This window comes from Odocoileus virginianus, chromosome 8 (genome assembly GCF_023699985.2).
Source record: "Odocoileus virginianus isolate 20LAN1187 ecotype Illinois chromosome 8, Ovbor_1.2, whole genome shotgun sequence".
NCBI classification, from domain to species: Eukaryota; Metazoa; Chordata; class Mammalia; order Artiodactyla; family Cervidae; genus Odocoileus; species Odocoileus virginianus.
In genome coordinates this window covers 18,111,905-18,256,083 of record NC_069681.1, presented here as the reverse complement: position 1 = coordinate 18,256,083, position 144,179 = coordinate 18,111,905, and the positions used below count along the sequence as shown (strand labels likewise).

Here is a 144,179-nt window from a genome sequence, read left to right as displayed (position 1 = left end):
AGTGGTTAAGAATCGGCCTTGCAGTGCAAGGGACACAGGTTCAATCCCTGGTTGTGGAACTAAGATCCCATGTGCCTTGGGAGCAGCTAAGCCCATGTACCGTAACTACAGAGTCTGTGGGCTGCAAAGAAAGACCTAGCATGAAGCAAGGAAGATCCGGAGCGATGCAACCAATACAATCAAATAAATAAATATTAAAAAAAAAAAAAAGTATAGGAGTGAAGAGAGGAGCAGCTGGGAGGCTATAATTCTGTTTCTCTCTGTTACACTCACCAGTCCCAACGTGGTTCTGTGGACAAAGCCCTGGCTTTTTGCGTTTGTAAAGCAAGGAACACAGGCTCCTTTTTAACTCTGCCAGACTCTCATGTCACAAACTGGCATCATCAACTGCTGCAGCCTCCAAACAACTTTAGTATCTCTTCTGCCCACAGCAGAGTTCACAAGCCTAATGCTATCTGTGTGCAAGATGAGCTGCATCTCAGTGAACCCCTGGAAAACAGACTCCTGGGCCAAGACAGCCTGCTTGCCCCCCATCCTTTGCTGTGAATTTATTCTGTAGGTTAGTGGACTCAGGGAGGCCAACCTGCCTTGGAGGCCCTCCCCAGGCTCTTGTTCAAACATGCCACCATCAATATCTAAGTAAAAGTGACTGGGTGTCATGGAGAGCAAAGACACTTAGAAGATGTTTGAAGGTCATAACAGAAGAGCAGAAAGTCTCCAGAACAATCCTGGTGCCTTGGAATCTTGACGCGTTGGCACCCTTTCCTTCTCCCCGCATGTGACTGAGCACCCATCCCCAGTCTGGTGCCCAGTGTCCTCACCTGCCCAGCCAAAGCTGCAGGAGCGGGAGGAACACAGTGTCCACGAGGCAGGACAGAGGCTGGCTCTGCCCCTCGAGAGCTCTGGCCATTCGGGTGGGTCGCCTGGTCTCCAGGCCCATTGTCCTTGTCTATAAAATGAGGATAGTGATGTCCAGGGCAGCTTCCCTGGTGACTCAGTTGGTAAAGAATCTACCTGCAATGCAAAAGACCCGGGTTCGATCCCTGGGTCGGGAAGATCCCCTGGGGAAGGAAATGGCAACCCACTCTAGTATTCTTGCCTGGGAAACCCCATGGGCAGAGGAGCTATAGTCCCTGGGGTCACAAGAGCTGGAACACAACTGAGCGACTACACCACCACCACCGCAATGTCCTGCCCACAGCATTCCTACTGGCCACATGAAGTGATGGGTGTGGAACACCAGCGTGCGCTATGGGGTGAATTGTTTTTTTGTATAACTGTATTTATTTGGGGGTTGTACTAGGTCTTTGTTGCTGCACAGGCTTTTCTCTAGTTGTGGAGATTGGGGGCTACTCTCTTACGATCTGCGAGCTTCTCGTTGAGGTGATTTCTCCTCTTCCATAGTGCGGGCTCTAAGGTTTCAGTAGTTGTGGAGCGCGGGTCTAGAGCACAGGCTCAATCGTTGTGGTGCACGAGCTTAGTTGCTCTGCGGCATGTGGGATGCTAGGCACTGGCAGGCAGACTCTTTACCACTGAGCCACCAAGGAAGGCCCAGTTATTTATTTATTTTTTTAATACTTATTTTTATTTGGCTTTGTCAATTCTTTGTTTCGGCATGCAGGATCTTTAGTTGCGGTATGTGGGCTCTGGTTCCCTGACCAAGGATCAAATCTGGGCCCCCTGCCTTGGAGCACAGTCTTAGCCACTGGACCACCAAGGAAGTCCCTGAATAATCTTTTTTGTAAAGAGTGTTTCTTTCCCCCAGGACATGTATATTTTGCCAGAGCACAAAATCCAGTCAAAGGAATGACCTTGTATAGTGCTCTGCAGGTCGTAACCAGGAAGGAAAATGTGTTTGGAGGGATTGGTCATGTTTCCACTGTCATCATATCCCAGCAAGGGGGCAGCTACGATGCAGAGACCTGTCCTGACACTAGAATCCTACAACAATAATGAGAGTATTTAGATTAGTACCCCCTTACATTTAGAAAATGATTTAAAATTATCAGTGAGTTCCTATTTGGTTTGGCTCGTTTGATTCTGAGCGAGCCCCTTTAGACAGAACAGATACCAAAATGTTGATTGAAGGGAGGCATAGGCTGGAGCTCACAGAGGTGAGGCTACTCGCTGAAAAGTGACTGGAACCCAGGGACCTAACTCCTCTGGATTCCAAACGCAGCGCTCTCTCTACCAGGCCACCAACTGCAAGTGTGAAATACTGACACTTAGCCAGACCGTTGGCGCTTCCCCACTGGCTCAGTGGTAGAGAATCTGCCTGCAAGGCAGGAGCCCCCAGTTCGATCCCTGGGTCAGGAGGATCCCCTGGAGGAGGGCATGGCAGCCCACCCCAGCGTTCTTGCCTGGGGAGCCCCCATGGACAGAGGAGCATGGCGGGCTGCAGTCCACGGGGTCGCAGGGAGCTGGACACGAGTGAAGCAGCTCAGCAGGCGCAGTGTTAGCAGCCAGACTGTTGGAGAGCCACGGGTGACACGTCGCGTGACTCCTGTCCCGGGGGCCCAAAGCGGCAGTCCTGCGAGAAGCCATCTTCAGCTTCCTGCTGAGGACTACTGTGGTTTCTACCCATAGCTTCACTTCCCACCAGAACTTCTCCGGCACACATTTGCCCTGTACCACGGACAGAACTGAACTTTTGGTCTTACCCGGCAAATTGGCTTCTCCTCCACAAGACTCCATCTATATGCTTTCCTTTCTCCCAGAAACCTGCCCCCTCACCCACACATCCGATACTCTGTCCTGGTCCTTCCTCTACAAAATACAGCTCCACCCTCTCTCTCTCTCCACTGCCCCAAGCAAATCACCATGTTCTTCAGCCTGACTTCAACTTACGTCTAATCCCTGAGAGGTTTTTGTTAAAACTCAGGTTGCAGGGCTCCTAACCCTAGAGTTTCTGATTCAGGGGCCCAAAAATGTGCATCTTCACAAGTTTTGGGTGAAGCTGAAGCTCCTGGAGTCCACTCTGACAAACTGCAGCTCCCTCCGTCCTCTCTCTATATAGCAGTTCGAGAGGTCTTTGTGTGAAAATCACTCAGTCGTGTCCGACTCTTTGAGACCTCATGGACTGTACCGTCCATGGAATTCTCCAGGCCAGAATACTGGAGTGTGTAGCCTTTCCGTTCTCCAGAGAATCTTTCCACAACCCATGGATCGAACCCAGGTCTCCCACAATGCGGGCATATTCTTTACCAGCTGAGCCACAAGGGAAACCCAAGAATACTGGAATGGGTAGCCTATCCCTTCTCCAGTAGATCTTCCCAACCCAGGAATCAAACTGGGGTCTCCTGCATTGCAGGTGGATTCTTTAAAAACTGAGCTATGCAAAATCTCATTTGGATCATGTCACTTTCTTGGCTCTGTTAGTCTGATCAGGCCACAGTAACAAAATACCATAGGCTGGGTCACTTATAAACAAAAAATTTATTCCTGACAGTTCTCAAGACTGAGAAATTCAAGATCAAGGTGCCAGCAGATTCTGTGTCTAGTAAAGTCCTACTCCCTTTTCTCTTACCCTCTTTTCTCTTACCCTCTGTCTTTTCTCTTACTCTCATATGTGGAAAGGCCGAGGGAGCTCTTTTATAAGGGCTCCAATCCCACTCAGGATGTTTCAAGTGACTCAGTGGTAAAGAACCTGCCTGCCGATGCAGGAAACTTGGGTTCGATACCTGGGTCAGGAAGATCCCCTGGAGAATGGAATGGCAACCCATTCCAGTATTCTTGCCTGGGAAATCTCATGGACAGAGGAGTCTGGCGGGCTACAGTCCATGGGATCACAAAAAGTCAGACACGACTTGGCAACTAAACAACAACAACAATCCCATTCATGAGGGTGAAGCCTCCTCACCTCCTGAGGGCCCAAGCCCCCAATACTGCCACATTAAGTGTTAGGATTTCCACATATGAATCTAGGTGGAGACACAAACATTTGATCTATAGCACTTGAAACTCTAGTACTTTGGCCACCTGATGTGAAGAGCTGACTCATTGGAAAAGACCTTGATGCTGGGAAAGATTGAGGGCAGGAGAAGGGGGCAACAGAGGGTGAGAGAGTTGGATGGCATCACTGACTCGATGGACATGAGTTTGAGCAAACTCTGGGAGACAGTGAAGGACAGAGAGCCTGGTACACTGCAGTCTATGGGGTCACAAAGAATCAAACACGACTTAGCCACCAAACAACAACAAACTGGTCTAAAACCCTTCATGGTTTTCATCACACTTAGGAGAGGGAACTATGTCTGTCTGGTGTCCCTGGCCGGGTGCTAGCACAGAGATCCTTCAGAGTCCATGCCACTAGACGAACCTCCTGGCACCCTCCAGTTGCCTTCACCTTCAGCCTCCTTGTTCCTTAAGAACTTGAGTACTGAACTCGCCATCTTCATTTTCACCAGCCCCTTCCGTCACTATTAAGGGAGCGATCCATCTAACGCTTTGGTCTCTGTGTTCCTGAACTCCTCACCTCGAGTGATCTATAACTTTCCACCTGGTGGACCTTGTCGTCACCTCTAAGTCTCGATTTGAAGCCCCCGCTTCTTGAGCATCTCTTCCTCTCCTTCTAGCTTATTGGTTCTAATACTCCCATCCCAGCGATTCTCTGACATCATCAAGGCTTGTGATTCACTGGCCTTAGCATTTTTTCATCCCCCATCATAGCTTAGTTTTTCACTTCCTTCCTGACTCAGCTTAGGATAAATGGCATATTTGTAAAGAGCACTTCCTCGTAAATACCACTAACGCTCAGCTATCCCTTGCTCCGTTCCTGCACCCAAGCAGCCAGAAGAGAACACTAGCTGGGGTGAGTGTTCTCACCTTAATTCCTGGCCACAGACCCTAAAGGTCCCTTCACACTGCCCACAAGTCCAATCTATTTCCCTTCCTGGACCAACGGCACAGACATCACTTTTGCACATGCAGAAGCTCAGGCCCCACCCAGACCTCCTGAATCAGGATGATCTGCACTTTAACAACGTCCGCAGGTGATTCATTTCCACATCAGATGTTCAGAAGCACTGCCCTGGTGGTTTACTTTCTGAAATTAATTCATCATCTTTCTCTTTCTCCTCAAACCTCCTGAGCCCCTGTGGCCCGTCACTCAGCTCACAGTCCACTGAGAATGCCGGACACAGTCGTATGAATTCAGCTGTCCATCACATCCTCAACCTACTTCCATCTGTAGGGTTCCAGTTCTGTAGGAGGCTGTGGCCTCCAGATTTCATCCCTTTCACTCCTGCATCCCTGAATCATGAGCTGCATGTGCTATGTCACTTCAGTCGTGTTCGACTCTTTACAACCCCATGGACTGTAGCTCGCCAGGTTCCTCTGTCCATGGGATTCTCCAGGCAAGAATACTGGAGTGGGTTGCCATTTCCTCTTCCAGGGGATCTTTCCGGTCCAGGGATTGAACCTGCATCTCTTACATCTCCTGCTTTGGCAGGAAGGCTCTTTACCACTAGTGCCACCCAGGAAGCCCACTCCTTGGCTACTGGACACGTTCTCGTCCTGTCTTGAAAGACTCTCCCGTGAGCCCACATCCTGCTACTGCCGCCCACCTCTTAGCTTCCCAGCAAATCTCCCAGGTCTCCTTTCCTGCTGTGTTCTCATGGCTCACTCGCTCTCTTCACTTAGGTCTTTGCTCAGCCACCCTTCGTAAAATCTGTCTCACACACACATTTTAATTATTTTTATAACGTTTATCTCCACCAGGTATGTCCTCTCTTTCTTTAGTGTCTGTCTCCCCACACTGGATTCTCATCTCCAGGGCATGGGGTCTTTTTCTGTTTTGTCTGTGGCTGCATCCCAGGGCCTGACAGTCACTCATATTGCATAGATGAGTAGGAGCTAGGCTGGAGTGTCACACAGCAGAAAGAGACAGAGGCTACCAAGAAGGGCCCTGGAAGCCCAAGACTTTAGGGACCGCTTCATTTGACAAGAGGTGATGGGACAAATAATATGTCATTTTCCGCTCTTCATTGCTTTCTTAGGACTGATTTGTTGCAAGGATATAGAAATGTACTTGTCATCTCCAGTGAAAAGGAGGGAGACAGTTGTTATAAGATAAGCAGAGTCTCACTGAATCCCCGGGGAGAGTTCAGAGGGGCCTCAGCTGATGGAAGGTCAGCAGGTGGTCCCAGTAATTCTCCCCTCCCTGTATTCCCGTCCTGGTGCGCGGTCCTCCTACACCAACCAGGCCTGATGTGTAAGGAATGAACAGGATCGTGGAAACAGCGGTCTATGTGTGGCTTCTGAAGTTAGTTCATAAAAGACACTGTTTTCGGTCACTCGCCCCAGGGTAAGCCAGCTACCATCTCCTGAGGACACTCAGGAGTTCCCGGGGAGTGGAGGGTGGAGGATCAATCAACAGAGGGAGGAACCCAGGCCTCCCATCCACAGCTGGCGCTATTCAACAACGTCCAGAGCAGCCCCTGGAAGCGAACCGTCCAGTCCTCCCCGAGCCTCTCTCTGCCACTCCCTTCTCTGATGTCTCGCCTTCTGTGGGCAAACGCCCCAGTGTCTATACCAGTCTCCCTGTCGTCTCTGCAGGTGAGCCTTTTCTTGCTGCTTACCTTTTAACACACAAATGGCAAAAAAAAAAAAAAAAAAGTTGCCAGTTGTTGGTCTATACCACGAATAGGCCAACTTTTACTCTAAAGGGCCCGGTGGTAAATAATCAGACTTTACAGATCCTGTTGCTTCTATTACAACTACTCAACTCGACTCCACGTCTGTAGCACACAAGCAGCCGTGGACAATACCTAAGTGAGTGGGTGTGGCCGTGTGCTGATAAATTTTATTTATAAAGTCAGGGGCAGTGAGCTGGATTTGACTGGAGAGTCGTGGGCTACCAGCTTCCAGTCTTCAGGACATCATGGTTCCAGGGCTCAATACCATCTGATGGGCTAAGCCTGAGGCTGGTATCCCCTGTGGGTGAATCAATTTTGGCCGAATAGCAACAGTGAGACCAGAGGAGTTAAGGGAGGAACAGATCTTCTAAGAAAGAAATGGTACTGATCAGCAAATAATGTGCATCTTTTAGCACAATCACATTCAGTCAGTCCGTTAACTGACCATCTACATCGTGCTGAGCAACTTTGATAGGATATGGGAATATGAGTGATACATGCGCCACAGTAGGAGCTATTGTGTATCTCATGCTTAAAAGTGCCAGATTAGCCATTAAGCACTTTATACATGTTGTTTCATATAACCCTCAAAGCAAAAATGTGAGGAAATTAAAGCTCAGAGATATTAAGTAACTTATTTAAGGCCATATAGTAACAGGGGAGCCAAGCTGCCCTTGACTGTAGAAGCCAGAGCTCTTAAACATTATGACTCGGGCTATTCAGTACGGCCTCTCAAGTTCCTTGAATTCTTGCCCTCTGAGAAGAGCTTGTTGTCACCTTGGACTTTTTTTTTCTTTTTTGGTAAATTCTCTATTTTTTTGCAAATTAGTTTTGAATCCTTTTGGCTGTTAATAAAACCAATTATGTAATCATGCCCTCAATTGTTAATAGAGTGACTCTACATTAAAAGTGACGTTGAAGGGGACCCTGTTAGCTGGGCAGAGCCTGCACCTGGCCAACTTTCTGGCACGTGGGATTTGTGAGTCACTTACAGACTAGCAGTCCTTGTGGCCCACAGCTGCCGTGGCGTCTCACAAAGGCATGTTTAGGAGCTTTGTTGAGGAAGCTGGGGATCCCACCCCAGTTCATTTCTCATTGTCTCCCTAAACTCTCAAAAATTGCAACATGAATAGACATTCTAATAGTCCACTTGCATGATTTTTCAGCAAATTAGAAAGCAAATTGCAGTGAACTAAATATGTAATTTCCCAGAAGAGGCTCCCTTATTCTTTCAATCATGGAACATTTAAATTTTCTTTTTAGCTGCTTTTTCAAGGAGCCAGTTAGACATATTAGAATTTAAATCTTAGAGATTTACATCGTTTTTCTATTTAAGTTCCAAATCCTCATTAATAATATCTACTAAGGAAAAAAACTATATCCTAGAACACTATTATATTTGTAATAATAACATTTTTATTTCATAATTCTGAAGTTACAAATCAATGTGTGTGTGTCAGTCGTGTCCGACTCTTTGTGACCCCATGAACTGTAGCCCACCAGGCTCCTCTGTCCATGGGATTCTCCAGGCAAGAATACTGGAGTGGGTTGCATTTCCTCCTCCAGGGGATCTTCCCAACCCAGGGATCGAACCTGCATCTCCCGAATTGCAGGTGGACTGTTTACTGTTTGAGCCATCAGGGAAAGCCCTGCAAATCAATAATAAAGAATTATACTATATGGTTTAACTTTTTTTTTTTTTTTAAGATTTGGCCGTGTAATTGTGGTTCTGTTTCAAAACTAGAGGTTTTGTCTTGTAGACACTGTAGTAGGTTGAAAAACCTGGTGGGACTTCCCCCATGGTCCTGTGCACTTCCACTGCAGGGGGCGCAAGTTTGACCCCTGGTTGGGTAAATAAGATCCCACATGCTGCATGGTGAGGCCAAAAATCGAAAAGCTCCAAAACACCAAGTCTTCTCTGGAGTAAGATGACATTCCCCCAGAGCCTTAAAAGTTATCTCTCCTTGTATAAACGAGGTCCTGAACTCAATAAAATAATAATAATTGGGGGGAAAAGTGCTACGCTAAGTCGCTTCAGTCATGTCCAACTCTGTGTGACCCCATGGACTGTAGGCCACCAGGCTCCTCTGTCCATGGGACTCTCGAGGCAAGAATACTTGAATGAGTTGCCATGCCCTCCTCTCAGGGATCTTCCCCAACCCAGGGATTGAACCTATGTCTCTTAAGTCTCTGGCATTAGCAGGCAGGTTCTTTACCAGTAGCGGCACCTGGAAATCCCCACTTACACCCTCTTAAAATGCTGCCATTGCCACAGAAGGAAGCCAAACTTTTGAAAGGTAAGCAGTTACACGGAGAGAGAGTCCCAGCTGACAGCCAGCGCCAAGTCCCCTGACAGTGAGGCATCTCAGGTTAGACCTGCCCACCACAGTCAAGCTACTTGATGACCTTAGCGGCATGAATCACTTGGAGGAAACATTAGCAGAATCATGCAGCTGAGCTCAGCCTAAATTGCGAAAGTAAAAGCAAATAAATTGTTGTAAGCGACTATGTTTGGGGGAGCTTGTTATAAACGGATACAAGCAAACATGTGTGTGTGTGTGTTAAGTTGCTTCAGCCGTATCTGACTCTTTGTGACCCTATGGACTGTAGCCCTTGGAATTCCTCCCTCCATGGGATTCTCCAGGCAAGAATACTGGAGTGGGTTACCATGCCCTTCTCCAGGGGATCTTCCTGACTCAGGGATCGAACTCATATCTCTTAGGTTTCCTGCTCTGGCAGGCGAGTTCTTTACCACTAGCACCATAGCAGACACGCTGAAACATTTATGGATAAAATGACATATCATCTTGGATTGACTTAAAAATAATCTGATGGTAGAAAGAAGTTGGTGAAAGTATAGTTGAAGACTGGCTGCGAGTTAATAATTGTTGAAACTAGATAATAGATGTTTAGGGGAATTCACTGCTTTATTCTCTCTCTCTTTAAAATTTAAAAAATATTTGGATATGTTTGAAATGATAAAAATTTTTTAAAAATAAGTCATTTTGTAATACTGCAAACCAAATAGAAAATTACCTACCTAGTATATTATAACTTAAACTTATTTATTTTAATTCTCAGGCTCACCTGCATGGGGAACATGGAGTCTTAACCACTGGACTGCCAGGGAAGTTCCCTAAACTTAAACTTTAATGTTGAATATTAGAAGACTTCATTGTCAGATTTCATAAAAAAAAAAAATTAGGATCAGAACCAAGAAAATCAGGCTAAGAGGAATATAAAGTGTAAAGAAGGGGCAGAAAACTTAGGCTGTTGGTTCTTAAGTCATCAGAGGCTGAATGGGTGCTGTAAATGTACATGGCGTCCATATTTTTTAAGCCTTTATTGAATTTGTTGGGGCTTCCCAGGTAGCTCAAATGGTAAAGAATCTGCCTGCAGTGTAGGAGACCTGGGTTCAATCCCTGGGTTGGGAAGATCCTCTGGAGAAGGACATGGCAACCCACTCCAGTATTCTTGCCTGGAGAGTCCCATGGACGGAGGAGCCTGGTGGGCTACAGTCCATGACGTCTCAAAGAGTTGGACAGGGCTGAGTGACTAACACTTCACTTGAATTTGTTACAATATTGCTTCTGTTTCATGTTTTGATTTTTTGGCCCATGTATGGTCTCAGCTCCCAGACCAGGGATCAAACCTGCACCCCCTGCCTTGGAAGGCGAAGTCCCAACCACTGGACCACCAGGGAAGTCATGGCTTCCAAGTTTTACAATTAAATGTTAAGAAAGAAGCATTGATAATCCAAACTATTTTGCAGTCACCTGTGTGTCAGACTCTACGCCGAGAACTGGAGTTGTATCAGAGGGCTCCTCCCAACCTTCCTATCTGTCCTTAGACACACTGTAATTTCTTTTTGTGAGAAACTCAATGCCCACGGTCTGGTCAGGTGCACACACAAGTGAGGTGGCTATGAGGTGAGGGCTGTCAAAGGTGGACTTTCTTCTGTCTTCTTTACCTTCACTATTTGTCTTCTATATGCCTTCTATGTCCCTCATTTTCTGCATTACTGTTTTCTTCTGTATTTAGTTTTTTCTTAAATGGAAACATTTAAACTCCTTTCTCATTTCTTTTGTGTGTATTTTTCAGCTATTTGCTTTGTAGTTGCCATGGAGATTACATTTGACGTACTGAAGTTATAACACTTTAATTTGAACTTATGCCAGCTTAACTCCGATAACATTAAAAAAAACTCTGCTCCTTTCTGTCTTCATCCCACTGCCTTTTGGTTGTTGATGTCACAGAATTACACCTTTATACTTTGTGGTGGTGGTTTTCATTCGCTTAGTCTCATGTCCGACTCTCTGCCCCCCCATGAAACTGCAAGACACCAGGCTTCCCTATCCTTCACTGAACCCCAGAGTTTGTTCAAACTCATGACCATTGAGTCAGTGATGGCATCCAACCATCTCGTCCTCTGTCGCCCCCTTCTCCCCTCCTGCTCTCAATCTTTCCCAGCATCAGGGTGTTTTCCAATGAGTCGGTTTTTCGCATCAGGTGGTCAAAGTATTGGAGCTTCATCTTCAGCATCAGTCCTCCCAATGAATATTCAGGGTTGATTTCCTTTAGGATTGGTGGTTTGATCTCCTTGCTGTCCAGGGGACTCTTTGTTCTGTAGTAATTATTAATCATGGTGTAATTATTTAATATATATTTCTGATTATTTAATATAGTATTCATGTCATAGTCAGAGCTTAATTTTAACAATTCTCCTCCTCTAAGGACTACTGACTTGTAATCTTGAAACCGTGCACATTTACTGCATTTGTTAAGATGTTTGTGGTAAAGAATGTGCTTCACTTAAAATTATCACCACCATGGTTTTTCTAGAAGGTTGAATTTGTTCACCAATTTCGTCATGAATACCTGCTGAGTAGTCCTTACTAATCTAGTTCCAGTGTAAGTTCAACAGAAAGCTTTCTTAATTAGGTAGGCAAAGTAGGTGAGAGTATCCTTCTTGTCTGCAAAGGGAATTTTGCAGCAGCAAAAGTAAAATAAGTCAGTGGTTCTAATAGATTATTGTTAAAGCACAAATCAAACTCTGATCCGTCTACATCAGTGTAGATAATTTATGTGAGATTGCTCAAGAAGGGTGAAGAATGAGAGGAAAAGAAAGCCTTGAGCAGAGTGTGAGGAACAGAACCTGTGAAAAATCCATTAGAGAACTCTGTGCCTGCCTCAAATCCTTATGGCCCATCCTTTCTTATAAACTTTAGTCATTTCTGCAGCAAACAGTTAGGCATGTAGGTCCCAACAGCCCCTCCCCTCAGCTGCCAAATGAATCTTTGGATTTCTATGGGGATGGAGGTGAGGACTGCCACCACCCATGGCATGCCTGTGGGGACCCCCTGAGCCAACCAGGTGTGTGTGAAAACTTGGAGGTGCAAGGAGTTACCCATCTGTAGGCAACCTTGGAGCCTCTGGAGGCAGCCTGACAATTTTGAGGTCCATTCTCCCTAGCAAGTCGGCGTCCCCAGTGGGGTCAAGTCCCAGTTGTCCACAGCAGTGACTGGCTTGACAGCCACTCCCTCCCAAACCCCACTCTCATTCCTTGGGGCCACTTTATTTTTTTAAGTGTTTATTTATATATATATTTATTTATTTTCATATTTGGCTGTGCCGGGTCTTTGTTGCTGTGCCCTGGCTTTCTCTAGTTGCAGCAGGTGGGAGCTACGCTCTAGGTGAGGTGCTTGGGCTTCTCAGTGCCATGGCCTCTTTTGCCATGGAGCACAGGATCGAGGGCACGCCGGCTTCAGTACTTGTGGGGCGTGGGCTTAGTTGCCCCCATGGCATGTGGGATTTTCCTGGACCAGAGATTGAACCAGTGTCCCCTGCATCGCAAGACAGATTCCTAACCACTGGACCACCAGGGAAGGGAAGTCCCCTCCTTGGGGCCACTTTACAAAAAAATGACATGTGTATCTGTCTCAGGGTCCGAATAGGTTAAGTAGAAAGCACTGTGTATTCTATTCTAATGCATTTATTTATTTATTTGGATGGCACTACAGGGCGTGTGGGATCTTCATTCCCCAACCACGGATAGAATCCGTGCCCCCCGCAGTGGAAGTCTTAGCCACGGGGCTGCCAGAGAAGTCCCAGCACTGTGCTTTTTTAAACAGAAAGAACTTATTCAGAGAGATGGTTGGATGCATGATGGAAGAAACCAAGACGCCCACAGGGGTCGGGGAGAGGGCGACAGAGAGACTGTAGTCTGAAGCCACTGACACCTCTGGGCAGGAGGGACAAAGGACTGAGGAGACGGGAGCAGGGTCTAGAAGACAGAGCGTCACAGCGGGCCTGTCCGGCAGGAGCTGGAGCCCCAGAGACGCACCTTGGCTGCAGGAGGGGCTGCCCTCTGCCTGCTGCAGGCAGAAGCCGGCCGAGCTGGGAGCCTAGGAAATGCAGCCTTCAGGGGTCAGCTCACTGCAGCAGACAAGAGCAGGGGTAGGCAGGGAGAGGAGGCAGGGCAGACCCATCTGGACTGGCACAGAGGAGCCGGCGGGGAGAGACAGCAAGAGGGCCTGAGACTGAATGGCTGGGGAAGCCTGAACTGCTCCTTTTTTTTTTTTTTAAATGTGCTTTGTAAGATTAAAAGAATCTTCCCATATGTTTCTTGCTGTCAGCTGAGGGGGCCTGGGAGCCACAACACTCCAGTGATGGTGAGCATATCGAGTGCCTAGGTGTTGGTCTATAGTGTGTATGTACCATTCTTCAATAAGAAGAACTAGGGGTCCTCAGAGAAATGGCTGATTCTCGGACTCAGGCAAGAGCTATACAAGGTGAGCCTGGAGCATCTGGTAGGGCTAGAAAGTAAAGTGTTAAAACAAACATGGGACTTCACTGGTGGTCCAGTGGTTAGGACTTGGGGCTTGCAAGGCAGGGGGCACATGTTCAGTCCCTGGCCAGAGAACTGAGATCCCACATGCCATGTGGCATTGCCAAAAGATTAAAAAGAAAACAAAACAACATGCACACACAGCAAAATAAAACAAACTGAATGATGGTGTAGGTATGTGAAAGGGACAAAAGAGTCAAATGGAAGAGCCTCTAGGGACTTCCAAGGTGGTCCAGTGGTTAAAAATCTGTCTTATAATTGCAGGGACACAGGTTCAATCCCTTATCAGGAAACTAAGATCACACATGCTGTGGGCAACTCAGCACATGGACCACCACAACTACTAAGTCCATGTGCCACAACTAAGACCCAATGTGGCCAAATAGATAAATGTATCCTTTTTAAAAAAATAGGCTTCCCTGGTGGCTCAGACGGTGAAAGCATCTGCCTACAATGCAGGAGACCTGGCTTTGATCCCTGGGTTGGGAAGACCCTCTGGAGAAGGAAATGGCAACCCATGCCAGTATTCTTGCCTGGAAAATCCCATGGATGAAGGAGCCTGGCAGACTACAGTCCATGAGGTAGCAAAGAGTCGGACACAACTGAGTGACTCCACTCACTAATGGCCAAAATTGGAGCATTTGTGCAACAAAATAAAGTGGCAGTGGATTATAACCCAAAGTATAAAGTAAATATCCAGGAGTCTATACTGATGTAAATAAGTGATTGAGTAAATAAACACGGGAGTGGACAGACACATCTCCCATGCAGAAGAATTCCAAAAAAATTAAGTGGATACACAGCCCTCCAGGAGGTGGAGCTTAACTCCCACTCCTTCAAAGTGCGCTACAACTCTGACTTTCTTCCGAAGGGTACAGTGTGAGAAGGGTGCAGTGTGAGAAGGGTACAGTGTGAGAAGGGTGCAGTGTGAGAAGGGTACAGTGTGAGAAGGGTGCAGTGTGAGAAGGGTGCAGTGTGAGAAGGGTGCAGTGTGAGAAGGGTGCAGTGTGAGAAGGGTACAGTGTGAGAAGGGTACAGTGTGAGAAGGGTGGGGGTTGGGGGGATGAGCACCTTTAGAATGGAGAAACCTAACAAACACTGTCTTCACCAGGTGATCAAGGTCAACATCAATGGGGAAAAAATCCCATTGAGAGTCTGTATGCTTGGTATGGTGTGATGAGAAGGGCACTTTATCTCTCAATCTTCCCCCAAACCCTTAACTCCTGTCTAATCAGGAAAAAAAAAGAAAAAAAAAAAAATCAAATGAATCACACCTGAGGGACATCCTACAAAAGAGCTGACCAGCACTCCTTAACATTCAAGGTCATTCAGTTCAAACAAAGTATGGAAAACTGTCACAGCCAAGAGAAGCCCAAAGAAATGTGGCAACTACATGTAATGTCAGAGCTTGGAATAGAAGCAAGGACATAAGGTAAAAACAAAGAAAAATTGGAATGCCGTATGGACTTTAGTTAATGAATCAGTATTGGTTCATTAGTTGCGACAAAATACCATATTAATGTTGGACATGAATAGTCAGGAACACTGAGCACAGGTCATGTGGGAACGCTTTGTACTACCTTTAAATGTTTCTGTAAATCAGAAACAGTTCCAAAATTTAAAAATTAAAAATAAAGCCTGACTAAGTGTAAAACTGTGTATCGGTTGGTTGTCCAGGCGTTAACTGAATGCCTTGTCTCGGCAGACCTGGGCTATAGGATCTGATAACATAACAGATTCTTTCCCTCAATAAACACACAATCTGGTATGATGCAGGTGGTTGTTGTTCAGCAGTTAAGTCCTGTCTTTGCGACCCCATGGACTGCAGCACACCAGGCTTCCCTGTCCTTCACCATCTCCCAGGGTTTGCTCAAGCTCATGTCCATTGAGTCAGTGATGCCATCCAACCATCTCATCTTCTGTTGCCCCCTTCTCCTCCTACCCTCAGTCTTTCTGAGCATTTTTCAATCTTCCCCTATGCATTTCAAAAATCCTATTTGGGTAATAACTTTTTCTTCTTCTGATTCAATCTCTCCTTCCTCTAAATTGTTTTATATTTCTATTATCACATATTTCTATTTTTTTATGCCTTCTATATATTTCTGTATTGTTTTATGCCTTCTATGCATTTCTATTATTATTCGATATATACCAAATTTCAGTTCAGTTCAGTCACTCAGTTGTGTCTGACTCTTTGCGACCTCATGAATCGCAGCACGCCAGACCTCCCTGTCCATCACCAACTCCCGGAGTTCACCCAAACCCATGTCCATTGAGTCAATGATGCCATTCAACCATCTCATCGTCTGTCATCCACTTCTCCTCCTGCCCTCAGTATTTCCCAGCATCAGGGTCTTTTCAAATGAGTCAGCTCTTCCAATCAGGTGACCAAAGTATTGGAGCTTCAGCATCAGTCCTTCCAATGAATATTCAGGACTGATTTCCCTTAGGATGGTCTGGTTGGATCTCCTTGTAGTCCAAGGGACTCTCAAGAGTCTTCTCCAACACCACAGTTCAAAAGCATCAATTCTTTGGCACTCAGCTTTCTTTATAGTCCAACTCTCACATCCATACATGACTACTGGAAAAACAATAGCCTTGAGTAGACGGACCTTTGTTGACAAAGTAATGTCTTTGCTTTTCAGTATGCTATCTAGGTTGGTCATAACTTTCCTTCCAAGGAGTAAGCGTCTTTTAATTTCATGGTTGCAATCACCATCTGCAGTGATTTTGGAGACAAGTAAAATAAAGTCAGCCACTGTTTCCACTGTTTCCCCATCTATATGCCAGGAAGTGATGGGACCGGATGCTATGATCTTAGTTTTCTGAATATTGAGCTTTAAGCCAACTTTTTCACTCTCCTCTTTCACCTTCATCAAGAGGCTCTTTAGTTCTTCTTAACTCTCTGCATAAGGGTGGTGTCATCTGCATATCTGAGGTTATTGATATTTCTCCCGGCAATCTTGATTCCAGCCTGTGCTTCCTCCAGCCCAGCGTTTCTCGTGATGTACTCTGCATATAAGTTAAATAAGCAGGGTGACAATATACAGCCTTGATGTACTCCTTTTCCTATTTGGAACCAGTCTGTTGTTCCATGTTCAGTTCTAACTGTTGGTTCTTGACCTGTGTATGGATATTTCAGGAGACAGGTCAGGTGGTCTGGTATGCCCATCTCTTTCAGAATTTTCCACAGTTTGTTATGATCTACACAGTCAAAGACTTTGACATAGTCAATAAAGCAGAAGCAGATGTTTTTCTGGAACTCTTTGTCTTTTTCAATGATCTAGCGGATGTTGTCAATTTGACCTCTGGTTCTTCTGCCTTTTCTAAAACCAACTTGAACATCTGGAAGTTCATGATTCACGTACTTTTAAAGCCTGACTTGGGGAATTTTGAGCATTACTTTACTAGCGTGTGAGATGAGTGCAATTGTGCAGTAGTTTGAACATTCTTTGGCATTGCCTTTCTTAGGGATTGGAATGAAAACTGACCTTTTCCAGTCCTGTGGCCACTGCTGAGTTTTCCACATTTGCTGGCATATTGAGTGCAGCACTTTCATAGCATCATCTTTCAGGATTTGAAATAGCTCAAGTGGAATTCCATCACTTCCACTAGCCTTGTTCATAGTGATGCTTCCTAAGGCCCATTTGACTTCACATTCCAGGATGTCTGGTTCCAGGTGAGTGATCCACCATCATGATTATCTGGGTCATGAAGGTCTTTTTTGTACAGTTCTGTATATTCTTGCCACCTCTTCTTAATATCTTCTGCTTCTGTTAGGTCCCTACCATTTCTGTCCTTTATTAAGCCCATCTTTGCATGAAATGTTCCCTTGGTATCTCTAATTTTCTTGAAGAGATCTCTAGTCTTTCCCATTCTATTGTTTTCCTCTATTTCTTTGCATTGCTATCTGAGGAAGACTTGCTATTCTTTGGAACTCTGCATTCAAATGGGAATATCTTCCCTTTTCTCCTTTGCTTTTCACTTCCCTTCTTTTCACAGCTATTTGTAAGGCCTCCTCAGACAGTCATTTTGCTTTTTTGCATTTCTTTTTCTTGGGGATGGTCTTGATTCGTGTCTCCTATAAAATGTCACGAACCTCCATCCATAGTTCATCAGACACTCTGTCTATCAGATCTAGTCCCTTAAATCTATTTCTCACTTCCAGCTGCTGTATAGTCACAAGGGATTTGATTTAGGTCATACCTGAATGGTCTAGTGGTTTTCTCCACTTTCTTCAATTTCAGTCTGAATTTGGCAATAAGGAGTTCATGATCTGAGCCACAGTCAGCTCCCAGATTTAATATATACAAAATTTGACATATATATATATATATATATACATATATATATATATATATATATATATTATTTGGTATATCCCAAACAATATATCTATTATTTGGTGCACATGTTCATGCTCAGTTGATTCAGTTGTGTTTGACTTTTTGTGACCCCATTGGTACTGTAGCCTGTCAGCCTCCTCTGTCCGTGGGATTCTCCAGGCAGGAATACTGGACTGGGTTGCCATGTCCTCTTCCAGGGGCTCTTTCCCACCCAGGAAGCGAATCCTAGTCTCCTGCATTGCAGGCAGATTCTTTACCGCTGAGGCATCAGGAAGTCCCTATTATTTGGTTTGTATGTATTATTGGTATACACCAATGTTTACCTATTATTATTTGGTATATACCACATTTGATATATACACTCTAGATATGGACTTTCCAAGCATGAGGAAACTCCCCACAGCATAGAAAGGGAGCAGGAAGGGACGCAAAGAAGCAGTGGCAAACCAAAAACAGAAACAATAACTCAGTTATGCCAGCTGCTGCCAAGGAGAAAAAAATCAGTGATTAGTGGATATAATTTCGACAGATTGCAAAATAGCACAAGACTGGGAGGCAGAGGCTTTAAAGATTTGGGTGAGGACTTAGTCTCCTGAACACTAAATTCAAATAATGATGATGGTGAAGTTGATGATGTGAGACTTAGCTTATTGGGTTATAACTATTTGAATCGCCATCTTTATTTTTCTCCTCATTAGTTTTCAGTTTAAATTATTGGAAACTCACTTTCCATTGAAAAGTGTCCCTTTTGCCGGGGGTGGGGGGTAGCGGGGTGGAGGGGGGAGATACCCAAAAAGGGACAGAATATGAAGCCCCATGAGGCTTGGCATTATCTTTGTATTTGCAGTACCTGGCACAATACTCAGCTCTCTTGGTTCAACCCTAATTGTTTTGACCCTTTTTCCTCAATCATATTTGTTTTGACCCTTTTTCCTCAATCATATTTTGCTGCTTGCTCTTCCATCCACTCAGTTAGGAGTCAGAATTGATATAGAAGAGATACACAGAACCTTAAGAAAATCTGTACAACACTCTGGGGATATATTTGAAAATATAGAGGAAATCCATGACTTCCTAGTAAAATATAACTTGCCAAAATTGATCCAAAAAAAAAAAAAAATCTAAACTAGTCAGTACTCACAGAAGAGAGTAAAAGAGTTATTTCAATCTAACTTTTGAACAAGCAGTGGGCTCAGGAGATCTGGATCCTATCTACCCTTTAATACAGTGTTATTGCAAAGTAGCCAGTGATGGCCTGCAGTTACTGGAACCAGTTACCGGAAGAGTCCTTTGAGGAAACCCAGGGATGACTGTATTTCAGGCCACAGAGAAAAAAACTAAAAGTCTCAAACATTTTATGAACTTATTATAATCTTAAAATACAATCAAGATAACCACCCCTTCCTCCTCCAAAAAAAAAAAAAAAAAAAGAAGAAGAAGAAGAGGAAAAGGAAGGAAGAGGAGAATTCTAGGTGCAAGAGACATGGCAGGAAATAAGGCAGAGACTGTATAGTAGATTGTGTTCTAGAAGAGGGGGACAGACTGTAGCACAGAAACAAAACACTGACAAACACTAAGAAGGTTAACTAGAACAATGTGGTGGAGAGTTCCAGGGGTGAGGGCGAATCTGCTTCAACTGCTATTAATACTTTTTTTTTTTAATTCTTTGCAAATCTGCACCCTTTTTTCTTCAATCAACCCACAGCTTAGCACTTACCTCTCAGATTGTCTCTGAAGCCCTTTTGTTACTAGAAAGTTGGGTTAACCTCTTGATGGTTGCTGAGCCGATAGACACCACCAAGCCAAAGAGTGGGAAAAGGAAGGACTCATTGTTACCTGCAGCAAATAAGGCTTCCCAGGTGGCGCTAGTGGTAAAGAGCCCGCCTGCCAATGCAGGAGACAGAAGAGATTCAGGTTTGATCCCTGGCTCTGGAAGATCCCCTGGAATTAGAAATGGCAACCTGCTTTAGTATCCTTGCCTGGAGAATCCCATGGACAGAGCCTGGCAGGCTACACCCCATAAGGTTGCAAAGAGTCAGACACAACTGAAGTGACTTAGCAAATAAGAACCCTTTCCCAAAGCGATGTCTCCCCAACAGCAAAACTGAGGAGGTTTTAAACTAAGGGTATATGCATATTCACAAGTGGGCTTGAGCAAAGAACTTCACCTGGTGGCTTAGATGGTAAGGAATCCGTCTGCCAATGCAGGAGGCCTGGGATTGACCCCTGGGTTAGGAAGATCCCCTGGAGAAGAGAATGGCAACCCACTCCAGTATTCTTGCCTGGAGAATCCCATGGACAGAGGAGCCTTTGTGTCCATGGAATTGCAAAGAGTAGGACATGACTGAGTGACTAAGCAGGCAGGCAGACACATGCATATTCATCACGGGGCTTGAGCAAAGGAGAATTCAGCACAGAATTGGAGCAAAAAGGTTGACAGGGTCTACGCGTGAGTTGATCGAAGTCCAAAGGGTCAGCAGCATCATTCTGTCTTCCATCTGGGTGGGGGGATCTTAAATCCTGCAGAATTTAAAGATGTATTGTTATGCATATTCCTTGAGGAAGAGGACACTGCCCCAAGGCTGCCCTATTGTTTCTTGACTGCTTCTCCCTTATTTGTACAGACCCTCTCAAGATTATTAATTACTGAGACCTGTTCAAGGGCAAGCATTGTGGCCAGGCTTAGATCACAAAATGGCTTTATGTCAAGAAAGCCATTCCTGGTTCTCTTTCTTCAAGGATCCTCTATTCTATCTCTTACATTAGAGCACAAGGACTGCTTTAGCCCTCTTCCTATCACATGATAATTGCACAAAAATTGCTGACTAAGTTCCACAAGGCTCTCATCTGATCCTAACTATAGCACTGAAGCAGCCGTTAGTGTTTCCCGTTACCAAGGAGGACACCAGTTCAATTTGCTGAGGGTCATTGAACTAAATACTGGTGGAGATGAGATGCTAACCTGGGTCTTTCCTACTCAGTAACTCCAGGTCACTAGAAATGCTGTTGATAGGAGGGGTAAAGTGAAGAACAAGCCATGAGCCACCAGTGATTTGGCTTCAACTGGGGTCGCACAGAGTCAGACACGACTGACATGACTTAGCAGCAGCAGTATCTTTCCCGCCTTTTCCCTTGATCTTTCACCGTTCAAAGCTAATGGCCAGTTTGGTTTTAACATAATTAAAGCAGTTCTAGAAAGAACTACCAGAAAGTAGCAACTGAGAGAGGTTGCTTTCCAGAGTAAGATTTTATTAGGATTAAATCCCAAATTCAGGTTGACCTGACACTGTGATTTATTCATTTCCCAGAGAAGAGACCAAGCTCCTCTCTATTTCCTGCTCCTCACCAAAAAGGCAAGACTTGGAAATGTATGTATTATTGGGGACCCACAGCCTCTAGCTCCTCGCTTTGCTGGGCTCTGAGCCTCTGTGCTGTCCCCCCAGCCCCCTCCAGGGGAAGACAAGCAGCCTTTGTTGAAGATTTGCATGGTGATGACACAGCCCTTCAAGACTGCAGAGGAGACTCCTTGGACAGTCTCCAGAACGGGAGGTAAGTGCCCTGGGCATTCTAAGCCAGCACATTCTCACTTCCATAATGGTGTCACAGCTAGGATGTAATTCCCAAGTGTCAGGGAACTTAAGTACTTCACAAGTTCTTTCAAGCGTGATTGTCTCTTGGTGTCTATTGACACTTTTTCCAGTCTGCTTCTCCCAAGCCCGCCCCTGGCTTTAAAACCTTCCCTGACCATTGCATCCCTCTGAAAGCCTTCCTACCCTCAAGTCTCATCTCTAAGTCCTCCTGGGAAGGCCAAGATCAGTCACTCAATTGAATAGCATTGATTTTCTAAGTGCTTTCTTTAGTTTTTTTTTTAATTAATTTTTGAATAGATGATTCATGTACATTCCAAAACTGCAAAACAACAAGGTATGTAGGGAAATACATGTTTCTTTTCTCTCTCTGTACCAATCTGTTACAGATTCAGAAACGTTCTGTGCTCTGCTTTTTCTTCCTTTTTTTTTCTGTTGTTGCTCATTTGTTCAGACGTGTCCTTTACCACCCCATGGACTCAGCACGCCAGGCTTCCCTGTCCTTTACCACCTCCTGGAGCTTGCTCAAATTCCTGTCCATTGAGTCAGTGATGCCATCCAACCACCTAGTCCTCTGTTGTCCCCGTCTCCTCTTGCCCTCAATCCTTCCAGCATCAGGGTCTTTTCCAATGAGTAGACTCTTCCCATCAGGTGGCCAAAGTATTGGAGCTTCAGCTTCAGCATCAGTCCTTCCAATGAATATTTAGGGTTGATTTCCTTTAGGATTGAAGTGGTAACATAATGAATACTCTGTTTTTCACCTAAAATGCCCAGGGGACAGGTCCAAATCCATTCAGGTAGATTTGTCTAAAGGAATTTGTGGCTGGAAAGCATTGTATTTTATGGATATACTTGTTACCAAACAAAGTTCATGTGCCCAGGATACAGTGAGGTCAAACAGACTGAAATATGGGAGTTTGGAGAAAGGTTCATTGCAGGGCTAAGCAAGGAGAACAAGTGGCTCATGCTCAAAAACCTTGAACTCCCTGATGGTTTGCGGGGAAAGGTTTTTATCAGCAGATTTTGGGGTGAGGGCTGCAGGGTGTGTGGCTTTGTTCTGATTGGCTAGTGGTGACATAAGAGGGTGGTGCACTTTTTTTGATGGTAAGAGGCTCAAGGAGATAGCTCTGGTGAAGGGATAGGTTCTCCTTTATTTGACATGAAACTTCATTAGGCTTGAAAGCAAAGACATTACTTTGCCAACAAAGGTCTGTCTAGTCAAAGCTATGGTTTTTCCAGTAGTCATGTATGGATGTGAGAGTTGGACCATAAAGAAAACCGAGGAATGAAGAATTGATGCTTTTGAACTGTGGTATTGAAAAAGACTCTTGAGAGTCCCTTGGACTGCAAGGAGATCAAACCAGTACATCCTAAAGGAAATCAGTCCTGAATATTCATTGGAAGGATTGATGCTGAAGCTGAAATTCCAATACTTTGGCCACCTGATGTGAAGAACTGACTCATTGGTAAAGACCCTGATGCTGGGAAAGATTGAAGGTGGGAGGAGAAGGGGATGACAGAGAATGAGATGGTTGGATGGTGTCACCGACTCAATGGACATGAGTTTAAGTAAACTCAAGGAGTTGGTGATGGACAGGGAGGCCTATTGCAGTCCATGGGATCACAAAGAGTCAGACACACCTGAGTGGCTGAACTGAACTGAACTGAATGGTCCCCTTTCCCCTTGCCCACTTCTTTAGTTCTGGAGCCTATAGGCACTTAGGCCCAAGAGAACAGGCCAGGTAGGGATTTGGAGGTGTTCCACTAAAGGAGAGATTTGTCTCAATCTTTCCCTTATAGCTCAGTTAGTAAAGAATCTGCCTGCAATTCAGGAGATCCTGGTTTGATTCCTGGGCTGGGAAGATCCCCTGGAGAAGGGATAGGCTACCCACTCCAGTATTCTGGTCTAAAGAATTCCATGGACTGTATAGTCCATGGGGTCGCAAAGAGTCGGACACGACTGAGCAACTTTCATCCTCACCCTCACCTGTATCAAAATGATCATTGTCTTCAATTATCATGAATTCGCTTTAATTGACGTTTTTGTGCCCTGAGGAGAAGCTGAGGCAGTCAAAGTTGGGGGAAAGTGAGATCAAATGAAGATGCACATGGGAGGTCTCCTAGGTAGGAAGGCTGCCAGTTCTGATGTGAAGGGCAATGAGAAAGTGGGAAGAAGTGGATATGAGGTAGATTCCACCTGGGATGACTGGGGCCCCACCACACCCCACCCCCGCAGTTACTGCCACACCCCAACTTTAAGGCAGCCCATTCCACTGCACCTGTCAGCTCTGAAGCCACACTTCCTCCCCTTAACACCCAAGTGAGGGGGCTGCCCCGCAGTGATATTTCCTAGGAATGAAAGACACTTCCCTAACCCTGCCTAAGGGAATGCTTTGGTTTCCACACTGAGATGGCCTGAGTGTTGCCCTGAAGATCAGAGACACAAAGCTGCATTCCCCCCATTCTGGCCCAAGGAACACTGGGGCCATATTGTTTGCTCCCCATCCTCTAGGGATGGCTAGTTACTCTCTTTAATCCACTGGTCATCCTCCCTGGAACTTTCTCAGTGGCTCAGTGGTAAAGAATCCACCCGCAATGCAGGAGACACGGATTCGATCCCTGGGTCGGGAAGATCCCCTGGAGTAGGAAATGGCAACCACTCCAGTATTCTTGCCTGGAGAATCCCATGGAGAGAGGAGCCTGGTGGGGTCCAGTCCATGGAGTAGCAGAGTCAGCCATGACTGAAGTGACTGAGTACGCACGCGCATCTTGCTGGACCTGTCCTACTTCCTTTTAAGGCAGTTGCTCACTCTGTCCTCCTTGAAACACTTTCTTTTCTGTTTTTAAATTTATTGAAGGAAACCCATGTTATGTTTGGAGCTCTTGTCTTCATAGTTTTATTTATCTAACTGTTTTTGGCTGTGTTGGGTCTTTGTTGCTGCTCTGGGCTTCTCTCTAGTTGCAGCAAGGCGGGGAGCTGCTCTCTAGTTGTGGTGCTCTCAGGCTTCTCTTGTGGCAGAGCACAGGCTCTAGGGTGCATGGGCTTCAGTAGTTGTGGCTCCCGGCTCTAGAACACTGGCTTCATAGATGTGGTGCACGAGCTTGGTTGCTCCACAGCTTGTGGGGTCTTCCCAGAGCAAGGATCGAACTCCTGTCTTCCTGCATTGGCAGCTGGATTCTTTACCACTGAGCCACTAGAGAAGCCCTGGAACACTTTCAGGACAACACACTCTCCACAGTTTCTGGCTGTCTGCCAGGGCACTCCTGGACCTTAAAGCATCGGAGGATCAGTCCTCAACCTTCATCCCCATTCTGCCTCCTCTCTTTGTGTTGTCTCATGGCTTTAAGTACCGTCTCTGTACCGATCACCCCCACATTTATCTGCCCAAGCAGGACCTCTCCTCTGAACTTGAAACCCTTCTGTCTAATTGCCCACTTGGCAGCTTACTTGGCAGTATCTTACTGGCTGTCAACACCAACAGGATTTGTCCCTCAACGCTTGCTTCTCTGATTTTCTCCCCCATTTTAGTAAATGGCAACGCAGATCTAAAAGTTTTGGTTTGTACCAAAAAAAAAACACAACAACACCCAAACAAACAAAAACAAAAATGATACAACCCTGGAGAGTCATCCTTGACTCCTGTCTTTCATATAACCTGTCTTACTCAGCTTATAAACCATAGTCCTTCCAGTGGCCCATGAGTCTGACAAGTGTGTGACTAAATTATCCCTGTTTCCAGACTTGATGGTGAAATAATAGGGTAGGGTAAGCTTACATTCCCCACAAAAATCTAATTTTTGGAGTTTACAGATGTTTGCTAGAGGCTTCCAATAATTGGAAGACTAGATGGGCTTAGGTCAGTCACAATAGGCTTATTTCCTCTCAGTTCGTTTCTTCAACAACTATTTACTAAGCAGCTACTCTGTGGAAAACCCTGCTCTTGATGCCACGGATGCATCTCTGAACAAAATAGAACTCTGTAATCCAAAATAGACAAAACTCTCTAATCCATTTTGAGTTTATTTTTGTGTTTGGTGTTAAGGAGTGCTCTAGTTTCATTCTTTTTCATGCAATTATCCAGTTTTCCCAGTACCTCTTTTTGAAGAAACTGTATATTCTTGTGTAGTGTATATTCTTGCCTCCTGTGTCATAGATTAGGGTGACCATAGGTGTGTGGGTTTATCTCTGGGCCTTCTTTTCTGTTCCATTGGTCCATATTTCTGTTTTTGTGCTAATACCATACTTCCAAAAGATACGTGTACCCCAATATTCATTGCAGCACTATTGACCATAGCCAGGACGTGGAAGTAACCTAAATGGGAATGGGTATGGATAAAGAAAAATGTGGATAAAGAAATGGATAAAGAAGATATGGTACATATATACAATGGAATATTACTCAGCCATAAAAAGGAATGAAACTGTGCCATTTGCAGAGACATGGATGGACCTAGATGCTGTCATAGAGTGAAGTAAGTCAGAAAGAAAAATGTCTTATTTTAACCCATATATGTGGAATCTAGAAAAATGGTGCAGATGAACCTATCTGCAAAGCAGAAATAGAGACACAGATGTAGAGAATAGGTGAACAGACACTGAGGTGGAGAAGGTGAGTGGGATGAACTGGACGATTGGGACTGACGTATATACACTACTATGTATAAAATAGGTAACTAATGCGAACCTACAAAAAATAGACAAAGGTCTCTGCCCTCTTGAAACATGCATTCTAGTGAGTAAACAGCAGATAAAATATCAACTAAATTACATAGAATTAGCCAGCACGTCCTGGGAGAAAACTCAGGCAGGGAGAGGCGTGGAGAATATTGGGGAGGGCAGGGGTTCCGTGTCCCGTGTTGGATGAGGTGTTCAGAGATGGCCTCACTGAGCAGGTGACATTTGAATAAAGGCCTGAAGGACATGAGGAGTGGGCAGCGGTGTTTGGAAGAGTGAGTGACAGCATGGGAAACACCGAAGGCAAAGAAGGGGTCCTCCGCAGGAGGTTCTCTGTCCTTTTCAGCGGCACCTTGAGTACGGAGGCGGGCGTGCCAGGAGCGAAGTGAAAGAGGGCAGTAGGAGGAGATGAGAGCGGAAGCGGGGCCCATCTGGCTCTAGCCATGAAAAGACCCACTCACACGGCAATCCCAGGAGCAGGGAGCGCCCCATCACCCAGCATGTGGCCACTCAACTGTGGTCGTCATTAAAGGGAACCAGGGCTTCTGTGGGTCATCACTGATTCCAGAGCTGGGGCAGGCAATGAGCATTTGTCCTTCTAGAAAGCAAGGAGGCTGTCGGAGATGAGTTTGCTGTTCTTCAGCCTGTCAGTCATGCCCAACTCTGGACCCCATGGCGCGGTGGGCTACTCCATCTATGTGATTCTCTGGGCAAGAATACTGGAGTGGGTTGCCATTTCCTTTTCCAGGGGGTCTTCCTGACCCAGGGATCGAACCCTGAGTCTCCTGCATTGCAGACAGATGCTTTACTGCTGAGCCACTGAGGAAGCCCTTAGAGAGGACTGGGGTTGTATCCAAAAGACTCAGGTCAGGAGCCAGTGAGGTTAAAGAGACTCTCAGCATTCAAAGATGTAATAATTTGAGCATCTCCAATGGATTGAGGTTCATCAAATATATTAAAATTTGCGAGTTTATAATTATACCAGGAAGAAAAAAAAAACTCCTCATAGGTCACCTTTACAGGTTGCTAAGGAACCAACTCATCACTCTGTATACTGGTTTAAAAAGGGAAAGAGCTGAGCATTTGTCCTGTCTTTTCTATATGAACCATATCTCAGGATAGCTGAATTGTTGTTGAGGAAAAGTTATTGTTTCAGAAGCTTTCCAGCTAGTAGATGAAGGAGGAATGCTGGGATTAGAATACCGTACGTTTCTAATCGCTAATGAAATAACAGATCTAAGCAATGATCATCAGTGCCTGTTTAAAACTCTCAGGGGAAAAGCTTATGGGGCACTTTTAAATGGATGGATCAAGCTGGCAGTGCCTGGATTCACTCGTCAATCCTAGCATCACAAAAGAGGAGACAGGCAGACACCACGTGACGCTGATGCGATGCAGTCAGAGGTTCACGGCACCAGCTATGAAGTATCCTTGTCAAAAAATGGACGCTGAGATAGTTACAGACTTTGGGAAGGTTATGTACACACTGCCGTATTTAAAATGTGTAACCAGCAAGGACTTACCATATAGCACAGGGACCTCTGCTCAGTGTTATGTGACAGTGGGAATGGGAGGGGGGGTTGGGGAGAAAGCATACATGTGTCTATATGGCTGAGTCTCTTCACTGCTCACCTGAAACCACGACAGGGTTATCAATCTGCTCTACCCCAGTACAAAATAAACAGTTTAAAGTTTGGGGGAAATAATGGACCCTGAACTAATCACAATGTAACCGATACTCTTCGGGAAATGCAGGGCTTAGGGAAACACGTTGAATGTTGCCACAGGGATGCAGTCAGCAAAATGCAGAATGTAGGTAACTGCAAAGTATCCCAATTTTTTCAACAAATAAAAGGAAAGAAGAAAAGGAGGCAGGACAGTTTATTTAAGTGAACAGAGACATACAAGATATTTAAACTGACTGCAATGTATGGACCATAAAATACTAATTTTAAAAAGTTGTTAAAAAATAATGAGAAATTTGGAGTATCTGAACACTGATTGAATGTTTGATAACATTAAGGCTTTTTAAGGTATGATGATGATATTATGGTTATGATTTTTTTTAACATTTATGTATTTATTTGGCTGCGCCAGGTCTTAGTTCTGTCTTCATTGTGGTATGCGGGATCTTTAACTGCAGCATGTGGAATCTAGTTCCCTGACCAGGGATCAAACCCTGGCCTCTTTCACTGGGAGTGTGGAGTCTTAGCCATTGGACCACCAAGGAAATCCTAATGGTTATGATTTTTTTTTGAGTCCTTATCTTTTAGAGACACACTACTAAAATATGTGTGGATAATATGATGTGAAATCTGGGACTAATTTAAAAATAATCCAGTTAGATAGAGCAAAGCAGGATTTCCACATGTAAATAATTGTTGAGGCTTGGCAGTGGTCCATTACATTATTTTCTCTGTGTTGTATTGTTTGAAAATGTTCCATAATACAAAGTAGAAAGGAAGAGGGGGATCATGTACAGAGGAGTCATAAAGAAAGACTTTCCATGACACATGGGGATAATAATCCCTATTTTCTAAATGCAGTGCCAGCACATAAGTCATCCTTAAGTATTTGCTATTGTTTAGTCACTCAGTCATGTCCGACTCTTTGCAACCCCATGGACTTTTGCCCGATAGGCTCCTCTCTCCATGGGATTCTCCAGGCAAGAACACTGGAGTGGGTTGCCATTTCCTTCTCCAGGGGATCTTCCCAACCCAGGGATTGAACCCATGTCTCTTATGTCTCCTGCATTGGCAGGCAGGTTCTTTACCACTCGCACCACCTGGGAAGCCCAATTCAGCTTTAGTAAATGTTAAATAATATTAAAAGCAAACAAACAAACAAAAAACCCCAAACAGTGTTACTTTCATCCTGGAATTTAAAAAAAAATAAAGTTTTGACCAAACCTCCAGAAATGTTGCTTAAGCAAAATATTTTAGTTTTCCCACCCTGTATGTGTGCTTGCATGCTAAATTGCTTCAATCATATCCGACTCTGTACAACCCTGTGGACTGTTGCCCACCAGGCTCCTCTGTCCATGGGATTTCCCAGGCAAGAATGGAGTGAGTTTCCATTTCCTCCTCCAGGGGATCTTCCCAACCCAGGGATCGAACCCTCATCTCTTATATCTCCTGCATTGGCAGGCAGGTTCTTTGCCACTAGAGCCACCTAGGAAGCCCCCCTGAATATGTCAATAATAACATTTATAATCAGCTGCAGTATATATCTTTAATGCTTTTATCTTACACCCCTGCTTCCAGCCATTTGTCTTGAATAAATTCTGCAGCAAATGAAGTGCTTCAAAATCACAGATGATTTTTCATTCCTTTGCAATTCTCTACACTGTTGAAATGCTACTGGCTCAGGCAGGACCACTGGTTCAGGCTGGTGTCGTCAGGTTCTGTTTTATTTGACTCCACTCATGTTAAACCACTAGCTGTGCTGTGCTCGGCTTAGTTGCTCAGTCATGTCCAACTCTTTGCTAGCCCTGCTATTAAAAATAGCCCAGATTTATCTTTCAGGATTATCACCTAACTTTGACATGTCTACTGTGCTTCACAGAAGGAGCTTCACATAAAGAAAAGTGAGGCAACTTTGGGACAAGAATTGTGTTATTTTTCAGCTGTCGTTTAGCATAGATAAAGTATGGTGGTTTAATGAAGATACTCTCTCCAGTAGGGCTTCTCAGGTGGCGCAGTGGTAAGGAATCTGCCTGCCAATGTAGGAGATGCTAGAGACGAGGGTTCAATCACTGGGTCGAGACGATCCCCTGGAGGAGGAAATGGCAACCCTCTCCAGTTTTCTTGCCTGGGGAATTCCATGGACATAGGAGCCTGGTGGCCTACAGTCCATGGAGTCCCAAAGAGTCACGACTTACTGGCACGCAGCCTTGCCTTCTCTTCAGTTCTAGCTTAAATTTTGTCCGAAAGAGCCCAGTAGGTTCTGTCTGCAGGAAAAGGGCTCTTTCTGCTTCTGCTTCTGCAGCAGCCCCTACTCATGCTCTAGTCCAGAGTGGCTGAGACTTCTGTTCCTTGCCCTGGGAAAGAAAGGATGTTCTGTTTTGTAAAGTACTGAGGGACCTAGATGGGATGCTCTATTAATATAAAATGAGATTATTCACCAGCTGTTGTTTCACTGCTTTCATCAGAGCCATTGAAACGTTTGCAAAATAGCAGAGGGTTTCTGATGGGAGGGATCATTGTTCAAAAGCCAGACCACCCAGTGGGCACATCAGGTAATGGGAGTTGCATCCAACCTTTGCAGAAATTCAGTAATGTATTAAAGAGTTTTTTATGATGGGTCTGTGCCATGGGGAAACCACAGCTCCCTCCTTTTTCTTCCCATTGACTTCTTTTTCCCTGTTATTTCCCCCTTTCTTCTTGTATGACCATGTGTGTGCATCATGATAAGTCACTTTCAGTTCAGTTCAGTTCAGTTCAGTCGCTCAGTCATGTCCGACTCTTTGCGACCCCATGAATTGCAGCATGCCAGGGCTCCCTGTCCATCACCAACTCCTGGAGTTTACTAACTCATGCCCATTGAGTCGGTGATGCCATCCAGCCATTTCGTCGTCTGTCGTCCCCTTCTCCTCCTGCCCCCAATCCCTCCCAGCATCAGGGTCTTTTCCAACAAGTCAACTTCTCGCATGAGGTGGCCAAAGTATTGGAGTTTCAGCTTCAGCATCAGTCCTTCCAATGAACACCCAGGACTTATCTCCTTCAGGATGGACTGGTTGGATCTCCTTGCAGTCCAAGGGACTCTCAAGAGTCTTCTCAAACACCCTCTCAAACATCAATTTTTCGGCACTCAGCTTTCTTCATAGTCCAACTCTCACATCCATACATGATCACTGGAAAAACCATAGCCTTGACCAGACAGACCTTTGTTGGCAAAGTAATGTCTCTGCTTTTTAATATGCTATTTAGGTTGGTCATCACTTTCCTTCCAAGGGGTAAGCGTCTTTTAATTTCATGGCTGCAGTCACCATCTGCAGTGATTTTGGAGCCCCAAAAAATAAAGTCTGACACTGTTTCCACTGTCTCCCCATCTATTTCCCATGAGGTGATGGGACCAGATGCCATGATCTTAAGTCACTTTAGTAGTGTCCAACTCTGTGAGACCCTATGGACTGTAGCCTGCCAAGTTTCTCTGTCCATGGCACTCTCCAGGCAAGAATACTGGAGTGAGTTGCCATGCTCTCCTCCAGAGGATCTTCCCGATGCAGGGATCGAACCCATGTCTCTTGCAACTTCTGTATTGGCAGGCATGTTCATTACCACTAGTGCCACCTAGGAAGCCCTGTATCGCCATAGGTCTCCCTAAAAATCTATGGAAAAGGAGTTACTAGATAAAGTTATAGTAAAAACAAGTCCAGTTTAAGAGATAGTAAATATTTGGATAGAAACTTTGTCTTTTTGAGTCCATCACATGACCTACTGTGTTCTTGATTTTCTTAAGACTCACAGGATGCTATCCAGGACGGGAGGGAGGAGGCCAGAGAAAGAGATCCACGTGGAGAAGCGTGCTCCTCAGGCTCCGTGTGCACTCGAAACATGTGGGCATCCTGGCTTCCCCGGTGGCTCAGTCGGTAAAGAGTCCACCTGTAATGTAGGAGACTGGGATTTGATCCTTGGGTTGGGAAGACCCCCTAGAGAAGGAAATGGCAACCCACTCCCGTATTCCTGCCTGGAAAATCCCATAGACAGAGGAGCCTGGCAGGCTACAGTCCATGGGGTCACAAAGAGTTGGACACAACTTAGCAACTAAACCACCAACCACCTACCAGGTCTGGAGAGGGGCTTGAGAACCTGCATTTCTGAAAAGCAGTCAAGGGGACGGACAGCTCTTTGACTGGAAGGGTCTCAGTTCAGTAGTGTCCCATTCACATTTTTCAGTGTGTCTGTAAATTTGCCCGAGATTTAGAAAATATAGCCCAAACAGATAATCAGAGTGGCAAAACTATTCTCCCTAAAACTGAATTCCTTAATAAATACTTTGTTATAAAAACACATGTGAGAATAGAGCATCATTTGGTATCCATTAAAAAAAATGGTTCTCCTCTCCTTTCTACTGATGGATCATTCAACCTCAATGGCCGTTTTTGTTGCTTTTCTGCTGAAGTATAAATACAGGACGCCTATTCTCTACTTGGATCCAGTGTACTAACCTATAACTACCTTTCCCATGAAATAATATTTTCCAAGAATGAGTTTCCTAGATGCATCTTGATCACGTGACAGGGAATGTCAGAATCTGGGTCTGTTAATTAGGAACTGAATGACCTTGGACAAATTGCTTAACCTGTCTGATCCTTAGTTCCTGCACCTAAAAGAAGAAAGGAGAGTGGAAGAATTAAAAATTTAAAAAGAACATTTTTTTTAAAGTGGAAAAATAGGACTACCTATCTCACAGGATTATTGTAAGCTTGAAACAAGATTATGTATGCAAATTACTTGCTATATTATTTGAAGTAAGTACATAAGCCACATGAAGTGTTCCATAAGCTGAGCTTCAAGACAAATGAAACCCTGAAATTTACATTTAGAATTGCTAAAATGTTTTCCTGTAAACCATTTTGGAAGGAAATCTTTCCAAAACATTTCTCATCCCCCTACCTTGTGTTATGGGCTTCCCCTGGGGCTCAGTGGTAAAGACTTCTTCGACTGCAGTTCAGGAGCCGCAGATTTGGGTCTGATCCCTGGGTTGGGAAGATCCCCTGGAGGAGGTCATGGCAATGCACTCCAGTGTTCTTGCATGGAGAATCCCCATGGACAGAGGAGCCTGGTGGGCTACAGTCGATAGGGTCGCAAAGAGTCAGAGATGACTGAAGTGACATAGCGTGCATGCACGCACCTTGTGATACGGGGTATTCCGAATCCAATTTAGCTCTTCCCTCATGACTCAGGGTCCTTGTTTTGAAAGTGAGTGACTGCCCTGTCCCAGAACACAGGCACGACCTCAGTCAGGGCGATGACGATCTTGGCCTTTCTCACATCCACCCTTCTGCCCCTCTCCCTTACTGGCACTCCTGTGCCCTTCTGTTCATGCTTCCACAATAGCTCTGACCACATGGAGACCAAAATATCTGTCTATTCAGGTTTTTGGCCTCAGACCGCCTTGCTCAGGTCAAGGGCCAGGCCTTCAGTAAGTGTTTGCTGTTGAACGAAGAGCTCCCTAGGCCCCACTTAAAGGGTTGGATGTCAGGAACTCAGAAGCGTGGCTTGTGTTCATTTATTCAGACACTTTAAAACGCCTCCATATTCTCAGCCAAGAGCTGAAAGTGCTGCTCTATTTTATCTTTTAAAGATAGCCAGGCAGGGACAGAAATTGTATTCCTCCTTAGAACCTTGTGATAGTTTTTAATTATTGCAGGGCCAAGAAGTTATTTATACTTCTGGTAAATTTTAAACCCATTCTGGTTTTTTTTTTTTTGTTCTTTGAAGATGCTTCCCCAGTCACTCAGCAGTGAAGAATTTGCCTGCCAAGCAAGAGACGCGGGTTTGATCCCTGGGTCAGGAATTTTCCCTGGAGAAGGAAACGGACGAGCCACTCCAGTATTCTTGCCTGAGAAATTCCATACTCAGAGAACCTGGTGGACTGTGGTCCATGGGGTTTCAAACAGTCGGGCACGATTGGGTGACTGAGCACGCTGCATGCTGCTGCTGCTTTCACTGGCAGCAAGGCCATTGAAGCCAGGCAGCCTGGGATTCAGATGCTGATCTGCAGTTTGACTCCTGTTTGAAGCCTGTTTGACTCCAGGCTTCGATGCTCAGTTTCCAAATGTGTTCAAGGTTATGAAAGTTTGCTGAATGGCTACGTGTATGGAGATGGCAGTAAAGATATTTCCAGAAGTCCTGTTAGGGAGGAATTTTAACATTTTCTGCCTTGATAATCCCACTAGGGTTAGGGGCAGGAGTGGGACTCTAAAGAGCCTCCCTGAGTAATATGAGACAGCTGTGAACTAGAGTTGCAGGGAGCTTCACCTTTTAAGCATTCGGTCGTTTTACTTTGCAGAGCACAGAAACGAGCAGGATACCAAGCTGCTCCGTATGGACAAGACTGGCGGATTATTTCTCAACAACAGCTCTCCGTACCCTTTGTCCTTGCTGCCAGAACCCTCTCCAACTCTCGAAGCTAAAAACACCAGTAGTAGTTACTACAAGCCTGTGACTCAACCCTGGTGGATGAGTTTAAAGATGAATCTTCTGAGATATTTCTGGGAAATGTTTTCTCTTCTGATTTAGGGTGCGAGGCAGGGGATGTGGTGAGAAATGCCACCTTTTCTACGTGTAAGTGTAGTTAAATGCAGGTATAATTCCTCAAGCTGTGGCAGCCATGTGATCATGGGGAACAACTCTGAGGATGAAAACTTATATTCTGTGAATGGCAAAGGAAAAAGGCAGAAAGCACCTGGGTTGGGTGCTTGATGACATTGTTGTGCTTCTGATTTAACCAAACCTAGAAATGATGTCTCCAGTGATAATAAACTTTATTGTTTAAGCTGTGTTGTGTATATATATATATATGCATATATACATATTCTGTTACCTGTTACTTTATTCAATATAAAACTGAGGCGGCTAAGCCTTGGAGATGGGAGAAGAAAAAGGAGATTTGATGGTAGCACAGCAGAAGAGGACCTCAGAGAAAAGCCACTTCTGTTGAGAATTTGACATCTATTGGATGTGCAGTGTAGAACTCTGTTTCATGTCTTTGGGGAGGCATCAGTAAATGTATATTGCTTGCGAATACTTTTGGTGCTAATGGATTGTTATGGGGAACTTGAAGAAGGGTTGAAATCTACATCAGGAATGGTGCTTGATGGTAAATTCCCTAGTGGTCCAGTGCTTAGAACTAGCTGCTTTGAGGGAACTAGGTCTGGGAACTAGGATCCCACAAGCCCAGTGATGTGGCAAAAAAAAAAAAAAAAGAGTGGTGCTTAATGAAAACAAAAACCTGGGAGTAGCCTTCATACCTTACATAACTTCTAGGTTATGTAGGGATTAGAGATCCATCTGTCAAGCATCTAGAATGATGCCTAGAACTTGGACATATATGATAAATTATAGATGCTATTATTACCTTGTATTTTTAGTTTTAATTTTATTTTTTGGCTGAGTCACGCAGTTTATGGGATCTTAGTTCCCCCACTAAGGACTGAACCTGGGGCCCTTGGCAGTGGCTAGGGAGGTCTAACCACTGGTTTGTCATTGTCGTTTAGTTGCTAAGTCATGTCTGACTCTTTTGAGACCCCATGGACTGTAGCCTGCTGGGCTCCTCTGTTCATGGGATTGCCTAGACAAGAATACTGACATGAGTTGCCATTTCCTTCTCCAGGGGACCTTCCCTACCCAAGGATCAAACCCACGTCTCCTGCTTGGCAGGCAGATTCTTTACCATTGAGTCACCTGGGAAGCCCCTTGTGTGTAACCACTGGACTGCCAGGGAATTCCCACTAGTGTTATTATCTCAGCTCCTATATATGTATCCAGAAAGGAGGCAGAAATTAGATACTCTTGGGTGGGGCTGTACTGGAGGGCAGACCATGTGGTAGACTTTGAGAAGAAGGTCTGTGAAAACAGCAAGGAGCCAAGCATCACTGGCCGGAGCCCTGGCAGGTGGGCAGGGAAGTCCCACAGCGGAGCTTCTGTGACCCTACAGATGGGGCAAAAGGCTGAATGCAGAGGCTAGAGGGAGAGGCAAATGGGGCGTTATTACTCAGGGGGTATAAAGTTTCAGTTATGAGAGATGAAGACGTTTGGGAGATCTGTACGCAGCAAGTGCATCTAACACTATTGTGCTGCACACTTGAAAATGGCTAAGATGGTAAATTTCGTGTTATGTATTTCTTACTACAGTTTAAAAAAAAAGGAGGGGAGGATCGCAGTTACTAGAACTAAAGCCTACAATCAGAACAGGCTCAACAGAAGCCTGACAACTGTTTGGAGAGAGGCTTCCTGAATTTCCCCTGATTAGAAAAGGACGGGTTCCAGAGCTTACCTTCAAGCTGCCATGTAGAAGTAAAGTTTCCTCAAGAGTGGGATAATACTTTAAGACTCTCTGCTTCCACTCCAGGGTATGTGGGTTCCATCCCTGGTCCAGGAACTAAGGTCCCACATGCTGCCTGGCGTGGCAAAAAAAAATACAAATTAAAAATAAAGGGTGGTATAATACTATATGGGCTTCCCAGGTGGTGCTGGTGGTAAAGGACGTGCCTGGCAGTGCAGGAGACACAAGCGACACGAGTTCAATCCCTGGGTTGGGAAGACCCCCTGGAGGAGGGCATGGCAACCCACTCCAGTATTCTTGCCTGGAGAATCCCAAGGACAGAGGAGCCTGGTGGACTACAGTACCCAGGGTTGCAAAGAGTTGGATATGACTGAAGTGATTTAGCAAGCAAGCAAGGATAATACTATGCATGTTTGTGTGTGTATATCTATACATGTAATATCTCCTTCTCTCTGTGCTTTTGTGTGTGTGCATGTATGTGTCTCCTTACCTTATTTAACCTCTCAAGAGGGCCTTGGGTGTCAACCTAATTTATCTGGACAGCTGTGGGGAGCCTTCAAAGCTAGGGACTTGCTTTGTTCAATGTGTTGTGTAAGGACATAGTATAAACACCACTCGAACTGAGGCTTTAAAGGTTATTGTGGACGTTTGCACCTATCTTCTTGCTCTCCTTTTCTGGCACAGGACTGGCATGTCTCACACGGGAGCTACTCCTGCAACCTTGGTCCCAGATTGTGAAAAGACACGGTGCAGAGGCAGAGCCTTTACCGATGTGGCGGCAGACATGATAGCAGAGTGAGGATCACTGGTTGTTACAAGCCGCTGGGAGTCAGGGAGTCCTTTGTTACTATGGTAGAGCTGACTGATACATCTGGACAATCACCCTTCGCCAACACACAGAATTGAGAATAATAATGAATCATTGCTTTAAGCTGCTACATTTCAGGGTCGTTGTAAGGCGAAAATAGATAATTGGAGCATCCTAAATGGCAACCCACTCCAGTGTTCTTGCCTGGAGAATCCCAGGGACGGGGGAGCCCGGTAGGCTGCCGTCTATGGGGTCACACAGGGTTGGACACGACTGAAGCGACTTAGCAGCAGCAGCAGCAGCATAAGGAAGGCAGGCTAGCTTGACCCTAGGCAAGGTAGAAAGAGAGAAGATAAATTTGAGGAATATTAAAAGAGTGTGTTTCAACTCTTGATCACTAGTGATATAACTTGAGCAAAAAGTAGAATCTTATTGGCTAAAGTTACTGAAAAGGAGTGAGGACTCAAATGCGGTCACGGGGTCGTTTCTTGCCATCTCTTGACTACCTTCCCTGGGTTGGATGGGTACCCTGGACTCTGAACAGTGGATTCTAGCAACCCTGAGTAGGCTTCCGCAGCCTCATGTCTTCCAAGGTTCAAGTTCAGTTTTCTACCAACCTTCTTTTCTGGTCCTGCCCACAAAGTTCCTGAGATTCACTCTGAATAGACTGGCTGAGGTCAGAGCCCAACCCTGAGACAATCCCTATGACAGTGGCTGCAGAAAAGGATGTATTTTTTATGGGTCTTTCTGTTGAAACTCAAGCAGGTTCTTTTGAAAGGAGAATTTATTCAGTGATATAAGTAAAAAAAAAAAAAGAGAGAAGATTTCACAAACGATTCCAGTTTCAGGTGCAGTTTGATTTAGAGCCAAAAGAATGTGTCCAGGATTTATTTCTTGACTTTTAAAAATTATGGCCAGCTGAGATACTGTTCCTACTGAGGATTTTGAAAACCAAGGAGAAGCGGGTTTGATGACAAGAGGCTACCATCAGGGTTGTTTTTTTTTAATTTTTTTGGTCGCACTGAGGGGCGTTCAGGATCTTAGTTCACCAGGGATCAAACCCACACCCCCTGCAGTGGAAGCATGCAGTCCTAACCACTGGACCACCAGGGAAGGAAGTCCCTTGGAGTTCTTTCTAATTGATTTCTGCAAACAACCATAGCTGTATTAGTCTTGCTGTATGATCACAGGTTTGCGTATAGGAAGGAATTGTTCTTTAAGTTCATTAGTGTTCCAACTGCCCCCAGAGGCAAGATTGTAAAATGAATCCAGAGTGCCTGAGTTTAGATCCTGGCTCTCACACTGATTCGCTGTGTGACCCAGGGAGAGTCGCTACTCTGTGCCTCAGTTGATCTGTCTGTAAAATGGGATCAACCAAAATCAACCCTGATTGGTTGGAAGGACTGATGCTGAAGCTGAAGCTCCAATAGTTTGGCTACCTGATGCAAAGAACTGACTCACTGAAAAAGACCTTGATGCTAGGAAAGATTGAGGGCAGGAGGAGAAGTGGACAGCAGAGAATGAGATGGTTGGATGGGATCACCGACTCAATGGACTTGAGTTTGAGCAAGCTCTAGGAGATGGTGAAGGGCAGGGAAGCCTGGCATGCTGCAGTCCAAGGGGTCACAAAGAGTCAGACATGACTGAGCGACTGAATAATAAAAATGGGAAATGGTATTATCTACTTACCTTGTAGGCTTGTTAGTAATATAAGTAAATCACTTAGGACAGTGCTTAGAACGTGTTGAATGTAAATGTTAGTTGCTCAGTCGTGCCTGACTCTTCCAGACCCTATGGACTGTAGCCCATGAGTCTCCTCTGTCCATGGGATGCTTCAGGCAAGAATACTGGAATGGGTAGCCATTTCCTTCTCCAGGGAATCTTCCCGACCAAGGGATTGAACCCAGGTATCCTGCACTGCAGGCAGATACTTTACTTGTTCTCATTTCCACAGTAAACAAATAACTACTAATGAAGAAAGGTTTTCAGATTTATGGCTATTTAAAATGGCAGGGCTTGGCTTGGTTCAGATTTTCCTTTGGTAGTGACTAGAATTATATCTGCTTGTACTGTGGGTCAGAAGACATTCTTATGGTATTTCTCTATGTATTATTAATGTATTCATCTGTCCCAGCCCTTTCCCCATTAGTTGGGTTGTCTAATGTTACAAGAGAGAAACAACTCATTAGACTTCCCAGGTAGTCCACCTGGCAATCCAGGGGGCACAGGTTCGACCCCTGCTCCAGGAAGACCTCATGTGCTGCAGGGCAACACAACTGCTGAAGTCATGCTTTAGAGTCCCTGCTCTGCAAGAAGAAGCCCATGCCCCACAGCGAAGAGTAGATCATGCTCACTGCAACTAGAGGAAGCTTGCTCACAGCAATGAAGACCCAGCACAGCCATAAATGAATAAATACATCTTTTTAAAAAGAGAGAAATAACTCATTTCATTGTGCTTCTTTAATATGAAAGAAAACCTAAACAAAGCTCGACTGAAGTCGAAGGAGAAACTAACGATTTCTTTAATTAGAACATTTTTCAGTCTAGCTTTGAACAATAAGGACCGGTTATTGTCCTCTATCTTTTTATCTTCTCATTGCATAATCTTGCTTCTCCTTTTTCTTTTTCACTTTGAGAAGCTTAGAAAAACCGGAATTTCCAAATGAGTGTGACGTTAGCAGTTCATATCATGATGAGTTGTAAGTTACTCATAGCTTCTCCTGGTTATTTTTGTTTGGGTCGTTCTGTGTAGTTGTGGTTGATAGAACAATTGTTCTGTGATTCTGGAATTATCTTGGCTCTAGCGGCTCGCATTCCTATCTGTAATGTGTCCCTCTGTGAGAGTGGCAGGGATTAAGTTCTATGGGCACATTATCCACAGCTCTCGGTTTTGGAGGCTGTTATAGCAGGCTCCATATTGATCTGAAAGTAAGGCAAGTGGATGGGGCTGGAGAGATGCTTAGATAAGTTGAAGTACTTTCAAAAGTCCTAGAGTGCACAATTTGCATGGGTTTTATCCCTAAGCTAAAGGGTGGTGGGGAGGGGGAAGTGTGAATTTTGTCTCATCGCCCTGGAAGGCAGACTTGGATCACCAGAGGATCCTGTTCAAATGCGAACATCTGCTGAACCTGTTCCTGAATTAAATTTTAGGGATGGTTTGGGAATCAGAAATCTCCTGGGTCAACTTATGGGTTTAAATAGCTACCCACATCTTAGGTTTCTCCAGGGTAATTAAACTTGTTTTCTCTTACAAAAGTTTGATGTCATAAATGAAGAAACAAAAATATGTGTCTGAGGACTTCCCTGGTGGTCCAGTGGTTATGACCTGAGCTTTTACTGTAGGAGACGTGAGTTTGACCCCTGGTCAGGGATCTAAGATCCTAAATGCCTTGTAGCACAGCCAAAAATTAAAAAGAAAGGAAGAAAGAGTGTCCTGTGATGTTCTTAATTTTTAAAATCTTTTTTAAATTGCATTTTTAATTGGAGAATTATTGCTTTACAGTATTGTGTTAGTTTCTGCTGTAAGCATGAATCAGCTCTGAGTGAGTGAGTAAAGTCGCTCAGTCGTGTCTGACTCTTTGCGACCCCGTGGACTGTAACCTACCAGGCTCCTCCGTCCATGGGATTCTCCAGGCAAGAATACTGGAGTGGATTGCCACTCTAAGTATACATATATTCCTTCCCTCTTAATTTTTAAAATCTTTTTGAATAGCCAGCAAGATTTATTGAATATTCTTGGCATGAAGAAAATATTGGTTGGTGTAGAATTAGAGTCTCAAAAAACTTGTATTTTTGATCCCTATGCATTAATAGTTTTATTAAGGAATTAAAATGTTCTGGGAATTAACTATGGGTGTAGCTATTTATATTTCTAGCTCTACTTTATAATGTAAATAACTAAAGCTTTGGAAGTTTAAGAACTTTCTTGCGATCACAAGTCTAGTAAAGATGGGAATTGAACATGTTTGCTGTGTGGTGCTAAGCAGGTTCAGTCACGTCCGTCTCTTTGGAACCCTACAGACTCCTCCGACTATGAGATTCTTTAGGCAAGAATACTGGAGTAACCCCCCAGGGTCCTCTGTCCATGGGATTTCCCAGGCAAGAATACTGGAGTGGGTTGCCATTTCCTTCTCCAGGGATCTTCAGGGATCGAACCAGCGTTCTCCATGGCAGCAAGTGGTTCTTTACCACTAGCACCACCTGGAAATCGCGAACAAAAGTCTGTCTTGCTAAGTCTATGTCCTTTCTAAGGCAGGGTTGTCTCATGGAATTTTCTGTGGTAATGTTCTATGTCTCTGTGTTCCAGTCTGGTAGCCACAGTACTGGTGGCTTTTGAGCACTTGAAATGACGTTTGTGTAACCGAGGAAATCAGTTGTTTTTTTTTTTTTAATATTTATTTATTTATGGTTGTGCTGGATCTTTGTTGCTGCACTTTCTCTAGTTGTGGCAAGCAGGGGCTACTCTCTAGTTGAGGGGTGTGGCTTCTCATTGCAGTGGCTTATCTTGTTGCAGAGCATTGCCTCTAGGTTCTGTGGGGTCAGTAGTTGTGGTGCATGGTCTTAGTTGCCAAGCAACTTGTGGAATCATCCCAGACCAGGGATCAAACCCTTGTTCCCTATTTTAGCAGGCAGAATCTTAACCACTGAATCACTAGGGAAGTCCAGAAATAATTTTTTAATTTTAGTTCATTTTAATCAAAAAATTAAATTTAAATTTAATAGCCACATGTGTCTAGTGGCTACACATAGCTGTAGGACATCACATTGTTTGGTCTATAAACACAGGCTACTGTGGTCTCATGCATAGTAAATCTGGATATCCAAGATAGCAAGTGTGAGCAAGTAGATGGAGAAAAAAAAATAACATTTTATGCAAATCAAAGTCATTTAAATTGCGGATTTTAAAGGAAGGTAGACCTCAAAAGACTCACAAAATGTAAGTAGGGAAAACTTCTTTTGGAAAGCTTTGATTGTATATTTTACTTTGTTGTTGTTGTTTAGTTGCTAAGTTGTGTCTGACTCTTTGCGACCTCTTGGGCTGTAGCCTGCCAGGCTCCTCTGTCTATGGGATTTCCCAGGCAAGGCTACTAGAGTGTGTTGTGGTTGCCTTCTCCAAGGATCTTCCTGACCCAGGAATGGAACCTGCATCTCCTGTATTGGCAGGCAGATTCTTTACTGCTGAACCAACAGTTATTAATATATTGGCAGTGTTGATTATAAAGGATATCAGTTCACTTCAGTTCAGTCACTCAGTGGTGTCCGACTCTTTGCAACCCCATGGACTGCAGCATGCCAGGTCTCCCTGTCCATCTCCAACTCCCAGAGTTTACTCAGACTCATGTCCATTGAGTCGGTGATGCTATCCAACCATCTCATCCTCTGTCATCCCCTTTTCCTCCTGCCTTCAATCTTTCCCAGCATCAGAGTCTTTTCAAATGAGTCAGTTCTTCCCATCAGATGGCCAGAGTATTGGAGTTTCAGCTTCAGCATCAGTCATTCCAATGAATATTCAGGACTGATTTCCTTCATGATGGACTGGTTGGATCTCCTTGTTGTCCAAGGGACTCTCAAGAGTCTTCTCCAACACCAACTTGAAAATAGGGAAGAAGTCGTGCCTAGAACTGTATTCTTACTGCAAGATTCAGTCCTCTAGGTGTTTTCATTTAGGGAATGATGAATAACCCAAGTATCACAGTAAGGACAGAGGAGTATGTTTACAGTCAAACAATTTAACCAAGCTTTTTTGATTTTTACTTTCAGGCTTTTGCTGCCTCCAATTATCCTGTTTTCCATGAATGGTTTTAGAGCTGAATATTTACAAATTGGAGCCTTTGCTGCTAAATATTAACAAACAGACTAGGTCTCCTACAAAGAGTGATACACAAACAAAACATAGATGCCTACTTAGTAAAAGTCTACATGATAGCCCCTTTTCTATCTGACCTCTGGATTTATGGTTGTTACAAAAAGCTTGGCTTCTTTGTACACTAGTGCCGAGTCAAATCCCGGAGGCAGAGTTTTGGGTGAAGTAGAAAAGAATATGTTTATTGCTTTGCCAGGCAATAAAGTTTTTTTTAATTACTTAATTAATTTGGGTGCATCTGGTCTTAGTTGTGACAGTCGGATCTGGTTCCCCTTCCAGGGTTGGAACTCCAGGCCCCTGTCCCCTGCACTGGGAGTTCAGAGTCTTTGCCACTGCACCACTGGGTAAGTCCCACATGAGCTCCATCTTGGATCTGTTGTGTTTGTGTTGCCCTTTGCATATCGTCACCTGACTGTCCACTGGGAAGGTGGGCAGTGGGTCAGAGGAAGAAAGAAAGTTTGACTGACTCTCCAGGCAGAGAGCCTTTCCCTCCTGTCTCTGCTCTGCTCCCTGCTCCCCTGTCCGTTAATGCAAGTGCCTGATGAAGACTGTGTATGGGAGGGAGGTGGTGGACACTCAAAGTTATGTTTGGAATAGAAATCCATTTAAAAGAAGAATTGTCAAAAAAAAGTTGTCAGAAGTTTCAGGACAAAGAGGAAGACTAGAGTGAGGGAAAAGAGGAGATGGTGGCTGACAGTGAGATGCCCCAAATTTGAGACACTGGTGACAGTCATTTCCCAGAGAGTAAGGACTTCAATGAAAGGACCTCTTGATAAAAGTAAAAGGGGAGAGTGAAAAACCTGGCTTAAAATTCAACATTAAAAAAACTAAGACTGATGCATCTGCTCTCATCATTTCATGGCAAACAGATGGGGAAACAATGGAAACAGTAATAGACTTTATTTTCTTGGGCTCCAAAATCACTGCAGTTGGTGACTACAGCCTTGAAATTAAAAATGCTTGCTCCTTGGAAGAAAAGCTATGACCAACCTAGACAGCATATTAAAAAACAGAGACATTGCCAAAGGTCCATCTAGTCAAAGCTATGATTTTTCTAGTAATCATGTACAGATGTGAGAGTTGGACCATAAAGAAAGCTGAATGCTAAAGAATTGATGCTTTTGAACTATGGTGTTGAAGAAGACTCTTGAGAGCCCCTTGGACTGCAAGGAGATCCAACCAGTCCATCATGAAGGAAATCAGTCCTGAATATTCATTGGAAGGACTGATGCTGAAGTTGAAACTCCAATACGCTGGCCACCTGATATGAAGAACTGACTCATTTGAAAAGACCCTGATGCTGGGAAAGATTGAAGGCTGGAAGAGAAGGACAGAGGATGAGATGGTTGGGTGGCATCACTGACTCGATGGACATGAGTTTGAGCAAGCTTCGGGAGTTGGTGATGGACAGGGAAGCCTGGTGTGCTGCAGTCCATGGGGTCTCAAAGAGTTGGACATGACTGAGCAACTGAACTGAACTGAACTGAACCGAAGGACTTCAAGGCCTGGTGTGGGCTTCAAGTGGCAGAAACCTGGTCCAAGAAAGAATGCAGAGAGATTCTGGGGCTAAGGTACCAGATACGTGGATATTGAAATCACTAAGAATAATGGCAAAGCATACAATTGACTAAGTTAGATCTGGGCAAGAAGGGACCCTGCTCTGGATCCTGCCTTTTAGAGGTCCTGACTCTGGTTCTCTTCTGCCGCACTACTTCCCGTTGAAAGTCAGTGAGGCCAAGTGGTCATGCTGGTTGGAACCTGTGCCCCTCAACCCATCTCTGAATACCAGGGGCTGGTGCTTCTCTGTTTAAATGGCCAATCCTGCTTCCAGGATCTTCCTAGCCTTCTTTCCTGGGTCTATTCTCCTGGGGGCATGTGATCCTGCAGCTTTGCACATTTAGGCCTGAGCAATGGCCAAGGGGCATCTCTTGAGGCAGGTAGGGAGAAGTGAATAAAGCTTTGTAGGTGAGTGGCAGAACTTGAACATTGTGAATAGGGCTATGTATACTTGTTCTCAAGGTCTGTTCCAGTCTGGGGTGGAGCCAGGACAGGAAAGAGAAGGGAAACAAAAAGTGGGCGAGGATCTGGCTACCATGCTTCTTTAAACAGGCACATTCTGAAGCTGAAGTCCAAAAAGACAGGAAATTTAAATTCAGACTTAGACTTCCAGGTTGTAATGGAAGCACATGTGTCAAAGTTTAGAATATATTTTAAGCTTGGAAGCTGAATTTTTAACTTAAAAATTTTAGACATGTGATATGTAGATTTCTGTTTGGGATCTTGTCCTTATGTATTAGGAATCAGCAGGTTATTAGGGTCTTCCTGCTTTGAGCCTTGACACCACACATTTGGGGGATGACTTTTTTTATTGTCTGTCTACTCTGATAGATCTGAAGTTATGTGAAGGCAGGATACCAGGCTGTCTTATTTACAAATATATCCCATTGTTAGTGCAATCACTGACACATGGTAAGTGCTCACTAAATATGTCTAAAACTCTGAAATGATGACTTAAATGGTTGGTGATAGCAAGTACATTGAAGAGAAGAGGTAGAAATGGGTGAAGTAATTGGAAAAGAGAAATTTTTGCTAAATTGTAATAGAGATTGAACAACAGTGTGCAAGTTTCCCTTCAGTCAATCAAAGGAGTGGCAAACATGCAACATCTATTACCTTAAGAACTAGAGTTGAAGCAATCTATTTATTCATTCTAAGCTTTTGGTGTTTTTTTTTTCCTCCCCATCAAATGTGTTTGGACCATTTGGCCCACAATGTGAGGGTCTGGAGTTTTTGAGTGACTTTTCCCCTAAAGTGCATTAAAAAACATGAATCAACATTTTAAAACGAAGAAAAAAGAACCCAGCTTTTTTGTTTCCCTTGAAAAATTGGATCTTTGGCAAGCCTGACCCACAGTCCAATATGGCAACAATGGTCTGAAACCTTTAAATAAGCCTGTGTTTATCAACAGGCCAATATCCACCGCTTACAAAAATGGCCCAGACACAGCCAGGCCAACAAAGGCCTCTGAATTTATGACCCCTGAATCTCAGGTTCTCTAAGTCTCCTTTATTTTGAAAGAGTATCTTCTTCAATCTTTGCATGGTTATATTTCTCCCAACCTTTGAATGACCTCAGTGTCAAGCGTCACTTGTATCTGCCAGAGATTCTGAAACTAAATTAGTTCACATACATTCAAAGCGAACCTGCTCCAGAAAGCAACAATTAGTGTTATGGATTCAAATTTCCCTTAATCAATTCCTACGATGACCCTAAAGGGAGATGCTAGACTAGAGAGTCTGCGGAACAGGGCTTGACTACTTCCTGAACGCTGATATTATGTATGGTGGTGAAACATAGATATTGGGGATACATAAATACAGGAACTGCCAGAGTGGAGGTTGCAGAAGGGGGCCTGGGACGATGGTGAAAAAACAGACGCTAGAGCGCTAATCAGTTCAAGTATTTATTGGTTATTCGTGATGTGCCAGGAACTGTATTAACACAAGGCTTCAGCAGTAGACCCACCACTGTCACTACTTTTATTGCGCTAATTCCGATGCGGCAAACCAGGTAACACACACACATAAACGCACATATCACATACATATATACGTGTAATGTGAAGATAAATGCTAATTATAAAACCAAAGCAGAGCAAGGAAACAGCAGTGAGGGTGGGTCCTGTCTTAGGTGACCCCGGCCAAACAAGCAAAGGAGCAAAGCAAGAACCGTGGTTTCTAATTTTCTAAGATGAGGGAGAGAGGTGCGCCTCCCTGGAAGCCCCGCCCCTTCCCTCCCAATAGGCGCAAAGAGCCGTCTCCCGGGGAAGCTCCTCCCACGCTCCCGCCCAGAGGCGGTCTTGGGGGCGGAGCCCCGCGCCCAGGCTCTCCGAGCGCCCAGCGCAGAAAGCCGCGCGCTTAGGGTTCCCGGCATTCTCTGGGTGCTTTGCAGGCCGAGAGAGTTACCCCCGCCGAAGAATGGCATGCTGGGAACTGTAGTTTCCGGCCGCAGCCCCGCGTCTAGACAGGCAGTAAAAAGCCGCCAAGTCTGGCTCCATTCCTGGCACAGGACTGGCAGCTTCGAAGGGTTGTAGGAAGGACTCTCTGGAGGGTGAGAGAGTAAGGAGGGGGGCGGGGGTCACTCCGAAAACCGTCAGGCACGTCCAGCCGGTTGAGCATCCAGGCCGGAGGCCGTCACGTGACTCCAGCCCCCTCCGGCGCCCGCGGCTCCCTTCAGCGCTGTTCCTGCCCCGCCCCGCCCCTCGCGTCCGTCGGCCCGAGCTTCCCCCGGCGCTGCTGCCACCTCGCGCTCGGAGGCGTCACGGAACGTGCTCGGCTCTCCCCCTCCCCCGCCCTTCCCCTCTCCCGCCCTCCCCCACCCCCTCCCTCGCCGAGACTCGCCGCCGCCGCCGCAGCCGCAGGAGTAGCCGCCGCCAGAGCCGCGCGCAGCCATGGCCGAGAACCCCGGCTTGGAGAACCACCGCATCAAGAGCTTCAAGAATAAGGGCCGAGATGTGGAGGTGAGTGTGCTTCCGCGGCGGGGGGGCCCGCCCGGCTCGCCCGCCCGGTCGCGCCGGCCCTGAGGCGGCGGGGAGGGGCGGGGGGCCGGCGCGACCCGGCTGGTTCTCTCCGGCCCGCGGTGGGTCGGAGTTGGCCGCCGCCTCCCGTCCCCGCGGCCGGGGGGCCAGACGGCGGTACGTGGTCCGGGCTGCAGCCGCCACTCGGCGGCTGCCCGGTGCGGAGACCGGGAAATGCCGGGGTTTTCGGCCCCGTCACGCGGGCGCGGCCTGCTGTCGGCGAGGAAGAGGTGTGGAGCTGAGGCGGGGTCCGCGGGCCGGGGCCTCGCGCGCCGGGGATGCTACGGCCGCGGTCTCTCGCGCTGAGGGGGCGGCGCGGCTCTCGCCCGGCTCGCGGTGCAGCCTCCCGCCCGGCACGGCCCCCTCAGCGCCTCCCGCGCTGCCGCACATGGAGCCTCGGCTCCGCCGGTCCCCGCGCCTACCTTCGGCGAGCCGGGCCCAGGCGGGCGGTGGCGGCCCGCAGAGGGGGGTGGGGACCAGCTGGGTAACCGACTTGTTTGAGGGTGGCGGATGGGGGAGGGTAGGATGCGCCAGGACTATTTTCTTATAACCCGGTGCGGTTCCCCGGAGCAGTCATGCTGAGCTTCTCTCAGCTCGTACTGTCGTTAACCGCTGGCATTTGGAGCAAGCCGAAGGTGGACAATAGTTTCCCGTCTATTGTGTGGAGGGCTTTGGAAGAGACGTTGTTCCGACCTCCGCTCCCAGGACCTGTTTTCTTAGCCTTTTCTTGTAGCGGAGGGGGTGTGCATAGAAGGATCATTCCTTTGACCACGTTGTACTGAAATAAATTGGATACATAGGCTCGGAGGGCCTCTTGCTCAAAGCTGGTAGAATGTCCAAGTGGTTGCAAAACTGTAAACATTCATCGCGGTCACTCAGTTCGTGCATGTTGCCATTGTCTCATTAAGGTGACATTAGCAGGTACTGTTTGCAAACTCGGCTTCTGCAGGCAGCGCTAGAGGTCTCTCTGCAGCTACTGAACGCTGTGTAGTGTGGTGCACAAACTTCACTGGGACTCTGACCTCTGGATTTGCTAGGGGAAGGTGTTTCAGGTCCACAGCCTCCTTTTCTAATACCAGGTGACACAATTTGCAGTTTTGTCATTCTTGCTCACAGGCCAGTGTGACTTAAGACAGTGTGCATTTGAGAGAAGGTGGTGGGGGGGGGGTGGTGGGGAGGGATATGTCATTCAACGTTCTGTTTTGTAGAAAAACAGAAAACTCGGGCTGTTTTTCGGAGCTGCCAAATTAAATACTAATTAGGAAATACCGTAGAATTCCCATTTGACTGAGACGAATAAAGGTCATCTATGTCTGTCCTAGTCATGGTTAAGCTTCTTTTAGGGGAAATACTTTTAAGCAAAAGTGAAACTTAGGAATAGCAACAAGAAATTTGGGGACTGCCTCTGATTTTTGGTCCACTTGATGATAGGAGTTAATTTTGAACTTTTCCCATCAGTATTCTTGAAGCTTACGGCCAGTTATAAAGCAAAGCTTAATGTAGTTTGAAACATTCCGGTATTGTTTGGTATTGTTTGTATCGAAGTACTTAATAATCTTTCCGCTTTGGGGTGTTGGTACAGGCTTTTGTCTTTTTTTTTTTTTTGCCTCTGTTGTGTTCTGGGAACTGAGTGATAACCTAGAAAGGACTCCTGCACATAATAGGCACACATAAATGCCTGCTGATGATCAGACTGTAACCAGTAACTTCTAGATACATGAAAAAGATGCCTGGTTGCTAACTAAGCCTTCCAGCCTGAAAGTATTGATCACAGCATTACGATTCCCAGGATACAGGAAGGAAGCTAAGGCATGAAAAGTGGCAGACACTGAAATGGTAGTTCCACGTGGCAGGCACTTTACTAAGAGCTTCATTGATAACCGCTTTTAGTTCTTAGGACAACTTTGTGAGCAAGGTGTAGCATTATCCGCACTTTACAGGAGGAAAGTACTTTAGATGACCAAGCTCCAGACTGCTTGTACAGGCTGCACAAGGTCATGGAGTGGTTATGAGCATTCATTGTCTGTTGGGTATATAAGGTTGCTCAGTCTGTACATCGAGGTGTTTACTTTTACAGTTCAGTAAGATTGTAGGAAAGTAACTGATCACTACAGTGCAGTAGCATCAGTAAGTGTATGCTGAGAATGCATGAGGAGATCCTGACTTGGAGCTGAGCAGTCAAGGGAGATGTTTTGTTTGATTCCTAGTGGATGAATGGGAGTGAGTATCCTGAAGGATGAAAGAAAGCCTGGGAGAGGGAGGGGGCATGGAAGGGGCACTCCAGACGTGAGGGAGCAGTAACTGAAGAGTCCTGAGAATGTAGAGCTCTTCAATTACCACTGTAGTTGGGCTGCTAAGAGAGAGGGATGCTAGAAATGTGACTAAAGGGTGAACTGGGGTCAGATCTGCTCAAGTGCCTTTATTGTGGAATTTGGTATAACTGACACTAGACACCTTGTCTAGTTTAGTCTTATCCTTTTTAGAAACTATTACACTAGAAACTTAGGTTGCAACTTAGCTCTGTGACTAATAGTGATTATCAGTCTGTTTAAAAATCAGTGAAATATACTTTGATGAGCTATCAATCATTCCTACCTTTTCTCCTACAGAATAGATAAAAGATAAAACATTATAGATTATATAGCCAGCCAATACACAAGTTAAGATGCTATGTGCAAGAATAAAACACATATTTTCTTAAAAAAAAAAAAAAAGTGTGGAGTTATGCCAGGGAATTGTGACTAGGGAGAGGGTTGAAGAACGCAGTTTCATAGTTGGGAATGGCTTCATAGACAAAAGGTTGGTGAATTTTATAGAACAGATGTACTGAGCTTGCACCGGGCACACAAGAAATTAGTGAATAAAGATCTGGGTGATAAAGAAGAGAAGTTAGATGAAGGAGAGAAGAGATGGGACTTTAAGGTTGCCTGTGGTGGTTTGAGAATATTTTTGTGGCAAAAGGTTGTTGATAAGAAACTTCTTGATAAGGAGATCTGAAGGAATTTATTTCAGAGTAAGATTAGGTGTAACATGATAACAGCGATGGAAAAAGGTGAATGGGCAGAGATAACTAGAATAAATTTTGAAGGAAAGGTACTGTTACCCATATGTAAGGAGGAATTTGCCAAAAAATTAAGACTGGGGATGGTCCTAACATGGAATGAGGATTTGAACCTCCTCCCCTTCCTTTCTCTTCTTTGTAAAGCTCACTGGAGAGAAAGGAGATAAAGGTTATCCTGAGCTTTATAGATGGAAGTAGGGGAGGGAATAATTATCATAGTCAGCAGTTTAAGGCTTACGTAGGGGGAATGGATTTTGTATCTAAAACTAGGAAATACATAATGAATTCCATTTAATGAATACTTATAAATCAGACTTGCAGGTAATTGCCACCTGGGTCAAATGTTCACTTCAAGGATGTGATATTTTAATCTGTGACAGAAACGAATGATTATTTAAAAATTCTTAACGTTTATTGAATGCTTACAGTGTACCTGTACCAAGTATCAATTCTTTATATGTGTTATTTAGTCTTATGAAGTATGTATGTATTATTATCCAAGGAAGCTTGAGGCTTAACAGTTCTTAAGTAGCTAGCCCCAAGGCTTCGGATGGTTTAAGTGAACAGCGCGTGTGCAACTCTTTGTGACCCTATGGACTGTAGCCCACCAGGCTACTCTGTCCATGGGATTTTCCAGGCGAGAATACTGGAGTGGCTTGCCATTTTCTTCTCCAGGGGATCTTCCCCACCCAGGACCACTGTGCCACCTGGGAAGTCCCTTTAGGTGGCAGAACCTAAACTTAAAATGAAGCTGCCTGACACTAAAGCCAAAACTCTTGCTTACTGTGCCTTACTGTCTCTTCACTGGATATTCAGAACCTAAGACTTGACTTGTATGATGCACATCTGAAGGTTAATAAATGGGGAAAATAATTAGGAAATCTTGACTATATCAGAGAAATCCCTATTCTTCCCAACCCAGGGATCAAACCCAGGGCTCCCACATTGCAAACGGAGTCTTTACCAGCGCCACCAGGGAAGCTCGGGAGTACTGGGGTGGGTGGCCTCTCTCTTCTCCAGGGGTTCTTCCTGACCTGGGGATCAAGCCGGGTTCTCCTGCATTGCAGGTGGATTCTTTACCAGCTGAGCTCTCTGGGAAGCCCTTTTCATTATTTTAAAACCTTGCTAATAAATCTTTTTGACATTCAATTTATCATTTTGATTTATCTTTTATTTTTTTTTAACTCTTACAAAGTTTGCCTGTAGTAAGAAGCCAGTTTGTTGGTTTCACTGAAAAATAGTAACCCATATTCTTGGCCTTATCACTTAAACTTTAAGCTTCTGTTTCTTTTGTTTATTTATTTTAAAATTATTTTTTGATTGTAGGATAATCGCTCTAAAATGTTGTTTTGGTTTCTGCCATACATCACCATGGGTCAGCCATAGGCATACATGTGTCCCTTCCCTCTTGAACCTCCCTCCCACCTCATCCCATCCTTCTAAGTTGTCACAGAGCACCAGGTTTGAGCTCCCTGCATCATACAGCACATTCCTACCTGCTATCTATTTTACCTATCGGGAGGAGCTAAGATGGCGGAGGACTAGGACGGGGAGACCACTTTCTCCGCTACAAATTCATCGAAAGCATTTGAACTCTGAGCAAACTCCGCAAAACAACTTCTGATCGCTAGCAGAGGACATCAGGCGCCCAGAAAAGCAGCCCATCGTCTTCGAAGGGAGGTAGGACAAAATATAAAAGATAAAAAGAGAGACAATAGAGCTACGGACGGAGACCCATCCCCGGGAAGGGAGTCCTAATAGAGGAAGTTTCCAATCACCAGGAAACCCTCTCACGGGCGGGTCTGTGGGAAGTTTTCGAATCTCGGAGGGCAAGCTAACTGGGAGGAAAAATAAATAGGGCCCACAGATTACATGCCTGAATCAACTCCCAGCAGAAAAGTACCCCAGACGCTCACATCCACCACCAGTCAGCAAGTGGGGGCTGAACGGAGAGGAGCGGGCGGCATTGCTTAGGGTAAGGACCGGGCCTGAATGCCCTGAGGGCAATCAGAGGGAGCTGACATGAGATAGCGACTTACACTGTGCGATAGCAAGAGAGGGAGAGAAAATTAACCTGTGAAAAGCGCTATTTTACGTATGGGAATGTTTATGTTTCAGTGCTGCTGTTTGTTTGTCCCACCCTCTCCTTCCCACTCTGGGTCCACAAGTCTGTTCTCTATGTCTTTGTCTCCATTACTGCCCTGCAAATAGGTTCATCAGTACCATCTTTCTAGATTCCGTATATATGTATATATGATATTTGTTTTTCTCTTTCTGATTTCACTCTGTAGGTTCAGCTACCTCAATAGAATTGACTCAGATGTGTTCCTTTTTATGGCTGAGTAATAGTCCATTGTATATATGTACCACAACTTCTTTATCCATTCATTTGTTGATGGACATGAATCTAGGCTGCTCGCATGTTCTAGCTACTGTACTGTGGTGAACATTGAGGTACATGTGTCTTTTTCAGTTATGATTTCCTCAGGGAATATACCAGTAGTGGGATTGTTAGGTCTTATGGTAGTTTTATTCCTTTTTTTTTTTTTTTTTTTTTTTTCAGAATTCTCATACTATTCTCCATAGTGGCTGTATCAGTTTTCATTCCCACCAGCAGAGCAAGGGGGTTCCCTTTTCTCCACATCCTCTCCAGCATTTATTGTTTGTAGATTTTTTGATGATGGCCATTCTGACTGGTGTGAGGTGATACCACATTATAGTTTTGATTTATATTTCTGTAATAATGACTGATGTTGAGCATCTTTTCATGTGTTTATTAGCCATCTGTATATCTTCTTTGGAGAAATGTCTGTTTAGGTCTTCTACCCACTTTTTAATTGGGTTGTTTGTTTTTCTGGTATTGAGCTGCATAAGCTGCTTATACCTTTTAGAAATTAATCCTTTATCAGTTTCATTTGCTGTTATTTCTCCCATTCTGAGGGTTGTCTTTTCACCTTGTTTAGTTCCTTTGCTGTGTAAAAGCTTTTAAGTTTAATTAGGTCCTATTTGTTTATTTTTGTTTTTATTTCTATTATTCTAGGAGGTGGGTTATACAGACTCTTGCTGTGATTTACATCAAGGAGTGTACTGCATATGTTTCCTGTAAGAGTTTGATAGTTTATTTATTTTTTAATTGGAGGATAATTGCTTTACAATGTTCTGTTGGTTTTTGTCACACAACAGTGTTAATCAGCTATAAATATACATATATCCTTTCCTTCTTGAACCTCCTTCCTTGGCTTCAGTTTTTAATACTAGGGCTAAATACATATTTTCTTATCTTCAAATTTAACTAGCACTACTAAACTTGTTTCTTTCTCTGAAACCTCTCTTGGCAAGAGATACACCTAACTGTTCAAGCCTAAAAACCTTATCCTCGGCTTTGATTCCCTTCGTCTTCACCTTCTCTTTCCTGTTAGTTGTCTGATGAGCCCTCGTATGTTCGTCTTTGTTACCAGTCTTACCACTGTGCCCTGGCGTCGGCCCTTGTCGTGGTCCCCTACACAGCCTGACAGTGCCCAGGCTTCCCTGGGTCTTTCCTCCCAGTGTAGCTTATGGATTGATCTTTCTGAAATCTTTCTGTAGTACTTTTCTGGCAGTCCATCCCATTGCATTCAGGATAAAATTAAAAGTCCTTAGTATGCTACACTTAATGTTACAAAAAATTCTGCCTTTTCTACCTTACCTACCACTTCTTATATTTCCTATACATTTTGTACATTTGTATAGATTCCTGTATACTTGCTTTTCCTGTCTGTTTAGTGGGGCTCACTCTGACAAACTCTTTCTTCACTCAGACTCCTCCATACATCTGTGAGACACCAAGATTGCAGTTCCTCCAAATATCATTATAGTTAAAAAAAAACCCTTCAGCAATTCTCCACAGGGCCTTTCTTGACCAGTAACATACTTAGTACTATTATTCCCTATTTTTTTCCTTCCCTCTAATGCGTTTCTCTGAGCTTTCCTTTCCCTCTTTGGTATAGATTGCTGTGACGTACAACAGATTCTGTGTGCATAACAGCTGTTACAGTGGTGTCTGTCAAAAAGCCCACTGAGGCAGGGACCTTGGGTTATGACTGGTCACTTATTGACCAGCATGGACAATTTATTTAATAAGCACTCTTTAAGAGAGATTAGATAATATAGTTGGGAGTGAAAAGTACAGTCTAAGATATTAATAATTTCTTTTATTATTGACTTTATGGCATTAATACTGTCATCTGACACTCCATTGACAGTCTATTCTACTATAATATATTTCTGTAACATAAACTAGTTCATATTTGAATGTTAAAGAGGAACAATGTTAGTTCATGCAAAATTCATGTAGGCTAATACTTGGTTTTTACTAGCTCATGAACAGTTTAGCCCTCCCAAGTAACAGGAGTTGAACACAAGTAGTTGAAGTACAGAAACAGTTGAACATAGCAAGCCGAGGAGTATGCCTGTTGGCTCCCATGAAATGTGTGTTCTGTCTTAAAGGTGCTTATTGTTCTAGCTGTCTTGATGTATTTCCCTCTTCCTAATTTTGCAGAACATGAAGTTTTTCAGACCTCTGTATGTCCTATAGCAGATACACTATAACTATCTTTTCTTGAATTCACTCTCTGGACATATAATCTCTCCTGGTCCTTCTGCCTCATTGATGATTATTTTTGGGTCGTCTTTGCCAACTCTTCTTTCTACCCATTGAGTATATGCATGCCTTGAGGTTCTGTCCATAACTTGCTTCTCTATGGACTTTTTCTTGCCCACATCAGAAGTTGCCTTAGTTTTAACCACCATTTCATTGTGGGGAACTTAAGTCTGTTTTAATCATCTACTGGAAATTAATCATATGAGCATCACATCAGCTTCTTAAGCTCAAAGGGTTTAAAGCCTTTGTTTTTTTCTTTTTTCTGTTTATGGCATCATCACTCTCACCGTGACCTGGACTTGAAATTTGAGAGCTTTCCTGGACTCCTTCCTCATCTTCCACGTTCAGTCAGATGCCAGTCATGTAGCTTGAATCTCTGCTGTCTCAGGATTTGGGCCCTGCCTCTCTATTCCCCTGCCTCCAGCCTACTTTCAGCCTTGTTACTTAGCATCTAGCAGTTAAAAGTTGCCTGCAAAGTGGGGTTCTTCCTTCAATTTATGAGGCTTCGCAGTGAGCCTGACACCTGATTATTTCCCCAGGTTCTGTGTCCATTCCTCACCCCCCAGCCCCATGCCTTTAAGCTCTGGCAACACTGAACTTCTTATATGCTTATACATAATCTGGAATCCTGCCCTCCCCTGCTTGCCAATGCTATTTCTATTCTCAGGGCTATCCTGCTGACTGGAATATCCTTCGCTGCCTCCTGTTGCCTGGCTAATTCCTACCCCTCCTAATACTCATCTCTTCTGAGAGATCTCTCTGAATCTCCCTTCATCCTCCCAGTTGTTAGCAGCCTTTCTTCCCTCACTGTGGTTGGATAATTTTTGTTTGTTTTTATTTTTTTAATGTTTTTATTATGTTTTATTTGTTTCGCCTCTATATACCTCCATTGCTGTGGTTGGAACAAAATAAACTTAAAATGTTTCCTGAATGAGGACAATTCATTGTAATTTTCCTAAGGTATGTTTTCTTTTTTTAACTGAAGTGTTCAATCTTTTAGTGCTTTTTTAAAAATTGCTTCCCCACAAAAGCCCAAACTTTTAATTTGATAGGTTAACTCCAATACTGTGGCCACCTGATGCGAAGAACCGACTCACTGGAAAAGACCCTGATACTGGGGAAGATTGAAGGAGGGAGGAGAAGGGGACGACAGAGGATGAGATGGTTGGATGGCATTACTGACGCAATGGAAATGAGTTTGAGTAGGCTCCGGGAGTTGGTGATGGACAGGGAGGCCTGGCATGCTGCAGTCCATGGGGTCGCAAAGAGTCAGATGCGACTGAGCGACTGATCTGATCTGAAAAAATATTGAGAGATTAAAACACATGCATAGTAGGATTTTCTTATACATCAGACATGACAATTTATTCCCAAAGACTTTGGCTACTTCTCTAAAAGATAATGCATTCTTAAATAAATACCACATCACCCTGACACAGTTAATCATTTCCTGATAATGGCTAATATAATCCTCATTTAAATTTCCCCAGTTGTCCTTTAAATTTTTTTTAAAAAACATTTGGTTGTTAAAACCATGATTACACAAGATCTGATCACATTTGGTTATGTCTCTTGAGTCTCCTTTAATCTAGAACAGGCACCTGCCACTGTGCTTATCATACATAATATAAAATTTACCATCAATATATATATACACATAAATATAAAATTTATTATTAATATGTATACATACTATAAAATTAACCAATTTAGTGTGCCCTTCTATGGCATTAAGTACATGTGCATTGTTGTATAACCTTTCCCACTGTCCATCTCCAGGACTTTTTCATCTTCCCCAGCTGGAACTCTGTCTCCATTAAACAGTAACTGAAATTTCCCCTCTCCACAGTTCCTGGTGACATCTCTTCTTTCTGTCTTTATGAATTTGACTGTTTTAGGAACCTCATATAAGTAGAATTGTATAACGTTTCTCCTTTTGTGACTAGCTTATTTCACTTAGCATAATGTCCTCAGGTTCATCCATGTTGCAGCATGTGTCAAAATATCCTTCTTTTTATGATGGATTAGTATTCTGTTGAGTGGACATAACCACATTTTGCAACATTTATCCACTGATGGATTATTGGATTGCTTTTACCTTTCCGCTATTTTCCCCCACCATTTAAAAAAAATGGCGTTAATTTGGTGAAGGAAGAAATCAGATCCGTTTTCTTATATTTAGTCAAACCATGTGAAATTGCCATTTTTGCAGTTCAGAGCTGCCAGGTATCATCAAGTTCCTATGGTTCAGCTTATTAGGCTGTCCTAATTACTGAGTATGTCTTTGTGGTGTTGATTAACTTGTTTTTCCTATTTCTTACTACCCTCTGAGTTTTAAGGAAACTGGAGGTTAGTTTTAAAGGTTTAATTATCTTTAAGCATTTTTGATTTTAAAAAACTCATCAGTTGGTGATGCTGGGTAATATATCCCAATAGCGATGTTAGACTGATCAGGTGGTTCGGATGAAAACGAGTAGTTTCATGTTATTATGTCAGAGTTACCATATTTGGCGAGATGAATTTTAGTTGTTTGGGTGAGATATGATAAAGACTTGAATGACATTTGAAGTGAAAACATCTCCTGACTTTTTGGGTAGTAAAGGAGTTAGAAAATGTATCTAGAAAATCTCACTTCAAGGTCAGTGATGTTCTCTGTCCATGATTGACAGCACTCTTACGTTCACTTTTTTTTTCTGCTTAATATAAGTTTTGGCTGTATTCTCATTTCCAAGTCTCTGTTCCTTTACTTTGAAAGTAAAGCAGTATTAAATAGGTAAGGACGATGTAGCTGTCCTTTGTGGTATTTTTGCCATTAAGAAAAAAATTATCACAGCTTAGGTTACCAACATAAACAATTAAAACATGGTAGAATAAATCATGACTGTATTTACTTGGAATTAATCATTCTAAACTGGTGAGCTTTGGGGGTTATGAGTGTTTTTTTTCCTTAAAAAAGTTTTTTTTTTTGGCTGTACCTAGTGGCATGTGGGATCTTAGTTCCCTGACCAGGAATTGAACCCATGCCCCCTTCATTGGGAACCCTTGAGTCTTAACCACTGGACCGCCAGGAAAATCCCAATTCTATTTCTTTACATGCCAGATTTTTTCTTCTTCTTTTGAAATACTGGTGTTTCTAAAAATGCTCTATGCATTAACTTCTAGGGAAGTTCAGTTTGGTAGGAGAGACTGATATCTAAGTACATATTTAGTGTGCAGTATGATAAGTTTTATGATATAGATACATAATTTGCAAAGTACTATGAGAACATGGAGAAAGGGAATGACTCTATCTGGGGAAATTGAGTAAGGTTACACAGAAGATGACTCTTAAGCTAGGTCTTGGAGGAGGAAATTTGCCAAGACAAAGAAAAATAACATGAATAACAGTGATTACATCATAAGATGTTAAAAGCATGGCACGTTCAAGCACCAGTTGGTTTGGTGATCTTGCATCTATTCCCCCTTCTTCTGGAAACAGCATTCGGATTTCACCTTTGGAAGCTACTCTTCTTTCATTAGATACCTCTTGTTGGAATTTTTAATCGAAAGCTCCTACTTCCTTTGGATAATTAGTGTTTCGCTCTTTCTGAATAACACAAAATGAGCCAATCACATGCTGTCCCCTGGCATGTAAATCTGGTATTGGGACCTAAGTGATTCATCCTAGATAAAGAATTGTGAAGAAATCTTCCATTAATTCCTGCCACCTAGATCTTTGGAGTTGCTTTCATCCTGATTTGTTCATAGATCTCATTCTTTAGCTTTTCCTTTGGTTCTTTGAATTTTTCTATATTTTTCTAGTAACTTCTCTTGTGTCTTCTTGCTTCCCTTTTATATCTTAAGTTAACTGAAGTTGGTTTTTTTATTGTTTGCAACATATCTCTAATTTAAGGTGATGACTGTCCTGGTTTGGTTAGGACTGAGGGAGTTCTCAGGACACAGGACTTTCAGGGTTGAGACCAGGAAAGTCCTGGGCAAACCTTAACAGATTGGGTACTCTAACTGAAACAGTTCAGGAGTAGGGATGATGAGTTTGGGGAGTCAAACATTGTTCAGATGGAAATACTCAGTATGTAGCTGAGAATCTTCTGTGCAGAACTAGCTTGCTTCACTTATTTCAGTCGGCAGTTATCTGAATTCTGAACTAAGTGAGGGATAAAACAATCAAAATATCGATAATGAATTATTGTTGAGCATTTACTATGTACAGGGGACTCTGCTTATAAGAATAATCGTAAATAACCCTCACAAAATTGCCATTATACAGATGAAGAAAATGAGTTAAGTAATTCATTTAAGAAGATACAACTAGGATGAGGCCGAGCTTGCGTTCAGTTCTAGATTTCCTCATTGAAAATCCTGTGCCGCTTAATGACCATCCTCCTACTTTGCCTCAGGGTCCCCGCGCGAGGACGGCGAGTAGGAAGCAGTGTAAGAGCAGACAAGTTATTCCAATGAGGTTATGTAGAGAATACACTGGGCGCATGGGGGAACAGTGTAGGTGAGTCCAGAGAGGCTTTGTGGAGATGACTGCCTAAGCTGAAGCTAGAAAAACGTGTACTTATTTGGTAGTAAACCTTGGGTGGTCCTGAAAGCACCATCATATGCTCTGGGGAATGAAACTCATTTTGTATTTCTTACAGGAGGAGTGATTAGAAAGCTGGAAAAGATAGGCTGGGGCCAGATTGTGAAAAAGGCTTCCCCGGTGACTCAGTGGTACAATCCACCTGCCAGTGCCGAAGACCTAGGTTTGAGCCCTGGGTCAGGAAGATCCCCTGGAGAAGCAACCCACTCCAGTATTCTTGCCTGGGGAATTCCATGGACAGAAGAGCTTGGTGGGCTACAGTCCATGGGGTCACAAAAGAGTTGGTCATGACTTAGGGACTAAACAACAGCAAGATTGTGAAAAGGCTTCATTGTGGGGAAAATTTTACATGGGGAAGTGAGTTTGTGCATTGAGGAGGATTGCTTTGTTTGTTCCATAGGAGATGGATTGGTGAGAATGGGAACAGAGCTTGGAAGGAACAGGTAGAAAACTCTCAGGGATTTCAGAGACGGATTGTCTGACTGATAGCACTGGCATTGGGTGGCAAAGACAGGAAGTTGTCAGGACTATTTCCTTCTAGAACAGAGGTTAGTGAACTTTTTCTGTGAAGGGCCACAATGTTTTTAAAAGCCTAAATAGTTTGGGCTTTAAGTGCCATAATGTTTATGTCACAAGTGTTCAACTCTGCTGTGAGCATGAAAGCAGCCATAGACAATAGGGAAACAAAGCTTATTTACAAAATCAAGTGGCGGGCTGATGTGGCTCACAGGCCCTAGTTTGCCTACCCCTTATTCTAGGACGATGTGGCAAAAATTTGGAAAATAATTCAAACGGTGATTAGAGTGTTTAAGATAATGTATTAATAGATAAGGGCTCATAGAGATAAGAAGAAAAGAGGACTTGAAGGAAAGAACCCCAGGAACCACATCATTTTAGAGTACTAGTGAAAGTGCCACTGAAGAATGAGTCGGAGACTTCCAGCAAAGTGTGGCATCAGAACTTTAGGGGACAAGAGTCTCCTGAAGGAGGGATAGCGGTTGCAGTGTTACATGCTGCAGAGGACGGGCGTGATGAGGACCTGAAATAAGCTCTTCATTGGCGTTGGAGACTAGTGATTAAGTGGAAAACTCCGAGAGTGGGGGAGGCTGGGAGCAAGATTATAATAGGGTGGGAAGTGAGTTAGAGTTGATGTAGTAGATAGAATCAGTCAGTAGACACTCAGTTTAAGAAACTTGGTGCTCATGGGAAGGAGGGACTACAGGTCATCTTGAGGAGGCAGTATGGGTAAAAGAATTATTTTTATTGTTTATCAGTTGTTGAGAAGTGTGGGATTGGCTACTGTTTGTAGGCTCAATGGAAGAAACCAGAGCAAAAGAGATTAAGGACCTAACTAGCTAGAATAAATGATTGAGTCTGGCATACTGGGGAGCCAATAGGAGGTGAAGTAGTAGATACATACTGTGGTTAGGTTTGGAAGGGCTTTCAGTTGGAAAGGACTTGGAGAACTAGAGAGAGAAGTGAGGATGGGCTGCAGTAGGATGGAACAGATTATGCCTGATGGCCTGTGTTTTCTTTGACCAAGTTATCTCTAGAGAATAGAGTCTAAGAGAGGTAACACTTGAGGTTAAAGATTTTGGGGGAGTGCAGACTACCTGGCAATGAAGGCCTAGCTGAGATAAGTAGTCATCTCTTGGTATTGGCAGGGAATTGGTTCTAGGAGCTCCCTGAGATACCAAAATCCGTGAATACTCAAGACCCTTTGTAAAATGGCAAATGTAGTATAATGAGTACATTTGGCCCTTAGAATCCAGGCAGACCGATGGTAATATAGTGTATTTTGGTAACAGTTGTGAACAGTTTTCAGTTGATTGTGTCAGATTTAGCTACGAAAGCATCCTGAGTTATAGTTAGAATTGTTAGTTAAGCCAAATATAAAGTGTAGAAATCATACTCACTTGAATCATTAAAAAACTGAACTAACAAGATGCAGAAATTGAGTCTGAACCATTTTTCCCACAGATATGGAAGCTGGGGGTATAGAGAAATAAGGAATGTTGTTCACTCACCTAGCTGATAACCAGGTTTTTTGATTTCAGTACTGGGTAACCCAACATGCTTAAAAACAAAATCTGTATTTTAGAAAACTTTAAAACATACAAAAGTAGAGAGACTAGTTTATGGAACTCCTGTATACTACCTTAAAACAGTTAATAATTTTTGGCCAGTCTTACTTCATTTATATTCTTACCCACTTTTACCCTTCCCAGGAATATTTTGAAGCAAATTCCAGATATTCTGTTTTGTTTATCAGTATTTAACATGGTCATGAACTCCTTATTGCAAAATTCAGCTTAAATTGAAGAAAGTAGGGAAAATCACTAGGCCATTCAGCTATGACCTAAGTCACATCCCTTATGATTATACGTAGAGGTGATGAATAGATTGAAGGGATTAGATCTGTTAGAGTGCCTGAAGAACTATGAGTGGAGGTTCATAACATTGTACCGGAGGCAGTGACCAGAACCATCCCACAGAAAAAGAAACGCAAGAAGCAAAGTGGTTGTCTGAGGAGGTGTTACAGTTAGCTGAGAAAAGAAGAGAAGCAAAAGGCTAAAGAGAAAGGGAAAGATATACCCATCTGAATGCAGAGTTCCAGAGAATAGCAAGGTGAGATAAGAAAGCCTTCTTTAGTGAACAAAGCAAAGAAATAGAGGAAAACAATAGAATGGGAAAGACTAGAGATCTCTTCAAGAAAATTTGAGCTACTAAGGGAACATTTCATGCAGAGATGGACTCAATAAAGGACAGAAATGACACGGACCTAACAGAAACAGAAGAGATTAAGAAGAGGTGGCAAGAATACACAGAAGAACTATACAGAAAGATCTTAATGACCCAGATAACCGCAATGGTGTGATCACTCACCTAGAGCCAGACATCCTGGAATGTGAAGTCAAGTGAACCTTAGGAAGCATCACTATGAACAAAGCTAGTGGAGGCGATGGAATTCCAGTTGAGCTATTTCAAATCCTAAAAGATGATGCTGTGAAAGTGCTGCACTCAATATGCCAGCAAATGTGGAAAACTCAGCAGTGGCCACAGGACTGGAAAAGGTCAGTTTTCATCCCAATCCCAAAGAAAGGCAATGCCAAAGAATGCTCAAACTACCACACAATTGCACCCATCTCACACGCTACCAAAGTAATGCTCAAAATTCTCTGAGGCAGGCTTCAACAGTACATGAACGATGAACTTCCAGATGTTCAAGCTGGGTTTAAAAAAGGCAGAGGAACCAGAGATCAGTTCTCTCCTACCAGCTCGGTGTCCTAGAGTTCAACAAAGCTCTGATGCCACCTACCTGGAGATAGCCTCAGTTTCCATGGTCTTCCTTGGTGGCTCAGAGGGTAAAGAATCTGCCTGCAATGTAGAAGACCTGGGTTTGACCCCTGGGTTGGGAAGATCCTCTGAAGAATAGCTGCCCATTCCAGTATTCTTGTCTGAAGGATTCTGTGGACAGGGGAGCCTGGTGGGCTACAGTCCATGAAGTTGCAAAATCTGGCACAACTGAGTAACTAATACTTTCACTTCACTTTCACTTCCAGTTTCCACGGGTCATTGATTTAGTACAAGACTGCTCCCCATTCTCATCCCTGCCTGTTCTCTAATCACCTGGCCACAAAACTTGTGTTGGACTACTTTGGCCTACAGAACCCAGAAAAACATTTTACTTACTAGATTATTGGTTTCGTATGAAAAGATACAACTCAGAAACAGCCAAAGGTAAGAGATGTGTTGGGAATGTCTGGGGGAAAGGAGCAGACCTTCCATGGTCTCTCAGAGCACACGGGTCTCCAGCTCCCCATGTGTTCACCAGCCTGGAAGCTCTCCAGACCCTGGCTTTTTATGAGAACATGATTGATTAAACCATGGACTGTTGATGATGGTACTGGATCTCCAGCCCCTCTACCCTCCCTGGAGTTTGGGGGGTGTGGCTAAAAGTTCCAGCCCTCTAATCATCGGTCTGGCATCCAGCCCTCAGCCTTAGGTTACCTGTGCCTCATTAATGTAGCTAAAGACACCTTTGCTGCTCTCTGCAGTCTTCAGTCGTGTCCCACTCTTTGGGACTCTATGGACTGTAGCCCTCCAGGCTCCTCTGCCCGTGGGATTCTCCAGACAAGAACACTGGAGTGGGTTGCCTTGCCCTTCTCCAGGGAATCTTCTGACCCAGGGATCGAACCCCCATCTCTTTTGTCTCCTGCATTGGCAAGCAGGTTCTTTACCAGTAGCACCACCTGGGAAGCCCACTTAATGCTCTCTTTACTTAGGAAATTCCAAGAGTTTTAGGAACTCTGTATACCAGGAACAGTAGGTAAAAACCAACTATATATTTCATGTTGTAAAACCACCATATCATAGTCAAATATATTATTATACTTAAAGAGCCCAGAATAATAATTATATACTCAGTTAAAAACACACTTTAAAAAAAAAAACAAAAACACACTTTTGATATGAAATTTCAAAGTAAAAATACCCAGTATTATACCACAGATTTATAGACCAAAAGGAACCTTCTTGGTCAGTTGTTTGGGGTTGGGATGTGACATAGGAAATTAATAATATTTTTAATAATTTTTTTTCCTCTTTTCAACTAAAAAGAAAAGTAAAGGAATAATCCTGTCTGTCTTAAAATAGGTTGATAATAGCAGGTATTAACTTTTAACTTCCAAAGATGGTATATAGATTATTATGGAATGAGGAAACCTTATGGAAAGAAAGTCTTTTTCATATTTTCAGTATTTTAATAGTGAATTTTTTTTAATGAAAATGATTCTAATGCATCTATACATTATAAGAAAGATATTGAAACACTTTGTGTCTCTGAAACCCTTTGATGTATTCTGATTTTTTATTCCTTGACTACAAACACACACAGACACACAGAAGTTTTCTTATTAAATATAGAAGCATTAAATCACAGAGAGTCAAGTGGGACAGCAGTGAACTGGGGTTATGGCCCTTTTCTTTGTTGGAATAGTGTATGCTTGCTCTTTGCATTCCCTATCTCAGAATTGCAGAGGTAAAAATCCAGTATTCCAAACATCTTTGCAGTGTTTCCAGAGGATAGTCGGGTTGATACTGTTGTCATTTTTCTTTAGTTAGGATAGCAGTAGAGAGACCGAGATAAAAACCTGAACAGAGTGTGGAGGAAGGTAGCTGGACAGGCATTGAAATAATTAGGTTGCACAGTACATCTATAAGTTCCTCTCAAAAATTCAGATGTGCAGGAAAAAGTAGGTAGCCTGAAAAGGATGATCATGTTGGCTAAGTGTTGGTCTGTATATAGACAGTACAGAGGCATACACAGATGATAAACAGCCTAGATGCTAGATATTGCATGATGTTAATCTGTGTAGCAGAGAGTCATGGACTGTACTATACTATACGTGGACTGTGGTATCTTCTTATAAATTTGAACTAATTCTCTTAACTTGAATCTAGTTCCGTGAGTGTCATGTATATGTATATCTTAGTTTTGGAATAATGTATAGTTAGGAATATTTATTGAGACCTTTTTTCTTTTTAAACTTTGCAAAAATAAATTTTTAATAACTAGCAACTGGTGTTTTACACAAAAAATAGGAAGTAGAATATTTTGGGAATGGTATTGTGTGACATTAATTTGTGTACTAATTTGTATTAGTAGTTAATTATTCACTTGTTAGTAAATATATTCTACTTACTATTAAAAATTAAATACATTTTAAAGGAGAATATGAAACATAAATCATGATTCTAAATATTAAGGCTCTCATCCTATTTAATAATAAAATGCACATCCATTCTTGTATGAGAATAAATTCTCATTGCCCAAAATCCTTTGGTATGAGTGACAATTTAAAATGCTTCCTAATCTCCACGAACAATTTAAAGTTACTGTTGTGGTCTGTGGCTGGTAGCAGCAGTATTTTCAGTATTGTGCTGAATTCTGGGAACATTGTTTTTGATTGGAATAAAAGAGTTGATACTTGGATGTTAAGAGTTCCATAATAAATGGGCATTTTCTCTTGTTTTCTAAATTTTATGAATGTAGGGCTCACGTAAACTAACATTTTTGTGTATCCTTTGAAACTTCGGAAAAGTGGGATAATTGAGAGTGTTGAGCTAAATTAATCAAATTTTGGAATACAGAGGGAGAAAGTACCTGGACCATACACTGATTATGGTGAAGTGCAAACAGCATTGTCAGTGAATATGACTCAACACAAGTTCAAATTTAATGTTAGTTATTCAAAGTGAAGTGAAGTGAAAGTCACTCAGTCCTTGGAATTCTCCAGGCCATAACACTGGAGTGGGTAGCCTTTCCCTTCTCCAGGGGATAGTTATTCAAACTACCTTCTAAAAGCAGTTCTAAAAAAGCTTTATTTATTTATGGCTGTGCTCAGGCTTCCTCTAGTTCGGGCAAGCAGGGGCTGCTCTCCAGTTGCTGCCCGAGGGCTTCTCGTCGCAGAGCATCCGGGCACCGGCGCAGTCGTTACGATGCATAGGCTTAGTTGCTGCTAGACATGTGGGATCTTTCTGGACCAGGGATCTAACCCATGTCTCCTGCATTGGCAGGTGGATTCTTAACCACTGGACCACCGTGGAAGCCATACTTTTTTTTTTTTTTTTGGTATTGGAGTAGAGGGAAGTAAAACTGAATGAAACAAGTTCTCTGCCTTCAAGGGGAATTTAATCTAAGAAATAAATACAGCTGTTGGTAACTATAAGATTGTGATTGTTTAGTAAAAGTAAAGGTGGTTTGGGTACACAGGAGGAACAGGTGAATGCTGGCCTTAAAAGATTTGACAGAACTTCATAGTGGAGATGACATGAATGTTTCCTGGTTTGCACAAGATGTGTAGGTTAGATATATGTTTAGCAGAAAGAGTTTCTTAAATTGAGCTAATTTCTTGATGACAGTGCACGTATGACCTTCCCTCTGGTTTGTTTCAGTGACCCAGAGTGTCAGCGTGGAGGCCTGTTCTATCCGTGTTTCTCATCTGTTGTGTTGTTCTAGGGGTGACCAGCTAGGGGTCTGGGTGGCAGAGCCCTTGTGGTCTTGTCCCTTTATCTCAGTGCTTTACAGGTGTGTGTGTGTGTGTGTGTGTGTGTGTGTGTGTGTGTGCGCGCGCGCGCGCGCTTGCGCTTGTGTGGGGGTGTACGTGCCGTAATGTGAAGGAGGCTGGGAAGCACTGTTTTAGATTACTTACTGTTCCTCTTCTGGTAAGAAGTTCTTTGGTATATAGTTTTGCTTTTGTAAAAACAACTAGAATAGTTTCATAATAATAACACATTCTGGATAAATGATATTAGGTACGAGTGCAGACAGAATCTTCTAGTAAACCAGCTATTAGTTCCATGCAGTGATTAGGGGGCCCTACCAGGCTTTTAATCCTCAGCTTTGTATTTATGAACATGATGGCATTAAGATGAAGATTTGATGTTTGTGGTCATGGCCACACTTGAAATAAATGTGACCAAAATACAGTATCCCTCCATATACTTTACTTTTCTTCTGGTAAACATACTGGGTATTGGACCTATTTCTGAGAAAACTATACTCCTCGCAGCAGGACAAGTACTTCGGAGGAAGGGAAGTTGGGCAGATTTGCTTATGGTAGGAACAGACTTGAGAGGAAGTCCATAGCTCCCTTCCAGTAAGAGGCAGACAAGGGAGAAGGAAGCAGAAGAAAAAATTCTGAACTTACAACGTGGAAGAAAGCAGGCATCTGGACACCCGGTCCTAGGTGTTACGCCCTCGTTGTGACTGCCTGGAACTGTTGAATTCAGGATAGAACTGTAGATTTTGGGGGCTAGTTTGACTTGAAATACAACCCCCCCATATTAAAGAGAAATTGGGGTCCCATCTTTCTTATTAGTGAAAGGGACTAAGATATGATAGCAAAGGGATAGTTTTGGTGCTACAGACTTTCAAGAGTACAGTTGCTTATTGCTTGTTTTGTTTTTTGTTGGTAAAGTAAAGATACCTGGTGTCTCGAGGGTAGTTTAGGGATCTTAAGAAAGATTCACCACCTTCCTACTCTCCTCACTCAGTTCCTCTGCCTAGTAAACTTCAGTAATGTGTCTGGCTATATAACAGTATTGGTTAGCTATTTAAAGAATAAGAAAAGATTAAAGAACAGACCATACCAGCAGTCTTCTAAGCTGGAGTATTATCTTTTGGTGGGATAAAATATGTCTCAGAATTTACGGTTTCTCTGCAGCTACGGAGCCAGCCTACATTCAGCCTGGAAGTTGTTCTTTTCCAGCATACATGCCATACATTAATGGCCTTTCACCATGAAGATAATTTTATGTGCTGGTGTTTAAATTCTAAGTAGTTTGTTTTTAATTACTATTAGAGAAAGATGAAATATTTCCAATTTTGAGCACTCCCTCTAGACAGGAAAGAAACAGGGAAGTCCTTTTATTCCAAAGTTATAAAGCACATGAGGGAATAAATCTATTACTGGTAATGTGCAGATACCAAAAATAGTCTTAAATCTCCTAAGAAATTCAGTAATAGAGGTATCAGAGAAAGACTGTAAAATAAATATTTTTAAGTGAATGAATCATATAAGGAAGAATCAGAAGCATTAGGAAGAAAACCCAAGATACTACCAGAGTAGATAGGCATACTTGAAAAGGACTTAATGTAGCTAGAAATGAAAGAGAAAAAAAAAAACCAGTGACATTAGGTACTCAGTGGACAGAAGTGGCAGGATTTAAAATTAGAAATGCTTATTACAACCTATAGAAAAGGGAAAGAAGACATAGATGACTGCTTACTTCTTGATACAAACTGTGCCAGATTCTTCTGTTAATGTTTATCTCATTTAATTCTCAGAACCACTTTTTGAAGTAGTTTTAATATCCCACTTTTAAAAGAGTACTGTTGTTTACAGATAAGGTAAAAACAGTAGATGAAGCAAGATCAGTGAGGAAAATGATGACTCTGTTCTGAATATGCTAAGGAATTTGTGGGGTGTTTGCTGAAGTGATCCAGAAGACGCTCAGCTCAGGAGAGAGATCTGGAATTAAAGTTTTAAGCTGCTTCATTTCCCAGGGTTGTTGGACTTGCAGAATATACCAAAATCTGTTTATTTCCTAACACAGTGGTTTATTTAAAGGATGCTGGCTAAAGGGAACTATAGTTGAAGGGATGACTCAAGTCTGACATTGAAATTTACTGTCTTTGTTTGCCGCCTTTCCTTCTCTGAAAGTAAGCCTCCTTTCACATATTCCCTCCCTGCCCCCATTATACATTTTATTCATTTCTCATGGGTAGCAGCTTAAAAAAAAATTTAGTTGTGCATATAAACTGTCTCAGCTGATGAGAATAGTTTTTTATGTTATTTTAAACTAATCTGGTGTTTTCTTGGGGGATTATCCTTGAAATGAGGTCTTCACATATACTAGTGAAAGTGAAAGTGAAGTTGTATCCAACTCTTTGTGACCCCATGAACTGTAGCCTACCAGGCTCCTCTGTCCATGGGATTTTCCAGGCAAGAATACTGGAGTGGGTTGCCATTCTCTTCTCCAATGTTAGTAGTACTGTTTTAACAATTGATCAATCAGGATACTGGTTCATTAATTAAGACTGTGTGGTACTGGTATAAGGAAAAACATACAGATCAATGGAATATAATTTAGAATCCAGCAATAAACTTACATTTACAGTAAATTGGTTTTCGGCAAGGGTGCTAGTGCTGTTCAACAGGTGGGAAAACGGTCTTTTCAACAAAAAATTTTGGGACAGCTGAGCTGGATATCCTCAAATCAATGCATGAAGTTAGGCCTCTGCCTCACACACTTAACTTAGATGGATCAAAGACCTTTATGTAAGAACTAACATATTAAAAAAACTTTAGGAGAACAAAGGTAGGTGTAAGTCTTTGTGACCTTAGATTGGGCATTAGTTTCTTGATGACAGCATCAAAAGAACAAGCAACCACATAAAAAATAAGTAAACTGAACTTCATTAAAATAAAGTAAATATTTATACTTCAATGGAGATGATCAAGAATGAAAAGAAGCCCACAGAATGAAAGAAAGTATTTGCAAATCCTCTCTGATAAGGGACTTAAATCAAGAACATATAAAGCACTCTTAAAACTCAATAATAAAAGACCAGCCCAATTCAAAAGTAGACAATAGACTTGAATAGACATTTCTCCAAAGGAAATGTGGCCAATAAGCAAAAAGATGCTAAACATTATGGGTCACAGTGATATGCCACTTCATGAAACCCACTAGGATGGCTAAAATAATAAAAGCAGATTATAACAAATGTAGTTGAGAAATGCTGAAATGGAAACCCTCATCACTGTTGGGATTGCAAATTGGGCTTCCCTGGTGGCTCAGATGGTAAAGAATAAAGAATCTGTCTGTAATGTAGAAGATGAGGGTTCCAACCCTGGTTCAAGAAGATCCTCTGGTGAAGGGAATGGCTACGTACTCCAATATTCTTGCCTGGAAAAGTCCATGGACAGAAGAGCCTAGTGGGCCACAGTCCATGCAGTCACAAAGAGTTGGACAAGACTGAGCGACTGACACTGTCTCTTATAACTGCTGTAGAAAACAGTTTGGCAGCCTCTAAAGGTCAAACATTGAGTTACAGTATGATCCGGCAGTTCCATACTTCAAAGAAATAAAAACGTGTTTCTCCACAAAACTTACTCATAATAGTAAAAAAATTATATATATATATAATTTTAAAAAATAGTAAAAAAGTAGTGAAAGTCGCTCAGTTGTGTCCCACTCTTTGCAATCCCATGGACTATACAGTTCATGGAATTCTCCAGGCCAGAATACTGAAGGGAGTAGAAATAATCCAAATGTCTTATCAGCTGATGAGTGGATAAATAAAATGTGGAGTATATCCTTACAATGAAATGTTATTTGGCAAAAAAAGGAAAGAAGTACTGATAAAAGGAAACAACATAAATAAACCTTGAAAACATTATGCTAACTGAAGAAACCACTCACCAAAAAAAAAGCATATACTGTATAATTCCATTTATATGACCGTTCATATTCCAGACAAATCTTTAGAGGCGAGAATAGTTTAATGTTGCAAAGGACTGAGGTGACAGTTGGGTAGAATCAGGAGGTGACTGCTAAAGGAAATAAGGTTTCTTTTTGTAGTGATGAAAATACTCTAGGGACTTCCCTGGTGGTTCATTAGTTAAAACTCTACTTCCACTACAGAGGGCATGGGTTTGATCTCTGATCAGGTAACTAAGGTCTTGCAGGCCACATAGTGTGGCCAAAATTTTTTTGAAAAAAGAAAATTCTCTAAATTTGATTTTGGTAATGGTTGCACAACTCTGATTGTACTAAAAACTGTTGAATTTGTACACTTTAAATGGCTCAGTTATGGGAGTGTGAATGATATCTCAATGTTGTTTTAACAACCACCACCAAAGGAACAATGGTTCCACTGTGGAGCCTAGACTGTATGCAGGTAGGCAGAACAATATACTGTACTATTTTAAACACCAGACAAAAACATTTTCCTATAAAGATTAACTGAATGTTTCCTAATACAAATGTTTATAACCTTGCTGAAAAGTTACATACCATACATGTTTCAGAATTCATCAGTAAACAAACCCAGGTGATTTAGAGTTAATAATATAAAGTTGGTAATTGAAGCCATGGAAATATAATATTCTAGAAGTGGTTTGTAGAGGAAGTATATGAATGGCCTGCAAGGTTGTAGACAGAGCCTAAAGGGAGAACAACATAGATGGACAAAGGAAGAAGGCCACGGAGGAGGATGGCATGGAAGTCAAGGAAATAAGAATGAATGGATAGCAGTGTACTCCTGCAAAGATGCTACATATGGATTTGTTTCATGAATAGAAGATTGCTGATGATGTTTGCAAAAGCAGTATTAATGAAGTTTTTTGGAAGCTGGCTAAGTGAATGGAGTGAAGAAGTGGAAAACATTGTAGACTGTTCCTTCAAGAATTTTGGCTGAAGGAAGACAGTAGTCAAGATGTAGATTGAGGAAGAGCTTTTGTTTTTTTCCAAATAAGATGAGAGAGACTTGAGCAAACTCATGATGATGAAAAATAGAGCTTGGAAAAATGGACAAGGGGGTAACTGATGAAGAAAGACCCTGTGGTTGTGATAGGGTGAAAGGAAAGAATGTTCGAGGATGCAGTTGATTGGGGATGGAATTGAGATTTGGAGGTGTAGTGCATGACAGGAAGTTGAGAGAATTGCTACCATCTCATGGTTCCTGTTTTCTTAATAAATAGAGGGCCTGGTTTTCTTCAGAGAGGAAGGAGAATATGGCAAAGGGGGCTTGTGAACAATAGCTTTTTTGTGCAAAACCTACCTAAGGAAGGCTGGAAAACTAACCAAACAGCAAGCATTGAGGATTTAACTGAGATTAGAGACCTGGAATTGGTAATACCCATATTTGAGGCTGAGGTTTGTTTTTGTTTTGTTTTTTTCTCTTGCAGCACTTACTAGCCTGGCTCTTGGAGTAAGACTTGAAGTGAGTCAAAGTTAGCTTTTTATCAGGGCAACAGGATAGAAATACAGGGGGCAGAAGTGTTGAAGTATGAGGACTATGTAAGAAGGAAGCAAAACAGGAAGAGGTTAATAAAGTGGGAGAAAATCAAGGGCTGGGGGTCTCAAGTAATCTTTGTGGATCTAGGTCAGTCTGTCCAGTGATTGATTAACGGTGAGTTGTCTAGTGCCTTAATTGAATCTTTGGAGTGTTTTGCTGCTAGGGTCAGAGATTCTTCAAATTAGAGGTCAGTGTACATAGTGTTTAAGGGAAAGTCTACCCATTTCATATTAAAATGTTGAATATTCCAGAGTTTATGAATGAAGTGTAAAGCATCCAAAATTTATCCTAATTGAACTGGCAGATCTGTGGCTGGTTCTTGATGAAAGGATTGCTGGAAACTTAGAAAAAAGAACTGGTGAGCATCAGGAACAGGCTGTTAGAAGGGTTGTTGAAGATACCAGGGATGTGGTCAGGACTTGGTTTGGAGAGGAAAACTAAACCAACTTCTAGTCTTTGCTGGTTATAAGGGCACTGGTGATAGAAATGAAAATGGGCACAAAGTGATATGGTTAAATGGTTTAAGTTCTTTTCCACAGCTCCGTGGAAGCAGTGGTCTTGAAGTGTATGGAGATAGATGGGACATTGACTCTGACACATGTGGAACATGGGGACATCTTTAATAATGATGATAGCTAATGTTCTTTTTGGGCTCTCTGTTCCAGGCACTGTCCCCATTATGTAAACTTTTAACATGAACTTGACTCATTTGTCGATGTAATCCTATGAGGCATTGTTATCATCATTTTATAGATAAAGAAGCTAAGATGGAGAGGCCAGTAACATTTTGAAAATATCATCCAGTTTGCGTGGGGGAGCCTGAATTTAAACCTAGACCACTGACTCCAGAGCAGATGTTTCTAACCACTGTGCTGTGCCATTATAGGGTAGTGCTCTAATGTAATTTGTATAATATGTATTCAGTGTGTGTTGAATAATTTACATGAAACCTTAGAGGAGAATTGTTTGGTATGATATGGATGCTTTCTAATTTAGTGAAAATTTTGTTGGCTATTTTATGAGAGAGTTAACCAAGAGCATGGTTAAGAGTGTGGTTCCAGCAGCATCAGCATCAGTGTTATCTGGGATCTTGTTGGAAGCAAATTTTTTTTTTTTTCCCATTTATTTTTATTAGTTGGAGGCTAATTACTTTACATCATTACAGTAGTTTTTGTCATACATTGAAATGAATTAGCCATGGATTTACATGTATTCCCTTAAATTCTTAACCCTTACCCCAGCCCTGCTGCTTGAGAAATCTGGGAGTGGAGCCCAGCAGTCTGTTGGGGTTTTTTTGTTTTTTTCTGGCCTCACTGAGTCTTCATTGTGGCACTCGGGTGCAGTGCACGGGGGCTCCTGCATAGTTGCGGTGTGCAGGTTTCTGATTGCGGTGGTGTCTCTTGCTGCAGAGCACGGGCTCTAGGGCCTAAGGGCTTCAGTAATTGTGATGCAGGGGCTTGGTTACCCCAAGGCATGTGGAATCTTCCCAGACCAGGATCGAACCTGTCTCCTGCATAGGCAGGCAGATTCCCAACCACTGGGCCACCAAGGAAGTCCCAGTTTGTGTTTTAACAAAGCTAGTTTATTTTACTGAAGGCTAAAAAATTGAGAGCTACTAACCCAGAGCAGAGCATCGTATCAGAAGGTAAATTAGAACTTGAATTAGCCTTAAAATGATACTGAGATTGTCACTGCTTTTCTGGATCACATTCTAAGGATTGAAATCTGATGCAGATTTATTAGCATTACACAGTCCCTGGTGGCTCAGATGGTAAAGCATCTGCCTACAGTGTGGGAGACCTCAGTTCAGTCCCTGGGTCAGAAAGATCCTCTGGAGAAGGAAATGGCAACCCACTCCAGTACTCTTGCCTGAAAAATCCCATGGACAGAGGAGCCTGGTAGCCTACAGTTCATGGGGTCACAAAGAGTCAGACATGACTTGAATGACTTTACTTTCACTTTTCACTTTCATACTTTGTGTGACTGCAGTTTGATGTGTTGATTCCATTGGTAACAAGTGAAATGGGAAGCAAAATGTCAGTGGATCACAGCTGTTGACAGCTCACAATGCTTGGTTGTGTATCAGTAGTGCTATTTTCTTTCCTTTAAACATTTAAAAAATTGTGTAGCATTTGATATACAAAAATAGAAAATGTAGATATGTTTTGAAGAAATAATAAAACAAATATCTGTGAATCCAATACTAAGTTTCAGAACTAGAAACAGAAGCTATCTCTCTGATCACATCCCTAGCTTTCTATCGGAAGTAAATCCACACTCTAAGTAGTGACATTCTTGTCTAATTCTTCTGTCACTGTATTGCCCGTGACTGGGCTGAGGGACTTGTACCCTGGACTTTGGGCCTCTGTGTTGTAATGAAAGTGCATGTGTGACTCCAGAGCCAGAGCATGTATTTCACTACACACACACACACACACACACACATAAAGTAATCCACTGTCATAAATGTGTGTAAATCATTATCATTACTTTGCTTTTCCTGATTGCCGTGCATGTCTGTATCCTGAAATAACATAGTATTTAATTTTGCTTGCTTTTTTTATGATATGAAATATTCATACTGTATAATGTGGAAAATAAAAAAATTTTAGTTGTTTTGTTCATGTAATGTTAACAGTTCTCGGTTCATTTGTGTAGCTGTAGTTCATTCATCCTCATTGCTGAGTAATGATTGCCTCACAATTCATTTATTTTCCTTTTAATGAACATTTGAGTTACTTTCAGTATTTTTGTTTCTTGCTATTATAAACCAGTGATGCCAGAAGCCACTTATATTTATCTCATGATGAGTATATGCAAGAGCTTCTGTAGGATTTATACCTTGGAATAGAATTGTTGTATATTTGAGTATTTTCATCTTTACCATATTTTAAAAATGCCAGATTTTCTCCCAAAAATGGTTGTACCAACTCACCAGTTGCTCTACATCTTCATGAACACTTGGTGATACAGTACCTACTGACATTTTGGCAGTCTTAAGTGCAGAAAGGTATCTCACTATACTCTTAGTTTGTATTTTCCTACGTGATGAGGTTGACCATCATTTCATGTTGACTGTTGTTTTATCATCTGTGAAATGCCTTGTCTTTCTCCTGTTTTGTCTATTGTCTTTCCTTAGTGATATATGAGTACTTTGTATATTCTGGATATTCACTGTTTAGTATTCATACTTCAGGTTTCTTTCCAGTTTGGCTTCTCTTTTCACTTCCTGTGTGACATCTTTCGAAGACCAGAAATACTAAAGTTTAATGGAGTTATTCTTTAGATTTTAGCATTTTTGTGTTCTACTTATACTTTTCTCCACCCAGGGATTGTAAAGCTATTTTTCTTTAAAAATTTAAAGTGTTGATTTTATAAATTTTCAAACCATTTGGAATTGATTTTTCTGTATGGTGATATAGTAGGCATCCAGTTTCTTTTTTCTCCCCCACATGGATAATTATTTGGCTCAGGACCATTTATTAAATGGCCTTTTTTTACCAGTAGTCTGCAATACCATCTCTATCATATCAAGTCTCCATGTATGTTTGGGTTTATTTGAGGGATCTCTTCTTTTGGTGAATTTATTTTCTGCTTTAATCTGTATATACTTTTATATCTTGAAAAGTTAAAAAAATTTAAAATTACAGCTAAACATAATTAATAGAAGTAACTTTATTTAAATATCCAGTGTTCAGATTTCCCCAGCTGTGTTTTACATGTAACATACATGCACACGTTCTAATGTGTGTAGTGCTGTTGTTCAGTTGCTCAGTCGTGTCTGACTCTGTGACCTCATGAATTGCAGCTCTTCAGGCTTCCCTGTTCTTCACTATGTCCCTGAGTTTGCTCAAACTCAAATCCGTTGAGTCAGTAATGCCATCCAACTATCTCATCCTTTGTTGCCCGCTTCTTCTCCTATCCTCAGTCTTTCCCAGCATCAGCATCTTTTCCAGCGGGTTGGCTCTTTGCATCAGGTGTTCAAAGTATTGGAGCAGTCCTTCCAATGAATATTCCAGGTTTATTTCCTTTAGGATGGACTGGTTTGATCTACTTACTGTCCACGGAACTGTCAAGAGTCTTCTCCAGCACCACAGTTTGAAAGTATCAGTTCTTCAGCACTCAGCCTTCTTTATGGTCCAACTCTCTCACATCTGTACATGACTACATTATAGTTTGTTTGGATCAGTATTCTTGTAAGTTCTATGTTCTGTGATTGGTTGACATGTCTCTTAAATCTCCAGTCTGTAGGTTCCTGCTCCATTTCTCAAGCCACTGCCCCCTCCCCCTTTGCCTTGTTGCTTGTTGTTTGAGAAATGGAGTTGTTTATCCTGAATTTTGCTGGTTGCAACTTCTTGATGTTCAGTATGTCCTTCTGTTCTTTTCATTTCCTGTAAATTGCTTGTTAAATGTAAAGGCTTGGCATGTTTTGTTTATTAATTTATTTACAAAGATTTATTTGTATGTGGTATTATATACTGCAAAAGAAAGATCTTGAGATACAATTTACATACATTTTCACATCTGCTCAGTGGTTTTTAGCATATTCATACTAAAACTAAAAGTTGTACAGCCATCTCCATACCCAATTTCAGAATATTTTCATTACCATGAAAAGAAATAATATGACCTTTAGGAGTCATTCTCCATTCTCCACCCCCCTTCAACTAATCTGCTTTCCATCTCCATAGATTTGACTATTCAGGACATTTATATAAACGGAATCATATACTATGTGGTCTTTTGTGACTGACTTAATTTCATTCAGCATAATGTTTTCAAGGTTCATTCATGTTTTTAGTATATGTTAGTAATTCATTCCTTTTTATTGCTGAATGATTTTCCATTGTATGGGTATACCACATTATATGTATCCATTTGTGGGGCACTTAAGTTATTTCCACGTTTTGGCTATTGTGGATTGAGTTGCTGTGAACATTCTGGTACAAGTTTTTGTGCAGGCATATGTTTTCATATCTCTTGGGTATATAACTGTACTTGGACTACAGTTGCTAAATCATGTGACTCAGTATTTAAATTTTTGAGGAACTCCCAGACTGTTTCTCAGACTATTGTGCAATCCCACCAGCAGAATGTGAGAGTTTTAATTTCTCCACATTCTCACTAGTACTTATCTGTCTTCTTTATTTTATCCATTTTAATGAGTATCTCGTGATTTTGTTTTCTATTTCTCTGATAGCTAATTATGTTGAGCATCTTTTCCTGTGCTTATTGGCTGTTTGTTTATCTTCTTTGGAGAACTGTTTATTCAGATCCTTTGCTTACTTTAAAATTGTGTTGTCTTAGTGAATTGTATGGGTCCATTCTGGGCTTCCCTCGTAGCTCAGTTGGTAAAGAATCTGCCTGCAGTGCAGGAGACCCGGATTTGATCCCTGGGTTGGGAAGATCCCCTAGAGAAGGGAATGGCAACCCACTCCAGTGTCCTTGCCTGGAAAATCATGGACAGAGGAGCCTGGTGGGTTGCAGTCCATGGGGTCACAAAGAGTCGGGCATAACTGAGCGACTAACACTTAACCTTATTTATTCTAGATACCTGTCCCTTATCAGATATATAATTTGCAAATCTTCTCTCTCATTTTATGGGTTGGCTTTTCACTTTCTTGGATAATACATAATTTTTATTGTTGTTGTTCTTTAGTTACTAAGTCATGTCTAACCCCATGGACTGTAGCCCTCCAGGCTCCTCTGTCTATGGGATTTCCCAGGCAAGAATACTGGAGTGGATTGCCATTTCCTCTCCAGGGGATCTTTCTGACCCAGGGATTAAACCTGCATCTCCTGCATTGGTAGGTGGATTCTTCACCACTGAGCCACCAGGTGGTGGTGGTGGTGGGTTTATTCACTTAGGCATGTCGGACTCTTGCAACCCCATGGACTACAGCCCGCCAGGCTCCTCTGTCCGTGAGATTTTCCAGGCAAGAATACCGGAGTGGGTTGCCATTTCCTTCTTCACGGGATCTTCCCAACCCAGGAATCGAACCTGGGTCTCTTGCACTAGAGGCAGATTCTTTACTGACTGAGCTACCTTTTTCCTGCAGGGAAGCTCATAATTTTTATTAGGTGATGTATAGAGAAGGGCAGGAAAGCCTGGTGTGCTGCATTCCATGGGGTCGCAAAGAGTTGAACCCGAGTTCTCGACAGAGCAACAAACAACAGTGCTGGGTTATTTCATTTCCTGATATTAGCAACTGTTGATGATCACTGCCTAGATCGATTAATTTGTTAATTGTGAAGTGGTGTATTTGAATTCTACAATTCCTTCTTTGTAAGAATTCTGAGTTTGAAGTTAGTGTTCCTTCAACTCAGTAAAGATACCAATTTCACCACTCGGGGCTTCCATTGCTTTTCAGAAGTCAGCTTTGTCATGAATACCTTGAAACATTGATGACTCAGTTGGTGGCAAAATTAGCTATTATTGTCCCAGAGCTATTTTTTTCTAGTTTTATCACTACTTGACAGGTCAATTTTATATCCTTATGTAGTCCCCTACCTCCTCCCCAAATAAAATTTATACATTTGCTTCAATTACTGTATTTAGAAGGAGGAAGTATATAAATACCTGTATTGCAGAGGATTTTAAAAACAGGTTTATGTTAGTATGGTTTATATACAGTATAATTTACTTACTGTTAGTATAGAGTTTGATTTTTAGTAAACTTTTCAGTTGTGCAGCCATCACAAAAATCTAGTTTTAGTCTGCTTCCATTAACCCCCAAGTTCGTTTCCTGTCCTTTTCTGAAATTACTTACTTTTATTACAGAGATCCGTAACCTGGAGTTGATAGAGGCTTTCTGATGGCTCTAAAACTGCCATGGAATTATATGTAAACCATATGTCATATAGGGCCTGTGTTTTTCAAAAGGCAAAATTTTAGTAAAGTATTAATTATACAAGTACATTTTAGAGTTGACTGGGGATATACAAATTACTGTGTTGAAGGTTACAGGTGATAGTGTGACTATGCCACTAACTGGATGCACATTTAGCTTCATGATTTTTTTTATTACTTTTATTGAAGTTTCATTTTGTCATTCACATATATAATTCATTTTCGTACATTCTGAAGTCAAGTGTAGCCTAGTTGCCTTGAGCTATCTGCCTTATTTCTTCCCCGTTCCTGTATACTTAGGTGTGAAATAGTCCTAGGTGATTTGTTCAGTATACTTTTTGATATTTTATAGAAGGTTTGTGTTTTTGTTATGGTATCTAGTTGGCTTTATTTGGTTCCTTCTCTTTTAATTATTATCTGTTGATTCCTTGTTATGTGCAGTTCAGAAATTGATTATGACTTCTTCCCCTCCTCCTCAGCATCTAATGTAAAATATATTCTTTCTATTTTTTAGTTATTTTTGTCAATTGATCTTTTTTTTTTTTTGGTAGTTTGTGGCTGTACCGCATAGCTTATGTGATCTTAGTTCCTGGACCAGGAGTCTAACTCACACCCTCAGCAGTGTAAGCATGGAGTCCTAACCACTGTACCATCAGGGAATTTCCTTTAAAGGTTTAAAAAAATTGACTTTGATTTTGAGATAATTGTAATATCATATGCAAATGTAGAACATAATGCAGAGAGACCATTTATTCAGTTTCCTCCAATGGTAACATATTGTAAAATATTGATATATATACAGTCAAGAGCTTCTCCAGCTTCAGCTGCAAAGATTATAATCAATCTGATTTTGGTATGGACCATCTGGTGATGTCCATGTGTAGAGCTGAAGATGGAGAAGCTCTATACAGTCAGCAAAGACAAAACCGGGAGCCGACTGTGACTCAGATCATGATCTCCCTATTGCCAAATTCAGACTTAAATTGAAGAAAGTAGGGAAAACCACTAGGCCATACAGGTATGACCTAAAGGAAATCCCTTACAATTATACAATGGAAGTGACAGATAGATTCAAGGGGTTAGATCTGATAGGTGCCTGAAGAACTACGGATGGCGGTTTGTAACATGGTACAAAAGGCTGTGATCAAAACCATCCCCACGAAAAAAAAGGCAAAATGGTTGTCTGAGGAGCCCTTACAAATAGCTGAGAAAAGAAGATAAGTGGAAAGGCAAAGAAGAAAAGGAAAGATAGCCATCTGAATGCAGACTTCCAAAGAATAGCAAGGAGTGATAAGAAAACCTTCTTCAGTGATCCATGTAAGGAGGAAAACAATAGAATGGGAAAGACCAGAGATCTCTTCAAGACAATTAGGGATACCAAGGGAACATTTCATGCAAAGATGGGTTCGATAAAGGACAGAAATGGTATGGAGCTAACAGAAGGAGAAGACAGTAAGAAGACGTGCAAGAATACACAGAAGAGCTATACAAAAAAGAGCTTAATGACCCAGATAACCACAATGGTGTGATCACTCACCTAGAGCCAGACGTCCTGGAATATGAAGTCAAGTGAACCTTAGGAAGCATCACTACGAACAAAGCTAGTGGAGGTGATGGAATTCCAGTTGAGCTATTTCAAATCCTAAAAGATTATGCTGCTAAAGTTCTGCATTCAACCTGCCAGCAAATTTGGAATACTCAGTAGTGGCCACAGGATTGGAAAAGGTCAGTTTTCATTCCAGTGCCAAAAAAATGTTCAAACTACCACATAATTGCACTCATTTCACATGCTAGCAAAGTAATGCTCAAAGTTCTCCAAGCCAGTCTTCAACAGAAGGTGAATCCTGGAGATTCATCCAGGCTGTTGCTTGTATCAGTAGTTCATTCATTTTTTAAAAATGTTTCTATTTTGGCCACACCACATGGCGTGCAGGATCTTAGTTCCCAACTAGGGATCAAACCTAAACCCCCTGCAGTGGTAGCATGGAGTCTTAACTGCTGGACTGCCAGAAAAGTCCCTCCTTTCTTTTTATTGTTGGGTAGCATTTTGTGGTATGGATGTATCAAAATTTCTTTTAAACTACAAAGGATGTCTGGGTTCCAGGTTTGGGCTGTCACGAATGAATGAAGCTGCTACCAACATTAGTGTATATTTATGAAATATAGGTTTTCATTTCTTTGGGATGAATGTTTAGTAGTTGCTAAGTTCAGTGTATTTGCATGTTTAGTTTTTTTTAAAAGTGATTTTCCAGATATTGCTTTACATTCCACCAGCAGTGCATGAGTTTCTCTACATCTTCCTCAGCGTTTGGTATTGTCTCAGTTATTTAATTTAGCTGTTCTGGTAGGTGTGTAGTAATATCTCATTTGGTTTTAATTTGCATTTCCCCAATGGTTAATAATATTGAACATGTATTTATTTGCCATCTATATATCCTCTTTGATGTAATATCTCTTCATTTCTTTTGCCTATTTTCTAATTTAATTGTTCTAATATTGTAAAAGTTCTCTATAATAGTGTCAATGCCAATATTTCATTTTCAGTCTCTAGCTTGTCTTTTCATCCTTTCCACATGGAAGCTTTCTAAGAGTAAAATTTTAAATTTTTATGAAGTTCCATTTATTGGTTTTTCCTTTTATGGATCATGCTTTTAGGGAAAAGTCTAAGAGTTCTTTGCCTAGTTCCAGATCCTAGTTTTAAATTTCAGCATGAAAATAATAAATAAATAAATAAATAAATTTCAGCATGATCAGTTTGTATTATATTTTGTGTATGAGGTATGAGTCTTCAGGTTGAGGTTCATATACTTGTCTGTTAACGTCTACCTGAATAACATCATGTGTTGAAGAGTCTAACTTTCCTGTGTTGAATTATTTTCATACCTCTGTCAGAAGGCAATTTAGCATATCTGTGTAGGTCTGTGTGGGGTTCTCTCTTCTGTCCTTTGATCAGTGTATATATTTCTCCACCTATATCACACAGTGTTTATTACTGTAGCTATATAATAAATCTTGAAGTTAGATAGACTAATTCCTCCTACTTTTTTCCCTCACACAATTGTTAGCTATTCTAATTACTTTGGGTTTCTACATAAGCTTAGAACAGTATTATGGGTGTTTGAAAGGAATTGTGCTAAATCTGTATATCATTATGAGAAGAATTGACATCAGCTTGAGTCTACCAGTCCATGAACACAGTATGTCTTTACATTTTTTTAGATTCTTAAATTCCTTCATCAGTGTTGTGTCATTTTTGACATCTGTATCCTGTACATGTATTGTTAGGAACATACCTAAGTTTTTTTTTTCTTTTTTTAGAAATTATTAATGATATTCTTTGTATTTTTCATTTTGATGCCCATGTGTGCATTGTTAGTTAATTGCTGGAGGAATGAGGCTCCCTGACTTCAGACTCTACTACAAAGCTAAAGTTGTCAAAGCAGTATGATACTGGCACAAAACCAGAAATATAAATCAGCGGAATGGGATAGAAAGTCCAAAAGTAAACCCACACACCTATGGTCAGTTAATCTATGACAAAGGAGACGGGAATATACAATGGAAAAAAGACAGTCTCTTCAGTAAGTGGTGCTGGAAAAACTGGACAGCTGCACGTAAAAGAATGAAATTGGAACATTCTCTGTGATAGTTTTGATGCCCATGTGTTCGTTGCAAGTGTATAGACATACAAATTGACTTTTGTGTTTTTATCTTGTATTCTGTGACCTTGTTGAGCGCATTTATTAGATCTACCCTACATATAGATGTCCAGAGGCATTTTCTTTTCTTTTTTTGAAATCCGTTAGTCTTTCTAGTAAATCTTGGTCTTGGTTTTTCTGGATTGATTGCCCAGTACTTTGTGTGCTTTTCCAGTATTTTATTTCAGGTCTTTTAATTTTAGAATTTTTCTTTTTTAATTATTGTCTTTATTATTATTTCGAATAATTTTCACCTTCATTTCTTTTTTATTAAAGTTTTATTTCTTTGCACATTATCTCTTTTTTTTTTTTAATTTCCATTTATTTTTATTAGTTGGAGGCTAATTACTTTACATCATTACAGTAGTTTTTGTCATACATTGAAATGAATTAGCCATGGATTAACATGTATTCCCCATCCTGGTCCCCCCTCCCGCCTCCCTCTCCACCTGATCCCTCTGGGTCTTCCCAGTGCACCAGGCCCGAGCACTTGTCTCATGCACCCAACCTGGGCTGGTGATCTGTTTCACCCTAGATAATATACATGTTTCAATGCTGTTCTCTTGAAACATCCCACCCTCGCCTTCTCCCAGAGTCCAGGAAAACAGTGTGGAGATTTCTTAAAAAGCTGGAAATAGAACTGCCATATGACCCAGCAATCCCACTTCTGGGCATACACACCAAGGAAACCAGATCTGAAAGAGACACGTGCACCCCAGTGTTCATCGCAGCACCGTTTATAATATCCAAGACATGGAAGCAACCTAGATGCCCATCAGCAGACGAATGGATGAGGAAGCTGTGGTACATATACACCATGGAATATTACTCAGCCATTAAAAAGAATTCATTTGAATCAGTTCTAATGAGATGGATGAAACTGGAGCCCATTATACAGAGCAAAGTAAGCCAGAAAGATAAAGACCATTACAGTATACTAACACATATATATGGAATTTAGAAAGATGGTAACGATAACCCTATATGCAAAACACATTATCTCTTAAGCATTATCTGTTGTGTGATTGTTCTTGGTTAGGCTTTCTTTCTGAAATTTTCAAAATTTTCAAATTCTTTCATTTCTATTACCTCATTTTTGAGTTTTTCTGAATAATAATGTTCTTTCATGTTTTCTGGCGTTCTCTAGGATATAATTTTTACCTGTTGTATTTTAATGGATCATTCTGTTCCTTATGTCTTATAAAATAGAATTTGACCCCAATCCTTTTATGTTGTTCATTTTTTTTTTTATGTTGTTCATTTTATATGTTTTCCTGAGCTTTTCAGAGTGAGGGGTGGGTCAGGATAGCTTTTCTAGCCACACCACTCTAGACCCCCTTCTTTTTTTTAAATGATTTTATATATATATATATATATATATATATATATATATTTATATATTTTCCTATTTGCTGAGATGCGGCCCTTTTTCACTCACCCACTTTTGTCTGGATCCTCTGTCTGTTTTGCCCTAGTTATGCCTGTCTTAATCACTCGGAATTCTTCTCCCAGAAATCTCTCTTCAGTTACAGGGCTTTTCCCCGGAAGGAGGACTTCAGCCTCTTGTTTTTGAGCCTACTCTCGTCATTTCTTACAGTGCTTTGTCGCTTTCATTTGCAGCTATCCTCAAATTGCCTTTCTAAATTCTAGAGATTCATGATTTGGGGTTCTCCTCCCCTCTCCTCCTTCAATTACCCAGTTACTTCTGCCCTTCTATTTCCTTCAGCAGATATGCTGAGAACTTGTCAGTCCTATAGTTGGTGATTTAACCAGATTTAACCTTCTTGTATTTGAGAATTCGTGGGGTTGCCTTATTACCCATTGTTGTAGATTTTGTGCATGAGGTTTTGGTTTGACTGTCCTGGTAACTTTTTGGTGTGTGTGTGAAGTGAAAGATTCTAGATTTTAAAAATTAATTGAAAGATTTTATTCAAGAGAATTACAACACAGGTTTGCATTAAAAAAAAAATGCTCTGGCTACATTATGGAAAACTGGTTCAGTGCATAGAAGGAGACTAGTTAGGAGACTAGTAATGATCAGGTGACATGATGGTGGCTTTGTCTAGGATAGTGGCGTTAAGGCTAGAAGGTGTGAATCCTATTTTGTTGACCTTGTGGATGTCAGAGAATGAGAGAGTGAGTAGACGTGGATGAGCTACCAGGATTGGGGTTCTTGAACTGTTTGGGTGGTTGCACTGTTTCCTGATACTGGGAATATTCATGGAAGCGTAGGTGGTGTTTTTTTCTGTGGGGGAAGATCAGGGAGCAGGTGTGGTATTTATAAGCAGCTGAGTTTGAGGCCTTGCAGTGATCTATCCTCTATCCCTAAATTTACACACAGGCACACATATTTTAATTCTTCATTGAGCCCTTTCCTGACCCTCTGATCATGTCTCCTTCTGATATAGAACTTTATTATTTATTTTCCTATCTTAACAGTTAACACATTTATATTACTACGTGTTATTACCATCTTTTCCCCTAGACCAGCTGCTGGCAAACTTTTCTTAAAAGGACAGATAGTAAATATTACAGGCTTTGAGGGGCCAAGAGACAAAAATAAAGGTATCATATAGACATTTAATATCCTTTATACTGTAATCACTTAAAAATGTACAAACTATTCCTGTGGGGCCCTGCAAAAATAGACAGCTTGCCAGAATTGGCCCACAGGCTACAGTTTGCTGACCACTGTACTAGACTATAATTGCTATATTTGCCTCCTAGTTGCAGGCATGTTGTGTGGAGCACTTTGGTTGGATTTAGTAAATTTTTGACGAAAGAGTGAATATTGTACTTACAGATTTGAAGCCCAGGCGAGAGAGCAAAATAGATACGTGGGAGTGGTCTTCAAACTGTAAATGAAGATGTAAGAGTGGATGAGATCACTTGGGAAGAATGTAAGGAAGAGGCCCTAAGATGAAGCCTTTTTCTGTAACTGAGACAGAGTGGAGAGTAAGTGATGACTAATTCAAAGGTGTTTGTGCCGTAGATGAAGTTAGTACCTGTTGCTGATTGACCTAAGCCATTTGGCCGTTTACACCCATAGGTTCTTTTGGATGAATAGAAGGCCTTTAACTGTATAGATAGGTGAGGGTAACAGGTCATTTTCCTTAGAAATTTTACTACCAGTGAGTTATACTATTATTGTTGTTGTTTTTGGCCATGCTGTATGACTTGTGAGCTCTTAGTTCCCCGGTCAGGGGAACTAGGTCTTTAGCAGTGAAAGTGCTGAGTCCTAACCATTGAACTGCCAGGGAACTCCTTGTGAGTTATAATAAAATAAGCCTTAGACAGAATTTGCTGTTAATTCTTACACAAGTGTATTACACAATGCTGTTAATTCTTACACAAGTGTGTATTAGCGAGCAGTCACAAGAAGTCATGGAGCTTGTTTTATGAGTTTAGCTCTTTTAGACCCTAAACTACCACCTAGCAATAAAACTTTAACCCTAGACACCCGGAAGATCTGACTAGAATTAGGGAACAAAATCTTTCAAGATGAGGTGGGCCACAGAATCACTTAGACTCAAAAACTTCTCTGAAGACTGACTGTAGGGCTTGTCAGATTCTTAAACCGCAAACAGGTAAGAATCAAGGCACTTGTACAGTATACCTAGTTAATCCATATGTCTTGAATAATTCCAGTTCAGCAATAAAAAATTATTTCCAACGTCTCTTACGTTAATTAACAAACAAGTGTCTAAATTCAGAAGTGGATATTTGAAGCACTTACTAATTGGGCACTTCACATGCCAACTAACCTCCTCTGAAGTGTAGATTCCTCATTTATTTACTTTATTTTTTTTTCCATTTATTTTTATTAATTGGAGGCTAATTACTTTACAATGGTTTTTGCCATACATTGACATGAATCAGCCATGGATTTACATGTATTCTCCATCCTGATCCCCACTCCCACCTCCCTCCCCACCCCTATTTAGAGTACTTTAGAAGTTAACCCACCACTTGTAGACTTGCTGAAGTAGTTTTTTAATGGAAATTACAGTGTAGCCGTAACTTGATCGTATTTTCGAAGAAATAGGCTGCCTGAGACTTTTTTGTTGTCTACTATCTGATTTTTGTAATTAATTAGTTAATTATTTAATTTTTGACTGCACTGGATCTTCTTGCTACGTTCAGGCTTCCTCTGGTTGTAGAGCGCGGTGGCTCCTGTCTAGTTGCCGTGCGTGGGCATCTCACTGTGGCGGCTTCTCTTGTTGCAGAGCACGGGCTCCAGGGCTTCAGTAGCTGCAGCACGTGGGCTTAACGTGCTGCAGTTGCTCCGCTCCGTGTGGGATCTTCGGACCAGGGATCGAACGTGTCCCTTGCATTGGCAGGCGTATTCTTAACCACTGGACCGCCAGGGAAGTCCGTGTGTACTCTGTTTAAACAGTTTTTAAATAGTTGAGTGTATAGTTATTACAATCAGTATACTTTTCTCTTCTCAGTTTTAGTAATGGTTTGATTAGGCAAACAGTTTTTACAGGCAGATTTTGACAGTTGGTACAGTTTTTCAGGTGAATAAAGACAACTTTCTTTACAGAGTGATCAGATAACACTTCATTAATATTTGTATTTGCTTGACATTTATTATAATTTGTATGATTAATCAATACATAAAGCATTCTTTGTATTAATAGTGTTGAAGCCTAAACCCAGAAACATTAGCTATAGAATTATATTCAGGACTCTTTTTACTGTTGAACCCTATTAGTAATGATAGTTTTAGCAGTGCCTCTTTCCATCACATCAAATAAATGTTAGTAATTTGAATTTTGTTTGGCAGTTTGCTTTACATTAAATGTATATCTGTCTTTAAGCATGAGTTTATATCTAGATTAATATTTCAGTGTATTTCACAAAGTTTATAATTTGGGTTCCATGGAATTCTTTTTCCTACAAAGAGATTAATTTATCACTGTAGTTTAAGAAAACTTGACAGAGGCATAATAACAAAAGATCATTAAATAGAATAGTATTGATAATACACTGCATCTAGCACTGTATTAAAATATTAATACACCATGACGTGGCCTTTATTCTAAAAATGTAAGCATTTACTGTATTTGTATGTGTAATGAAATAATCCATTATATCACTGTGTTAAGGGGAGAAGGGATATATGTGCTGTCCTTAGTCGCTCAGTCGTATCCGACTCTTTGCAAAACCATGGACTGCAACACGCCAGGCTCCTCTGTCCATGGGGATTCTGCAGGCAAGAATACTGGAGTGGGTTGCCATGCCCTCTTCCGGGGGATCTTCCCAACCCAGGGATTGAACCTAGGTTTCCTGCATTGCAGGTGGATATTTTACCAGCTGAGCTACCAGAAATATCTAGTTATTTTAATAATTCCTATTAAGACATTCATGAGAGAGCCTCTTAGTAAACTTAGAAGGATACTTCTTTATCTTTTGATACAAAATACCTGTCTCAAGTTTATTTTCATTTTTATGTTATTTTAAGGTCATAACAATGAGTAATTTACTTTTTTGAAACATTAACTGTTTGAGATAGAATACATTAGTTGCAGGCATAAAAAATTGGTTCTGCTACAATATTGTAAAGTAATTAGCCTCCAACTAATAAAAATAAATGGAAAAAAAAATTGGTTCTGGCTGACTTAAAAGCAAAACCATATTGTAAGACTATGAGGTAGTTCATCGAATGAGTAGAGATATCAGATAACTAGGAATATAGCAAGTTCAGAAATAGGCATGGCTCACTGCCTTGTCCAGATACTTCCTTTGGTAATTAATATGCTTTGCTTTTAATTTCCCCCTTTCTATTTTGCTCTGGGTTCAGAGTTACAGGGGAGAGTTCTATTGGCAAAGTGTGAGCTCATGCTGTTTATGCTAGGAGAGAGTGAGATGATTTTCTGTTTTCTTTTTTTGGACATGCTTTAATAATTCCATCCAGACCACACAGTGGAGAGTATATAACTCCCCATAGAAACCTGGGTGCAGTTAGGATAGGGGCGTGGGTCTTAGGCAGCGGAGCTCTGTCTCCACTCCCCATAGAACTAATCGACAGGTATCCAGTAAAATAAAAAGGAGTTTTGACTTTCCAGCTGCCTATAGTTCATCATTTAAAGTTTAAAAGTGATGAATCCTCAATCTTTAAGAATAAAATCTAAAAAAAAATTAAATGCCAGAGACCTTAATTTATACTAGCAGCAGTATCAATATTTAGATACTCAATGAGATTTTTGTTTTTCTTACAGACAATGCGAAGACACAGAAATGAAGTGACAGTTGAATTGCGAAAGGTAAGAGTGATTTGTGTTTAATAAAGATAGATTTTTTCTGATGTTAAAACTTTGTATAACTTGAATAATGAAAATGCTATGGCAGATTAGTGGGCATCCCTAAAACTATACAGCATAAAAACACACGGTTAAATAATTTATGATGGTGTACATTTTTAGTACCTTCCATTTATTGAGGTATTAGGTACTGTGTGAAGTACTGTACCACTGTCATTGAAATTCTCATAACATCTAGTGAAGTTAGATACTATTTGTTAAAGACACCTTAGAAAAATAAATAAAAATAGAATAACCTTATATTCTACCAGTTGGATGCAACTGCTGGTTAAAAATTTGTTTTTGTTTTCTTCCATTACTTTTGAATTGCCCTTGATTAGATTGTGTTTTTATGCAAGCACATTTTATTTTTTTAAGCGCATTTTCTTTTAAGCAAATTTTAATTATCAATTAAGAAAGTACACATAATAAATTCTGTCTATATACACATGTACATTTAAAAAGTAGATTGAGAATTTCTAAATCTTTGTGTTTGTCTTAGGTTAGATTTTCTTCATCTGATTCACTCCTAAAACTCACATATTATCTTAAATATTTTCAGTTTCAGAAAGACTATCTTGATTCAGAGAGTACACACTCTTCTCAGTGAGGCACTAAAATTAAGTGGACCTGTACATTTATTTACTCTTTAATACCCACTTTGTCTTTAATACCCACTTTGTGTCATGAGTTTTTACTAAGCATTGATATTATGCTACTTGGTATAGTATACAGTTCCTGAGATCCATTCTTCCATACCCCTTCTGACCCATTTTTTATTCAGTTTGAAAAATACTTGCTAATCTCAGTTCTTTTGACTCCTTAACTTCATGGATACTCAGAGATTAACCTCAGCGATATGTCAGTTTTCAGATCGTTGAGTCACTTGGACCAGAGAACTGAACTAAGCCTTAGCTTTTAATAAAGTGGGTGAGGTGAGCTCCTTGCCAATCTTAACACTTTGTACTTAGCTTCTTTTTCTTTTTAACTTTTTATTAGCACATACATACAAAATACCAACACAGCCTAAATGTACAGCTCGATGAATTTTCACAAAGTGAACGCGTCTATGTAATCATCTCCTAGATCAGAAACAGAACAGTGCCTCTATCCCAAGGCCACTTCACAGTTAGCGCTGTGCCCCGAGGTGACCATTGCCCTGATTTCTAATGTTATAGATTGTTTTGCATATTTTGAACTTTGTATAAATGGACTAGTATGTGTCCCTTTTGTATTTGGTTTTTCATTCATCTTGTGAAGATCATTCTCTGTAGGAGAGCCACTAGGAATAAAATTGAAATTAAATTATTATTCATTTTTTTATCTCTTCACATTATACGAACTCTCTCCCCAGATGTAAGCCTTCATTTCCCCTTAACTTTTCATGCTTGGAATACAATTCTGAGACTTTTGTACTGGTCTTGGTATTATTCAGAATTCTGTCCTGTGTTAAGCTTTTTAGCTCTTCTGATATGCTTATAAATCTAAGCTCTTCACTTATATTTATACTTGGTGATTTGTTTCTCTTATATTAATAGTTGTGCTCCCTCTGTATTTAATTTATAGAGTTAAAGTTTCTTCCTTGCCAGAGTACATCTTTTCTTAATATCCACCTTGGTTTCTTTAGAGATCACTTTTTTTTTAACTTTTATTTTATATTGAATATAATTGATTAACAATGTTGTGTTAGTTCCAGCTGAACAGTGAAGTTATTCACTTAAACATGTACTTGCATCTGTCCTTTATCAAATTCTTTTCCCATTCAGGTTTTTAAGAATATTGAGCAGAGTTCCCTGTGATATACAGTATGTCCTTGTTGGCTGTGTGCTCAGTGGCTTTAGTCCTGTCCAACTCTTTGCTAACTTGTGGACTGTAGCCCACCAGGCTTCTCTGTTCACGGGATTTTCCCAGCAAGAATACTGGAGTGGGTTGCCATGCCCTTCTTTAGGGGATCTTCCTGACCCAGGGATCAAATCCGTGTGGTGGTGGTGCTGGTGGTGGTGGTTTTGTCTAGAGACCTCTTTATTATCTCTTCATTTTTCCCCTTCTGGATAACATTATTTCCTTTCTAATTACTCTGATTAATTCCTGAAAAAAAAATGCTTGTAGGATGATCAAAATAAAATTAACTGAAGAAATTTCAGGCAGTTTCTTATTTCACATTTTGGAATTCCTTGAGTAAGCAGCAGAAAGTGACCCCTTCCTGAAATAAAGCCTAGACTTCAAAGCTTAATTGATATTGATGTACTTCTTCAGAGGTGTGAAGAGCCCTTCAAAAGAAGATTCTTCCATTCTTTAAGGACAGAGTGTCTTTGATTTCAGCCTTGTTATCTCTATTGCTCCATTGAGGAGAAAATCACAGCATTGTTACTACTGACACTGAGATTGTTGAAAATACAAGAAAGGGAACTAGTTCCCAGAGTTTCTTAGATGAGCTCTACACATTTCTACTAGATGTTCAGCTTCTAAACCGAATGTGTTAACCACAGTCCCCCCACCCAACCCCAGCTTCCTGCACCCCAGTACTCCTAGATCTCTTCCCCAGCCCATCTCAAAATGCTTAGTTAGATTCTGGACATGTAGTTGAAAGTGTTAGTCACTTCATTGTGTCCACCTCTTTGCGACCTCATGGACTGTAGTTCCTCTGTCCATAGAATTCTCCAGGCAAGAACACTGGAGTGGGTTGCCATTGCCTTCTCCAAAGGATCTTCCCAACCTAGGAATTGAAGCTGGGTCTCCTGCATTACAGACAGTTTTTTTTTTCTATGGTCTGAGACACCAAGGAATTGCAGATATGTGCTTGGTAAGTGAAAGTGCAAGTCACTCAGTCATGTCTGACTCTTTGCAACCCCACGGACTATGCAGTCCATGGAATTCTCTAGGCCAGGATACTAGAGTGGGTAGCCTTTCCCTTCTCCAGGGAATCTTCCCAAGCCAGGAATTGAACACAGGTCTCCTGTATTGCAGGTGAATTCCTTACCAACTGAGCCACAAGGGAAACCCAGGAATACTGGAGTGGGTAGCCTATCCCTTCTCCAGTGAATCTTCCTGACCCAGGAATTGAACCGGGGTCTGGAATTGTGATATCTTAAATTTTTACTTAAATTTACATCATTGAAGTTTTACAAAGAACACTAGTTATAGAGTAGTGCTATTCAGAAGACCTGATCTGTGACAAGTCAGGGAGCTTGTCTCAAAATAGTAAACAAATCTGAAGCAGAGGAACGAATCAGTGAGCTGGAAGATAAAATGGTGGAAATAACTTCTGAAGAGCAGGATAAAGTAAAAAGAATGGAAAGAACTGAGGATAGTTTCAGAGACCTCTGGGACAGTATCAAACACACCAACATTCGAATTATAGGGATCCCAGAAGAAAAGAAAAAGAAAGGGTATGAGAAAATTTTTGAAGAGATTATAGTTGAAAATTTCCCCAACATGGAAAAGGAAATAGTGAATCAAGTTCAAGAGGCACAGAGAGTCCCATACTGGATAAACCCAAGGAGAAATATGCCAAGACACGTATTAATCAAACTAACAAAGACTAAACAGAAAGAATATTAAAAGCAGCAAGGGAAAAGCAACAAGTAACGTACAAGGGAAACCCCATACATTTAACAGTTGATCTTTCAACAGAAACTCTGCAGGCCAGAAGGAAATGGAAGGATGTATTTAAAGTACTAAAAGGGAAAGATCTACAACCAAGATTACGGTACCCAGCAAGGATCTCATTGAAAATTGATGAAGAAATAAAAAGCTTTTCAGATAAGCAAAAGTTAAGAGAATTCAGTACCACCAAACCAGCTTTACAGCAAATGTTAAAGGGACGTACATAGTCAAGAAATACAAGAGAAGAAAAAAGATCTACAAAATCAACCTCAAACAATTAAAAAATGCCAATAGGAACATATATATCAATAATTACTTTAAATATAAATGGATTAAATGCTCCAACCAAAAGACACAAACTAGCTGAATGGATCCAAAAACAAGATCCATATAACGCTGTCTACAAGAAACCCACTTCAGACCTAAAGACACATATAGACTGAATGTGAGAGGATGAAAAAATATATTCCATGCAAATGGAAAGCAAAAGAAAGCTGGAGTATCAATCTTTATATTAGACAAAATAGACCTTAAAATAAAGAATATTGCAAGAGATAAGGAAGGACACTACATAGTGATCAAGGGATCAATCCAAGAGGAAGACATGACAGTTGTAAATATCTATGCACCCAACATAGGAGCACCTCAATACATAAGACAAACACTAACAGACATAAAAGGAGAAATTGACAGTAACACAATAATAGTAGGACACTTAACACCCCATTCACACCAATGGACATATCATCAAAACAAAATTAATAAGGAAACACAAGTCATAAATGATACAGTAGATGAGATATCTCATTGATATCTTTAGGACATTCCATCCAAATGCGGAAGAATACAAGTGCACATGTTACATTCTCCAGGATAGACCACATCTTGGGTCACAAATCAAACCTCAGTAAATTTAAGAAAATTGAAATTGTATCAAGCATCTTCTCCAACCACAATGCTATGAGACTAGATAGCAGTTAGCAAGAAAAAACTATAAGAAACACAAACACATGGTGATTAAACAATGCATTTCTAAATAACCAGCAAGTTACTGAAGAAGTCAAAAGGGAAATCAAAATATTTCTAGAAACAAATGACAAAATGACAAACCTATGGGATGCAGCAAAAGCAGTTTAAGAGGGAAGTTTATAGCAATACAGTCCTACCTCAAGAAATATGAAAAACATCAAATAGACAACCTAACTTTGCACCTAAAACAACTGAAAAACAAAGAATAAAAAACTGCCAAAGTTAGTAGATGGAAAGAAATCAGAAAGATCCGAGCAGAAATAAATGAAAAAGATATGAAACAATAGTAAAGATTAATAAAACTAAAAGCTGGTTCTTTGAGAGATAAACAAAACTGACAAACCCTTAGCCAGACTCATCAAGAAAAACAGAAGAATCAAATCAACAAAATTAGAAATGAAAAAGGAGAGGTTACAACAGACAATGCAGAAATACAAAAGATTATAAGCGACTATTATGAACAACTTTCTGGCATAAAATGGATAACCTGGAGAAATGGACAGATTCTTTGAATCTTCCAGGACTGAACCAGGAAGAAATAGAAATTACGAACAACCCAATTACAAGCACTGAAATTGAAGCTGTGATCAGAAATCTCAAAGAACAAAAGCCCAGGACCAGATGGCTTCACAGGAAAATTCTCTCAAACATTTAGAGAAGAGCTAATGTCTATCCTTCTAAATCTTTCAAAAAATTGCAGAGGAAGGAATACCTCCAAACTCATTCTACAAGACCACCATCACCCTAATACCAAAATCAGACAAAGACAACACAAAAAAAGAAAACTACAGGCCAGTATCACTGATGAACATAGATGCAAAAATCCTCAACAAAATTTTAGCAAACAGAATTCAGCAGCACATCAAAAAGCTCATACAACATGATCAAGTTGGGTTTATTCCAAGAATGCAAGGATTCTTCAGTATACACAAATCAGTCAATGTGGTACACCATATTAGCAAATTGAAAGATAAAAACCATAATGTAATCTAAATAGGTGCAGAAAAAGCCTTTGACAAAATTCAGCACTTATTTATGATTAAAACTCTTCGAAAAATGGGCATAGAAGGTACCTACCTCAACACAGTAAAGGCCATATATGATAAGCCTATAGCAAACAATATTCTCAATGGTGACAAATTGAAAGCATTCCCCCTAAGATCAGAAACAAGACAAGGGTGTCCACTTTCACCATTATTCAACATAGTTCTAGAAGTCCTAGCTACAGCAATCAGAGAAGAAAAAGGAATAAAAGGAATCCAGATCAGAAAAGAAGTAAAGCTCTCACTATTTACAGATGACATGATACTGTACATAGAAGACCCTAAAGATAGTATCAGAACATTACTAGAGCTAATCAGTGAATTTAGCAAAGTTGCAGGATGCAAAGTCAATACACAGAAATCACTTGAATTTCTATATACTAACAATGAAAAATCAGAAAGAGAAATTAAGGAATCAATCCCATTCATCATTGCAATAATAATTAAATATCTAGGAATAAACTTACCTAAGGAGACAAACAGGCAAATTTGGCCTAGGAGTACGGAATGAAGCAGGGCAAAGGCTAATAGAGTTCTGCCAAGAGAACGTACTGGTCATAGCAAGCACCCTCTTCCAACAACACAAGAGAAGACTCTACACATGGACATCACCAGATGGTCAACACCGAAATCAGATTGATTATATTCTTTGCAGCCAAAGATGGTGAAGCTCTATACAGTCAGCAAAAACAAGACTGGGAGCTGACTGTAGCTCAGATCATGAACTCCTTATTGCCAAATTCAGACTTAAATTGAAGAAAGTAGGGAAAACCACTAGACCATTCAGGTATGACCTAAATTGAATCCCTTAAGACTACACAGTGGAAGTGAGAAATAGATTTAAGGGACTAGATGTGATAGACAGAGAGCCTGATGAACTATGGATGGAGGTTCGTGACATTGTACAGGAGACAGACCTTACAAATAGCTGTGAAAAGAAGAGAAGCAAAAAGGAGAAAAGGAAAGATACTCCCATTTGAATGCAGAGTTCCTAAGAATAGCCAGGAGAGATACGAAAGCCTTCCTCAGCAATCAATGCAAAGAAATAGAGGAAAACAACAGAATGAGAAAGACTAGAGATCTCTTCAAGGAAATTAGAGATACCAAGGGAACATTTCATGCAACAATGGGCTCAATAAAGGACAGAAATGGTATGGACCTAACAGAAGCAGAAGATATTAAGAAGAGGTGGCAAGAGTACACAGAAGAACTATACAAAAAAGATCTTCATGACCCAGATAATCACAATGGTGTGATCACTCACCTAGAGCCAGACATCCTGGAATGTGAAGTCAAGTGGGCCTTAGAAAGCATCACTATGAGCAAAGCTAGTGGAGGTGATGGAATTCCAGTTCAGCTATTTCAGATCCTGAAAGATGATGCTGTGAAAGTGCTGCACTCAATATGCCAGCAAATTTGGAAAACTCAGCAGTGGCCACAACTCTGGAAAAGGTCAGTTTTCATTCCAATCCCTAAGAAAGGCAATCCCAAACAATGCTCAAACTACCGCACAATTGCACTCATCTCACACGCTAGTAAAGTAATGCTCAAAATTCTCCAACCCAGGCTTCAGCAATACATGAACCATGAACTTCCAGATGTTAAAGCTTGTTTTAGAAAAGGCAGAGGAACCAGAGATCAAGTTGCCAACATCCGCTGGATCATCGAAAAAGCAAGAGAGTTCCAGAAAAACATCTATTTTGTTTTATTGACTACGCCAAAGCTTTCGACTGTGTGGATCACAATAAACTGTGGAAAATTCTGAAAGAGATGGGCATACCAGACCACCTGACCTGCCTCTTGAGAAACCTGTGTGCAGGTCAGGAAGCAACAGTTAGAACTGGACATGGAACAATAGACTGGTTCCAAATAGGAAAAGGAGTACGTCAAGGCTGTATATTGTCACCCTGCTTATTTAACTTCTATGCAGAGTACATCATGAGAAACGCTGGGCTGTAAGAAGCACAAGCTGGAATCAAGGTTGCTGGGAGAAATATCAATAACCTCAGATATGCAGATGACACCAACCTTATGGCAGAAAGTGAAGAGAAACTAAAAAGCCTCTTGATGAAAGTGAAAGAGGAGAGTGAAAAAGTTGACTTAAAGCTTAACATTCAGAAAACTAAGATCATGACATCTGGTCCCATCACTTCATGGGAAATAGATGGGGAGACAGTGGAAACACTGTCAGACTTTATTCTTTTTGGCTCCAAAATCACTGCAGATGGTGACTGCAGCCATGAAATTAAAACACGCTTCCTCTTCAGAAGGAAAGTTATGACCAACCTAGATAGCATATTAAAAAGCAGAGATGTTACTTTGCCAACAAAGGTCTGTCTGGTCAAGGCTGTGGTTTTTCCAGTGGTCATGTATGGATGTGAGAGTTGGACTATAAAGAAAGCTGAGCTCCAAAAAATTGATGCTTTTGAACTATGGTGTTGGAGAAGATTCTTTGAGAGTCCCTTGGACTGCGAGGAGATCCAACCAGTCCATCCTGAAGGAGATCAGTCCTGGCTATTCATTGGAAAAACTGATGCTGAAGCTGAAACTCCAGTACTTTGGCCACCTCATGAGAAGAGTTGACTCATTGGAAAAAGCCCTGATGCTGGGAGGGATTGGGGGCAGGAGGAGAAGGGGACGACAGAGGATGAGATGGTTGGATGGCATCACCAACTCGATGGACATGGGTTTGAGTAGACTCTGGGAGTTGGTGATGGACAGGGAGGCCTGGCGTGCTGCGATTCATGGGGTCACAAAGAGTCGGACATGACTGAGTGACTGAACTGAACTGACCTGAACTGAAGGAGACAAAAGAACTGTACACAGAAAATTGTAAGACATTAATGAAAGAAATCAAACACAACATAAATGGATGGAGAGATGCTCCATGTTCCTGGGTAGGAAGAATCAATATTGTGAAAATGACTATACTACCAAACACAATCTACAGATTCAGTGCGATGCGTATCATTACCAATGACATTTTTCACAAAACTAGAACAAAAAATCTCACAATTCATATAGAAACAGAAAAGACCCTGAATAACCAAAGCAGTCTTGAGAAAGAAGAATGGAGCTGGAGGAATCAACCTTCCTGACTTCAGGCTATACTACAAAGCTACAGTCATCAGGACAGTATGGTACTGGCACAAAAACAGAAATACAGACCAAGGAAACAAGATAAAAAGCCCAGAAATACACCCATGCACTTATGGGTGTACCTTATTTTTGATAGAGGAGGCAAGAATACACAATGGGGCAAAGACAGCCTCTTCAGTAAATGGTGCTGGGGAAAGGGGACAGCTACATGTAAAAGAATGAACTTTGAATACTTCCTAACACCATACACAAAGATAAACTCAAAATGGATTAAAGACCTAAATCTAAGACCAGAAATTATAAAACTCTTAGAGGGAAACATAGGAAGAACACTTGATGATATAAATCAAAGCAAGATCCCCTATGACCCACCTCTTAGAGTAGTGGAAATAAAAGTAAACTAGAGGGACCTGATTAAACTTAAAAGCTTTTGCACAGCAAAGCAAAGTATAAGTAAAGTGAAAAGACACCCTCAGAATGTGAAAAAATCATAGCAAATGAAGCAACTGACAAAGGATTGATCTCTAAAATACACTAGCAGCTCACACAACTCAATGCCAGAAAAACAAACAATGCAATCAAAAAGTGGGAAAAAGACCTAAACAGACATTTCTCCAAAGACATACAGATGGCTAACAAACACATGAAAAGACGCTCAACATTGCTCATTATTAAATAATGCAAATTAAAACTACAATGAGATATCAGATATCACCTCACACCGGTTAGAATGGCCATCATCAAAAAGTCTGCAAACAATAAATGCTGGAGAGGGTGTGGAGAAGAGGGAATGCTCTTGCACTACTGGTGGGAATGTAAATTGATAGAGCCACTCTGGAAGAAGGTATGCAGATTCCTTAAAAAACTAGGAATAAAACCACCATATGACCCAGCAATCCCACTCCTATGGATATACCCTGAGGAAACCAAAATTGAGAAAGACACACGTGTATCCCGTTGTTCATTGCAGCACTATTGACAGTAGCTGAAACCTGGAATCAACCTAGATGTCCATCAACAGATAAATGGATAAAGAAGTTGTGGTACATATACACAATGGAATATTTTTCAGCCATAAAAAAGGAATGCATTTGAGTTAGTTCTAAATGTGATGGATGAACCTAGAACCTACTATAGATAGTGAAATAAGTCAGAAAGAGAAACATAAATATCATATTCTAATGCATCTATATGGAATCTAGGAAAATGGTACTGAATTTATTTACAGGGCAGCAGTGGAGAAACTGACATAGACAATAGACTTATGGACTTGCGGAGAGGGGAGGAAAGGGTGAGATGTATAGAAAGAGTAACATGGAAACTTACATTACCATATGTAAAACAGATAGCCAATGGGAATTTGCTGTATGGCTCAGGAAACTCAAAGAGGGGCTCTGTATCAACCTAGAGGGGTGGGATTGGGAGGGAAATGAGGAGGAGGTTTAAAAGGGAGGGGATATATGTATACCTATGGCTGCTTCATGTTTAGGTTTGACAGAAAACAACAAAATTCTGTAAAACAATTATCCTTCAATAAGAAAATAAATTAATTTTTTAAAATTAAAAAAAAATAGTAAACAAGACATTGCTTCCTTTACCATGAAAGTTTTTCTGCCTAGATTAATAAATAAAGGAACTAAATGGTGTGTTCAAAATTCTCCAAGCCAGGTTTCAACAGTACGTGAACTGTAAACTTCCACGTGTTCAAGCAGGATTCAGAAAAGGCAGAGGAACCAGAGATCAAATTGCCAACATCCACTGGATCATCAAAAAATACATAGAGTTCCAGAAAAACATCTACTTTTGCTTTATTGACTACACCAAAGCCTTTGACTGTGTGGATCACAACAAACTGTGGAAAATTCTTAAAGAGATGGGAATACCAGACCACCTAACCTGCCTCCTGAGAAACCTGCAGGTCAAGAAGCAACAGTTAGAACCGGACATGGAACAACAGACTGGTGCCAAATCGGGAAAGGAGTACGTCAAGGCTGTATATTGTCACCCTGCTTATTTAACTTATATGCAGAGTACATCACGAGAAATGCTGGGCTGGAGGAAGCACAGGCTGGAATCAAGATTGCCAGGAGAAATATCAATAACCTCAGATATGCAGATAACACCACCCTTATGGCAGAAAGTGAAGAGGAACTAAAAAGCCTCTTGATGAAAGTGAAAGAGGAGAGTGAAAAAGTTGGCTTAAAGCTCAACATTCAGAAATCTAAGATCATAGCATCCGGTCCCATCACTTTATGGCAAATAGATGGGGAAACAGTGGAAACACTGACAGACTTTATCTTTTGGCACTCCAAAATCACTGCAGATGGTGGCTGCAGCCATGAAATTAAAAGACACTTACTCCTTGGAAGAAAAGCTATGACCAACCTAGACAGCATATTAAAAAGCAGAGACATTACTTTGTCAACAAAGGTCCATCTAGTCAAAGCTACAGTTTTTCCCGTGGTCATGTATGGATGTGAGATTTGGACTATAAAAGCTGAGCACCGAAGAGTTGAAGCTTTTGAGCTATGGTGTTCCAGAAGACTCTTGAGAGTCCCTTCGACTGCAAGGAGATCCAACCAGTCCATCCTAAAGGAAATCAGTCCTGAATATTCATTGGAAGGACTGATACTGAATCTGAAGCTCCAATGCTTTGGCCACCTGATGTGAAGAACAGGCTCATTGGAAAAGACTCTGATGCTGGGAAAGATTTAAGGTGGGAGGCGAAGGGGTTGACAGAGGATGAGATGGTTGGATGGCATCACCGAGTCAATGGACATGAGTTTGAGTAAACTCTGGGAGTTGATGATGGACAGGGAGGCCTGGCATGCTGCGATTCATGGGGTCACAAAGAGTCGGACGTGAGTGAGTGACTGAACTGAACTGAACATCGAAAAGCTTAAACGTATACATTGAGGCATTATAGCATAATGGTTAAAAACTCAGTTCTGCCATTTTTTAGCTATGCGACTTTAGGCAAGTCATTTCATTTCTTTTTGACTCTGTTTACAACATGAAATAAAACCGAAATACAGACTTATAAATGTTGAACCATAAAGGCTTAGTGAAATAAGAAAGCAAGAGATCAAGGAGGTAAAAGAAAACAGAAGAGCTCAAACAAAAAGACTTTGAGGCCAGTAAGGCACTGCATATTGACTTCCCTGGTGGCTTAGACAGTAAAGTGTATGCCTACAATGCAGGAGACCCGGGTTCAATCCCTGGGTTGGGAAGATCTCCTGGAGAAGGAAATGTCAACCCACTCCAGTATTCTTGCCTGGAAAATCCCATGGATGGAGGAGCATGGTAGGATACAATCCATTGGGTTGCAAATAGACACGACTGAGCGACTTCACTTTCACTTTAAAGGCACTGCATGTTAATAACTAGATCTGACCCTCAGTTTTTATAGATCAGTATCAGTGTTATTCAAAGTATGGTCATTGGCTAAAAGTCCTCAAACTGTTTGTTGCAGGTCTGCTACAATCTAAGAAGCTTGTGCTTGTAATAAACTGCAAAACTAAACACACTACTTCAGTTCAGTCGCTCAGTCGTGTCTGACTCTTTGCAATTCCATGGACTGCAGCATGCCAGGCCTCCCTGTCCATCACCAACTCCCAGAGTTTATTCAAACTCATATCCATTGAGTCGGTGATACCATCCAACCATTTCATCTTCTGTCGACCCCTTCTCTTCCTGCCTTCAATCTTTCCCAGCATCACGGTCTTTTCCAGTGAGCCAGTTCTTCACATCAGGTGGCCAGAGTACTGGAGTTTCAGCTTCAGCATCAGTCCTTCCAATGAACAGCCGGGACTGATCTCCTTTAGGATGGACTGTTTGGATCTCCTTGCAGTCCAAGGGGCTTCTCAAGAGTCTTCTCCAACACCACAGTTCAAAAGCATCAGTTCTTCAGCGCTTAGCTTTCTTTATAGTCCAAATCTCACATCCTTACATGACAACTGGTAGAAACCATAGCTTTGACTAGATGGACCTTTGTTGGCAAAGTAATGTCTCTGCTTTTTAATATGCTATCTAGGTTGGTCATACCTTTTCTCCAAAGGAGCATCTCGATTTCATGGCTGCAGTCACCATCTACAGTGATTTTGGAGCCAAAAAAGATAAAATATGTCACTGTTTCCATTGTTTCCCCATCTATTTGCCATGAAGTGATGGGACCGGATGCAATGATCTTAGATTTCTGAATGTTGAGTTTTAAGCCAACTTGTTCACTCTCCTCTTTCACTTTCATCAAGAGGCTCTTTAGTTCTTCTCTTTCTGCCATAAGGGTGGTATCATCTGTATATCTGAGGTTATTGATATTTCTCCCAGCAATCTTGATTTCAGCTTTTGCTTCATCCAGCCCAGTGTTTCTCATGATGTACTCTGCATATAAGTTAAATAAGTAGGATGACAATATACAGCCTTGACATACTCCTTTCCCAAATTGAAACCGGTCTGTTGTTCCATGTCCAGTTCTAACTGTTGCTTCCTGACCTGCATACAGATTTCTCAGGAGGCAGGTCAGGTGGTCTGGTATTCCCATCCCTTCAGGATTTTCTACAGTTTGTTGTGATCCACACAGTCAAAGGCTTTGGTGTAGTCAATAAAGCAAAAGTAGATGTTTTTCTGAAACTGTCTTTTTCGATGATCCAGAGGATGTTGGCAATTTGATCTCTGGTTCCTCTGCCTTTTCTAAATCCAGCTTGAACATCTGGAAGTTCATGATTCATGTACTGTTGAAGCCTGGCTTAGAGAGTTTTGAGCATTACTTTTTACTAGTGTGTGAGATGAGTGCAGTTTTACAGTAGTTTGATCATTCATTGCCTTTGTTTGGGATTGGAATGAAAACTGACCTTTTCCAGTCCTGTGGCCACTGCTGTTTTCAAATTTGCTGGCATATTGACTGCAGCACTTTCACAGCATCATCTTTTAGGATTTGAAATAGCTCAAGTGGAATTCCATCACCTCCACTAGCTTTGTTTGTAGTGATTCTTCCTAAGACCCTCTTGACTTCACATTCCAGGATGTCTGGCTCTATGTAAGTGATCACACTATTGTTGTTATCTGGGTCGTGAAGATCTTTTTTGTATAGTTCTTCTGTGTGTTCTTGCCACCTCTTCTTACTGTCTTCTCCTTCTGTTAAGTCCATACCATATCTGTCCTTTATTGTGCCTATCTTTGCATGAAATGTTCCCCTAATATCTCTAATTTTCTTGAAGAGATGTCTAGTCTTTCCCATTCTGTTGTTTTCCTCTATTTCTTTGCATTGGTCACTGAGGAAAGCTTTCTTTTCTCTCCTTGCTATTCTTTGAAACACTGCATTCAAATTTGGGTTTTTTTTTTCCTTTTGTCCTTTGCCTTTCGCTTCTCTTCTTTTTTCAGCTAATTTCTAAGGCTTCCTCAGACAGCCATTTTGCCTTTTTGCATTTCTTTTTCTTGGGGATGGTCTTGATCACTGCCCCAAACCTCCATCCATAGTTCTTCAGTTACTCTATTATATCTAATCCCTTGAATCTATTTGTGACTTCCATATGTTTGTAAGGGATTTCATTAGGTCATTCCTGAATGGTCTATTGGTTTTTCCTACCTTCTTCAATTTAAGTTTGACGTGGGGCTTCCCTCATAGCTGAGTCAGTAAAGAATCTGCCTGCAGTGCAGGAGCCCTGGGTTCGATTCCTCTGTTGGGACAATCCCCTGGAGAAGGAAATGACAACCCACTCCACTATTCTTACCTGGAGAATTCGATGGACAGACGCAAAGAGTCGGATACGACTTAGGGACTAACACTTTCATTTTCATTTTGCAATAAGGAATTCATGATCTGAGCCACAGTCAGCTCCCAGTCTTGTTTTTGCTGACTGTATAGAGCTTCTCTTATCTTTGGCTGCAAAGAATATAATCAATCTGATTTTGATATTGATTATCTGGTGATGTCCATGTGTAGGGTCTTCCCTTTTGTTGTTGGAAGAGGGTGTTTGCTGTGACCAGTGCGTTCTCTTGGCAAAACTCTGTTAGCCTTTGCCCTGCTTCATTTTGTGCTCGAAGGCCAAATTAGCCTGTTACTCCAGGTATCTCTTGACTTCCTACTTTTGCATTCCAGTCCCTTATAATGAAAAGAACATCTTTTGGGGGTGTTAGTTCTAGAAGGTCTTGTCGGTCTTCATCAAACCATTTAACTTCAGCTTCTTCAGCATTACTGGTTGGGACATAGATCTGGATTACTGTGATATTGGGCTTCCTTTATAGCTCAGTTGGTATATCATCTGCCTGGAATGCAGGAGTCCCAGTTCGATTCATGGATCGGGAAGATCCCCTGGAGAAGGAAATGGCAACCCACTCCAGTATTCTTGCCTGGAGGATCCCATGGACAGTGGATCCTGGTAGGATCGCAAGAGTTGGACACAACTTAGCGACTAAACCACCACCATAACCACCACTGTGATATTGAGTGGTTTGCCTTGGAAATGAACAGAGATCATTCTGTTATTTTTGAGATTGCATCCAGGTACTACATTTTGGACTCTTTTGTTGACTATGAGGGCTGTTCCATTTCTTCTAAGGGATTTTTGCCCACAGTAATAGATATAATGGTCTTCGGAGTTAAATTCACCCATTCCAGTCCATCTAAGTTCACTGATTCCTAAAATGTCGATGTTTACTCTTGCCATCTTCTGTTTGACCACTTCTAATTTACCTTGATTCATGGACCTAACATTCCAGGTTCCTATGCAGTATTGCTCTTTACAGCATCGGACTTTCCTTCCATCACCAGTCACATCTGCAACTGTGGGTGTTATTTTTGCTTTGTCTCGGTCTCTTCATTCTTTTTGGAGTTATTTCTCCGCTGATCTCCAGTAGCATATTGGGCACCTGCCGACCTGAGAAGTTCATCTTTCAGTGTCCTATCTTTTTGCCATTTCATATTGCTTATGGGCTTCTCAAGGCAAGGCTACTGAAGTGATTTGCCATTCCCTTCTCCAATGGACCACATCTGTCCGTCTTGGGTGGCCCTACACAGTATGGCTCATAGTTCCATTAAGTTAGACAAGGCTGTGGTCCATGTCATCAGATTGATTAGTTTTTTGTGATTGTGGTTTTCGTTCTTTCTGCCCTCTGCTGGATAAGGATAAGAGGCTTATGGAAGCTTCCTGATAGGGGAAACTGACTGAGGGGAAACTGCGTCTTATTCAGATGGTGCCATGCTCAGTAAATCTTTAATCCAGTTTTTTGTTGATGGGTGGGGCTGTGTTCCCTCCCTGTTTTTTGACCTGAGGCCAAACTATGGTGGAGGTAATGGAGATAATGGCGACCTCTTTCCAAAGGTCTCCTGCACTCAGCGCTCTGGATCCTGCAGCAGGCCACCACTGACCCATGCCTCCGCTGGAGACTCCTGGATACGCTTGGGCAAGTCTGGGTCAGTCTCTAGCTGAAAAATGGCAGATGAGTTTTTAACCATTATGCTATAATGCCTCTTAATGTAAATGTTTAAACTTTTTGATGTACTAAGTGGCAGTTCCGTGTGGTTCAACCAGTTGTCAGAAAACAGAAAATCTAAGAAGTATTAAATACATATATGAGGCAACAGATTAATAATGGATTTCTAAAAGAACTTTAAAATGTATCTAGTCTGTGTGTATGTGTTTGGAGATAAACTAGGCCAGTTTCTATATCCTCTGAGCTCCCCTCCCACTTGATCAAAGAAAAAGATACCTTTGTAGATGCTGAACTTACTATAGCACAGTCTCTAAGAGGGTAAAGATCTCTAAGTGACAAGCAAAAGGACAGTTGAAGTTGCTTGTTTTGGTGATTAATCACATCACCAGCAGTCTGCCCAGGGATTGATCATCTTAACTTCGGTTGTACATATTTTTTATTAAGAGTAAAGTATAACTTTCATGTCCTAGGATACCCAAAATGGACTTTGTTAGGATGATTTGAATTCAGCTATGAAGGTTGTTACTTTAATTCTTGATAAAAGAAGCAACGTACTAAGAAGCTGTTGTTGTTCAGTCACTAAGTTGTGTCCGACTCTTTGTGACCCCGTGGACTGCAGTACACCAGACTTCTAGAGTATCCCTTAGTTGTTGTAACTGAGAAGCTATAACAACACTAAACTTTTGTATGCCCAGATATTAATATATGTAAGCCAGAATTGACACAATTACAAGGAGAAATTTGTCCATTATGGGAGAACTTTTAAATACACCAGTTAATAAGAGATAGGTAAATAACTTAATTTGCAAGTATTTGATATCTAATATACACATATAAAGCCGCATGCATATTTGAATATTGCTTTTGTGAACTAAGTGCAGCCTTAGTTGCTGCACTGTGCAGTGAGGTAAGATGGAACTCTAGTGAATCAGAGGAATACCTTCGGATATTCTAAATTTTTATGAGAAGCACAGTGACACTTAACATTTCAGATACCACAGAATCATTCATTACCACAGAACTGAAATAGTTCATAATTTGACCATTAGATTGCACTGTGTTTTTTTCAATTACATATTTTTTCTAAGTGAAATAAAGATATTTTCTTTAAACTTATGTTTGCCTTGGCAGCGCCCCACCCCCCAGCTCCCAAATTACTATTAACTAGTTTGGATCTAACTATTTGATAAAGAAAACTGTTGGATATTGCCTTTGGCTTATACTATGTACTGAAAAAGTTTGGGAAACTCTGTTTTAAAGCAAATGTCAGATAATTTCAGTGTTGTACAGACTTTGTTCTCTGATTACAAAACAATTAAATGAGAAATCAGTGAATGAGAAAGTTACCAAAACCTCATAATTGTTGGGGAAAAGTAAGCACTTCTCAATACCTTGAGCATAAAGAAATCCTATTGGAAGTTAACTAACACCAATATATGACCAAGAGAAAGATATTACATGTCAGAACCTGTGGAATTGAAGAGTTACCTTTATAGGAGAAATTTATAGCAGGTAGAGGGGAATGAAAGGAATTTAAAAGGCATGTTAATTCATATGTAGCATTATTTTTAAAAAATATTAGTACATTACTTCCCTGCGTAGTATAGATCCCCTGGAGAAGGGAATGGCTTCCCACTCCAGTGTTCTTGCCTGCAGAATTCTACGGATAGAGGAGACTGGCGGGCTACAGTCCATGGGGTCGCAAAGAATTGGACACAACTGAGCAAGTAACACTTTAACTTTCACATCACTTCGTTTTTACGGTATGAGAAGACTCTTGTGAGTCCGTTGGCTGGCAAGGAGATCAAACCAGTCAATCCTAAAGGAAATCAACCCTGAATATTCATTGGAAAGATTAATGCTGAAGCTCCAGTACTTTCGCCACATGATGTGAAGAACCAACTCATTAGAAAAGACCCTGATGCTGGGAAGGATTGAGGGCAGGAGAAGAAGGGGGAGACAGAGGATGAGATGGTTGGATGGCATCACCAATTCAATGGACATTAGTTTGACCCAACACTGGGACATAGTGAAGGACAGGGAAGCCTGGCATGCTTCAATCCATGCGGTTTCAGAGTCAGACACGACTTAGTGACTGAATAACAACAATGAACCACTCCAAAGCCTGGTGGCTTAGGAACAAAATAACCATTTTATTCCACTGACAATTCTGTGGGTTGGCAGAGTGGTTCTTCTGTTCTGGGCCGGTTCACCTGATCTCTGCTTGGGTTCCTTCACTCATCTCTGGTCCGCTGGTGGGTTAGCTGGTGACTGGATGATCTAAGATGGTCTCATAGAAGTTTCTTACTACTGACTGAGACCTTAGTTGTCTTCCACATAGCCTCATCCTGCAACAGGCAAGCTCACAGTTGTTCACCTGGTGGCTCTAGAATTATATAAGTGGCAAGAGAGGACATGCTTGGATGTGGAGGAACTTTTCAAGTTGATTTACTAAACTCAAGTCCATTGTCAAAGCAAGTTACATGGCCATACCTGGAATAAACACAGGACCAGATTATCCAAAGGCATGGATATCAGAAGGGGTATGGTAACCATTTTCTAAAACAACCACAATTTGAATATGAACAATTTTATGCCAATAAATTTGAAAACTTAGGTGAAACAATTTCCCAGTGGAAAAATTTAAAACAATTTACCCAGCTTACTCAAGAAGAAATTTTAAAACCTGAATAGATTTTAAAACAATTAATTAGATCAGTAACTAAAAATTTAACCTCTTTTATTGCCCTGAAAAGAAAAAGTACTCACAGATAGAACTCCAGCAAACATTCAAGGGACTGACAATTTTAGCCTTACTTAGTGATTTCAGAGAAGGTAGAGGGAACATTTCTAAACTCATTTTATAAGATTAACAAACCATAACACCAAGAATCAGGCAAAGACAGAGTGAGAAAAGATGTATATAAGCCAGTTTCACTTATGAACATAGGTGGGAAAAAAATCCCACATAAAGTATTATTAAATTGAATCCAGTAATGAATATACATACATATTTTAATTCCAAGACAGGTTTATCCCAGCTTATAAGTTGAACATTAAGAAGTTCTGAGTTTAACATTAAAAACTCACAGTTTACCACATTTATAGATGAAAGGAGAGAATTATGTGGCCATTTGAATAGACTTTTTTTTAAAAGCACAGTTTAGTAAAATTGAGCACCTATGTGTGTCTGAAAAAGAAAATTTAGCGAATTAGAAAGGAGCTTCCTTACAGCAGACATAATATATAATGGTAAAATGCTATCCCTGGATTGGGCATCTGTGTACAGAGGAGGATTTAGTTGTGCTTATGCTCTTGTATTACTTTTGTGCCTGAAATACCTGGGAGAGTAGGAGGAATAGGGGGTGTAAGATCCCTGAAAGACCTTAGAAAGCTTAATTATTCAGACTCTGGTAAAGTTAGAGGAAACAGAGGATGAGAATAGAATCAGGGTTAGAATAATTTTTGTTTTGTCAAATCAGTCAACTTTGTTGAAACTTTTTAGATGGCTTAAATTACAAGAATTGTTAAAAATTACCATATAATACGTGTTGTTGTGAGCCACACGGTCAAAGGCTTTCTCGTAGTCAGTGAAGCAGAAGTAGATGTTTTTCTGGAATTCCCTTGCTATCTCTATGATCCAACGAATATTGACAATTTGATGTCAATTTTTTGGGCTCCAAAATCACTGCAGATGGTGACTACAGCCATGAAATTAGAAGACACTTGCATCTTGGAAAGAAAGCTATGACAAACCTAGACACTATATTAAAAAACAGAGACATTGCTTTTCCAACAAAGGTCCGTATAGTCAAAGCTGTTGTTTTCCCAGTAGTCAGGTACGGATGTGAGAATTGAACCATAAAAAAACTTGAGTGCCAAAGAATTGATGGTTTAGAATTGTAGTGCTGGAGAAGACTCTTGGAGTCCCTTGGACGGCAGGGAGATCAAACCAGTCAGTCCTAAATATCTGATGAATATTCATTGGAAGGACTGATGCTTGAAGCTGAAGCTCCAATACTTTGGCCACGTGATTACTCATTGGTAAAGATCCTAATGCTGGGGAAGATTGAAAGCAAAAGGAGAAGAAAGGCAAAAGGTTGAGATGGCTAGATGGCATCACTCACTCCATGGACATGAACTTAAACTCCAGAAGATGGTGGAAGACAGGGAACCCTGGTGTGCTGCAGTCCATGGGGTCGCTAAGAGTCAGACACTACTTAGCGACTGAATAACAAACAATAATGGATTTTAGGGTTAACTGTGTTGTAATTCACAAAGTGAAAAGCATACATTTTTTTTTAATTTGGAAAAAATTTCATACTTGCAGTTTGAAATTCAGGATTTCAAGAATAGTACCCGAAAAGTACAGCACTCAGCACCCAACTTCCTTGATTCTTGGCATTTTCCCATATTTGCCTTATTCTCACTTTCTCCCTGATAAATAAATATATATATTTATATAACCCCCCAACCAGTTAAGTTGCGGCATGGTGCCCCCTTACACCCTTAGTACATTATTTTCATACACCTTCCAGTGTAATCACAGTTCTTTTTTCAAGTTCACCTAAATTTCTATCTAATCCATAGACCATCACTCATACTTTGCTAGCTTTTTCCCATAATATTCTTTTATAAATCCAAGATCCAATCTAGGATTAGACATTGCAATTAGTTGTATCGTTTCTTAAGTCTCCTTTGATCCAGTAGTTCTTCAGTCTATATCTTTCATGACAGTGTATTTGAATATATAGACTGATTTTTTAATAGAATGGCCCATTTATGTTTGTCTGACTTTTCTCAGATGGTCGTTGTTATTATTACTATTATTATGCTCAGGAGTACCACCAAGATGATACTGTTTTCTCAGCACATCGATGAGAAGGCATACTGTGTTGATTTTCATTTACTGTTTTGTCTTTTTAAAATGTATCTGAAATTTAAAAAAAATTTTTTTATTGGCCTGCAAGGAGATCAAACCTGTCAATCCTAAAGGAAATCAGTCCTGAATATTCATTGGAGGATTGATGCTGAATCTGATTGGCCACCTGATGTGAAGAACTGGCTTATTGGAAAAGACCCTGATGTTGGGAAAGATTGAAGGCAGGAGGAGAAGCAACTGATAGCTGATTCATTTTGCTGTATACCTGAAACTAACACAACGTTGTAAATCAGCTATCAGTTCAGTTCAGTCTCTCAGTCATGTCAGACTCTGCGACCCCATTGACTGCAGCACCCCTGGCTTCACTGTGCTCGCTCAAACTCATGTCCATTGAGCCGGTCATGCCATCCATCCATCTCATGCTCTGTTGTCCCCTTCTCCTCCTGCCTTCAATCTTACCCGGCATCAGGGTCTTTTCCAGTGAGCCAGTTCTTCACATCAGGTGGCCAAAGCATTGGAGCTTCAGATTCAGCATCAGTCCTTCCAATGAATATTCAGGACTGATTTCCTTTAGGATGGACTGCTTGGATCTCCTTGCAGTCCAAGGGACTCTCAAGAGTCTTCTCCAACACCACAGTTCAAAAGCATCAATTCTTTGGTGCTCAGCTTTCTTTATAGTCCAACTCTCACATCCATACATTACCACTGGAAAAACCATAGCTTTGACTAGACGGACCTTTGTTGGCAAAGTAATGTCTCTGCTTTTTAATATGCTGTCTAGGTTGGTCATAGCTTTTCTTCCAAGGAGCAAGTGTCCCTTGATTTCATGGCTGCAGTAACCATCTGCAGTGATTATGGAGCCCAAAAAAATAAAGTCTATCAGTGTTTCCACTGTTTCCCCATCTATTTGCCATGAAGTGATGGGACCAGATGCCATGATCTTAGATTTCTGAATGTTGAGTTTTAAGCCAACTTTTTCACTCTTCTCTTTCCCTTCCATCAAGAGGCTCTTTAGTTCCTCTTCATTTTCTGCCGTAACGGTCGTGTCATCTGCATATCTGAGGTTATTGATATTTTTCCCAGCAGTCTTGATTCCAGTTTGTGCTCCATACAGCCTGGCATTTCACATGATATACTCTGCGTATGAGTTAAGTAAGCATGGGAACAATATACAGCCTTGACGTACTCCTTTCCCAATTTGGAACCAGTCTGTTGTTCCATGCCCAGTTCTAACTGTTGGTTCTTAACCTGCATACGGATTCCTCAGGAAAGCAAGTCAGGTGGTCTGGTATTCCCATCTCTTTCAGAATTTTCCAATTTGTTGTGATCTACACAGTCAAAGACTTTGCATAATCAATAAAGCAGAAGCAGATGTTTTTCTGGAACTCTTTGTCTTTTTCAGTGATCCAGCGGATGTTGTCAATTTGACCTCTGGTTCTTCTGCCTTTTCTAAATCCAACTTGAACATCTGGAAGTTCATGGTTCACGTACTGTTGAAGCCTGGCTTGGGCAATTTTGAGCATTACTTTACTAGTGTGTGAGATGAGTGCAGTGTTACAGTAGTTTGATCATTCTTTGGCATTGCCTTTCTTAGGGATTGAAATGAAAACTGACCTTTTCTAGTCTTGTGGCCACTGCTGAGTTTTCCAAATTTGCTGGCATATTGAGTTACAGCACTTTTATAGCGTCATGTTTTAGGATTTGAAATTGCTCAAGTGGAATTCCATCACCTCCACTAGCTTTGTTCGTAGTGATGCTTCCTGAGGACCTGCTTGACTTTGCATTCCAGGATGTCTGGCTCTAGGTCAGTGATCACACCATTGTGGTTATCTGGGTCATGAAGATCTTTTTTGTATAGTTCTTCTGTGTATTCTTGCCACCTCTTCTTACTGTCTTCTCCTTCTGTTAAGTCCATACCGTTTCTGCCCTTTATTGTGCCCATCTTTGCATGAAATGGTCTCTTGGTATCACTAATTTCCTTGAAGAGACATATTTTCTGTTTAAGATTTTATTTTCCCCCATATAGGCCATTACAGAATTTTGAGTAGAATTCCGTGAGTTACATGTATTTTTTCCTTTACTCAATTATAACTTTTTTGCCATTTGATCAGGACACTTATCTGCCAAGTTTTTTCTCTGTAAATTAGTAAGTATTCTGTGGGGAGCCACTTGAGACTATAAAATATCAGTGCATGGTTTTCGTATTTGTGAGACGCATTGATTTGAAAATAATGTAGAATTAATTATTTGAGTAGATACTAAATGTGCTGTGATATAATTTGAAGTTGGTAATCTCTTAAGCATTAGCGTACATGTAAGCATCTAGTTTAAACATGATTACTTACACAGAGCGCAAAAGTAAATGCCGTGCATGTGACCCAGTAAGTCTCCTCTGTCTCTGGTTTTTCTATTTGATCTGAATTTTTAGCATCAGTATTAATACATCATCAGTACCTTTCTGTTGTAATCAAACACTTCTGTAAATATTGAAGACCAGAAGGTAAAGTCTTGGAAGTTTTAAATTGAAAAGAATCTTAGATATCAGAGTCTTTTATCTATTTTTAATTCTGTAGACAAACTCAAAAAAGAAAAATTGTCATTTACCCAGTTATATATTATGTAAAATGGCACACATTGCCATTACAAAGAATTCAAATCCCATAAAATGTAGAAATAAGAGTTTAAAACTGAGGTAATAGGAAGTAGAGGACATTTTTGCTAGTGAATTCCCATTCCTGCACTCCCAATAAGTGGGATACATAGATACATAGAAATCTTAACATTTGAGCAATAAACCCTCATTAAGCTGGCTTCTTAATAAATGCATTGCTTCAGGCAACCATTAGCAGTAAGTTGATGAAAGCTAGTATACTAGTTGAAATATATTTGCTGGACCTTTATAATAAGAGAAGGAAATGGCAACCCACTTCAGTATTCTTGCCTGGAGAATCCCAGGGACATAGGAGCCTGGTGTGCTGCTGTCTGTGGGGTCGGACACGACTGATGCAACTTAGCAGCAGGAGCATAATAATTTAAAATTTGAATCTTCATTACAAATTAGGAAGCACAGTATTGGTGAAAACAGTTGCTGCCTAATAAATTGTGTGTATCTGAGTGCTGGTCTTTAAACCAGTTAATTTTGTTACCAAATCCAGAATGTGTCCTGTCACTGATTTGCAATATACATATTTAATTCATATTATCCTTATAAAGAGATTTAGTGTTTATTTCACAGTTGGCTGATAAAGTTGAAATAATTTTAATGACATTTTCATTAGCAGCAGCCTTTACAACTTAACTATTTTATTGGTTGTCTTTCAGAACAAAAGAGATGAACACTTACTGAAAAAAAGAAATGTTCCCCAAGAGGAAAGTTTAGAAGATTCAGATGTTGATGCTGATTTTAAAGCAGTAAGTTAACCTTGCTTATAAGGTGTTGTAAAAGTGATTCTTATAATAACCAGAGAACTTTATTCTCAATCTTAATACTAATTTTACAATGATAATTAGGATATATTAACTCTTAACTTTAGTAAATACATTAATTAATGTAATTTTGCTATTAAACTCTTTGCTGAACTATCTTTTTTTCTTTTTAAGCAAAATGTAACACTAGAAGCTATATTGCAGGTATGTTATTAATTTAATATTCTCTTTTTGAAGTATTTTGAAATTGATTTTTTTTTTTTTTTTAATTTCTGAAATTTATGTTTGGTGTTGCAGAATGCCACAAGTGATAACCCAGTGGTCCAGTTGAGTGCTGTCCAGGCTGCAAGGTAAGGATGAATTTGTCCAGAGAGAGAATTATGTCACACCTGGTCTAGAAGTAGTAGTACATTGTTATTTCTGTTCATAGTTTGAAACTTACAGCAGTTAATTTCTCATACTTCTTTTTGTAGAAAGCTTTTATCCAGTGACAGAAATCCACCAATTGATGACCTAATAAAATCTGGGATTTTACCAATTCTAGTGAAATGTCTAGAAAGGGATGATAAGTAAGTATGGATTTGACTCCCTGTTCACTTTTTTCAGCCAACTGAAAATTTGGGATTATTATTTAAGTAATGGGTTCCATTTGGTTTTGCTTTTATCACATTTTTCATTTGTCATGTATTTTAACACAATTTTCTTAATACTGTGATCATACTCTGCAGACCTAAGTGCTTTTCTTTTTGTTTATAAAGTATGTGTGTGTATTTTCTAGGAAAATTTTAATGTCTGTTTATTGTCTGTTCTAAATTATCTCAAACATTTATAGTCTTTATTTGTTAGTTGGCTTTTTCTTCAGTAATGTTTTAAAACAACCCAAATAGTGTTTGAGTCATTCTTTGCTTATGAGTCTATATATAGATTAACCTCATGACTTGAGTCAACATGAATGGTTTCCAGAACTGAGTAGCTCTTTCTTACCCTGGGAATATTCCAGCTGATCCACTGATACTCTGTGAAGTCTTTAGCAGAACTCCAGCCATGATTAGTTGTCTATCATCATGGTTTTTTATTTGTGGTAAATTAAAAATAAGAGGGCAGATTATAATTTCCCAAAATAGAAAGAGAAAAACACCACTTGGTATCTTTTGAGGTACTGGCCCCATTTCTACTAGTATTTGGAGAGATCTTGGTGTGCTAGATCTTAAATTCATCAGTTTGAGTTAACTGGGTAGAATGTAAGTCTGAACCCCAAAATACATTTAAACAAAGGCTCATTTTTCTTTTAAGGATCATTTAGACTAAAACTTGGGGGTATTTTGCTAAATATTGTCTGTGAGATTTTCAGGTGACTAGATTAAAATAGTAGCATTATAAATGTTTCCACTAAGGGTTTTTATTATTTTAAAATACTTCATTCTTTTTCCATTATGTGGCACAGCCATCTCTCCAAAAGCCGTTAACAACTTTTTAAATACTATCATATATGTTTTCTGTAAGAGTTATTTAAGCAAAAATAAGTTTTATTTCAATTTTTTTTTTTTTTAATTCTGTTTGCCTCTACCTTTAGGGCCCTCTTTTTTCTTTGTTTCTTTCTTTTTTAGCTCTTGAGCTGCTTTTCTTTTTTCTTCTCTTCTTTTCCATTTTATTTATTTTGCATTTTTGTCTTTGTCATGGGCTCATTTGTATGGGTGTGTCTGTGAAATGTAGCTTGTATATATAACAGAAGAGTATGCTGAAATATATACAGACATGTATAACTACCACTGAAGGTAAAAATAGAAAATTGTCAATAGTTTCAGTCTGACTTAATGGATTTGTTATGAGCAGTTGTGTCATAATATAAAAGACCCAAGACTGGAGCTGAATAGACCTTGGTTTAAATCTGGGGTTTGCTACTGACCTAAACCCAAATAGCATTTGATGCTTAGGTACCTAATCTATAAAATTTAGGTGGTTGCAAGGAATGAAAATAATGTATACAAAATACCACATAATACCAAGCATACAATAAATGTTTCTTCATTGTTTACTTATTGCACTCATTTTATTACTTATTTTCTCTATCTTATCTCTCTCTTTTTAAATGACATCTTAGAAGACTTTCCCTAGCTTTGTAATTGTATTTTTACATCTTTCTGTTTTCTCATTTCAGGCCCTCATTATCAGTAGTTTGCCAAACCATATATCCTAGTTTAATAACTTTTTCTCCTTCTAGTCTGAGACAACATAAACTATCTCATCATCTTTGATTTTATCATTCTTTTATTTCTCCTCAACTTCGATACCCTCTTATTTCTTGCCTTTTGCCAAAGTTCATCATGTGTTGATGGTTCTTGTCTGCTGCTTCATTGTCTGGTCTATTCCATCTTTTTAACCTTACTGCTTGCTATTATCACTGACATTTTCTTTTCTTAAAACCTTTTCCTTCTCTGATCTCTCTAATCTTTTGATATTAACAACCTCACTCTTTCTTTGATATTTATAGAGTTTCTTCTAAGTTCCTAACCTTTGGCTTTCCTTGGTTTTTGCTCATTCCCACCTCCTCCCACCTTGGCATTCTGTTTGAAAAGAATTGATATTTTTCAGCTATCTACCCTAACTTAACATAGATAATTTCTTCTTAACAGATTTTTCTTATATCAGCCTTTGACCATTTTTATCTCTTCTTCATGGACTTCAACATTGTTTTCTTTACTTCACTTTTCAGTAGCACTCTACACTTGGTATGTCTGTAGAATAAATTCTAAGTCCTGAAGCCTGAGATTTGAGTCCTGCTACACACACACACACACAGTAACTTACCCTTGCAGTTTTATCCTGACACACACACAGTAACTTACCCTTGCAGTTTTATCCTCACACACACACACACACACACACTCACTCACACACACACAGAGTAACTTACCCTTGCAGTTTTATCCTCACACACACACAAACTGTATCTTACCCTTGCAGTTTTATACACACACACACACACACACACACACACACACACACACTGTAACTTACCCTTGCAGTTTTATCCTGAGATTTAAGTCCTGCTACACACACACACACACACACACACACACACACAGTAACTTACCCTTGCAGTTTTATCCTGACACACACACACTGTAACTTACCCTTGCAGTTTTACACACACACACACACACACACACACACACTGTAACTTACCCTTGCAGTTTTACACACACACACACACACACACACACACACACACACACACACACACTGTAACTTACCCTTGCAGTTTTATCCTGAGATTTAAGTCCTGCTACACACACACACACACACACACAGTAACTTACCCTTGCAGTTTTATCCCATGTTACAGTGTTGCATATCTTCTTGGCTTCAGCTCTCTTGGTCTCTGTGTTGTTGTCAGCTGCACACATCATGATCATCCCAGCCATGGTGGTTTTATTTGTATTTCCAGCTGTTAGTGCCTTTCTTTCTTTATCACTCTTGGAACACCTAGTTCAGTTTTCACTTTCTTTGTGAAGTCTTCCATCACCATTCCAAATTATAATGATCTTATCCTTTCAGCAAAATTATGTAGCCTTGTAATATTGCTGGTATGTGAAGCAGGTGATGTAGTGGAGTCAGAGCTTTAAAACCTGTCTAGAGGTTGTGGCAGTGATTCAGATGAGATGATGAGGGCTTCAGCTACCACAGTGATATTTTGGATGGCACTATAAATGTAAGAAATATTTAAGAGGTAAAATTGATATGACCTATATTGGTTAGATATCTGTGGGAGAGAAAGAGGTCAAGGAAAATAATGACTGGCTAAATGTTGCAACTGCCAATGAACCTAAAGAAGTGTTTATATTGACTGACTTTGAGAGCAAATGAGACATTCAAGTGGAGATATTCAACAGGCACTTGGACGTAATGAGGCGAAATTCAAGGACAAGGTAAAGGATAACCATGTAATCTGTGGGTCTTAAATGGTAGTTATGTGTCTAAAGATTTTTTTTGTTTTTTACAGTCCTTCATTACAGTTTGAAGCTGCATGGGCATTAACTAATATAGCATCAGGAACCTCTGCACAGACTCAAGCTGTTGTACAGTCTAGTAAGTAAATTAACTTATTTACTTGCTGGACCTTCCATCATTTGTGTGAAATGTGCTGAACAGGAAAATCTGTAGAGACAGAGAGTAAATGGTTGCCTAGGGCTGGGGGAGAAGATGGTAGGACTTTCTGGGTATAGGATTTCTTTTGGGGGCAGTAGAAATGTTGTCAAATTAGATTGTGGTGATGACTACACAACTCTGTATAAACTCTAAGAACCTTTGAATTGTACACTTAAACAGATATATCTCAGTAAAGCTGTTAAAAGTTTGAGTCAATTTTAATTTAAACATTCAATAATACAGGTAGTGCAGAGTTACAGCTAAAAATCCTAGAGGTAGTATACAACTGACTGAAATTTTAAGAAAGTGATCTGCCTTATATTTAGTTCTCACCTGAAATGAATATGATACCAGTCTTTTGGAATTTGGGTTAGTTCATAAGTTATGTGTAGAGTAAGGAGTATAATGATAAATTATCTTGAAATATAAGGTAGGCTTGATATGGGTATAATCAGTTCTTTAATCCCGTATCAACAATTGGAATCATATTGACTAAAGTATTCTAAGGTAGAAACCTTTTTTTAATGAATTACAGGAAAAACTTCATGCTGTTGTTTTCATTTAATTAATACTACTGCAGTTCTAGATATTGTCAATAAGTCTGTTGCTTGAGACTAGGGGAAACACTAAAACGTGGCATATTTAGGGTAAAGGTATTTGCTACCTTTATTCATTCACTGAACTATAATTGAGCAACTCTAGTGTACCAAACTCTGTATATACTTCATCAACTTATTTAGGCTGAAACCTGTGAACTCTTCAACATTTTCCAGTATAAATATTATTTTTTCTTTATTATAGATGCCGTACCTCTTTTTCTAAGACTTCTCCATTCACCACATCAGAATGTTTGTGAACAAGCAGTATGGGCTTTGGGAAACATTATAGGTAAGTTGAAATTAGGTTTGAAAACACTCCAGTTAAGTATCTTAATTAACTTTTTTCCTACATTGGCCATTACACACTATGTTTCCTCTAATTTTAATGTGGGTTGACTTCTTGCTTCATATATATTAACTTAAGATTGTACCTCTTTAGATGGATATGCAATTTGTTACCCAGGACTGGTAGGTTAAATTTGTGTTCCCCAAATCAAAGTCTGGAGAAATAGCAACACTTGATGCCCTTGACTGATGGTGAGGAAACATAGAACATCAGTGTCCCAACATGAGCCATTGCATACATTTCAGACTTTCTCATCCTGAATGTAATTTTTTTTTAAATACAATTTTCATTTCTGTAGGTGATGGTCCTCAATGTAGAGATTATGTCATATCACTGGGAGTTGTCAAACCTCTTCTGTCCTTCATCAATCCCTCCATTCCCATCACCTTCCTTCGGAACGTCACATGGGTCATTGTCAATCTCTGCAGGAATAAGGACCCCCCACCGCCTATGGAGACAGTTCAGGAGGTAAATGAAGAACTGCAAAGGCCAGATGGTATATTTTCCCTATGTTTATGCTTTAGGTTTTCATGCACAGGGAATGAAATAACACATATACTGATTTCATTGCAGGTATGAGATATTTAAATAATGTATCATAACTTAATTTTTGACTTCTGTGAAATAAAAGTTGAGACTTGTGGCACCTGACCAAATACAGTCCACCTTAATTCAAGAAACCATAAATTCAAGCAGAAAAATACAAAAGAAGAAAATAAAATCTCAGTTTTATTACTACATTGAATTGTTGATTTAACACTAAAAAATAAGGGATTGCTGCAGATAAATCTAGTGTACTTATATGCAAATGTTCTAGAGTTAAATTGCTGTGTTAAATCTGCTAATTAAAACAAAGTAAAATCTTTGCTGTTTACATCTGATTCGTAAATGGATCTGAGTGTTTTAAGTTTTATAAAATCCTCTGTAACCTTTAATCACTTGACTAAATAGAGAAATGTTGACTGTGAATCTTTAAACTTTATAATTGGCTTCATTCACCATCTTCTGCCACCTCTTGCCCGTATGGGAAGGGTACTTAGTGATTCCCCCCACTCCCTCACGGATTTAAAGAAAAGATTTGAAATGTCTGCATTCAACAGACTTTATACTAGTCATACTTCTCTTGACTAAATCTGAGGTCAAAAACTTTGACTCAAGTAGTTCTTAAATAAAATCTTAGTTTTACTTTAAACAGGTAAGTGGGACAATGAGATCAGTTTTAAGAATGACTTTTTAAAAATAACTATATACTGGCATCTCCACTGTTTCCGGTAGACTTGTCATAAAGAAGGTTATTGAAAACAAATGTTTTTCCTTTAAAGTGTATTAATCTGTGTCAGACTTACTTGAGTATTTTAATTAAACATCTGAAATATTTTTTGGTGTTTCAGATTGAATTTATTGTATTTTAATTTTCCTAATAGAGATTCAAAAAACTTAATGTTGTTTTTCTTGCACTCAAATAGTATTTACTGCTTTTTAAAAAAAATCACAGTTACTCATTTTTGCAAAGACATTTTCATCAACTCTACGTTATTTATCGTTTGTTTTCTTCCCTCAGATTTTGCCAGCGTTATGTGTCCTCATATACCATACAGATATAAACGTAAGTAAAACAGAACATTAGATTTGGAATTTGGCTCTTAATGAGACTGAAAGGGTTATTTATTCTTATGCTTTTAGTAAGTGTCACAATATATCTTAATAATTTGTCAAGCTTCCACAGTGTATGTGGAAGAAATGTATGTTCTGTTTTCAGAAATAGGTTAAACTGAGTTTATATCTTAAATCATTCAGAGAACAAAAATGCTAATGTTGGAGAAATTATCACATATGTAGTTAACTCAGTTATTTATATCATAATAGTATTTTTAAGTATCATATTTATAAAGTGGTAAAAGCTTTATAAAGCTCCTTCATACTTAAAAAATTTTTTTAATTTGATTTTTGTAATTGGTAGTCTAGATATTGTTATCCCCATTTTAAAAAAAGAAAGCCTCAGGGAAGGGTAAGGGACTCACTCAGAGTTGCAGAGCTTGTACGGGCCAGTGTCCACGTTTAAACCTGAGACCTTCTGATGACGGATCTCATTTACTTCCTATGAAACCCTACTAACTCCCAGGCTATAACCTTTTGAGGTACAGTATTGAAGAGTATCAAGTATAGCTTTAAATGCAAAGGTATCTTTAGATGATTTGTTCATTATATGAGGTTTGGTTAAGCACTCACTGTATATATTCTGGCACATTTTTGTTTCAGGCAGTCTGAGAATTCTCCTGATTATAGCAAGACTGAATGTCAGTTCTTCCACAAAGTAAAACAGTCGATAAATTTCAGAGAATTCAGAACTGACTCTAATGTTCATCTAGCATGAATTTGGCTTCTGATATTCCAATTAAGATCTCTTCTGATTTGTATGTTTGTGTTTTTGTGTATCTTTGTTTACACATATTTATGTGTGTGGGTGTCAGAATTATGTGTGATTTATCATTGAGATGAAGAAAATACATCTTTGTTAACATTTCTCAAGAAGCAATATATAGTTCCTATGCAAGTATTGAACTACACATTTCCCTAGTTAATTTTAAGACTTTAAGTTCTTAGGAAGGAGTCTATTAAGGGTAACTGAAGTAACTTTTTATTAGCCTGAACTGTCATAACAGTTAAGTGAATCCTGTTTAGTTATATACTGTCCTGTTTTCAAAATGGATATAAAAGTGACTTAGCAATAGACATAAGATAATAAATACCTTAGAAGAAAGGAGGAGGAGGTAAAATTGTTTTTAAAAGTGTATTTGTTGTTACTGAATGCTAAACTTAGTCCTAAGCTTTCTGAAAGCCAAAATTAAAAGGGAAATAAACAAGATATCTGATATTTTCACCAAGACTTCCCCCCTAGGACATTAGGGAATTGATTGTAGGAGAATAAAAGCTTCCACCACCTATTGGTCTTGTTTATTTGAAAGCTAGAGGTATTAAAGTAATGAAGTACTGTAGTTTTAAGTATATTTATCAAGTTAAAAAAAACAGATTGTCCCACTTAGACAGAATTGTACAAAGAATTATAGGCACAAAAATGAAGAAGACATGGAGACTCTGCTCTCTAAGATGTCAGCATTAGTAGCAGGTAAAAAGAGTGAACAAAATGAGCTTTTGTCAGTTGCTTGCTGTACTAAATCTGTTTCTGTAATCTCCTTTGATCTTACCAGCACCCTTATGAGATAAATGTTGTTCTCTTATTTTACAAGTAAGGAAATTGAAACTCAGTAAAATAAAATAAGCTAACTAAGGGTCATACGATGAATAAAAGCTGTGGCTGAGAATCAAAGCCAAGTCAAGGCCTATTCTGTTTTGTTCCATGATCACATAAGGATACAGTATGTGTGCAAACAAACAAGAAAAGAAGACAGAATCACCAAAATGCTAGAATTATCAAAGCGTGTGTTCTCTCTGGCAACCAGAAAGCTTCACTGAGAAAGTAACATTTGAAATAATCATTATAAGGAGAAGGATGGTGGTGGAAGTGTTGTTGGAGGTGAAAAAAGATGATTATGTTAATAGCATTTATTACGGGTTTTAAGTGTGCCAGGCACTGTTTTTTAGCACTTTTTCAATTGTTAACTCATTTATTCTTTAGAAAAATCATATGTGATTGGTTATTAAAATTGTCTTCATGTTACAAATATGGTAAAAAAAAAAAAAAAAGACAGCTAACTAATTTGTGTGTAGTCATACAACTAGGATGGGAAGGATTTTGTCAAGTTGAAAAAGTTGTTTCAGGTACCAGAGGAACTAAATTAAGGATTCAAGAGAATACATGAGGATGTGGAGAATCCAGGTGATTAATAAACTGAACCCTTTGCTGGGGAGTTAAATTGCACGGTTTTGTATCCTGTGTCAAGAAGTTTGGGCTTCTCTTGTAATCAGTGCAGAGTCACCAAGATTTTCAAATAGAGGAGTGCTATGTTCATGTCCGTTAGAGTCAGATAATTTGAAAGAGGTAAGGAGGATCTGGAATAGGGCAAATTTGAACATAACCTGTCCTATTTTGCTATCATAGTAGGTTTGAGGAGGCTGATGAAGGTATGAACCCAAAGTGGTAATGGGTAGGAAAGATAAAGTGAATAGAACTTCAAGAGGAAAGAATCATAGAGGAGAAATGAAAAAGTAAAAGAATAATATTAAAGACTTCAAAAAAAAATAAAGACTTCATTTATGAGACAGTCATTTGTGAGACTGCTGGAGAAGCTGTGTTGGGGTGTAGAGAGAACTAGGTGGCTTATGGACATTAATATGCTTATATGACATTAGAAGAACTACATACCGACTCTGAGAACTAAAGAAATCTGGACTGATTCAGGTCAGTCTGTGTTCATTTTCTTTCTAGTTATTGTTCTTAAAGTCAGCGTGCAGTTGCAGTGATTCTGTAGCATTTGGTTTTCCTGTCCTTTTTGAAGTTACTCATCCATGGTTTGATATGCCCAGACAATTTTGACTGTTACCTAACATTTAATACAAATCTACCTTGCTTTGCTGCTGGTACAAATGAAATCAGTCAGTTGTGGCAGGTTGGTTATATGCTGAGACTTGATGGGTAGTGACACCTGATGATATGTCAGGGGTCCCTGAGACCAACTTGAAGTTCAGTGATTTTCTAGAAGGAATCACTGAAAAGCTTTTACACTCATGCTTATGATTTATAGCAAAAGAACACAGATTTGTTTAGGGAAAATGTCTTTTCCCTTCTGTGTAGGGAAAAAACCCAGCTCTTCCTGTGGGTCTCTCTCCTACGTGTCTCCTTTACTGCACACACAGCACTTCACTTCTCATACTTCTGGTCTCCAGATGTGTTGCAGTAGGGATTTGGGGGGAGGTTCCCCACAACACCAAGTGAGCATCTGCAATCCACTGGATATCCTACCATTTAATTCAGTTCCAACACTAACCAGAGATAGTGTCAGATCTCACAGGTCAAGGACTCAGTCCCACATGGTGGCCACCTCTTCCCCTAACCCACAGGAACACTTCAGTTGCCAGTCACAAAGTCAGACCAGCACTTCTGACCAACCAGCTTTAAACTGGAGGTTTAATGCAGAGAACCAAGACCCCCTCCTTGGGTTCTATTAATTTTCTAGAGCAGTTCAAAGAACTTAGGCAAACAGTTAATAGTTACTAGTTTATTAAAGGATGAAGCTCTATACAGTCATCAAAGACTGTTGATTGGGTTCTATTAATTTTCTAGAGCAGTTCAAAGAACTTAGGCAAACAGTTAATAGTTACTAGTTTATTAAAGGATGAAGCTCTATACAGTCATCAAAGACTGTGGCTTAGATCATTAGCTCCTTATTGCAAATTTCAGACTTAAATTTGAAGAAAGTAGGCAAAACCACTATACCATTCAGGTATGGCCTAAATCAGACCCCTTATGATTATACAGTGGAAGTGACAAATAGATTTAAGGGATTAGATCTGATAAGAGTGCTGAAGAACTGTGGACAGAGGTTCATAACATTGTACAGGAGATGGTGATCAAAACCATTCTGAAGAAAAAGAAATGCAACGAAGAAAAATGATCATCTGAGGAGGCCTTACAAATAGCTGAGAAAGAAGAGAAGCAAAAGGCAAAGGAGAAGGGGCAAGATATACCCAGCTGGATGCAGAGTTCCAGAGACTATCAAGGAGAGATAAGAAAGCTTTCTTAAGTGAACAAAGCAAAGAAATAGAGGAAAATAATAGAATGGGAAAGACTAGAGATCTCTTCAAGAAAATTGGAGATACCAAGGGAACCTTTCGTGTGAGGATGGGAATGATAAAGGACAGAAACAGCAAGGACCTAATAGAAACAGAAGAGATTAAAAAGAGGTGGCAAGAACACACAGAACTGTACAAAAAAGGTCTTTAAAAATAATTAAAATACCTCAGGATTGCTGAGGACTTCATTGGCACATGATTAATCTGATTACTAGCTGGAAGGAAAAGAGTATAGTCATTGACTGTTAGTGACTGTAAAAGCCAGGCATTTAACCATAGAAATCTAGAAAATGGAGGGGAGGGGTGGTGTAGAATATTAGATGGAGGAGTTGTAGAATAGCAGAAGCAGTTCAGATGGGAAAAGGCAATGAAAGGTACAGTTATAAATATTAAAGCAACTGTTAGCCTGATTGTAGGTGAGGAAAGCAAACTGCTGAAAACAGAAGAAACTTGAATAGTCTGATAATCTTGTACTGTGAATTCAAATTTTTAAAGCATTTTAAAAATGAGATTTCTCATTGAAGGTCCAATATATTATCAAAAAGAAAAATTTAAGGGGGACTAGAAGAGTCTGCGGTTTCAGGGGACCTGAGATCTAGCTGTAGCTTACTTTCTCCCACTAGCCTTTGAATGCTGTCATGAGATCCCACCAAAAACCATGAATTGATTTCAGCTTAGAAATCTTAAATATTTCATTTTTATAGGCTACTGTGTATTAGGGGAAAAAACGATTTTCTGCTAATAGAAGGGGGCTATAATGGAGGGGGCAAAGTTAGATTTCATGTAGCAACCTCCTAAAACATCACAGGCCAAGGCAACCAGTATTGTTATGCACAGTATTCCATTTTGTGGCTAAGATTTATTCAAACATCCTACTTGGGGTAGGCAGTTAGTCTGTTTTTTGAATTTTGCAAATATGAATAATGTAGCAGGGATTAATCTTGTGTATTTTCATATTGCTGGAGGTGTATTTCAGGGTAAATTCCTAGAAGCAGGATAGCTAGATCAGAGAGTGATGCACTGTAATTTTTGTTATGCACTACCAAACACCCTGCGTAAGGGCAATGCCGTCTGCATTCTCAGCAGAAATACATAAAAGTGAATTTCTCCTTAGCCTTGCCCATAGAATGTACTGTCACATTTAAAGTTTTGTCAATCTATGAGAAACTGTATTTCATTTTTAGTATGTGTTTCACCTTTTGTAAGTGAAGTTGAACTTGATTTTGTTGAAGAGCCATTTTTGCATCTTTTCAAATAGCCTGTTCATCTTTTATTGCTCATTTTTTATCAAATTTTTGGTCTCTTTTTCTTAGCTTATAAGAGCTCTTTATGTTTTAAGGACATTAGCTCTTTACTTTTGATATATATTTCAAATATTTTCCTAATTTGTCCTTTGATATATTTTGCCATGCAGATTTTTTCTTTTTATGTAGTCAAATTTATCAGCCATTCCTTTTGTTGATTTAGATTTTTATCCCTCAGTTACAGATGTTTTATCATGTTAAGGAAATGTCCATAAAATCCCATTTTGAGTGTTGACCTCAGAATAAGTGTTGGAATTTTTCAGTGTCTATGAAGATGATTATATTATTTTCTCTTTAAATCTATTAATATGACATAGGTAGATGTTCCTAAAATTGAATCATCTTTGCATTCTTTGAGTAATTCCACTTGATTATCATATATTATTTTCTTAAGGTAGTATGGGCTCCTGTCACTAATATTTTATTCAGAATTTTTATATCACTATTTACCTAAATGATATTGGTCCACAGCTGCTTTAATGTTGTCTTCATTAGGTATTAATATTATATTTTTACTGCATTTTAAAAATATCATTCTTCATTTATTTTCTGTGTTTGGCCTGGGGTCTGTCTGTCTGATCTTTGCAGATTTGGTAGCTTTTCCCATTGAAGTCTTTTGGGTCTGGATACTTTGTGGGATTAGTTCCTTGATAATTTTCTCTGGCTATTGGCTTAAGTTCTCTGTCTCTGCTGTGGTCAGTTTTTTGTAAGCTGTTGTCCTAGGAAATTATTCATTTCTTCTCAGTTTTCTACTCTGCTTGCATGTAAGTATGCAGAATAATTGTAAGATTTTTTTTGAGGGGTTTAATTTACTGTTTCAAGGGTTATTTTCTTCATCATTTCTTATTTTGTACGTCCGTGCTCCCTCCACCACTTTCTCTAATTAAGTTAACAAGGACTTTTAAAAGTTTTTTCAAAGAATCAGGATTCCAGTTTTTTAATTAGATCTGTGGTTTTTCCTGTTCTTTACTTCATTTCTTTCTACTTTTGTATTTGTTGTTTCTTTTTGCTTTATTTTGGTTTACTCTGTTCTTTTTCTAGCTTTTTATTAGGAATCAATTTTCATTCATTTTAAGTTCTGCTGTATACATTTTTAAGGCTGTGAACTTGCCTTTGAACACTGCTTTACATAAATCCCATAGCTTCTGATATTTGGTATTTTCATTATAATAGTCTAGAAATTTTTTTGTATTTTTTAATCCAAGAGTAAGACTCTTAAATTTCCATACAGTATTTTGTATTTATTAATATCTAATTTTATTGCCTTGTAATAATTTTATAGTATTTCTGCTTTATGTAATTGATGTTTACTTTGGACCTAATTTTTTGTGCCCCGTCTGCATGTTATATTATCTGTTATCAAGGTTTGAATTTCAGTATATATTTATAAAATCTGTATCCTCATTTTTTTGTCTACTTGACCTCAAACTGACAATAGTGTGTGAAAAGTCTTTCATCAGTATATTTTTATTTTTTTCTTGCATCTTTTTAGTTTCTCCTTTATCCTGGTATTTATAGGGTTATTTGGTAAATAGATGTCCTTAACAGTTATATCTTCATTGTAAATTGTGGGGTTTTTAGCTTTGTAAAGTAGCCTTTATTCTTTGTAATGATTTGTAGAATGAGTCACACTGGTCAGCTCATAGGCTTGTAGTCTCAGCTTCCTTCTGACTTACCTGATGTGCCTCTACTTGTCACTTGATTTTTAGCCTTTCTGAGTGACTTAGGCGTGTCTCTTGTATACAGTATAGAATTGGATTTTGTTTTAAGATCCAGTTTGAAAATCTTTTTCTTGTTACAGGTGAGTTAAGCCTGTTCATGATTGGTTTCAACTCTGTCCTGTTACTTTCAGTTATAATTTCTGTGTTTTATTTTCTACTTAGTGTTCTTCTCTCTTTAAAAAATTTCTTTTGGTATTTAGGAATGTTTGTTTTTCTTGTAATATTACCTTTATACTTAAACCTTTTATAATGCCTTTTTTTTTTTTTCAAACTGTCTGGTTTGACAGGTTTCAGTGGTATTTTTTGACTCCTGTCTTTACCCATAGAATAAGTGACTGTCTTATTCTATTTCCACTTTTTTCTCACTTATTCTCCCATCTTTGAATCTAGGTTTGTGTCTTTTGCCCAATTTGGGAAGTTTTCTGTCATTATTTCTTCAGTTACTTTTTCAGCTTCACCTCTTTCTGAAACTCTACTGACATAAATGTTATGTCTTTTGTTAATCATTCTACAAGTTCCTAAAGCTCTCTTCATTCTTTGCCATCTTGCCCTCCCCTCCCCCCCATGGATGATTTATATTGATCTGTCTTTGAGTTAGTTGGTTTTTTTTCTCTTTCCCTCCTACTTCCAATGAGTTAAATTTTGATTATTGAGTCTGTTAATTTAAAATCCATTTGGTTCTTCCTTATATCTCCTTTTTATTTGCTGAGATTTTCTATATTTTGTTTCAGGTGTGTTCACAATTGCTTGGTGAAGAATTTTTATGACAGTTACTTTGAAACTCTTGTCAGATAGTTCCAACATCTGTGTCATCTCAGTATTGGCATCTGTTGACCACCCTTTCCCCTTTCAGTTTAGATGATCCTGGTTCTTGATATGATGAGTCATTTTCTGTAGCCCACATTTTGGGTGTTGTTATGAGACTCTGATTTCTATTTAAATCTTGCTACCTATCAATGCCAGACTGAGGAGCAGACAAGCTCTGCCCCACACAGCGTCTGTTCACACCCTCCCGTAAGGGGCCTTCCTTGTGGGGGTAGGATGGTAGATGGATGCAACTCTCGGGCATACCTTCTGTCCTCTCATTTTTGAAGTTGCAATATTTCTATTTTTCTGGAACATATATCATTTAAAAAGTATTCTTCCACTCTTACCCTCCCATTTGTGTTAATCTTTGATCTACATTGAAATATTTCTTCACTTATCTCTTAGTTGAAAGAAGGTCATCCTCTGGTAAGGGTGTCAGCAGATTTTTCTGTAAAGAACTGATAGTAAATAATGTAGGCTTTTTTGAGCCACATGGTCTCTGTCCCACTAATGTGGAGTAGCTTTACTAGGATATGTGACTGTAAGCTCTTCACTCAACCTTTCCTCTTCTCTGAAGTCTCGTATAAGCTTAAGGCAGGAAGTCCAGACAAAGGATAGAATTCAGTTTTTTCTCTTCTTATAGGTAATTTGAAATTTGTAGCATTCTCAGACTCCTAGTAATGGTGAAGGTGTGGGCTATGTGTGGTTTTACATGTCCTTATTAAATAGTTATTAATAACTTTTTTTGAAGGATACATGGAGAGATTTGAATTGAGATGGCAGCATTTATTTTAGAGCAACAAATGCCTTGTAATAGGAAACATCTCTGGATTTCACATGGGATCAGACCTGTGCTTACATTCCTCTGTCAAGACACCGAGGAAAACTACTTAAGCTCTCTGACTTTGAATGAGTCAACAAACCTGAACCTGGTTTTTGTTTCTTATCATTTGCAAAGTTAGATGGGTGTGGTGTGTGGTTTATAGTGTGTGCTCCTCTGCTGGAGCATTTTTCAAGAGATTTGCAAATAATTAACTTTATTTTCCTAAAGTTAAAATGCCAAGTCATTTATCTGTTTCATAGTCTGAAAAATTACATTGTTAAACATGTTTGAAAACTACTAACATGGATAAATGATCTTTGGGGGCTCTTCTAGACTTGAAGCAGCATGGCATACTGGTTTCATTCTGTATATAAAGTATTTCCTTATGGTTATCAGGTATTCAGTTTGTAGGAGCAGGAAGAATTCCTTTTCTGCCTATTTTTAAATTTATCTACTTAATATATAGATGTGGAAGTTGGGATAGAAGTTGACGCAGACTTCTGTGTCTCATTTTTGTGAAGAGTGACCTGAGGTAGCCATTGGGAGAGTTGGACCTTGTATCAGCTTAGCAGATATTTTTGCTCCCTAGCTAAAACAAAATTTAATTACTCTTTATGTCACCATCTCCTGAGTGTGTTATGTATCTTAAGCATTCAAACAAATATATTAAGTGGCCATTCTTTTTTACTTCCTGCAGATTCTCGTGGACACTGTTTGGGCACTGTCGTACCTGACAGATGGAGGTAATGAGCAGATACAGATGGTTATTGATTCAGGGGTTGTGCCGTTTCTTGTGCCCCTTCTGAGCCACCAGGAAGTAAAAGTTCAAGTAAGTATTGAGCATTTTTCTTACTTGTATTAAATTTGTACTTGCTATAACCAGTTAACTTACACAACCAGGCTTCAGTTCTGTCTGTATGCACATTTCTTCAGTATTTCTTCTGCTATTTTACTGAATCTGATTTTGTTGATTTCTAAATCTTTTATCTAACCCAGATTCTTTGCTGAGTTTCAGACTCATATATAGCCAATTGTCTTTGAGTTCTCAGACATAACTGCCAAGAACCTCCTTCAATAATATTCTATTATTATTTCAAGTAGGCAAAAATGAACATTCCGTCTTCTCCCACAAACCGACTCTTCTTCATATACCCCCTATTAATGGACAGCATAGTCCAAGCTAGGAACCTTGGTATTCCTCCTCTTATCTCCTCACCATTTCAAAATCCTGTCAGTCCTTACTGTATAGTTTTCACATCTGTCTTTCTCCTTGTATCGAGAGCCACTCATTTAGTTCAAGGTTTATTTTCTTTTCTCTGGATAACTGCATTTCTTTCTCTTTCTCTCTCTCTCTCTCATTTCTCATCACATCACTGATAGATCTGTTCTTCCCACTTCTGCCAAAATGACTTTAGATAGAAATCTGTACCCATTCTAGGCCTTTACTAAAATCTTTCTGTGGTGCCAGTTTACTAATCGATAAAAATAGCTATGAAAAAAACAGACCTTTACATTTTTTTATTTTAATCTTTTCTCCAACAGTTTTTCATATAATTTTTCCTGTATAGTTCCAGTTTTTACAAGACTGTTGTTTAAAATTCAGAATTGCTTCTCAGTTCTATAAAATGCTTTGTATAAGAATGCAGTAAGTTTTAATCATTCACCACTTGCATTTTTACATTTTCTCAGGATTATAAAAAACATAAAATCAGTTTCATCATAAACAAATTTATAGAACATATTTTATCCCCACCCAGACAGCAGCACTCAGAGCAGTTGGCAACATAGTGACAGGTACAGATGAACAGACCCAGGTTGTTCTCAACTGCGATGTCCTGTCACACTTCCCAAACCTCCTATCACACCCAAAAGAGAAGATAAATAAGGTAAGACATATAACAGCCCCACCAATGCATTTCTTTCTCTTTGTATATCTCATTTTTAACTACCTTCTTGTTTCGATTGCTTTTCCTTTGTGATTCTCTTCAGACCACTCTGGTTAATTTCAGATCACGTCTGCAGTTATTTTCTTTGAGTTCTTAATTGCCTGCTGTAAGTGCTGCCATGATCATCACAGAATAAAATTATTTTCATTTTAACCAGTGTTTTTATTTCAATATATTGAGCAGTAGCAGTGATCAACAAATTAGTAGCCACTAGGTTGGAGAAGGAAATGGCAACCCACTCCAGTACTCTTGCCTAGAAACTTCCATGGATGGAGGAGCCTGGTGGGCTACAGTCCATGGGGTTACAAAGAGTTGGACACGACTGAGCGACTTCACTTTCACTTTCAGGTGGAAAGAACATATGAAATTTTCCATTGGGTGGCTATTATCTTTTTTTTTTTTTTTTTTTTTTTGGGCTGGTGTTTTTTATAAACAAAAAGATCATAATTTAATCTCCCTACAAAATTAGATTGAATGTAAAACTACAGTGCCTAAATTAAAGGATCAGTAAAATTGTTTTATGTTTGGTTTTTGTTTTTTTAAGATTTTAAGCTTACGGTATAAACTTACTGTTAAACATGTGCTGAAGTACTTTAGTCTTGTCTAGTTTAGTTCACATTGCATGTTTTTAGCATTCATCCATGTTGGAGCTTATATCAAAATTTCATTCCTTTTTATTGCTGAATAGATACTGCATTGTACCTATATACTGTATTTTGTTTATACATTCATTTATGGATGTACACTTTTAGATTGTTTCTACCTTTTGGCTCTTGTGAATAATAGTACTGCTGTGAACCTTGTTTTTTGAGTCCTTGCTTTCAGTTCCTTTGGGTGTATATCTTTATGAGTAGAATTGTCCAGTCATATGATAATTGCATGTTTAGCTTGTTGAAGAACCATCAAGCTTCTTTCCATAGCAGTGCACCATTTTATATTCCTTATAAGCAGTGTTATGAAGGTTCTAGTCTTCTTTTATGTATATATAATTTATTTATTTATTTGACTGTGCCAGATCTTAGTTGCAGCAGGTGGGATCTTCAGTCTTCATTAGAGCATGCAGGATTGTTCATTGTGGCATGTGAATTCTAGTTCCCTGACCAGGGATCAAATCCAGGCCCCCTGCATTGGGAGGGCAAGGAGTCTTAGCCCCTGGACCACGAGGAAAGTCCTTCCAATTCCTTTTTTTAATTATTATTGTTGCCATCCTAATACTGTGAAGGTAGTGTCTGCTTGTTTTGATTTGCATGCAGTGTAATACAGTTCTATCTGCCTGAAATGCCACCATCCCTCAGACTAACAAAACTGCTTATTTCTTCTCTATCATAACTATATTTATATAGTTCCTTGACTAAAATTTGATAGTTGGATTTTTACAGAAAAGTATGTTATCAGAAATCACATTTTGTAGGTGCCTTTGTTCCAATGAGCTTCCCTGGTGGCTAAGGTGATAAAGAGTCTGCCTGCGATATAGAAGACCTGGGTTTGATCCCTGGGTCTGGAAGATCCCCTGAAGAAGGGAATGGCTACCCACTCCAGGATTCTTGCCTGGAGAATCCCATGGACAGAGGAGCCTGGTGGGCTACAGTCCACGGGATCGCAGAGTGGGACACGACTGAGCAGCTAACACTTTGACTTTCAATTTGTTCCAGTGAAGGAAAAGAAGCCAGAGTCTTTTAGACTCTAGGCAAATATACGTGATTTTTACAACCAAATGTATTAGTATTCTGTAATTGGAAGCAAGGCTGAGAAGTGAGGAAACTGGACAGGAGTAGGTAGAGAAGTTCTGGCCTGGGATCTGATATACTCTGAGTGAAGGTATCATAGGGGAAAGGAAAAGGGTTTCTATAGATAGATATCGCCTCAGCTTCAGCAAGGAGGTAGTTGTTGCAGAAGTCTTCACCTTGAGTGTTTGTGTTATTTGCGTATTGGTTATATCATAGTTCTTTGGAGGTGTAAGTTACCAACTCGGTTTTTTTTCCCCCTCAACCTTTTAGTTTCAAAATTTTCAAATGTACAAGAAATTTGCAAAAATAGTGTAGTGAAACACCCTTGTACTCTAAAACACCAGTTAACCAGTTATTAATATCCCACCAAAATTGGATGGCAAAAAGTTGTACCATCTTTTTATTTTATTTATTTATTTATTTAGGCCATGTGACAGGGCTTGTGGGATCTGAGTTCCCTGACCAGGGATTGAACCAGGCTGTGGTGAGGAAAGTGCTGAATTGTAATCACTAGGCCAATGGGGGCTCTCCTATACTTTCAGTTGTAGAGGAGGAAGAAGATAGTACTTTATAACAGTAAACTTAGAAAGAAACCTGTTTGTTCATGACATAAATCCTCTAAGGTTACAATAAAATTTGTCATATAGATCATTCTTAGACTAGTTAGAGACTTAAGTTCTAATATATTTTGCGAGTAAGTATTTTTACAATAAAGCAATTCATCTTTCTTAGTAGTAGTTTTAACAGAATATTAGGAAATTCTGTCTTCTATTTATTTCTGTCATTTGTCTTTTAGAGCAGGGGTCCCCAACCTCTGGGCCAAGGACTAGTACCAGTCCCTGGCCTGTTCGGAATTGGGGCTGCACAGCAGGAGGTGAGCAGAGGGCAAGCGAGCAAAGCTTCATCTCTATTTACAGCTGCTCCCCATTGCTTTCCTTACCGTCTGAGTTCCACCTCCTATCAGAACAGTAGCAGCATTAGATTCTTGGAGCTTGTACCCAACTGTGAACTGTGCATGCGAGAGATCTAGATATGAGCTCCTTATGAGAATTTATTGCCTGTTGATCTGAGGTGGTGGTGCTCAATAAATACAATGCCCTTGAATCATCCCAATTGCCACCCCTTTCTGTGGGAAAGTTGTCTTCTACAAAACTGGTCCCTAGTGCCAAAAAAGTTGACCACTATTGAGAGGGACTCATGCAGCAAAAATGTAAGGTCCTTGCATAAAGATTTTTTTGTTTGTTTTGTTCACTGCCATGTCACCAGTGTCTAAAATAGTGCTTAGGGTGTAGTCCTAAGCATCTGTATTATTGAAGGTTATGCTAGGTTAATGGGCCAAGATATTATGCTTCAAAGTTTCCTAATATGTTTAAAATGGAAGATACTGTATTGCTTAATCACTTTTAGATGCATTTGCCTTATTGCAACTGAGATGATTTTGTTATTGTATATGTAAACCACATTAAATAAGACCATAAGCACATTAAAGATACAGTTTTTCAAATAAAAGTGCCCTGTATTTTATTTAATTATAGGAAGCAGTGTGGTTCCTTTCCAACATTACAGCAGGCAACCAGCAACAAGTTCAAGCTGTAATAGATGCTGGATTAATTCCTATGATTATTCATCAGCTTGCCAAGGTCAGTCATTGTTATGAGTTCATCATGTCTGTTAATATGTTATAACCAAGACTTTTTGAGCAAAAAATTCATTTCAGCATTTCTTTTTTAATCTTCAGGGGGACTTTGGAACACAAAAAGAAGCTGCTTGGGCTATTAGCAACTTGACGATAAGTGGCAGAAAAGATCAAGTGAGTCTGGAAAAAAAAATGTTATGATTGTTAATACTGGGAAGTATACTACTCTCTGTTTAGGAGTTTTTGATTGTTTACAAGCCCTGTACTGTATTCCTTTGGAGGAAGAGGTAATTATATAAATAAGAGTATCTCTTCTCTTTTATTGTCTAGGTTGAATACCTTGTACAGCAGAATGTAATACCACCATTCTGTAATTTATTGTCAGTAAAAGATTCTCAAGTTGTTCAGGTGGTTCTGGATGGTCTGAAAAACATTCTGATAATGGCTGGTGATGAAGCAAGCACAATAGCTGAAATAATAGAAGAATGTGGAGGTAAGAGAGGTGATAAAAGAAAAATAGTTGAGCTGTGGAACTCTGAAACATTAGTTCCTTTCAAGACAGTTAATTTGAAAGAAAAGTGCTAGGATACATTGCTATTAATGTCATCTGAGGACATTGCTATTCTTTATTTGCTATGTTAGTAATCCAGGAAGATTTTCCAGAAAACAGCTGATTGTGAAAGTCACTCCATAACCTTCTGAGTTTTACAATGCTTTTTAGGAAACACAATTACTCCTCTTGAAGTCATGCTGCATAAGATTAAGTGAAAACAAATGTGATAGCATTCAGACAGAAAGTGTTTTCTTAATAACAAGAAGAAAATATCCTAGAGATGTTAAGGAGTCTTGTCCATGGTCAGAGAAGTCGTTTGTGCTAGAAGCATAATTAACAGCCAGATCTTCATACTGTACTACTATTAATTCACTATTCATTTTGTTTTTAAGATGTTTTATTAATGCATATATGTGGAATTTAGAAAGCTGGTAACCATGATGCTATATGCAAGGCAGCAAAAGAGACACAGATGTAAAGAACAGACTTGGACTATGTGGGAGAAGGCGAGGGTGGGATGATTTGAGAGAATGGCATTGAAACATGTATATTACCATATGTGAAAGAGATGACCAGTGCAAGTTCGATGCATGGAACAGGGCACTCAAAACCGGTGCCCTGGGAGAACCCAGAGGGATGGAGTGGGGAGAGAGGTGGGAGGGGGGGTTCAGGATGGGGGGACACATGTACCCATGGCTGATTCATGTCAATGTATGGCAAAAACCACCACCGTATTGTAAAGTAATTATCCTCCAGTTAAATAAATTAATTTTTTAAAAATTAAATAGGAATAAATAAAATCAGTGGAACTATTTTTTTTTTAAAGATGTTTTACTCTTTAAATAATTTGAAATGAGCATTGTAGTCTGATTCAAAACAATTTAACCCAGAAAGTTTGAGCTATAGAATTGTTACTCCAGCTTTTTATCAGTATAGTTGCTTCTGTCTGTGAGATAAGTACTTATAATTAGGATACATATTTACGTAGCATTTTATGATTTTATAAAGCACTCTACATCCATTATCTTTGATACCCATTTTCCCATTTTTCTGGTTTGGATGTTACTATAGAAAAAACTTAAATTTTTTTATATAGTAACTTAAATTTGTTACTATATAAAAAATTTTAAAAAGCAGTTATTTTGAAACTACTTCAAAATAACTTAGCTAAAAAGACATTCAAGGAAGAATATTTAGTATTGAGGATTTAATGGAGTTGCATCTGATATATGGAGTAAATATTTTGGGAATATAAATAAAGGCATTCTACAGTTAACTATTCCGAAAAAGTATTTCCCAGACTGATGTGGCTATAAAGGAGATAAGCACGGTATTTCTTTTGTCTTTTTTTTTTTTTTTAAGAAATCACTTCTGAATTTAAAGCTTTATCTTCTATATATGTCAATCTTTGAGTAACATTTGGAAAACAAAGAAAAGATTAAAAAATTATTGTATGCAACAGTATGATTATACTAAAGGAATCTTAGGCTGGGGAGATCTTGGTTCTAGTCCTGTCATTCACTTGCCATATAACCTGAAACAAACCCCTTTATATCTGTGCCACACTCCCTCATCTGTCAATTGGAGTGTTTAGGTGATTTTTAAACTGCCTGCCTCAGGGAACAGGGTACCTCAAGGGCTTCTAAAGAGGAAGAAATTAGTGAGATGTTGGTTTTCTAGCCAGAACAGCTGAGGGTTTTATCTGTTTTTTAGATGAACTCATCTTTGGAGGGTGGTAGGGAGGGTGTTTTTAGTTCTTTAGGATGTTTCATGATTAAATGAGCACAGTTTCTTTATTAGTATGTACTTAATTATTTTAATTATTATCAGGTTTGGAGAAAATTGAAGTTTTACAGCAACATGAAAATGAAGACATATATAAATTAGCATTTGAAATCATAGATCAGTATTTCTCTGGTGATGATGTAAGTATATATTACAGTGTTGTCTGCATGTACATTAAAATCTATACATAAAGTAACTAAGAATTAATTTTTCATGACTAAATTTATACTGTATTTCTGTCACCTTTGCTTTTGTAATTTGTTAAATGGGAAGAAATAGTAATTATAGAAATGATGTATGTTCAAATAGGTAAAATAAATCTACAGATCCAGGAACTTAAGGATGGGGCAGTTTTTAAATGTTCAGTTTTAAATTGCTGACTCTTTTTTTATTTCTGTCTGTGCTGGGTCTTGGTTGCTGTGCCAGCTACGCCCCAGCGGCATGCACTGGCTCTCATCGCGGTGGCCTCTCTTGTTGCAGAGCGCAGGGCTGGAGGGCACACGGGCTGCAGCGGTTGTGGCTCCTGGTCTCCGCAGCACAGGCTCGGTAGTTGAGGCACACGGACTTGGTTGCTGCACAGAGGTGGGATCTTCCCACATCAGGGATAGAACCCATGTCCCTTGCATTGGGGACAGTTGGTGTCTGTACCTTTAAGCCAACAGGGAGGCCCTAAGTTGTTAAATTTCTTAATAGCATTGTTGATTTACTTAAAATATTTTTAGGTAATAAAAACATACACACAGAATTCTTTCCTAAGAAGTAAATTAACTCCACTTACACTGTAATGTATAGTATCTTAACATAATGAAAATTCTTTTTCTTGCTTTCTGTAGATTGATGAAGATCCTAGCCTCATTCCCGAAGCAACACAAGGAGGTACCTACAACTTTGACCCAACAGCCAACCTTCAAACAAAAGAATTCAATTTTTAAAGTCAGTTGAGTGCAGCATCTATCCCACATTGAATACGAAGCACCACCAGATGGCTACCAAAACGACAAGAGCAACAGCAACTATCGAAGGCTCCAAGACATACATGCCTCTTTGTTTTGATGCTTCTGAAGCAAGCCATGTCTCAGTCACTTTGCAGTTGCCAAAAGTCACTATCCACATGGACTGTAAATGCATATGCATGATTTCCTAAACTGTTTTAGAATTCTCCTTAACAATCTCGACTACCCTACTTTCCCCCGTTCCCCTGGTGCCACACGCTGACATCTGCAGTCTCCAGTTTAGAATATTCCGTAGTGGTGGCATGTCAGCTGCCCACTTGATACTCCTTTGGAAAATGGTGCGCTGTGGATCAAGACACTTTGGTATGACACATACACGCGTTGGAAGACTTTAAAGAGGTGCAGTCTGATCTGAGCCTCCATCATTGTCCTCCACAAACATATTTTCATACTCTTTATGTGGAAGAATAGATTTTAAAAGTACAAGCCAAATGATTTTCATTGGTGGAACTGACACAAACAAAAAGTAACTTAAAAAAAAAGAAACTTGGTTATTGATTAAACAGATAAGTTCTAAAAAACTGTGCTTCATCTACCAGTAATTGATGTGTTTGTTATCTGCCTCAGAAGCCAGGGTTGGAGGAAGGACTTTAGCTATGGATGGTAACGCTTTCGCCATTATACCTAATTTTTGAGAACAGCAAGCCCTATTTGACCACTCACTTCAGCCTGTGTGTTCCTGCTGTTTTGAAGTAATCAAATGCTGTGCATGGTATTTTACCTGAGCTGCAACCTGTTACGGACTTGAACTTCTGTTTAAGTTGAAAGCAAGAATCCCTGACCATAAAGAAAAATAAACAAATAAATAAAACCAAAAAAACACAAAGGTCTAAAGTACCCATTGGTGATATTAAAAAAGAAAACCTTGCTTTCAGCTTTCAGGAGTTAATATTTTTCATTTTAAATTGATAATTGGATATGGTTGATTTATATTGGGTTTAAACTGTGGAGCTTTCATGTTTACTGTAATTTAGTCTTAAAATATTTTTTACTTAGTAACCAGTGCTTTTGATAATGTGGTTGGCAACAAACCAGCAACTATCTAGAAGTGTCATAAAACTTCATTCTTTGAGTATTGGGAAGTTCATTCAGATCCTACTCTAAAAGCATATTCACATATAAAAAGATTCAGACAAGGATCTGCCTACAGGAATAATCTGCAGTTATTTAATATAAATCTGATTTGCAGTGATCTTCAAGTAATTCTGAAAAATCTGGTATTACTGTGTAAAGTCATTGCTTTTGGTAAATTGTCTGACCCAGTTATTAATGAAAGAATATGGATTTGAAATTTTTTAAACTGAACAGTTTGTGCTGTCACAGGAATGGTTTTGTTGCTATTGTTTACTGGGTATAATTTCCCAACGCGTTGATGTGAAGGGATAGGAAATCGAAACTAATTTAGTTATCCGATGGGAGGGGGTGTATTTACTGTGATGAAGATGAGACACATGCCATCAGAGCTTTGTGAATCAGCGGGGGTGTTTTCACTGATAAACAACACATAGCAGGTGTGCATTCATTACAAATATATGTATCTGCCAAGGTGGAGCCACTTTAAAGAGTGAGTTTTGTCTTGTATCTAAAGTGGATACAAGCGTATGTTTAAAATGCAAGATTTTTACTTGCTAGAGAATCTGTTTTAATATAGTGGTTTGGCCTCTGATTATTTATAGGTTTTATAAATTTTAGAATCAATTTCTCTTTAAGGTGGCTCAGACTTTTCAACTCTTGTGCACATAAAATTGAGTTGAAGTTCATTGTGCCTTTTTTTCTTTATCCAAATTTTGAGTTAAAGCTTCATGTGGTAACTGCATCCTGTTCAGACACCATGGTCTAAATTTTTGAAACTGTGTGGTGTTCACTAAAAGTAGGAGTAATAAAGTCAAAGCTAATTAAGGTCACAAACTTCGGTGAAACCCTTAAAGTCCAAATCTTCTTGATATTGTGAATTATACCCCTTCCAGTTTACTTCCTTCTGGACTCCCCATAGTTACTGACAGTTACCTTTTAAATTTTGCACACGTTGAGACTGAATTGGGCCTCTACTGTGCCGACTCCTATTTCCTCTTGTGTTTTAAGTGCAAACTAACATAAGTGAACATTAGCATCAAGTAGTGCAGACGTCCGTGTGCATTGGCTTGATCCAGTTTGTTGTGACCTATCGGTTTGGAATTGGAATTGCATCATTTCGTAGACAAAGGAAACTAAGTATATTGCTGCACTTTTACGTTTTCAAAACAGTGTTGAAAATTTGCATTGTTTTTATTTTTTTTAAACTCAGTTAAAAAAGACTAAAACGTTCTTTCAAAAGAGGCATCTAAATGTGTTCCTAATTTTGTATATGGGCTTAGGTTTTGTAACCAATAAAAAAGCTGCTATCAAATATGATAAAACATCGAAGAACTTATTTTTGAAAGTATCTGAATTTCCTAGTTTTGTTTTCTATGTGGTTAAATTTAAATTTGGAATTATTTTCCAAATATTAGCCCCCAAATAGAGGTGAATCATGAATTACTCTTTCACTGATTTCTCCTTTCCACTAGAGCAAACTAGGATGACCAATAACAATGCTAGATTTAAGAATATCGTGTAACATAAAAGTACCAAAATCTACACTGATTTCCTAAGCTGCTGCAGACAGTGACAGAAACAATAGAAACTTCTTGTTGCACAGGCTTGAGGCTAGAAGTTAGAAGTCAGGGTGAGGGCTGGGGCTTGCTCTCTCGAGGGAAGGATCTCCATCTCTTCCTGCTTCTGGTGGTCCTCAGCTGGTAGCTGCATCTCTCCAGTCTCTGCCTTCATCAGCACAGGCTGTTCTCTGTGTGTCTCTGGTTTCAATACCATAACTCATAGAAAGCCATTTCAGATGATAGTGTAATTGTGACTTTCATGAAACAAAAGCTGAAACTTTACTTAAGACTTGTCTAATCCTTGAAAACCAGAACTTTGCAAGATAGTAATTGAAGTAAACCTAACAGTTTTAACCTGTTAGTTAGAGGTTGTGGCTCTAAATGAAATCTTGGATTATTTAAAAGAACAAAGGATCAGCCAAACTTTTGTATAATGACACTTCTGATTATTTTTGAACAAACTCAATGTGTAAGAAAATAAATTACACTACTCCTATCTAATCTTGCCATCATGTACTTCACAAGGGTTGACCTTTTGAGAAGATAAACTATTGCTGGTAAAAATTTATGGATGTCAATTGTCTAACTGATGGTTATGAATTTTCTTAACCCTAGTTGAACTGGGGGTTTAAATCTATTTGGAGAAAGGGAATATAATTTCTGTACATTAAGCTATAAGTTTTAAGGCATATATAGGCCAAGGAGTGCTGTCTTTAACATACCACTCATTTGTTCAAAGGCAAAAGGAGCTCTTCACATAAATGATGTACTTTGTTAATTAAATGAAAAACACTGGTAGAATGATTCTCAAAAGCACAGCATATAGATGAGGCTCTATCTATACATACTTGTATACGGCTGACCCTGGAACAACATGGATTTGAACTGTGTGGGTCCACATATATGTGGGTTTTTTTCAATAGTAAATACTATAGTACTGCACGATCTGCTGTTTGTTGAATCCTCAGATGTGAAACCACTTACACAAAGGAACTGCTATATGGAGAAACTCTACATGGAGGGCTGACTATAAATTATAGGCAGATTTTCTAATATTCAGAGGGTCAGCACCCCTAACCCCTGTGTTGTTCACGGGTCAGTTATATAGATGGACTCAGTACTCAATCAAGGCAAAGTGTTTAGGAATAGTGATGTGGGAATGCAGCATATTCAGATCCTTCGTCTTGTTCAGTCCCTAAGTTGTGTCCAACTCTTTGCAACCCCAGGGACTGTAGTGTGCTAGGCTCTTCTGTCCTTGACCATCTCCCAGAGTTTGCTCAAATTCCTGTTCATTGAGTTGGTGATAACTCGCTAACCATCTCATCCTCTGTTGTCCCTTTCTCTTCCTGCCCTCAGTCTTTCCCAGCATCAGCACTGTGCTGTGCTTAGCCGCTTCTGTCATGTCCAACTCTTGGCGACCCCATGGTCTGTAGCCTGCCAGGCTGCTTTGTCCATTGGGTTTCTCAAGGCAAGAATACTGGAGTGGGTTGCCATGCCCTCCTCCAGGAGATCTTCCCAGCCCACGTCTCCCGCATTGCAGTCAGATTCCTTACCCTCTGAGCCACCAGGGAAGCCCAAGAATACTGGAGTGGGTCGCCTACCCCTTCTCCAGGGGGTCTTCCCAATCCAGGAATCCAGCCAGGTCTCCTGCATTGCAGGCGAATTCTTTACCATCTGAGCCACCAGGGAAGCTTCCCTGGTGGCCCAGGTGGTAAAGAATCCCTCTGTTACTCCCCAATAAACTCAATTTTGCTGGCTGCTGACATAACCTTTAACTCTGTCCATTAATGGGTTGACTTGGGATCTTTTTCAGTCTTTCCAGCATCAGTCTTTTCCAATGAGTCAGCTCTTATCAGAATGGCCAGAGTATTGGAGTTTCAGCTTCAGCATCTTCCTTCCGATGAGTATTCAGGATTGATTTCCTTTATTGATTGACTGGTTTGATCTCCTTGGAGGCCAAGGCACTCTCAAGAGTCTTCTCCAGAACCACAGTTCAAAAGCATCAGTTCTTCGGCGCTCAGCCTCAGCCTTCTTTATGGTCTTAACTCTCACATCCATACATGACTACTAGAAAAACCATAGCTTTGACTATATGGACCTTTGTAGGCAAAGTAGTGTCTCTGCTTTTTAATACACTGCCTAGATTTGTCATGGCTTTTCTTCTAAGGAACTAGCATCTTTTAATTTCATGGCTGCAGTCACCATCTGCAGTGATTTTGGAGCCCAGGAAAATAAAGTCTGTCACTGCTTCCACTTTTCCTCCATCTATTTGCCATGAAGTGATAGGAATGGATGCCATGATCTTAGTTTTTTGAATGTTGAGTTTCAAGCCAGCTTTTTCACTGTCCTCTCTGACTCTTATCAAGGGGCTCTTTAGCTCCTCTTCACTTCATGCCATAGAGTGGTATCATCTGCATATCTGAGGTTGTTGATATTTCTCTCAGCAATTGCGATTCCAGCTTGTGAGTACTCTATTTACCTGTGAAATCCCTCAGCTAACTTTAGTGTATATCAGGGTTTCTCAAACCCTTCAGTACTGACATGTTAGGGAATTCCCTGGTGGTCCAGTGGTTAGGACCTGACACTTACACTGCCAAGGGGCCAGGTGCGATCCCCAGTCAGGGAACTAAGATCCTGCAGGCCTTGAGGTGTGGCCCAAAAAGAGAGAAAAGTGGACATTTTAGGCTGGGTAGTTTTTGATTGTCCTGTGTATTGTAGGGTGTTTGGTTGCATCATTGGGTTCTGCCCACTAGACATAGCACCTCTGCACTTCCCGGTCAGGACAGCCAAAAATGTCTCAAGACACAGCCACGTGTTTCCTGGGGGCCAGAACCGCCCCGTGTGTGAACGATTGGCCTAAATCAATTCAGCTAGGAAACTTCTCCACTCAAATGAGACAGTCTAAATCATGCCTTTTGTTCTATGAACAGTGCTGGGTCTTTTTTTCCCCCACCCAGAAACAGAAGATAAAAAGAGGAGACCCCCTCCCCGCCCCTGCCAAAAAAAAAAAGAAAAAAGAAAAAAACAACAAATGTGCCTTTTCTTCATTCTCAGTTTTAGGAGAAATCAGCTTAGCACATTTCCCAGATCCCATATGAGGACTCCTGGCAGTCCTGAGCCTATCTACTGCAAAGGGCTTAGGAGGAATGGGAATGTGGAGTAGCTAGTTACTCTCTAACATGCATCCTGTGGCTAAAAGTTTGTGTATGTGCTCACCACTAGGGAAGTCCAGTTCACCCAGTTGCATTCAATTCTTTGCCATACTATGGACTGCAGGCCACCAGGCTCCTTTGTCCATGGAATTTCCCAGGCAAGAATACTGGAGTGGGTTGCCATTTTTTCTTCCAGGGGATCTTCCCAAGCCAGGGATCGAAACAGCATGCCCTGTGTCTCCTGCATTGACATGGGGATTCTTTACCACTGAGCTACCTGGGGGGAGCCCTAAAAGAAGTTGTGTGAAACAACAAATGTGTCGATTGCCCTTTGTTTTCTCCACATTTCCCTGTAGCAATGTGTTTGAAACATTTTTAGTTAAAGAGCTTGAAGTTTTCTGGGAAAGCTGGGGTTGGAGCAGAGAAATCCCTAGCATAGTTTGTAAAACACCTCTTTGAAGCATTATGAGAGATTGTCCTCACCAGGATACTTCACAGGTTTATTAAAACATGATTAAAAGCAGGGGATCTACGGCTGTTCTATAAAATATATGTTCCCTGCAGGGTCTTTTTTCTGCAACATTCGTTTTCCCAGCCCTGCCTGCCATCTGTCTTCTTGAGTAATTCTTTAAAACTGTGGTTC

At 40.3% G+C, this 144,179-nt stretch overlaps 1 protein-coding gene across 1 annotated transcript; it reads left to right on the top strand.

Annotated features, from left to right (window-relative positions):
* The first annotated feature begins 46,771 nt into the window (after positions 1 to 46,771).
* KPNA3 (karyopherin subunit alpha 3) lies at positions 46,772 to 140,885 on the top strand. Its single transcript, XM_070471252.1, has 17 exons — positions 46,772 to 47,291; positions 88,995 to 89,039; positions 113,487 to 113,576; positions 113,766 to 113,795; positions 113,889 to 113,941; positions 114,065 to 114,160; positions 117,595 to 117,680; positions 118,542 to 118,628; positions 118,984 to 119,153; positions 120,247 to 120,291; positions 129,789 to 129,920; positions 130,849 to 130,977; positions 134,300 to 134,404; positions 134,503 to 134,574; positions 134,731 to 134,893; positions 136,784 to 136,878; positions 137,572 to 140,885. The coding sequence occupies exons 1-17, from the start codon at positions 47,223 to 47,225 to the stop codon at positions 137,668 to 137,670; spliced, it is 1,566 nt and encodes a 521-aa protein (XP_070327353.1). The 5' UTR covers positions 46,772 to 47,222; the 3' UTR covers positions 137,671 to 140,885.
* Positions 140,886 to 144,179: the final 3,294 nt, after the last annotated feature.

Excerpts from the sequence above, each read along its gene's own strand:
- KPNA3 (XM_070471252.1), top strand. The coding sequence starts at position 47,223 with ATGGCCGAGAACCCCGGCTTGGAGAACCACCGCATCAAGAGCTTCAAG. Across the intron at positions 89,040-113,486 it reads TGACAGTTGAATTGCGAAAG|AACAAAAGAGATGAACACTT; the intron begins GTAAGAGTGATT and ends GTTGTCTTTCAG. Across the intron at positions 134,894-136,783 it reads AATAATAGAAGAATGTGGAG|GTTTGGAGAAAATTGAAGTT; the intron begins GTAAGAGAGGTG and ends AATTATTATCAG.